Genomic DNA, 119,428 nt, shown 5'->3' with positions numbered 1-119,428 from the left:
CCCCCTCTTTTGGGGAAAGATATTTTCAGAACAATCATCCTTGCTTCTTCCATCAGTTGGAATATTGCAAGCATCAGGAGAGTTCTGAGTTACAGCCATATCTGAGAATAGTAGCAAAATTACTTTCACCTCACTGCAAAATGGGAATGTGTTTTATGGACAACACGTGGACTACGGTGTAAACAGCAAACTCTGCATGCTTGAATAACTTAATTATGATTTGTGTCTTTCGAAATTTGAAATTAGCTATACAAAAGTGGTGTGCAGTGCAAGTGAAACACAGGGAACTAACTCTTCACTTGGGGCTAAAACCCTAACAGTTAAGCCAAGAAAACTATTAAATACCTGTTCAAACATAAATCTAGCTAAATGGGTCCCTAATATTGTAAGAGTCTCAACTCAGAACGCAGACGTAACCTGCGTTACATCTCAACATCTCGTTACATCTGGATTCAGCTCAACCAACTTAAAGTAACAAGGTGAATCAGAAGTATTTTACAACCCTGGAAAAAAATAGTTATTAACCACCTGTGTTACTCACAGAGTGGGTAAAGGGCCTTTTTCTCTAGGGGGGGTCTGAAGAGCTCGGGTGCTGTGTAGCAGTGACATGCACAACACATGGGGAGAGCGTGCTTGCTATGCACTGAGTGAGTGTCTCCAGCTGCTCCCATCAAGGGTACAGACAGGATCATCTTCTGACCCCGCGGGGATTACTGCATTTGGAACTGCATCAGGAAAGGACAGCAATAATAATCTAAGGTGAAAAACTAAAGAAAAGTATAGATGCATGAGTCCACATCTGGGTTGGAGTTAGTATTGTAATTGTTAAACAAAGCTGAAAGTTTATTTTCTGAGTTTCACAGGCCTCTGGCCACAGATTAGCATTTAGTAGCAAGGAGCGTTAACCTGGAAAATGTCAAGACAGCAAAAAGCTCCGTGCGTATAACTATTTCATGCCGATACATGAGGCAGCTTGTAAGCAGGCCAGGTTATAAAGCTTCAAAAAAAATTTTCTCTTTTCCAAAATAAACAATTCCCAAAATTGAAGCGCTTCGGGCTACAAAGGAAACTAGCCAGGTTGTTTATAACACACCGCAGGAATTCTGCTTAGGGCAAATCAGCTGCAAAGAAAATGAAAGCAGAGCTCAGAAGACAGGAGGTGATTTCTTTTCTGTCTTTGTATGGGAACCTACTACAGCCTGACGGGGAATAGATCCAAGCTCCTCTCCTACCTTGGTAAGTAATAACAATGCTCCTCCCTGTTACACGGCACTTGTCTATTTGTAAAACTGTGAAAAGCATCAGCAGCGAGGAGGTTTAAAGGAAACTGTAGTGCCAAGTGTCTGTATAGACTTGCTGTATTTACACAGCAAGCGTAAGGCAGATCTGGAAGGAGAACCACAGCAATCCAGTGACCTATTTACCGCAGCTCTGAAGAAGTCACAGATAGACAGGATACAAAATCTGCAGGATGCAAGCACTATAGCAAACTGATCATGCTACACCTGAGGCTGCGAGGAAAAAAAGTCTGTCCAGCAAACACCCATCAGCACTATGCCTGCCTCATGATTACCAAAATTTGACACATTTTAACACCTTTAAAAGCTAGTTTTGTGCAAGGCCATTCATATCGCATTAATTTATTGAAATAATTCATCCAGGCCTAACTGACAGGATCCTTAACGCTACCCTGCGGCAGAAGGTGAAATAAAACAAATGAAAACACTTCACCTAAAATAAATTAAAAAATAAATTTTATCTCCTGTCGATGCCGTGAACAGGGAAGGATTTGCCCTGCATACAACACACACCTCTGACCGCAGCACTGAGTAACAAATAGGGCCAGTTTCATTCGAGGGTTGAATAGGTTGATGCTGAGGCTAGATGTATACCATATTGCTGTCAGTTGATTTAAAAATCAACTGCATTCAGCGAATACCCCACCAAAGCAGCAACTGTGCAACACTTCAGTGCTCCTGTTACTCTTACACCTAAAACAACTATTCTGCAGTTTTAACAAAGCTTCTTAAAAGCTCTTTATTACCAAGCAAGCTTTGGAACACTTTGTTACTGATGAATAACAGCAAGAAAGAGATGCTTACTCACTAAGGACTCTTTCTTTTGGAGAGACTGAATACAACTGAAGATTTCTTAAACCTCTAGAAATTGTTCTGACTGCACTGTTCGCTTCTGCTGGTCCCAGTGCCTCGCAGCCTTTTTTGCTGTCAGCTCTGCCACACAGTCCTTTAGGAGGCAAGAGACCAAAAAGAAAGCTTAAGGACTGATCCTGAAGTAATCCAAATCATACATTCCCCTCATTGCCCAGGCACTCAGTATGTCTTTCATAAAATAATTTCTAACACCCGTTACATATATTTGATTCAAAGCTTTCAACTTTTGGCTTTTATTTTTTTTTCCTCTTGCATTATAAAACACTAATAACTTTAGACATGGCACTGCTGTATTCTTGTAACAGATTCTCAATAGCTATAGAAATTTATCCCACACGTGACCCTGAAGTCTGATTTAGGATGATCTCTCCTATAGGCGGCAGGGGTCTTTGAATTTCATGGGCCATTTAATCTTTAGCCTTCACCAGAACTATTTAGGCTGCTGGTGAATTAGAAATATAGACCTTATGGAACTGTAACAGATATAATGGTAAAGCATTAGAAACTTTCACACAGGCCACCAAACAGCCAAGAGAAGGAGACAACTTACAGTAACTACTTACCTTAGACAGAAATAGGAACAAAAAATCTGAAGTGCTTATTTTATTTTATTAGTGGTCCAGCTTCTTTCAGGCAATAGCTCCTTCCAAAGTGTTGCTGTGCCACCAGCTCACATGTTCTGTTACTCCAGGGTTTATTTTAGGACCTGGGAGAATCAATCTAAAGGCCTATGTGAATGGTGGAGTCTCATTTTCATTTGCAACGGGCAATGCTCACAGACACAATGACCTACTGGCAATTACAGCAATTGCTACCCATCTGGAGAGAGATGAGAAGAGTATCTGATTCAGCTCTAAATCTTTTCCTCAAGCTCTGGAAAACACAGTGTGTTAGGAGAGGTAAATGATAAGCTTGGTAAGAGAAGTACAACAGCACATTTTGAATATCTAAAGGAACATGTCTCCCAAAAAGACCACCAAAAGAACGTGTGCTTTTTTGGAAGATCCCTCTAAAGCTTTTACGCTCCCTTACTGAATGCCTTAAGCACTATTTGGTTGATAGTTGAACTATACAGCCTTTTCTATTTACAAATGTATTTCAATTTAGATCTATACCCACCTCTGACCTCTAGAACATTGGATTTCTTGTTTTTATTAGTAGTGGTTTGCTCGAGAAGGCAAAAGCACAAAGGTAAAGCTAGAGAAATTTGTACGTACAATAAACAAGTCAACCATGCTGATGTACTCTGTGCAGGTTTCTCTACCTCCCAATTAATCCAGGCTCCACAGCGGTAATAGGGATTTAGTTTTCATAGCAAGAAGATAAATACTTAGAAATATAATTCAAGGGGAATATTGGAAAGCCCTCTTTTCCACTACTTTCTCCCTGATCTATATATGAATTATTTATTATAAATCTTCCAGCCCTGGTTTAAAGTTAAGAAATCACCAGTGGGGAGGGGGAGAGCACACAGGTAACAAAGCAAGCACAAATACTCTCAAGAGACTACGTCTCCTTCAGTTTCTGAATCCCAAATCCTGTTGTTATACAACACGTTGCCTTTTCTCAATATATCCTTCCCAACATACTACTCAAGACTCCAAGTTTGGAGCCTACATGGAAGTCTTCCAGAAAGGTGAAGCAAGTATTTTCCATTTGGCAGTTTAACAGTATAATAAATCAATAAGAAACAAGAGTAGCTATTAAAAACTGTATTTTCCCCCCCAACAGTTACATTTTTAGTGAAAAGATTAAACGACATAAACACTTCACTTTTCTCCTTGAAAAGATTTAACAGGTCAGAAGTGCCATAGATACACATGGAGGATGCATGTTAGCTTGACAATGACAGGCCACCACAATCCAGCCCATTCATTCCAGCCAGCAGCCAGAAACACACGTATCCCCTTAAATTAACCCTTTAAGGGCTGCCCCCCTTTGCACCAAAGTTAAAATTAAAGTGCCTCTTAGGCAACCAGGCAAAAATTTAAAGAATCTTTTGGGCTCATTCCTGGTTTATTTTAATAAAGAAATTTCTTATCCGGCCCCAACCAACAAGGGTAAAAGATTTACTTTCACATTGAACTTTACAAAGCTGCAACTGAATCAAAAGGACCTTTTTCATAAATAGATGTACAGTTGTTCTCATTACAGAACACTTATTTGCTCAAGATAATTTCCCTCCTTGTGCTCACAAGTCCGTTCTTCCTTTTGCGTACATTCCATGGTTTCTCTCAAGCTTTTTCCCCATTCTGAGACCATAACAGCATCCTGTCACCGTAATTTCTCGCCATGAAAATGGTCATCACGTCACAGTCAGATTCTGGAATTGTTACTTCAAATAATTAACAACCATACGAAAGGAACCAGGAACAGTTGAATGGTGTTCTGCTTTAATAGATTTTGAAACATCTTGAAGTCAGTGCAACCCACAGGAAAATCTAGAAGTATTGTAAAAATGACCTGCACATATGAGAGAAAATGAAGTGCTAGGTTTTAGGCAGCAGTGCTAGAAATTTTATGTGCAGATTCCTGAACAGTCAGTGCACTTCGGGAATTTCACTGCAGGATTTTGAGTTTGTAAATGCACGCGTGTGTGTTTCAAGGCCCTACAACTACTAAGAGAGTAAACCTGAGAGTGTCACCTGTACACTCACTATTGGACAGCTTAATGCAGCGCTACTGCCTCTTGAACAGTGCCTAAAGAAAATGGTATTATCTTAGCATCCAGATAATTTCCGTATCACTGAACAGTTGCAAGGAGCCAAACCACGTATAATTTTTCAAGTGACTAGAAACTTAGTTTATTAAAGCCCAGTGCAAGCTGGATTTAAGTTAACGATCATTAATTTTTCCTTATGTGAGAGCTAGTCTTGTGCAGCAATTAAAGGGTTAAAGTGGAACTATATGTAGTATTTTAAACAAGTTCACATATTCTCTATACAAATTTGGCAAATTCACGTCACAGCCATAGATCTCATTCTTGCAATTCCTGCAAAATATCTACAGCTCCTCTGTCAGAAGCAAAGAGAGAAGCCACCTGAACAGCCAGGTCTACCAGGAGTTCAAGGTACAGCCCACGCAGCAGCACAGAACGGCTGGTGATCTCCACGTCCCAGCTTAAACAGGTAGACTTATTGAACTAAATATGCTTTCGACACATGCTCCCAAAAGAGCTTGAGGCCACAGAGCAGATGAGTATGGAAAAACTGATTGCATCTGAAACACTGCAGCCAATAGGAAATCAAAAACATGATTTCAAAGCCAATCAAAAAACCAAAACAAACCCCCAAAAGCAAGCATTTATATGTGTGTAGATGTAATAAATATTGCAAAGCACATTTGTCTTTTTCCCCCCAAGTCAGTAAGTATAAAGAAATAACCAATGCACCAAAACATCAGCTTTCTGCAATGAAAATGTTGAAGTCAGCAAAATACCTGCAAGCTAACTGAAGAGAAAGCATTTGCATTGTCAACCAATCACAAGTTGCTTCCAGTTCTATGCAGCCAAATCAAACCCTCTTCAAATTCACAAGTTTGACCTAAATAAGCACCACAGCATGAAAAGCTTCTTTAGAAGTAGGATGTCAAGAGACTTTCTTTAAAATATAAAATAAAATGCGAGATCAAAGGTTTTCATTGGTCAAGTTTGAAAAATGGTCTTCCTTTAGCCAATCACAGCCTCTCCCTTTGAGCCAATCAAAAATACACCTTTAGGTTTGTCCTTAATTAACACAGCCCAGCTGAGTAGCAAAAACTTACAGGAATGGATGGCTGTGAGATGCATTCTGAGGGTTGGGCAAAGGGAAACAAAATTACAAAGGAGAAGGAATACCAAGGAACAATTAGAGTGGGCAAAGGAACTTATTAATGCTCAGCCATCCTCCTCTATCTTCAGGAATCTCACTGTCCTCTCCAGTTCTGTGTTGTTCAGGTGTCCTGTAGTTACTGTCTTCTGTCTTCCGTCTCTGATCTGGAAAATGCCATCACAACATCCTCAGCACCTGTAATAACAATGGATACAGGGAAATGTGTGCCATAATTACTTCCTTTAAAGAACAGTGGATAGATGCAGTACCCAAACTGTTATTCTACACATCCATAAAATGAACAGGAAAGGAAAAAGAGGACAGAAAGAAGAGAAAGCTGTGTTTTCTTATTTTTCTGGGACTGGAACCTGAAGTGGTCTAAAGATTTCAACAGTAGATTTAAAACGTTCCTTTGCAAGCCTAAGGAAATCAGTTTGTTTTTAAAGAAAACCAAGACTTGATTTCACATATTTCTAAGAAGCAAGAATTAAAAAAAAAAAAAAAAATTCATATGATTGTCACCGCAGGCATGTAGAGATAATCTCCCCCCCCCCCGTAAACTCTGGCACTGCATAACAGACTTACTGAGCTTCTCTGAAGTATGAGGAACTCAACTGTTCAATAAAACTTGTACTGCCCTATGCATCACACTGTCCTTTTTAAGTGACATTTAGACATTCTTTATCTTTACATCTAGATATTAATTACTCTTTGCTTTTAAGAATAAAAATTGTTTTACTAGGCCAGCTGAAAGGTTTTTGATCCCCCGCCCCGAAAAATCACTTAAACACCCTTTATAAACTAACATGTCTTGAAAACGTTCCATTCTCTAATGGAAGTGCAGTATTTTCAAACTGAAGGCTTCCATTTGCCCAGGGAACAGATACAGCTTTGCTAAGTAATGCTTTTATCCCTAACCTGAAGAAATCTTTTCTGTAAGAATTCAGTGTGTGGACTTTCTCAGTTATTGGATTTTTTTTTTCTTCCCCAATTGAGGCGATCAACTGTGTATAATTACCGTCAAAACTCATGTCCCCTAAGCACAGAAAGATGTTACTACCTTCCTGTAACCATCTCCAAGTCTTTGCAAACTTGTGTGGTCTTTCAAGTGGGCATTTATAGTAGAAAGACCTGAATGGCTTGAGAATCGTGTCTGATAAAGGCTTGTAAAGAACATTCCATGCTAAGCTCTCATGCTTCAAAAAGATACCTTGAGATCTTCAGAAACAAAACAAAAAAAATCCGTTCTCCGGACTTCCCAACTATAGAGCATGGCCTAACAGGCACTTAAAGAGAAATGTCTTCAGGACAATATGGAAATAAAAATACATCATACAGTAGTGTCAAAGCAGTGGTTTAAATCAATACCTCTAGTCTAGACAAGAACTGGAAAACAACCCTGAAGGGCCGAGTGCAGTATTTTTAATTTCTGGTAAAAATCTGATCCCCAAGAAAGTCAGATAAAAGTAAACGCTTTCTTTCATCTGTAGATCCTCTAACAGCATTTACCTAACTGATTAGAAAGTACGATGAATCCTCCAGTCACTATGTAATTTCTAAAAATTATTTCCTCCATTCAAATGATCCTAAGTGTTTAAGTGCAACAGATGACTCTCAATGACCATTCTGGCCTTCATTAATTAATTTGGTCTGCTTGGGATAATTTTGCTTATTAAGTTTTTCTTCAAAGCTTCTATTAAAGGATTAGACAACAAAGCAGAAAATGCCAAAAGCAACACTGACTGCCTGTCCCATTCAGGTAACTGATCAGCTCTACAGAATTCTCTTACTGGGGTTTGGAAAGTTCAAATTCAACTTGGATGGAGCATCAGCATGTAAAAATTCTCCAGTCTTTTACTTGAAGCATATCAAGAAGCAGATTTCAGCTTTGTGCCCCAAGCAACTTCTGCCTTATCACCTGCATACAAGGTAAAAGAAAGACGACTAATAAAAACTCATCTGTTATCGTTAGATGAATTCCATTTCTCAGTTATCTAATTTGCTCTTTAGTTGCGATATAGAAGGAAAAGTGGCCAAAAAATGGGGGAGAACAGAAGGTTGTAAACTCCCCTTGCTAATATCCTTAAAAACTAAATCAATGCTTATGAAATGCAACTACATTTATTTTTATACACTTCACAATTTATTTGTTATACGTACTCAAAGGAGGAAATATTAAGGACCAAGCAGTAGTTTGTTTTTCATATGTAGGACCCCATCATAGAACTACATCAAAAACTGCTCTGATGCACCCTCTTGCCAACACTCAGAAGCCCTGCAGCCATCTCCCTTTTCATCTCCTCCACAAACTGTTTTTTCCCTTGATCAGAACATAAATGATATATAGCACTAGGATCAAGCTCTGAATTAACAAGTTGCCATGTTGATTTTTTTTTTTTTTTTTAAAACACATAAGAACTACTAGCCTCTGCAAAAAGAAGGATTTTATTTGCAAGGATTCTGAAAAACACTTCTGTGCTAAAAAGAGAAGGGAGTAACGGCACTTAGAAGCATTAAGAAAGCAAGTGCACATAAAGCACCACCTCTGCCACTGTATTTTACATGCATCCCCCTTTAAAGTCGAGGAGGCTTTGCTATGCAAGTCCAGAGCAGCTGGAGTAGCCTAGCAACTGCAAAATCACAGATGACGTCACATTAGCACAAGAGATGAGCTGGATTACTTAACAGATGTTAATTGTTTTCCTGGGGTCTCCCCTTTCTACAGTCTAAATATGAAAAAAATTCTTACAAGCATCCTTACAAGTTTCACGCAGAAAAGGAAATTTCATTCCAGATAATCGTGCAACCCCATAAACACCCAGGTATTTCCGCCTGTCCCGAACAATTCCGGCTTTCAGCACTGTTCCTATGCACAGCCCACTCTGCCGAGCACACAGCCGTTTAAAACACATGATGAGCAAAAATAGCTTTCGGCACAAAGGATGCTGGGAATTCTGCAGTTCATTTTGGCTTTCACAATCAGAATAGCTGTCGCTGAAGGGCAGGTTCACACTCAGCTAGCTCCTGTTCTAATTTTCTGGGCCCACCTGGCACAGCTTCAATACCAGTATCACTGTCAATATGAACTTCTGGTAACTTGCCGTTTGCCTGGACTTTGACTAGGAAAAGAGACGGGAGTACAAGAAATAGAGCTTGTCAATACAACAGAAAAAGCCAAATGTCAGAAGTGTGTTCTGTTTGGAGGAAAAAGCAAGAGTACAATAAAGAATACAGCGTAGAAGTGTGGAAAATGCTTAAATACCTATAGTATTACTGAATTATTATTACGTGCATCCTAAAGGAAGAAGCAGAACAGTGGATGGAGAATGGGTCTAGAATTCAAGGTTTTGGTCTTTCACAGCCAAAGCTAACTGCACATTCAGTGTGCAGTACCTTTGTTTTACCACCAATGTAATTACAATAACTACAGTTTTAAAGTTACCTGAATTCATGAACAAAGTGCATGTGTTTTTGTGTTTGGTTTCTTTTTTTTAATCATAACATCATCAAAAAGCATGCTCCCTCTCTGATGTTCTTTAGCACTTTATAATACATAGTTTCCCATATGGTACTTTTTAAATTAATATGGGCAATCAGTGCAAGAACCAAGGTGGGCAAACAATTCGGTAAGGAAAGATTACAAATTGTGTTTGAAAGGATAATCATTGGACTGAAAAGGAGATTACGACTGCACTTTCTCAACGGTTGGCCTTTGCACCAATTTTGCTTAATACTTTCATAAATGATCCTGGAACAGAAAAGTAGTCATATACTAATGAAATCTGATGGCAATACAAAGTTAGAAAGTTCCGCCAAAACACCAGGGAGAAGCAAAACAAATATACAGGAACGAACAGGAGAGCAGTGAAGACCAGAGGTGGCAAAAGGGGTTTAGCTATTCATTTTAGAAAGGAAGGAAAAAAAAAAAAAAAAAAAAAAGATTAGAAGTGATGTATTTCTATGTCTCACGGTACAGTTTTAAACAAGATTAGTAAAGAATGGATTTTATACACAATTCTGAATAGTTTTATTTCCTGCTCCCTCCTCAGTTCCTTCTGTTATTTGGTAGAACTGCCAATGTTTTCATTTGCAGAAATTACATGCAACCCAGCATTTGCAAGAGCCTCAGGCAATTGCCTTTAAAAAGACAACTTGATCTATCAAATGAGAGATAATAATACCTTCCAGGTAGACAAGTAAGTGGGTGGGTAAACCCGAAGGCACAACACCCAACAGAACAACATCGTGCAGTAAAGACTCAAGCCCATGCCGATTTCTTTTATTCCCACATTAAAGGTCCAACTTTATCCTTAGTGAGGTGATACGTTACTACAAAGAGGAAGACATCCTTTGTCCAAACAACAGCAGCCACATAGAAGGTTCTTGCAGGCTATCTAATCTGATGCTAGCATGAACAGGACCATCTACTTCACACCAAAACCGATGGTTCCCAGACAGTGTCAGCCCAGTCACTTTCAACACATGTATCGGTTACCCTCTGGGTGTTGCACCTCGTGGCCTTATTTTATATTCACTAACAAAAGAGACAGTTCGTTATTCAGCACTTCTCCATTCTTCACGAGTGCTGTGACCGGAACCAGTTTGTTCAGGGGACTTGCAAAAAGGGAAGATACCTCCATGTTTGTAAGCCAAGTAGTTAGTTGTAAGATAACAATGCCACAACCTCTTGAAGGGCGGTAAGTCCTACTGGTTTTAGCTGAGCGTTTCAATGATCTGAAAACAGAATGGAAGACTTCTCTGCTGAACTCGAGTAAGGGTAAGAGCACAGTATGCAAATGAAAGGGGTACGCTCATCAGTGCTTTCAACCTTCCAGAAGCCACTTATGGAGCATGATTATTTCTGAAGATGTCCTGCAGCAAAAAAAGCCTGGGTGACATTTGTCCAGGAAAAGGTCATCCGCATCCACATTTCTCAGCACAAAAGCAGGTTTTGTTCAAGTCCAGTCCTACAACCCAAACTATCCAGAGCTAAATGAAACCAATCTAACAAGTCTGCTCATTAAGCAATTCTACAGCTGCCTGTGCTCATGTACAAATACAAACATTTCCAGAGAATAGAGCAGGGGTTTCTATGTGGTGAAAGGAAAGCAGGGATTAAAGTACTAGTGAATAGAGCGTCTGCTGCAGCCCCACTTGGCTCCCACAACAGATGTTTTCTTTCTAATCAAGTAAAAAAAAAAAAAAAAATTTAAAAAGCAGAGCACAGGTTATAAAGTTAAGCTGCACGTTGCCAAAAGCCCACAACTAAGACAATAGGATGGTGAACCATGTTTACTTTTAGCACATCCTTCACTGAGCTTTGCACTTCCAGTAATTAACGTACAGAACAATGAAAAAGGCACATTTATGCCTGACCTCCTACATTCTATACATATAACTTCTCCCTCCACAGCTGTCCCTTTTCTGGGCATGCATTTCTACACTGAAATAGAGACTTACATATACCCAACAAAATATTCCCCATCTTCTTTCATGAGCGAAGCGTTAATTGCCACAAACTTTCAGACATGGAAATACTTCTCCCGCTTCTTCTGCCTTACACTTCCCCACCCTCATCCTTCCCAGAAATTAACAATAAGCGACTGGTAGGCCTATGTCCTATCTTAAAAAGCAATAGTGACAGTCTTACCCCACTAACTTTCAAAAACATCCCGCTGCAATTATGTTCTAATTGCAGTTGTTTGGATTGCTGAATTTAGTAGTTCTTTTACACCACTGGGACTTCAGTCTTAGCAAGCCAAGATGATCTGAAGGTTGAATGACTTTACCGCACAGCAGTAAAGATTGTAGATAGCCACTGAGCTCAGCACATGCAACTGCTAATCAGTTCACCTAAGCTTCAGAAAATTTCGCCAAGATGACTGAAGCTAATGCTTTCCACAGCAAGTACTCAGCTACAGTGACATCAAGCCAGTAGGGTACAACTGGATTAAAACCACACTACCTTAACACAAAGGAAGATGCTGACGCATCTAATAGCTGCTATTTCCAAGTGTTCTTTGAATGATGAATAGATACATACACCTGACTTGTTTGTAGTCACCTGCAAAATTAATTAAACCCGAAAAGCCTTTAGAGATCAGAAGGTTAAGCCTGTCATGAATTTCTGAAGGCTGTCAAATTAAAAAAAAAATTCTTTACTTCCCTCAAGATCTTTGTATACACACATTTCTTCAATCACCTTCCAGCAACTATCTCCTAAACATTAACTTTTCTCTGAAATTCCCAGTATTAGTACCCTAGTCTGGCATTCTAAAAATACAACATGCACTGCTACGAGGAGCAGCGTGTTAAAACAAGCATTGTGTTCAAAAGAACAAAACTACACTGAGAAGAGCTCTATCTCCATTTCTCCACCACTATCTGATATTTCATGAGCATGGTCCCCCTCCTAACTCCACAAGCAGCCTGGGTTCTTTTTTAATGCCCTACAATGCAGAGAATGCGTCTAACCTAGCCGAGGCATGTGTTTGCATCTCAGCTTTGCCCTCCCCAAGGGACCAGCTTTCTTCAAGAACCAGCACGACACTCCTGTTGCTATAGGAACAACAGAGCTGTAATCACCAAGGTCTTAGTATAATTCACATATCATGCTTACTAGCTGCACAGCTTCCATTTACAGATTTGCCAGAGCAGCGACTTAAGAAAGCCAAGTGCTAGCCTACCATTTAGAAATGGAAGTAACTGGGAAACAGGAAATATGTTTTTTATGCAGGAGATGCTTCTGTGTATATAACTTCCTGAGAAGCATTTTGCTTGTATTAAAAATATGTGAGAAAGCCTTAATTTCATCATTTCAAGCTCAAGAAACCTAATGAGTCTGAGCTGCGTTAGTTCTTGCTGCAATGCAGGGAAGACAACTAATATGTTAGTACCTCAAAACAGCTCATGATTACATCCACTGTCTAGCATATGCACTGGTTGAACACAGATGCCTTTGGGTTCCTCCGTTATTCTTGAAGCCATAAAAACAAAACAGCAACCAACCCACAGGTATCAGCTAAAAAGCTCCCTGAGTAAAGAAAAATGCCCTATGTTTTGCACTTTCATATAGGTGTTAACAACATTACAGCAACGATTGAAAAATAAAATGGTTATAAAAAATGTGAGCATGACATTAATGTTCAGTCTCTTAATTAATACTAAATTTAAGTATTAAATACTTCAGCTTAGAGTTTTATAACTGTTGTTCAGGCTTTCCTGGGTTACTGAGATCTCATCCCCTCTGCTAGCAGTTCACCTGTCAATGGATAATAAAGTATTTTTAATACATCAGATAAGCCTCATAACTGTCATGGATGCAACACGACTGTCTGGATCAGTTGGAGAAGAGAACGGGTGAACAGGCCAAAGTATTTATAAAAATAGTTCAAATATCAAGCTATGAACAGAATCCAGACATCTGAATTGCCTAAATGTTCCGTGCTCTTGGTGGAGCGTAGCCTGTGTTAGGGAAACAGTACCTCTAGAGAAGTGTATCAAAGTCAACACACTGAAGGACTAAGCACTTCCTCAGATTCTGGAATACGCTGAAAAGAAAGGGCAAATAGATCTGGAATTGGGGGGGGGGGGAGAACAAACTATTTTAAGACTAGAATACATGTTCTGGTCATTCAAGATACCTTCACAGATCTGTTGTTCTAATACATGTTGTGGTTATGAATGTAAAGAGTTTAGAACACACACCAGAAAGATTTGCACTAATTTCTATTTGGTATATACAGCACATTAGAGAGCCCTGGACATATGTCATTATTACCTGATTTACACAAAGATATTCAGTAATGCAATCAGAATTACTTTGAGCTTCCTGTCAGGAAAACAAGATTCCCTTCAACAGTATACCACGTAGATGCTTCAAGAGTGAAGGTGTTCCAAATGTACCTTTCAAAGGTAAAAGGAGATCTGTCATTTTGTACGTCTGAATTGATAATTCCTTTTGAAAGCAAGATAGGAAATAAAAAGATAGAGTTTAATTTCTTGTCTTCCTATGAAAATAAGCGCAAACTGAAGGGGAGTCTTAGACTTCAGGCTTGTTCAAAAATTACAGAGGTATTCTAAGGTGCTTCTTGACCAAAATTAGCAATTAACTTCTATTGCTGAACCCTAAGACAGGAAGCAGAGTATCATGCAGGAACTTTAAATAGCAGAGATATTGTTATTAATACTGGCTCACTGAAGGTTTATGGCACAAACACTTGAATTCAGCAGGGACAAGTGTAAACTTCTTTCTTCAATGCACTGTCACGTTGCTGCAAATATATATTGGACACATAGGTTGCAGTGACTCCCTGTGGTCAAACAAATAGACTCAACAAAGAAGTTGACTGATCTTTATCAGAAACCATAGTAGGGAGCACCATACAGTGATAAACTCAGCAGTTCTACCTCAGGTAATTATTATGAGGCCACCAGCCAGCTGTTCTAAGACAGTATTTCATGGATACACAACAAAGAAAAGCATAAAAATTGTAACAGAGGCCATAATACGCTTACAAAATTCTAGACCATCCATCCTCTATACTCTTCTCAAAAAAAAAAACAAACCCAAAACCGAAACAAAATGACCTTCCTGTAATTCTGGAGCCGGACTGCAGCATTTTTAAGTGACACACAAAAATTTGCAGGTCTATAAGAAAGCTTTTAGAGTGCTAAGGCCAAGAACGTCATTCCCTTTTTTGGAACGAAATAGGGGTATGAAACCAGCTTTCTGTCTTGTGTGTGTCTGCTGGAGGAAAAGGACTCTAAAGATAGGTCTGGGACAAGTTAGGCTGAGAGCAGTCTGTCCTACTATTGGAAGAAAAGATTGTGAAAGCCACTAACATACTAACTCTTTGTAAGTTACCCCTTAAATAACACACCTTTTAGTTGTTGTGTAAGGCAAGTTGCATAAAGGAACAAAAAAAATCCCCCAGAGGAGATTCAACGGAAACAGCAGAGAAGTAGGGAAGAAACTTCCTTTAAGCAATCTTGAAGAACACAAAGCATTTAAGTACCTCAGTGTGTGGACTTGGGAACAGGTTTTTCAGCGCAAGATAATGCCATCTAGTGGAGATGGAATCTCCGTTAAGATGGCAAATTGGACACCTATGCAATTTGTATTCTCGATTTCCAATGCTTTCATAATCGACCCTTCCTGTTTCACCAACACCAGGATATAGCAAAAGTACAGACAGACGGCAATGACTGCTGCTGCGTGAGCCACCACACCTAAGAGCAAAGAGCAACATTATCATAGCTGACTGTTAGAAATCTGGAGAGATTTCTAAGGAAATCAAAGTCCTGAGCAATAAATTATAGCTGCTTATGTCTATACAGCATACTACAGCTTCATCTTTCTCCAAAGGAAAAAGTATTTGGCTAGGTATCCTCATTTTCATTTGTTCTTCATGCTATTCACTACTTAATTTGGAGAGATGGCATCTGAATATGAAAAGAACCAACATCCTTTCCCACTTCTCTAAATATTTAACTATTTTATTTCTTTGTTCTTTTTTCCCCTACCAAGAAAAGTCTTAACGGTCAGACCACCAGCGTAATTATAACTTGGGAGGATCGAAGGAAGATTGTGGGGTCAAACCTCCCAGGAAAGACAGCAGTGTCTCAGATTAGATCAAAGCAAGCATCAACAGGGAGGGCTTCGCTTCCCTATAGGAAAAGTTTTAAGAATCTTCAAGGATTTAAGAAAATGATGACAGAGAAATCAGTTAGCATCTGTTCAAATACGGGACAAAGACAACTTTTTGAACAACGTATGAAGCTCTTACATTTCCTGTATCGCATGATGAGAGAGTCTAGAAGCAGACTAAGTAACTGTTGGTCTCTCTTTTGATTATATTTAAAAGCTATGTCAAAACTCAGGTTTTTGAGTCTCCAAAGCCATCTACAAAGTGAGAAAATATAATTTTACAGATAATAAAATCAGACAGTTTAGACAAGAAAGTTAGATCAAGCTGTGCAGGAGCACAGCTGTACAAAGTATCTGTGTCCCCTGGCTGGACTTCTGTTCTTATTATCTCTTCTTTGCCAAAGTGCAGGTAATTCAGCAGATATTTTCATCGTGAGAAATGTAACTACTTTAGGGGTGATGCTGAAAAATACCAACTGCAACTAAGACAGTCTTTCTTAACTGAGTACGTCTACCTCAGTTTTCGATGAGAAACCGGCAAATTTTCACTTCAGACTGGCAGAAAAGTCTATGAATTCTGAGCCAGAATATACAAGTATATCTATCTCCATCAATCCCCCAGCTATGTGAGGAATGAACACACAGGCTTAAAACTGAAGAGCAAGTTTGCGCAGGTTGTGTTTCTAGTGGTTTTCTAAATGTCTTAGATCTATATTAAATTTCTGCTCAGCTCAGTTCTTTCTGGCATACGAGCCTTAATTTTCCTTCAATACCAAATTCTACATTATGAATGTGATCTGGCACGAGGCCTTTGAAGGGGAGAAAAAAAAAATTCAGAAAGAAACGTTCAGGTTCAGAAGAGATTAGTAGATTCAGAGTAGCACCACACATTTTTTTACCAAGACGTCTGCAAAGAATTCACAAAAGCAGCACGTACTTCATCCCCTTAATGGGAATCTAAACAAACCAAAGCAGATTTCTGAAGTTATTTCACATCTACTACCCTCATCCGGGAATTAATTACGTTGTGCAAATTAAAGAAATGCAATGGGAAACAAATCCCTCCTATTGCTAAACTCTCCCTCTGCTGAAATAGTAACATTGCACTTCCACATTCATGGAAATGTGAAAAACAAAAGACGTTGTTAGATGATTCCATTTTATTTTGTGAGAAAAGTGTTATCAAGCAACTAGAGGCATAGTAACTAAATTATCATACTCATAACAAATTGCTTTTGTACTTTAGAAATCCGTATCTACTTTACATTGTACTTTGTTATAAAAGTCCCAGTTTGAAGCGTACAAAGAAAGTGCTTGCCATCCCCAGTCTTTTTCATTTTTAAGCACAGGTGTCCAGTTTAAGAACAAATATAAAAATTTAGATGAAATTCGTCTTATGCAGAGGATCCATACTGAATACAGTAAGACATGCGCAGAACTAGAAGGACCTATGCATACCTGAATTTAACTTCGACTATAGCAAAAAATCAATCAAGTTAAAATTTTTTCCATTTCATGTGTTACAGAGTAGGAAGCTTACATGCATTTAGTTCACAGGACTTTGGCCATCAATGTTTTGAGTTATCATGGAGAATAAGACTTTAACAATGCTCTTCATCCTAATGAATCTTAGGTATGGCCAAGACTGACTTTACCTGTTAAAATACAACCACCTGTTGAACAGTACACTCTAGTTCTCTTCCAAAGATTATAGCAGGCAATGACTTGCATATCCCAGATTGCAGGATGGGTTTAAGTAGGTGGCATATTATTACAGAAATACAGGAACCTAAATTTAGTATTTTCTGAGACCGTTCTCAGATTAAACAAACACAAGGCAAACAAATCCAGTACTCACCCTGATCAATTGAGTGTTGAGGAAGCTGGCTAAGTTGGCTATTCACTACACCTGCATATGTGCGCAAGAACTCCTCTTCACTAGCAGTCAGCTGGAAATGTACAAAGAGTCAGTCAGCAAAAAGGAAAATGAAGAAAGACTGAAGATATTATCTTCCACTTCCCAATAAGAGATGTCACAGTTGCCTCTATTCTACTCTTCAACGGTTTAATCAACTGTTGTTTGTGCAAACTATACCATCAGCAAGGACACAGCATCATGCACTCATGGAGAGATTCAAAGTCGCCTTAAAACAGTTGCTTTATTTTGCTGGTTTTCCAGTAATGAAAAACTTTACTGTATATCTAGGAATGATCAGATGCTGAGATTTAGTTTCAGGCATCACAAGCCTCATAATATTTAAGCAAACATCAATTGTGTTTAACTGCAGATAATGGTTAAATTAATGATGGCTAAAACAATTTAGTGATAAAACCAGACCATCACCTGCCCATCTCAGTAAGCGCTATCCCAGTTACTACAAAATTGTCTGGAAAGCCACAAAATAGGGGCTATGACAGTGCATCTTACATTTGATCCCATCTTCCTCAGCATGAGTAGGACTCTCACTTTCTGCTGAATATACATCTCCTCCGGACTCTTTCCGGGGACGCCCTCACGGTTCATTCCCCTCCTGCCAGCTCCTGGATTTCCTGAAGATATAAGATCAGAAAAAGACAAACTAAAATAGGTAATGGGGTATAATAGGAATAATAGGAAAAGTTTAATTTCCGAACTACCTATTTTTCACCAGCAGGCAGACCACTTAATAGCCTGGGAGAGTAAGGAATCACATGCTTCATCAGAGAAATCCTTAAAAATTTGAACAGCTAATTGGGCCTTACATATGCAACTCAAACATTCAAAGAAGCTGATGTTCTCATCCCTACTAGCTCATTATCTGTTGTTACATTACAGCATGAGTAGAAAAAGAGAATTCTAACAACTAGATGAAAGAATCACCCTGGCAGAAGAGTCTGTGGTTTTGGCTTTTTCCCATAAATAAGCACAACCAGTATGAAAACAGGATGCAGAATGCACAGCCATCCAGCCTGCAATGGCTAAACAAAAGCTGGATGAAATCTAAACTCTTAAGTCTTTCTCCTCTCTCTTTTTTCCTTTTTATATCATATAAAAAAGGCCACTGCACTTTTGTAAAAGTTAATAAAATTTATTAAATGGTTTTGGAGAGAAAGAAGAGCTAAGAGGAGCAGGGAAGGAGTAGAGTTTATCATCCTTTCTCGTATCATTTAAAAGCTGAAGTTTTGCTTTTCTATTTCAATAAAAAATAATTACGTTATGGAATAAACAGACTATGCTATCTAAATTGTATAGTGCAGAGCATGATTATACTTTGTTGTCTGAGTATCTGGTAATTATTTAAGTTCCACAATAGGGTGTTTACCAAGACAAAAAAAGATGTTTAGGCACACTCTTCAGCTGCTATTAAAAATTATCTTGGAGCATGTTTTTTAAGTGAACAATAGTAAAAAACTAAACTTCAAATTTAGAAAATAATGGTCCTTCAAATAGTACACTAGTACAGCAGTGTAACAAACTAAACTAACCTCTTAGAAGTACTGGGTGTTGGAGAAACGTAACCCCCGCTAAGGGATCTGTGGATGGAGGTGTAAGCCAGCCACTCTTCCACCATGCACAGCTCGGAGAAGTGGCTCCAGACCAGTTCTCCAATCAGTTCTCATTCACAGAACTGGGTCTGGTCCTCGGCTAATCTGTAAGCCTGCTTTCCTGAACCTTAGCAACCAAGGAAATACACTACACACGAGGCATGCTTAGTGAAGACTGGATCACAGCAGGTTCAAACACACCGTCTTCCATGTAATGTTTTCCTGTAGTCATTACCAACCTCTCCCCTCACTTTATTTTCATTAGTACTTTTAAGGGAAAGTAATCTGGGCGTGGAAAGCATTTAAAATTACACATAGGCCCTCCTGAGTGAGTCAGAAGTAATGCAAACTTAAGTAGCAGCTGCTGGGATAGGCTTTACCACCCACATTACTTAGCATGAAGATAACAGTAGTAAAAAGTGGAGAAAGCTATATCACCAGTCCTACTTGAATAAGTTTCCAGTGGGAAGATTTGCATTACGCTGTTTTGCTATAGATGGTTCTGCTTGGAAACTTGCAGCCTGTAAATGTGCAAGGTGATCATATTTTTTTGCTATAATCAGCAAACTGCTTTCTGAAGGGGGAATAAAACGATCCCATATTTTTGTGTAGTGTCAACTCAAATAAGTAGATTGGATTACATTACTAAGCATATACTCCGCAGTGCAATTTACGGAGTGCTCATAAGTGATGTCAATAGTAAGACAATGAACAAAATAAGACAGTGAGCAAGAAACATTACGTTATGCATATCCAGAGACTGATAAAACAATCAATGTTTATCAAGACACCAAGTAAGTCTGAAAGGTTGTGACTGGTTCTTAATATTATACTAATACCTACTTTTTTTTTAAAATATTGTTACTTGAAGAGGGAAGGTGCTGTACTAGTAGCCAAAGAAATCAATTTAGAAAAGAAAAAGCACAACAGCAAAAAACTGAAATGTGGTAACACACCTATGGTTTAAAAATGGAACAAATTATATGGGATATCTATCAGTAGGTGGCACCATATACAAGCACCAAGAAAATGCCACAGCTGCCCCCATCCCAGCTAGAAAGACCACATTTCAGCATTCCTCTACACATCAGATATTACAAGAGATTTGTAGTCTATACGTGCCATTATTCATTGTTTTCCATCATAATAGTCTTCCAGTTGTTTATTAATTTTTCAAACTTTAAAAAGGGTGATGGAAATTCCTATCTAAACCTGGTTCTTCTAAAGTAAACTTCAGCCAAGATGGATTTATCATGAAGCTACCTATTTAACAGGAAGGGTGAAAATACTAAAGCCTGCCCATTCAGCAAATGCTTCACAAAGTTAGTAAGGAACATGGGGAAAAAAGCACTCAATACAGCTCAAAAGCTACCAAAATATATGTATAAAGAGGTTAAATCAAGATTACAGAGCAACAGCGCTTTGCTCTTCATACACTGCGCAATTATTTTGGGTGACAGCCTCAGCCACCACAGCTTTTCCTACTTGACGGCATCAAAGTAGAAAGACACAAGTCTTAAGACAGTAGTGAGACCCCAGCATGAAAAACTTTAACATGTCTCTGTTCCTGTTACATAAAGCTTTTATAAGACACTGTTTAGGATGACAATACTACCCAGCATACATTACATCAGTAAATGTCCAAAACCACTTACAAAGCTAGTCTATGCCCAGAAGACAGCACAATCCATCTTTACAGATTAAGGACTGAAAAATCTTATCAAAGTACTTATCAACTCTGCTTTCTCAAGAAAACTGCATTAACATGCTATACATAATGAAAAGTTATTTAAGCAGAATTTCTCTAACCCTACAATTCTTTCTGGCAGATCGATGAAGTCATCGTCCCCCCCGTCCCCAACTAATAAAACATCAGAGATTTCCCTGCCAACATACCTGCTTCTAAAAACCACAGAAGATCAGATAACCCACGTGTTCAGTCCCGATTAATGATCGTATCTGGAAAAAATGTATGAGGAAACTGCCCTGTGAAAACAAATGAGCAAAGAATTACAGAAATATACAAAGCTGAAAACCAGAAAGACCCTTCATTCAATATGCTTTGAATCACAGTCTGCTTTAGAACACGGTGTAGCCAAAATTCATCAAACTGTAGGCTTGTCTGGAGTTTGTAGACCCTTTTTATTTTTAAATAATAAGTTTTTTAAAGGTCAAGCTATTCTTCATCTGTGAGATTTACACCCTGACCATACCAATGATATTCCCAATCACTTGAGAATGGAATGCATTCAAGCTTTGCATTCTTTAAGAAGCTTTCAGCATAAAACCCAACTCCCTGGAAAAAACAATAAACGTTGTGACATGTAATTTCTTCTAGTAGAAGAAAAAGAAAATAGGCGTAGCTTACCAAAGATTTGAGGAAAACTAGGGAGAAATGTAAAGCATGCTGATTCTGACCAAAATTATTGTTTTCAGCTATGCATACGTTATCTGAATATAGCAATTATGAAGACTGGCACTTGAAAGCTGGGCTGGAAAACCCTTTGCGCAGAATTTTTCAGACCAACCTCACTGTTCAGCCACCAACAGCTAACAGTTATAGACTATTTTTTTTTTTTTAGACTCCTGACATATTTCTGAGCATATTTTACAACTGACACTGGGTATCAGGGCATGGTAAGAATTTGTAACTCTTCCTATCCATCACATTAGCCTCTAAGGCAAGCAGCTCAATCTCACAAATGAAGTGACAGTTCAAACCCTCTGCAATATGCAGTGAAATAGCAAGTACCTGCTACTCACGACAGCATCACAGCTAGAATCATTTAATTAATAGCATAAGTTGCTGTACTTTTAATTGAGTTTCTCATCAGGGAAGATATGCATACCTGCACCATTTGTTAATAAAGCGAAGACAGATCTAGACTAATTCAATTTCTTTCATGGCTGTTCACCTCCCCATGCAGATGTCATTACTAGCAGGGAAAAAAGACCAGAGCAGCTAAAGCTACTCAACTGTTCTGTGCACCAGGTTCATCAGAGAAATGCTGAATCCAAAATACCTGCTAGCTTCACCCATAGGTTCTCTACAGTGTCTCTTACTAACAAGTGTTGGAAGCAGCTGAGCTTTATCAATGGCTTAAAGGAATAATTTCACCACTCCAGAGGAGAGAAATTGCCTGCTCTGAAAGGATTATTTAAGCCCTACCTCACTAATTAGCTCCCACTGTTCTTGCCCTCTAAATATGCAATGCAGTCCCAAGAAAGATTATCTACAGCAATGACAACAGGACAGTTTGCAGTAACTAATTGCTGTTCTCATTTCTACGGACTTCAAAGACACACCCCCCACCACTGTACAAATACTCACCACACAACCGTGTGAACTCCTTCCTAAAGAAAAGGATTAGAGCAGGGAAGTAACCACTTCTGAGATGCACTTCTGTCCTACCGACAGTAACAGCATATTTATAGTTACCATTAAAATTCCCCACGCACACCCCAAATTGCAAATAATAGTAATAATAGTAATCTACGCATTTGTTATATTTATCACCAAATACAAATGGAAATAGAAAGATCACAGAAAGATCAAAAGTTTTCCTAACCCTATACATTCAGAGGAATTCAGCTGAGAACCAAAACAGCCTCCACAGGCCACTTTCATGACCAGCCAGAAGGCTTGTATCACAGACAGTTTCACTTTTCAAGCAAAAGTCTAGTCCCTCTACAAGTCAGCAGCAGCACTCAAAACATGCTGTCTTTGTCCGATCCACGTGGCTGCCCCCAGCTGAACTCACCTCACCACGGTCACAACAAATACATGGGTGGAACTTCAAGCTTGCACACCAGAACTTGAGAACTTGTCTGATAAACCATAGGGCGCATCCTCTGAATAACAAGCACCTTTACTGCTAAAGGCTCCAAAAATGACTAGAGTAAATAAATAAATAAGAAGAAAAAAAAATCAAGTTTCATTACTTTTAAGAGAAAGTATGAGAACAAAATAAGACTAAAAGGCCTGGTAACCAGTCCAAAGCCACACAAAGGTTCTCCTACCAACTTGTTCCTATCTATTCTAAACGGCAGCTCACACTTCCAACATTTTCAACTACGCATCAGCACTTCCACATTCATCTCTAACGAACCCTAAGAAATAAGATCTAAAAATATTTTGCAACTGTGTATTTTGGGGGTGGGAGGGAAGAAGTGCAAAATATGAGAAAGAGTTTAGCAAGACAGCTGAGGAACAGCTGAATCACTACTAGCACGAGTTCTGCTCACAATCTCAAGAGCCCCAATGGACCTGCGTGCTACACAATGATCCATCCCTGAAGCATTCAGGGTCAGGTAATTCTTTGCCTCAGTTGCCATTACCAGCTCTGAATTCTGCTTCTTTGCCCACCTATATCCATTCCTGCAAGGTCAGAACGTTGTTTATTTTGCCTGTGCTCAGTTCCAATTTTTTGTCTCTGTCTAAACAAGCGGTGACTGCTTCATTTAGTCTATTAATGCTGCAGGACTCAGGTAGGTCTGTATCACTTTACCCTCAACGCAAGCCTCTCTGCACTTACGCAGGTACTACAAACAGCGGCGTGGGCTCATCACACCAATCAGCGCTTCTACCACGGAAAGCAAGATTCAGATTTTCTCCTGGTCACGAGGTTCTGTCAAAGCTTAACTCATACCAGGTATGAGTTACGAGTATGACAAAAAAATAACTGAACACTTTCCAACTTAGGTGTCACTAGAATACAAGCACATAAAACCATTTCTCAAACTCACAACCAAAGTTCTTGCCCCAGTGGGCTTACATTGCCAGCCAGGATTTAAGAACAGATAAAACCATGCAAGGTCCTTTACCATGGAAATGAAATGAAAACTATTCTAAGCACAAAGACTCCAGTTTCAATCCATCCTTATTCTTCTGTCCTAAATAATTCTACTTCCTCACAATGGTTTACACTTGGGTCAGAGATTACTACTAAGAGTATTTTTTAACATACAGAAAAACTGAAAAGCAGTGAAGTAATGTTTACGAGTTCAGAGATGCCCATATGGGAGATGGAAAAAGGTCCAAGTCTTAGCTTTAGGTTCTATCACTGAAGAGATCATGCTGCTTCCCCAAACATCGCTAGGTTAAATGAGTTTTTAAGCCAAAATGTAAGGCACTCTAATTGAAAAGAAACATGTTTTTAAAGTACACGTCACTGAATTACAACAGCGTAAGGAAACTGAACCAGCATCAGGATGCAACATGCCAAATGCAGGATGCTGACAGGTGAATGTCAGCTGATCAGCAAAGATAAAAACAAATTTTGCACATCCCATACATCACAAACAAACTTTTATTAACAGCACTAATGAATCCTAGTGTTTATAGTTAAAACACAGAATTAATTTATTTACCTATTCTTGCCAGATATAGTACATTGCATATGAGAAGCATTCCCTGAAAGATAGTATTTCAATCTGTATTTTCAGCACAAAAAGCCAGACAGGGAGATAGAAAAACAAGAACCGCCGTGTACTGGACTGAAGGAATCCCACAGCATTAACGGAACTCAACTGGAAAGCTGTTGATTCAAAAGAAAGAATAGCCAAAGCTATTCAGAAGCCCAGTTACACGTTCACTGATACTTACTGGCCTAAGCGAAAAAATACTGGTGTCTCAGCTGAATTTCTGGTAATCATATCCTGAATTACTAGCACTAAAGGGAGAGATGCCAAAGGCTGATGAAGCCATACAGAATGCAGCGTTCTATCAAGTCTGGAACTGGTCTCTCCAGGTAAGGGTGAGGCAGATGTGCAAAGCCAACAGGGAAGTTTAGGCTGCCAATACCTTATCTATTCTGCAGCTAAGCACGGTCTACTCTCCAATGCCATTACTCAATTCCTTTCTCACAAAAAAAGAAACCTAACCTGTGCACTTCAAAAGCTGTAGTTTTAGTCTGAAATGATTACATTCTTCACTAAATTCTGTTAAAAGACTAAATCCTACAGGCTTGTCCTGCTGCATCCAACACACTGCAAATGGACATAATTGGGTCACCTAATTTTCCCTTGTTTGGCAGGCACAAGGAATGAAATTTAGTTCTCATTTATTCTTAATACGATTCACAAGACAGAATAATAAATGAGAAAGATCTATGTATTACAGCCAAAACTGCCAGCCCAGCTTTGCCAAAGCAATACATTTTAGTTTAAAAACATTCCCTCCCTTTCCCAAGCAGTAGAGTAGGTTGGTCAGTAAACAGAAAAGCTGTCCTGTCCTACCGCACTTCATTCCCCATGCTGCCTGCAGAAGGGCTGGGTGAGGATCGCAGGAATGCCTTCTGCTTTGCAAGGCCCAGCATGTGGACTGGGCAGAGTCAAGCACGCCTGACATCCCCGTTCTGATCCCCGTCTGTCTGCCTACCAAACCGATCTCTTTGGCTGCGGAAGAGTATGTGCCATCCTGTCCCCTTGGCCAAAGAAAGTGAAAGTATCACCTTCATGCAAAACACTATAGATTAGCAAGGCAGTAAGTTAGAGAGTAAACTGGACATGGTTTTGCAACCAGACGATGTAGGTATGTCTACACTGAAAAACAGCTGGGCTACTTCACGTTACCAAAGTAGAAGGGGATTAAGTATTTTTAACTCTTCCAGTAGCATTAGGAGATGCTTCCCTACCTCTCCACATTGTTACTTGTCCTGAGAAGTTTATAATGAAAATACAATATAATCCTTCCCAAAAACAAACTAAAAGATTGTACTGGCTTTCTCTTCAATTACTGACCCTGGACACAACAGTATGTAATGGAAAAAATACTGCCTTTGCAGTTAGCCGCCCCCCCCCGCTTTTTTTTTTCCCCTAGCTAGATTTAGAACATCAGCTACCATGTTTTCACTTTAAAAAAAAATATATAGACAGGAGAAATCTGTACTCAAACTCAGTTTAACTAGTCTGTTTTATGAACAGATGGAAACAGCTCCTAGGGAAACTCAGGCTCACTGGCAAGAACTGTTTTGACTGAATGCTTTCAGTAGAGGAGGATTCCAACACACAGCAACTGAAAATTACATTCATAACTAATTTCCCTCACTTCCACCTATACTCTTATGAATTCAAAACCTGGAAGTGCTTCTCTGCTGGACAATGCCACAGATGGGTTCATAATAAAGAAATTATATATTACTCTGACTCCCCTCCCATCATCCCTTTAAAAAAAAAAAAAACAAAACCACCAAAAAAAGGTCACATCCCAACAGAAAAAGAAAAAAAGACACACTAAAAAATGGTATGTTTGTAAATTTTGCATAAGGCAAACTACTTAAGCATCCCATTTAATTTTAAAGACATGCTTATTTAAGGCAATGAGAAAGCCACACGAGCTTTTGTTCCTTCAAATTATATATTCCCCTCAACACTGCAGTCCTCTGTGATGCTGAAATTCCTAACATCCACTTTTTACTGGTATAGGAAAAAACAAAGTGAAGCTGAGGAATTTGCACAGCCTAAATTAAGGGAAAAAAAAAAAAAAAAAGAAAAAGGCAGTAAGCTGTCAGTAAATGTAATATTTTACATATTCGGTCTTAATAATTTACGGTACTTACTGCGGCCATCTGGCAAGCTCTTTAAAATGTAAGTCACAGCTGACTACCTCTTTAATATCTTGTATCATTTCCAGTTATAGCCAAAAGAAATCCAACAGGAGTTAGTTCAGCTACAGGTTTTTTTTTTCTTGAATCTGGCTGGTTCTGTTCAAGGCAGCTAAAAACCTCAATTAATGGGATAGGATTATAAAAGCTCAGATAAGGAGTTATGGCGAATAAAACCAACCGCTGCAGGTTTCCTTTGCACTACACAAATTGAGTTAACAGCCAGCATGAAGAGGTCCCTTTAGCTCTATGATATCATTATTCAAGGTTAAGCTATTAGCCTCCACAGTGACACTATTGAGTACTTCAGTGGTTAAAACATGGTCATACTGGGAAGCTTGTAAGCGCAAGGGGATGCTGCACCTTTAAGCCTTGTTAATTTTCAAATGACATTTTACAGAGAACAGCTAGAGCCCTAAAAACCTTCCAAGCTGGAGCCTGAAACCTGAAGTCAGGAACCAGAGTCTGCAAAATCCTGCTACAAATTTTCCTCTAATTCAGTCTGACTCATGACCTTCAGTCACAGGCAGCTGGAGACTGGATTAATTCCCATCTCCAGAGGGATATGACAATGAAGAATTCATAACAGCTACCTATTTATAGGTGAACAGTAAGAGTTGAAATATTTAATACCTTTTTTTTTTGTCTTCGTTTCTATGTTCAGTATTATCTTTTAGCTGGCTTTAGAATCTGAACCCCAGTGTCAGATTTTGGTCAATTTACACCTGGAACTCCAGTGGTAGGTTCGCATCTCTTAAATGTTAGATTTAAATTTTTAACAAAACAGTACAGTCCTCCCTCTTGAAGAGGGACAGGAAACAGCCCGAAACACTGCCATTTAGACATGAAAAATCTATAAAAACAAGTAGGTTTTTTTTTTCCAGTGCTGCTTCATCTTTCAGAGCTTCAAAAAAGACTTCAAAAGCAGTAATGAAGTGCATTCAAAAAAGCTTCCCACTATACTACAGCAGTTCTTACATCAATGCTCAAGCTAACTGTAAAAAAAAAAAAAAAATCCTACCATTAGAATCACCATTTTTATGAAATTAACGCTTGACTCCTGACCTTCAGGCACACACAAACCAGATTATTTTTCTTGCTGTACCACAGCAGCAACCTCTTAAAGACAAAGACATCTATCATGTCTCATGCAGTTAAAAGAGGCAGCGCAGGTTTTTAGGTAGTTCACATCAGTCAACTTGAAGCCTCCGAAATTAAATGTAGTAACAGCAACAAAACCTTAAAAAAAGACTTTCATTTCACAAAGGTATTCACACTTCAAAGATGAATTTGTCAAAAATTCTTTAAAAAGTGACAACACTTAGCTACAGCAGTTTATACACAAATTCTATCCCAGTCAAAGAAACAATTCTAAAAGAACGTTACAATACTTTACTCAAGATGGTCTTCAACAGCTGGATTGAGGAGTGCTGTTCTTCTCCTAATCATGAGCATCTTTCACAGAGGCTCATGCACCTCTTCCCCTATTTATAACAACGCTACAAATCTCCTAGACAGGCACTAATGATAGATAGCAAATTATTTTAACTACCAGGTGTCCCACACAAAAGAATTACTGCTGTTAAAAGAGCGTCATGCATCCATCATCAAAACAAAACTGTACGGCAATGCTTTCTATGGATCTCTTTGTAAATAGTTTACCTTTTCAGAAACAGAAAATCAAGTTTCCAGCACACAGACATAACAAACTTGAGATGCTTTTCTCGTTCTTAAGAAATTAGCTTTATTTTCATAGTTTGATTTTAACTTTAATCATAAGCCAGTGAAAAAATGGAGCACCAATAACAGGTAAAAATCTTACCAACAGCTTACAAGAATCAACAAATTATTTTCAATCTATCTATCCCATTTTATATGGTAGGCACGCTACACACATTGTACAAATATGTACCCATATAACACCTCCACCTATGAAGTATCATATGTGTATCATGGACTATTAATTATTGACACCAATGACAGAGCCTCCTGCAGCACGTCTGTTCTATGATCATTGCAGAAACTGAACCAAGGCCAATACACAAACATGCACAAGGAAGGTCGAGACCATTAATTGTGGTCACTTCATTTTCTTGTAACGTCAATCAGCTTTACAACCAAAGTCACGTTTTCAAAGAAGCTCTGCAAGAAGTGGTAACGCTGGACTCGCAATCCTCTGAAGACTTATAGATCATTAGCATTAAAACTGGGTTTTACCGAAGACTGCCATTTATATTACAGAAACTAAACAGGCTAAAAAAATAACTTAATACACGGGACATAAACACCCTACACTCATGAAGCATAAACACTGATAAAGAAGTAGTTGACTGTAGAAGCAAGAAATTGTTTCAGTCTTCATAATAAACCTACAACAAGCCTACCATGCCTACACAACGAAGTACAATGTCAAAATTGATGCAAGTATGTGTATATGCCCAAAGTGCAGGATGTTTTTTCTGCCGCCTTCACTAATTCTCAAGTGGCTTGAAATGGAACAAGGAACAAAAATATGCATGAACAAGCACACATTCAGAATTACCAGCAGTGCTAACGGAGAAGCACTTCAGCGTTCGGTATGTTTCCAACCAAATAGTTTCATTAATACTGCACTAGTATTCAGATTTTTGAAATTAAACTGTCTAGTGCAAAAATTTGATGTTTCAGTCGACTTTAACAAAAAGACAAGTGACACTATTAACCAATCACAAACCGTTACAGAACCGTCCAAAATCAGACTAGGCAAAATTCCAGTATCTGTAAGCAGTTAAAATAACAATAACATTTAATTTCAATTCACAAGCATGCAGTAAAAGCCCCCAAAAAACTGAAGTACCATATTTGGAGTCGAACTGCCTGTGGTCTAGTGACCAACTTCTCAGCAGCTTAAGCACACTGCATTGTTATATTTAACCAGAAATGGCAGACATTGTGAGTAATGCCTACTGAAAGGATTGCTCTCCACTATTCCACTCGCTGAAGCACCATTATATTTATAGGCATTTCTTTGGTACCCATCAACATAGTATCCTTGTACCCTTCTACAGATGCCTAGCATATTAGAGATAGCTTTCAATTTAAAACGTGACCTATGCTGCCCTGTAATTTATACTGACATCTGAACATCATTAATGCCAGATCATACACATTTTAGACTGAAAATGCCTGCAGATCTTTTACAATAGAGAGATTATGGCTCTAGTTTGTTTTTTTTTAAAGCAATTAAAACGTGAGCTGTTATTAGGTTGGTGACTACTTAGCATTTTAATATTTTGCAATACTGTATCAAAGTACAGTATTAGGACCAGACTCTTAGATTAATAGTTCTTGACTACCAAAATTGCCTAACCATTGTACAACAACATGAAATATTGTTCTGGCCTCGCACATCAATAAGATTTGCTGTAAAATGTGATAAGTACACTCCTTATGACACCTACTTATCTTGCCTCTTTAGAGAAAAAAAAAATCTTCTGTGCTGCTTTCCCCATGGATGCTCTGCATAACCAGAAAGCAAAGAAGTGGTTTCCGTTTTGAATCAATGTATGGTTTAATTTTTTAAACCATTTAAAGAGGTATTTTATTAATAGCTCTTGCTGAAAGTTGAACTAAGAATTAATGGCTAATATGAATACATTCCTTGATCATCTTTTTTGCACTAACTACAACACAAAACCTTTGCCTCCTCAGTGATCTGTTAGAATCACTAATGTTATTGGATAATATGGGCAAGAGACCCCTGCTCCTAGGACCTTCATAAAATAATACTCCTTGAGAACTTTCCTCGATGTTTCATAAACTGGTCTAAATAGCTGTTTTAATCATATGTGCAAAAGTATGCCGGTTCGTCTCTTCTCTGAAGGACTTATTAAAACCAAAAAGCACAAGAAAGGATTTTTGTTACCTTCTTTAGGTCACCAAACAAGACCATGCTGCAAAGATATCTGATGGAGAGAGGAGGAAGGAAAAAAAAAATCCTTGTCAATTTTAAGAGAGGACTTTTAAAGTTCACAAGTTTAAAACAAATTCCTAATTACACACCAATTTTACCACAGACACTTTGCTTTCCATATTTTTTGGTAAAGTGGGATTACAAGGAAGGAAATCTTGCCTTCAAGAGATTTCCTATTTCTCAGGAAAAGGGATGCAATTTCCTTCCTCCCTAACCACAAATTTGAATGTTACCTTAATTATATTAGCTGTGAAATAAACCTCTATGAGGTCCTTAGTTTGATAGCAGAAATCTCCCTTTAGCACTACTGTTCAAACACACACACATGGGCTGGAGAGAAGTAAACTACTGACTACAGGGGTTTTTTTAAGGGTTCTATCAAGTCCCAATCAATGCTGGGACTGATTAAGTTCAGAGTACAATGAAAACTGGAAGAATCACAGGCAAGACTGAGAATGCACATATGTTAAAGGCAACCAAGCTGAGCTACGTGGGAAACTGTATGTGGAATTGTGTGGCAAGTTTGATTTATTCAGAGATCAACACTAATGAAGTTAAGTACTTCAAACTGATTGTTTCAAGAACTCTACTATATATGTAGAATTCGGTGCATTTACAGAATAAATGGCAATCGCTCCCCTAAGAATGGGGGCATCATGCAGATGCAACAATACGTATTTTGATTAATCAAACTCCAATATATACCAATAGTAACACAAGGTGTTAGCCCAGAGACCATTAACAACAATGCTCAAGACAATGCTGATCCTTCTACAATTTAAAACTACTATAAGATTCCAGACCACTTCAGAAAGTTTCCATGAGCAGGACTGCATGCAACAACCACCAACTTAAGGCAGAACGGGGAAAGAGAATTACTGAAGTTGCAGACAGATTCCTGCACTTCCCAAACCGTTAGTACAATTACAGTACATCTCTAGCATATTTAGTTTCTCAACAAAAGGAAGGAGCTTATAGCAGTTATGTAAAAAATTGCAGCTACCAAGAAAAGAAGAATGAAATGGATATATTAAAAACAAGGTGCCGAAACTGTATTTCCTCACACGTGCTATTATGCATACAGAATTTTGTTTAAGGTTTAAAACGTATTTTGTAAGAGCTAGTGAACTAAGAATCATGACAGTGAAACATTAAGACCGTTGCGAACAGTTTTATGTGAATTGTGAAAGGTTTATTTTGCCGAGTCCCCTATACCTGCTGACCAAATTTTCAGTGATAAAAGTTCTATTTAAAAAACCTGATGTTTCTGACCTCTGAAGTCAAGCAAAACCTTTCATGAATTCCACATAAACCAATAAGTATTATTTGGCATCTACAGACATTCCTGAAAAAAAGCAGCTAAGCAGATGTGAATGCTCCTATTTTTCTCAAGTTGGCACCAACTCTTAAAGTTAATTATATTTTAAGTGTGTTATTGCTGATCATTTTTGCATAAACATTCAGTTAACTGTGTTTATCTTGGAAGTCTGAGATTGCCTCCCCTGACCAACTGAGCAAGCTGCCAGGACACAATGAGATTTTCAGTTTTCTATGTAAGATCCAGCACACTCAAAAGTTAGGAAACTGTTAAAATTACATTAGTATGGCAACAGGCACCAGAGATCACCACAGTTGTACTATCCCCTTCTCATTTCTACAAAAAGCCTTCCATCAGTAGTTTACCTTAAACCGTTTCAGTACTTACACTGCTCCTTCACAGAAATTTTGCCGCAAAAATTTAGGTCACACTTCCTTTAAGTGTGCATGGGTGTGCGTACACGTATACTTATTTAAAGCTCAATGAAATTAATTAAAAGCTCCTCACTGACTTCAGTGTGCCTTGAATCAGGACCTGGATGAGTTCAGAGGCAAAACAATTACACTTTAATTAAACATCTTAACATTCTTGCGAAGCAGTCAACTCATTTTATAGAAGAATAAACTGAGTCAGAAAGTTTCAGAGCTTGGTCATGGTCATAAACAGAGTTGATTACTTAAGTTGCTTCCATATTTGTTAGTTACCCTCGTAACACAGAGAAAATGGACATTCTGAAAAATCAAATGAATTCTTGGTCTACATATTCGCAGGAAATAAAACAGAACATCCTGAGACAAGCGTAATGGTTGTACAAATCTACTGGCTCCATTTCTGTTCCCCAATCAGCAGCTAATTTAGTCAGTCACAGGAATTCCAATAATGCAAGAAGTTGAAATTTTTAGAGTTTTTTTCATGGCAGTTTATGTCCAGATGAGATTTTCAGGCTGTGGGGTTTGTTTGTTTGTTTTTAAAATAGCATTAATAATTACGATATATCTATATATATATTTTTTTTTTAAAGAAAAACAGGCTTGGCAGCTTTGATATTCTGTAAATCCTTGAAAATACTTAGCGAAAAGCAAGAAGTATGATTACACTTCCTAAATTCAAACTGACATTTAAACCATACAGAAGCACTGTAACGTTCTGTCAAATCACCAGTAGCGAGGAGAAACAAGAAATTAACTTTCCTCATTTTTTTGAGCATTTGTTACATAACGCTTCCCCAACACCGAGTCTGAAAATAAATCCCAGACTCAGAAGAGCCTTTTCCTTATTCAATTACCAACTAACGTTTTTCGGTTATTTTTCTGATCTTTGGTTTCTTCTCACCTATTAACACTCCGTAGTTTTGCTCATTCTGGTCTATCTGCTTTCTTATGCCAATCGAAGTTCACGGACAGGCCACGGCTCTTTAAAGGGAAAAAGAACTGTAAGTCTCATCCATCCTCAGAGATACAACAGCATCAACAACAGCAAAGTGTTTTGGTTTTTTTCTAAATGAAATTAAGTTGGTAAAAAGTTTTTAGCACATTTAAAACCTATTGACATATCATTTCTCCCGTGTACTTAGAAGCAAGACCATTAGACTACCAACATTTCTTAGGATGTGGAGTAGCTGACAAAATGTTTTCATTCCAATAATTTACACCTTTGGCGTACATCAGCATCAAAACATAAAAGTCTTCTGGGACTATTCACATACTTGTATACGTGCAATAGCTTTACTGGAATTAAATTAATGGATACTATTATTTTTCCAGCAAATCAGAACTCTCAAACTGAACAAAAAAAATTTTCTCTCTAATATCTGTGATGCAGAGAGTTATTTTAAAATTTTTTTTTTAAAGGCATTATGAATATGAATTATGTATGGTTTCTGGTTATATGGTTTAACACAGAAGACAAAAATATCAAAAAATACTTGTATAAGTATACTTTCAGACAGAATATTGCAAGATATGACAGATTTCAGTTAGTCTATTGGAAAAACATACAGGACTAAGTGCTTTTTTTAAAGAGGGCTCAATTAAAACTATTAAACATTATGATTTTTTGACATCTTTCTTATTACAAATTGAGGTTTATTTTTGGCTGAATATCCCACCATGCCGTTCCAGAAGTACCACGTTGATAGTTTAAATAAAGAACATGATTGACCAGCTTTACCATTATGACTATTAACATATTTGGAAACATAGCAGAAAAAGTAATTTACTCTTACTATCTGAAAATTGAATTATAACCACCTTCTAGCTATAACTCTTATGCCAACTCCCAGAATATAAACATTTGGCATATTTATTAGGATTACAATTTTTCCAATTAAAAACATTAACCGCAGGTTCAATTGCTTCTGCATCACGTATGCAATGGTGTGGTATAGCTGCGACAGCTGCTACCGTCCTTGTTGCATTTCAGCAGGGAATCCAATCTGACGACAGCTTGCAATAAAAAGAAATACAGTTTTGCATCCGCACGCACAGAAATATTTCTGAAGATACCCAACCCTTCTTTTTTGGAAAAAAATTCTACTGGAAGTTTCTCCAAGCATATTCAACAGCAGCCTCCAAAAGCCTATTGCCTCTCTGTATGCACAGCACTTGGGTGCATTTCTGACACTTAAAACTAGGTCAGATGCTCAGGAGGGATGCTTTGTAGTCAACAACAAACTTACGAATTGAAATACTTACTAAAAATCATAAATGTTTATGTTGGTTACAGATGACAAACGTTCTGGAGAGGAAAAACACTCATATTAAACTAATATAAATAGGTCGATTTCACACAAGTTGTTTCCCAGGCAAAGCATCAACCTTCAACATTAGTTTCACCGTATCAAACGCACTCAGATGTCAGCTTCATTTGCCTGTATGCAGCTGCGGGATGATTGTTAATTTCTAGCAATAGGTGTATGTCACAGTCAATGCTTGCAATTACAAAATTTAGGTTTCCTTTCAGTTCACTTTTGGTTTTGTTTAGAAAATAACACAAATTGTTTTGGAAACCTCTCTCTCCTCTTGCAAAGGTAAGTCCTCTAAAAGCCTGGGTGGGGGAAGGAGGGAAATGGCAGAGGATGGAAGAGAGCAGAAATTGATACAGCTACAGATTTCCCATAAAATTGGGATTCAAAACTTGCTTTCTGCACAGCCCTAATACTTAACATTATTATGTTATATATCTAGTGAAATGGATGAGTATTAACCAATTCTTGTTAAGACAACAGACAGAAGCTTCAGTTCGTATCGTGAGCAAACAGCCCTCTCCCCCCACGCGCCTACACTGCTTGTGCAACACACAGAGCTCCTTCACACAACTGCAAACAGGCATTCAGGCAAACGACAACTGCAGTATATCTGATAGGTATTTCTCACAACGACTCCCATCAGGCTATGGGATGATTTTCCTCGTGAAGATTTCTGTATCTTCCCACTTGGATGTCAAAAAGAGCACTGAAAGCACTTTTATGCCCTATGTAACTATTCATAACTTCCGTTGTAATGCTTAAAATGAACTAAAAGAGAACTACTGCTTTGAAGCAATTTTGGGTAAGCCATAAAACTTCAGGCAATCAATTATCAGTTAACTTGTTCAAAACAGCCTTCGCTCTTGCTGAATAAATGCAAACATCCTACATGCTGCTTTGTAGATTTACACTATTACGATGCACCACATAGAATCATAGAATCATTAAGGTTGGAAAAGACCTCTAAGGTCATCAAGTCCAACCGTCGACCCAACACCACCACCCACTAAACCATGTCCCTAAGCGCCTCATCTACTCGTCTTTTAAATACCTCCAGGGATGGGGACTCCACCACTTCCCTGGGCAGCCTCTTCCAGTTTCACCACTCTTTCAGTCAAGACATTTTTCCTCACGTCCAATCTAAACCTCCCCTGGCGCAACTTGAGGCCGTTTCCTCTCGTCCTGTCGCTTGTTACTTGGGAGAAGAGACCGACCCCCCCCTCGCTACAACCTCCTTTCAGGTAGTTGTAGAGAGCGATGAGGTCTCCCCTCAGCCTCCTTTTCTCCAGGCTAAACAACCCCAGTTCCCTCAGCCGCTCCTCATCAGACTTGTGCTCCAGACCCCTCACCAGCCTCGTTGCCCTTCTCTGGACACGCTCCAGCACCTCGACGTCCTTCTTGTAGTGAGGGGCCCAAAACTGAACACAGTATTCGAGGTGCAGCCTCACCAGTGCCGAGTACAGGGGCACGATCACATCAACTAAGAGAGCATGCAAATCCATTTACCAACAGATCTAAATTATACTGAAGAAGCTCCTGATTTCTACCAAGCTGCCAGAGATACAATAGAAGAGATGATGCTTTTTCAGCTAATGGCAAAGTGAAGCACCTCCAATGTATCTGAAGTACACCTGCCACCATTTTCCAGCGGAATCTGCTTGCGGAGGCAAACAGTAGCTTTTAGACTGATAAGAAAATAAGTCTGCATCTAAAAAAAAGTAGTAATATGTAGGTTTCTGTACGCCCCCTCACCTTGAATACCCGTATTTTCAAAATAACCCCCCTGAAGTATGCAGTTCAGCCTCACTTTTCACCATTTACATAGTGTTTCTCCTTCAGCAGGCTATTTCACATCATACGTGAGCTCCAAAAATACCAAGGGCAAAACAAGTTGACAGCTTGCAAGCTCTGCGGCCAACAAAAACTGAATATAAAATTCTGATTTCGTAAATGTATTTAAAAATTATGTTCTTAAAATACTCAATAGACATGCCTGTCACCATACTGGAGCCAACTCAGATCAGAAAACTGAACAAGCATACCTAACTTGCCTCCAATGTTTGTTGTTTTTTGGAGTTCGGTGGTTTGGTTTTTTTTAAACCACCGCATCTGCAGAATGTCTTGCTCTCATCTTGCAGAGCATCAAAGCTTATTTTGTTCAGTATGCCAAGATGAGGAACGGTCAAATAAAAGCTGATGTACAACAGAACAAAAAATTCTCTTCTTGAGGAGAAAGCAAATGTGAGTCTGAAAGTCAAATGTCCCCTGAGGAAGCACATCTGGATGTTAAGCAGAAACTAGTATCATCTCTCACCTGCTTTCTGGAGTACTAATGCATTCCGATTCGGAAAACGATGCTGTTCCTCTCTCACGTATCTTTCCAAGAGATACAGAACTACTGTGTGCCAACAAATACTGTCCATCTTTACACTAAATTGAAAGTTACAGAGTGCTGCTTCAGATGCTCTACAAACACGATTTTCAGCCAAGGTAGAAATTACCTCCAGGTGAAGCCCTCTACTAAATACCAGCCGAGAAGCATGTTTCCCACGCGAGTTACCGGCGTTTCACGCCGAGGGCCAGGATGCCGTGCAGCATCGCACGCTTTTTGTAAGACAAACGGGGGCTGCCCCGGGCCGGGGCATCCAGATATTGTGGTTTATTGCCTGTGGACGTGACACCTGCCCTCCCGACGGCTCCAGCGCACCTTAAGCAGCTTTACGTGGGAATGACTTCACCTGCCACAAGAATTCAGCCATTGCTGGGGTGGGACACCGCCGCCGTGAAACAGGGTGCCACATGACGTAAGAGATGATGCCAGAAAATTAAAAAGGCACCTCCCGTACCTGTGCCGCGGGGCCACGGCCTGCCAGCGCCCGCGCCCACAACCGCTCGGCCGCCCCCGCCGCCGGGCCCCGGGGAGGTCAGGGGCCGCGGCCCCGAGCCGGGCTCCGCGCGGAGCCGGGGAGCGGGCGCGGGAGCCGGCCCCGGCGGGGCGGCAGAGGGGAGGCGCGGAGGCCCGGGGCCGGCGGAGCGGCGCCCCGGCCCGGGCGAGCGCCTTTGTTCACGGCCGGGCGCCGCGCACAAAGGGCAGCCGCGCTCACCTGCGTGCGGGGCCGGGCCGGCCCCGGCGGTCCTGCGGGCACGGGCGGCGGCAGCCGGGCGCGCTCAGCGCGGGCGGGCGGGCGAGTCGCGCGGAGCCGTGCGGAGCCGAGCCGAGCCGAGCGGCCGCCTCCTCCGTCGTGACTCACCGCGGCGGCCCAAGGCGGGAGGGAGGGAGGGAGAGAGGGAGGGAGGGAGGTGCCTGGGCGGCTCCGGGGGAGGGACCCGCCGCGTCCCGGCGCCCAGGGCAGCGGCGGCGCCTCAGGCACCACCCGAGAGCCGGCCGGGAGGAAGGGGCGGGGCGGAGCCGCCGAGAGGCGGGGCGCGGCGGGGAAGGGGCGGGGCCGGCGCGCCGCCCGCGGGCAGGAGCGGGCAGGAGCGGGCAGGGCTTGGGCGCGCCGCGCCGCGCCCCCGCGAGAGCCCCGCCGGGAAGACGGGGCGAGAGCGGCGGGCGAAAGCCGTGCTGCCGGGGGCGCCGGCACCCCCTCTTGCGGGGACCCCTCAGCACAGCTCCCCGGGGAGGGCGGCCAGCGCCCCGGCAGAGCAGCAAACCACCGGCACTCGCCGGCTACCGCTACGGGCTGCGGATCCCCCCTCGGCGATAGAGCTGCTCCATCGGGATAGGCGACATACAAGACGCTGGCAGCAGAGGGGGCGCGAAGTCTCGTTCCTGGTATTAGCCATATGCTTACCTTAAGGAACATCCTTTGAATCGGGCTCTGAAATGACGCGGTGCCGAGCGCCTCCGTGAGCTCATGCTTTCCCTCTGGCTGTCCTGTTCGGCGGGGCAAGGCTCAGGAGCACAACTTCTCCGGCAGTGCCATATCAGATAAATCACATGAACGTTAAAACAGGTTACGTGGCCACTTTTCAATAATACTATGCTAGGAAAGTTAATGCAAAATTCAGTACAGCTTAACCCAAGCTAATTCAGTAAATACAGAAAATGCCATCTTCTGAGAGCCTCCAACTAGAATGAATATCCATTTGGTCATTCAAGCACTCAAAAATAAAGTAACCCTTCCCCTAGACAGATGGGAGCAGAGTAAAACCACAGCAAACACAGCGAGAAATTAATTAAAAAAGAAAGGCAGAAGCCATCAAAGGTTCATCACCCCTGCTCCATCACTAACCTGTATTTTGCTTTCCCACCAGGCTTAACAGTAATGCTGCTTACCTATCATATGCGTTGCTGGGGTCAGCAAGGTAAGTATGAAATTCCTAAAGATAAAAACGCTTGGTGTACTAAGTGTTATTTAGTAAAATGCATCTGTTTTCTACTCGGTATTTAACTTAATAGCATAAAAATAGTCACAGTAATGAAATAGGTGGCACTTCCTTTAACAGCTTGCTACTTAATGACATCAAAGCCCAGTGCCACTGAAATCCATACCCCACTGCCAGTTAATGAAGGTCTTAACATGAAAGCCTATGCAAAGAGCAAAACCAAGCTGCTGACAGGAACAGGAATGGTGCAAATATGCTGGGATCTGAGATCACTAGCACATACCCACAGCACAGCAGGCAGTAATGATTATTAATTATTTAAGAAAAGAACATAAGAGCTCCAGCATAAGCTGAAAAAAATATGCAGAAGCGTTGCTCTGGGATCCTCCAGTTGGATTACTGTTAATTAGCACAGTACATGAGTCTGAAGGAAAGATCTAAAAGCATCTTATGCTAGTAGGAGCGTATAATTAAGCCATCATTTGCATCTTTGCAATAGTATGAATTTTCTTACTGATAACATCATGGGCAAAACACCATTTTATGCCTAAGTATTGCCTAGCTCTCCTAATTTAGCTGGATGACTGTACAACTGTAATGCAACTTTATATAGCATTAATTTAACATCCCGCATTTATTTAGAAAGGGGTTTAGGAGAGAGAGATACTAGAAGGCTTCCTCTACCCTTGGAGACCTTGAGATTTATTTTCTTAAAACAGAGTCTAAATCAGCTCCTGCCCCACCTTAGTTTGCTACCATCAAGCTTGCCAAGATGTTTAGCTATCAAGCAAGGTGACATCTTGCCATTACAGCAGTTACTTTTATCATCATAAGACATGATGGATGCTCAAGAGACCTCAACTCCCAGCTCTGCAACAGATTTAGGATATTGTTCCCGTCTCACGAGAATGCACAGACCTTCACAAAGTGAACAGAAGATACAAGTGCACTACACTTGATCAAATCTATTATCTTACCAATCATCACCCTACTTGCCCCAACCACAAGATGGGAATAATACAGCTTATCATCAGCAGGGGAATGTTAGGAAGTTTAATTATCTAAAGGTTAAGTCTTTCTAACATTGTTACAAGTATTGTGTAAAGACTGGATATTGTTTTATAAAAATCTAACAGATGAAATGGATTTTTATTTTCAATAGCTTCTAATCTCTTCTGTTTAATAAGGCTGCTGTTCGTTCTAGTAAGCCAAAACTTCATGAGACCTCCTCCTCTGAATCCCTGCTTGACTTAGAAAAATTCTCCCAGTTCACTCTGTCCTTCTCTGATCTCCAATTCTTTCTTAATCAGCTCTGAAATTCATTTAGGATCCCTTCACAGTACAGCTGCTTCCACCCTCCAAGTCCCTCTGTATTTGTTGGCATCTTCCTCTCATTAAGGGCTTCCAGCAGCATCTGTACACACAAGCCCTGCTTTCATTATCCATCTGATTTAACCACATGCAACAATAATCAAAACTCTGTTTCTCTCACAGATGGGTATGGTACCCAATGAGAAAATTGTTTTTAGTTTGGAATCTTTTTTCTTTTGGTAATCTTTTATATTTCAGACTTAGTCTGACAATTCCAATCCATCAAAATCATGTTCTGATGCAGAAACAGTACAGTGTTTCCTGAAAATTAAATGCAGTTCAACCAAACAACCCTTTGCATACCTGGGACACTATAATAAATGATGTAGGGTCACAACAGTCAGCTGAAATTTCCATCACTAGTGGCGAGCACAACTTGCGTAGATTAGAGAGAGTACACTAGAAAATTAAAGAAATAGTTCAGCTGCCTTAGTTACAATATTTAATGTTTCTACAGACCGTGCAGTGAGGAGGTATGCAGAGATATTTTAGAGGGATGGGCAAAAAAGCCCTTTTTTGTAAAAAAAGGCTAAGACAATCTTTTTTTTGTTAATCCAGACTTAGTTTGTAGGTAAGAAACCTTCTCAGCTGCTTATTTTATTCAGAACCAGAAGTGTTCCCAGATTAAATTTGGTATTTACAAAGTTGCAAAGCACACTCTTTTACGACAACATTACAGAACTTAATTTCAATCTCCACCTTACAAGGATATTAACTGGACAATCAAAAGAAAAGCTATTTACCCAGACATTAACACTTCTGTCCGCAGGATCTGCAGGTGGTTCTGCCTGATGGTTTTCAGTACATCTGCGATTATTACCAACCCATTTTTGGAGGCACGTTGAAAACACAATCCTAAACATTATCAAGCAGCAAACTATTATGATAGCAAGATAGAAAGAGATGTCCATGATTAGAACTTGTTTTAAAAAGAAATCTGCTAGTAAATATATCATTAACAGATTAGTGTGTTAAATTACAGTAGACATTTCAGTGCATCGTACAGCAATGCCTTACATATGGTTATATCCACTAACCTTATGTCTGTATTTCCTCTTTTAAGACCTTAGTTTAGAGACTACTTATTCTGAAACGTGTTTATTTATCCTGTCAGATACTTTAGGCCACCTTTTCAGATATTTGGAACATCAGCAGCTCCCGCTTGACTGAGGTGGGAAGCTTGGATGCTTAAAAGTTATGGGAGAGAAATCTTGGGCAACTCCAGTAATTCTCCCCTCTCCCTCACAAGTGTAAAAACGCTATTAAGGTAAAGATAAAAAAACCCTACAACCTCATAGCAAGGCAAGGTGTCACATTTTCCATGACTCCTAAAGAAAAACCCCAATACGAGCACTCCTATTCCTCTCTTGTGGGTAGCTAAGCAGACAGAATTGAAATAAGCGTTTACTTCCCTAATAGAAAAGACTTCCCCAGAACTCAGTGAGGATGATGTAAAAATGATGGAAGTGGGGAAACTAAAAGATGCCTGCAGGCTGACTTTTATTTCTTTAAAATGTAAAAATTACATTTGTCCTTATATAGGAAGGGAATGGCCATACTGGAAGCAAAACCAAATGGTTATATTTTAATTTGCCTTCCATTTCGGCCACTAATGATACAGCCTTAAATGCCTGGGCAGTAGGGTATCATTAATACTGAATTCTCTATCAAAATGAATTTGATTTTAACAGGCAAGGTAACATGATGAAGTAAGGGATCTCTTAAGAAATCTTGTATTTTTCCTATAGGACAAAGATAACTTGTTACTCTTCCATTCAAGATCAAAGAAGGGAAATAATACAAGGAGACAAAGACAGAAAAGAGACAGAAAATTGAAGCTTCAAATGCTCTAACACAATTTACCCTATAGAGAAAGAAGATTAAAAAAGGGAGGTTATATATGGCCAAAGAGAACTCTGGGCAACTTTGCTGATGTGTTTAAAGCTACTGTACTTTACAATTCTTATTTCAGAAGTAAAATGATAAACAAAAACCAAAGCACTTTTAATCTTCAAAGCAATGTATGATCAATAACAACTTCATAGCACTCGATATTCAAGTATCATAATCTGTATTTTACTCCAGGAGAGAAAGATGTGTAGAGAATAAGTGATCTGCCTGGGTCTACTGCTGAACCAGGGATGGAACTCAAACATCACAAGCTTGTATGTTAAACCACAAAACCATGCTTTCATTTAGGAGGTGTTCTTTTGTTACCAGTTTTTATTTGAGCAAATGATTTTTATAATAGATTATGGACTTTTTTCCAGCCCTTGCAGAAACATTTGAGAGAATAGTGGAGGTACATCCCAGGATTATTTGGCAGAATATTTAGCACAGCACACCAATTAACTGACTATGCTTCTGAAATTAATCTAACCACTTCAAGTAGGTTACTTAAGTAACTATTTGCTAGGGTCAACATATGAATAGCTTCATATTGGCAACAGCTTCCTTGTTAAATTACATTTATAGTCAGGGCATTCTGCAGGATATATCCAGTATCTGGGTTAGAGCTATGCTTTCCGACCCTTCACAACTTTTGAGAAGAGAAGTCTAGCCTGGCATACTGAATCTTGCAATAATACTGGTCATTGATCTCAATCTCATCTTTGTCCATCTAAGTCACGAGAGATCTTTTCAAGAGCAGAAGGAGCACATTAAAAAGATATTCAGTCAAGGATGAATTTAATAAGAATTTTACTACTGCCCGCAGTACAGAAAGTTTGAAAAAATCCTGTAATATTTGCAAATCAATTAAAAAAGAGTTTTCTCCTCTCTAAAACTACAAGGAAAAAGATTTCCATATTATTGTACTGTTAACTAACTGTGATCTGTGGGAGTGCTGAGAGATTTAATTTACATACTAATGCTGCAAGCAGGTTGGGGGGTTGGGGGAAGAAAGTTACTTAGCACCAGTAATGAGCAGAAAGGAAAAGAAGGCAGCTACAGTCCCCATGGACTGTTTTGTTTTCAATAATTTTAGACTGTCTAATAACACCTTTTAATAAGCTGCTCTCAGCTAAAAAGCTGCAATCAGCCTTTGTCAGCGAACATAATACTGCCCCAGACAGGAAAATAGTTCTGATATAATGGACAAAAGACCCTATCTAAAGAAAAGCTTCTTAAAAAAAAAAAAGGAGAAAAAAGTTCCATCACTGAAAGACACAAATTATGCTGTCTATGCTGTATATCCTTTCATTTCTAAAGGACTAGATTTCAAAAGGATCTCTATTAAAGCAAAATACATTAAAAACACACATTTTTTGGTTTACTCTACTCCAGTCCTAGTTTACAATTAGACGAACTTGCTTATTTATAGGGTATTTATGCCCTATAAGTGCAATCTAAATTATGACTGATCATGTTAATTTTCTGTTTATAGTCTATGCTACCCACTTAGTCTCTTAAGTGACTACTATGCGACACTGAGATTAACATTGCAATAGGCCATCTAAATTTAAGACTATTTCCACTCCACTCACTCAATTTAATGGCAGTTCTCACTGAAGCTCAAGTCTAGCTATAAAAGCCTAAGATATATATATATATATGATAGGTAAAACATGGATGTTCTACTCCATCACACACAGGATTCCTCAAAACAGTGGGTCACCTTCACTGCTGATGAATGCAGGTCCAACTCCACTGTTGCCAAAAACAGTCATGCCACCATAAACTGGAACCGACTCTACCCAACATTTGGGTGTAAAAGTTGGTTTATAAACCATTACTAATTCTAAAAGAATTCAGTATCATCCTTTCAGTAGATGTCTTTCTTAATTTTTATAATTCAAAGCACTAACAAGACGGAAACAAGATCACTTTTTTCCCTAGGAATTCTTCTGATCTTGCCAGTATTAATCACCATCCTCTTCTTTCCAGCAACAGACTTACTGTGATGGCAGTTAACACATTTTACAGATCAGCTCAGAAATATGCCTAAAACTTAAATAAGACACATTGTCAAAAAAATACCCAATCACTAAAACCAGCACAAAATCTGTTTGTCCTGAAGATACACCTATCACCTTAGCAATATAGGTAGAGATCTCTGTTTAACCGCTTTCTAATGTCATTTGCTGGACAGTTAGCATTAACCACTGTGGCATTTGGTTATTGTACTTTGCTCTCACTTAAGGAAAAATAGATTTATCACTTAGAAAAAACAGATAATTTGTGGAGTTTAAGAAGCAAAACGGTAGCTTTCTTCTCTTGATACATTTCTGCCCCACCTTATGGGAAGGGGAACTGACTATATCTGTGACTGGCAAATCACACTTTCTCTGAGGGGTGCCAGATAATAATAGCACGTCAACACACTCACAGCCAAATGCTCCTTTTGCCAATGAGATTTCGTAACGCTTCCTTCACTTCTGAAGCTCTGCAAAGAAAGGAAGTGCTAACTCCCTGTTAAAACATGTAGTCCAAAGGACCCAAAACTGTCTAATGTTTGAACTCTTTTTGCACAGAAATGCTTTTTTTTGCATTAAGTTACTTTTTTTTTTGTTAACCTTTTTTTTTGGTCTTTTTTTATTTTAACAGCTAGAAGCTGTAAGCTGAACAGGTATGTCTACATGCAGCTACGCTGTGTTAAAGAACTTAGGATTTACTGCTTCTAGTTTCAGACAAAGCAACACTCATAAGGAAATGTCCAGCTTTTCTCCTCCTTCTGTTCAGAGGAAAAAGATACAATTGTTAATAGCTAAGATGACCACAGAAATGTTTTTGGCTTCTATCCATATCCTTTTCTCTAGCTAGTGGTAAAATAAGAAGGGGAACAGGTATGAAATTCGATTAAGAAATGCCTGGGTTTTTTGTTTTGGTTGCCATTAGATCAGCACGTGAATATATACCACGGGTAGAGCAGACCTGAAATGCACATTTCTCAAGCTGAAAAAATTCTCAGTAAAATATAGGCTTCCAATCAGCTCAGACAAAATGCTAACAAGTACCGAATTAAAGCATGAAGCTGCCAGTACTTTAAGACCAAGATCCCTAATATTGATTTTACAAAAAATAGTTTATCAGGAAGTTAAACACACATCTAGAGTCCCAAATAGTTTCTCTGCACTCAGAGCTAAAAACTCAACAATGTGAGATTTTAAATCCTCTTACACCCTGAGATTATTCAGGATTCTAACTTCCCTCTGGAGGCACAGACCCTCCCCTCTTCACAGCACCACCATCTGATAAATAGACTGAGCAACACTTGTACCAATCATGTAGTAAGAGCTTTTCCACCCTTTTTAAACTTGTTTCTACTTGCAAGCTATTTCATACTATCTCAGAAATACTGGGAAATAACGGTAGCATGTAGTTATACACCCAGAGCTAAAGTACGAGGTCGCAGAAAGGGCTTCCCGTTGCCATTTCCTAGCAATTCCCTGTCATTTCAATACACAAGGTTAAATTACTCCAGAAGCCTCCCTACAGGGCTTCCATTGTTTGTCAGTCAAGGCTAGGACACAATAGCACTCATTCATGTGCACGGCAAACAAGCAGCTAAGGGCCAATGATCAGTATACAGTCTCATCTTGGTTCTTCTGCAAACAGTTTGTAGAAAGATGGCATTTCAAATAAACTATGTCAATTTTGCAAAGCTTCAATGCATTCCTAGTATAAACTACTTAGTAGGAAGTCCAGACAAAAATTAAGACAACATGAGAGCAACGTGAAGAATCACCCAAAAAACCCACTCGCTCATTAGGACTGCTCCTGAAAAAGACCTGCTTGCTACAACCACATGCAAAAAGATTACATTTTAATAGTTAGAGAAATACACATTCAGAAAAGTTCAAAATAGCCGATTCTTTCCAGAGACAGTCATACCATGCTTTTGTTTTTAGAGTACCACTTAGTGTTCAGCCTCAGAGCCTATGTTACTAAGGGGTACAGACACCAAGGTTCCAAAGTGCACTTAAGGCTGTTTACTTCATATCTTCTGGTTAGGAACCCAAGAGGTTTAGGGTTTGCAGTTTTTTTGGTTTTGCTTTTCTTTTTTTCAACATGTTAAAAATAGAAAAAAACAAATGCAATATGACAGAAGTCCAATGCTGCTGATAACTGGAGAGACACAAGCCTCACGCACCTCTTCATTGTTTCGCCTTTTCTACTTCAAAACTTGCTAGAGCAAAGACTTTGTCTCCTGATCCTATGAGAGGAAAAAACGTTTTCAGTTAGTATTAGTAGAAATTGTGCATTTCCTTATATACAATTTAAATAAAGTAAAACATTTGAGATCAAAAGAAATCAAACCTTCATTTTGAAAACCAGAACACTTGAGCTAATTTAAAAAAAAAAAAAAGACATACTGGCTTGACAGGTCTGAAACCAGGCTGGGTCTGGCTGGGACAGAGTTTCCATAGCATAACTTTCCCCATAGCAGCTCTCATAGTGCCCTGCTCTGCATTTGTAGCTAGAACGGTGTTGATAACACACCGATGTTTTGGCTACTGCTGAGCAGTGCTGGCACAGCATCGAGGCTGTCTCGCCCCCGAAGGCCAGTAGACTTGGGGTGGGCAAGAAGTTGGGAGGGGACATAGCCAGGACAGCTGACCCAAACCTACCAGAGGGATATTCCATACCATACACCACCACGCTCAGCAATAAAAGCTAGGGGAAAAGGAGGGGGTGGGGGATTTGTTAAGGCATTTGTCTTCAGAAGGAACTGCTACGTGTACTGAGGCCCTGCTTCCCAGAAAGTGGCTGGACATCACCTGCTGATGGGAAGTAGAGAATAAATCTTTTTGTTTTCCTTTGCTTCTGTGCACAGCCTTTGCTTTTCTTTATTAAACTTCCTTTATCTCGACTCACGAGTTTTTCATTTTATTTTCTCCCCCTGTCCTGCTGAGGAAGGGGATGAGAGAGCGGCTTGGTGGGCACCTGGTGGCCAGCCAAGGTCAACCCACCACACAGAGAGCTGCTAATGAAGTAACCTTTTGAACAAAAGGTTCTCACCTTGCTTACGCTCTCAGGAAGAGGAGTACTGAGAGGTAGGTCACAGAGTCAGTTTATTTGTACCCCGACCTAGTCTGGCACGTTCCTGCCATTCATAGTTCTTTCATCACAGTTCTAACTGTAATGCTAGAATGAACTGTCGTGCTTATTTAATGCATATTATAACTGAACTTTTGGTCTTGTCAATATGATTAGAGTTATGACAATCATGGCAAGAAGAGTGCTTTAAAGCTGTATTTTGACAATGTGCCAGTAATTGCTGAATTCTCTGCATCAAGCAGAGAAAAAGGCTCTCCTGAAGAGAGTCACTAATGCAAGAGAGATCTGTGTTTAACTGTAAGCTCTGTAGCTTGAGACAGACCATTCAAGCCTTCGGCGTTATGGGCAACACTTGGCATTTTATGGCCATTTGGCACTGGATTTATTTGCTGTGTTACTTTTTCCTCATGGATAGTGTATCAGAGTTTCATTGTTAATAAAATAGAAAAATGTACATAAAAATTTAATGGCGTGAATCTTGTGTACTTTCTCTTCCACAGGGGAATCACAGGTATTTCTATTAATCAGTGTTCAATGAGGCAAAGAAATTGGAAGTTATGAGAATGAAAACCTACCAAGGTCAGTGGAGACTCTCTCAAACTGGCTCAGGGCTGTACCAGCATTTGCTGACAAGAATGTCTCATCATCTGGAGTGAGCTAAATCAAAAAAGGCCGTAACTGTGAGCTTGGTACCTTAATTGTGCATATTCCCACCACTGTAATTCCTACCATCTATACGGGCATGTACACGAACTATGACAGGTTATAGTGATTTTCAATTTGCAATTTTTAAGTGGCAGTGTTATCTAACATATTAAAAGCCAATGTAAAAATGCAAGCTACTCCCCCTACCACTGAATTTTTTTCTCAGTGGCATCCGTCAGCCCAGCATATGCAACATCAGACATGCCTCTACATGCACCGCTAAGTTTCAAGCTGACCTCCAGTGGTAATTTGTGATGAAAAGGTCACACTGTACCTCTGTACCAAAACTATGCAAAGGATGTCAATTACTTTTTTGTCATGTGGTTAATACAGTAGTGAGCTAAGATCTAAGCTCACTTCATATCATTTACTGAGGAAAGCAAAAAATATGCAGTCATTAGCAGCTTTGACCATGTTAAGAGTCAATGACCTAGAAATGGTTCTCCTCCTCTAAAGTGACATTTGCACATGTATATTTTGCTTTTATGTATGTGCTCTGATGCCTTGTGACAGATGCCCATAAAATATTTACAATAATGAAGTAGTAACCTACATTTGGAAGGTTCAGATATTCTACGTTAAAACTCACTCATTTAAGTAGCCCCAGATATATATCCTTATTAAAGCAAAGCGTAAGTGTGTCAAACTGTCCACAGTGTTTGTGTCAGTTTATTTATTAAAAATATAAAAATCAGGCACAGGCATTCAGAATGATGTTGGAATGAGGGAAAAAGTATTAGTTACCTGCCTCTGCTGTGCTTTGTAAGCATCTAACTACTTAACATTTTGCAGTATTGTGCAGATAAACACATAATATTTACCATCATTTTTCACATTCAGAGCAGATGTGAAACTACTATCCTAGCAAGCCCTCTGTGAAGCAGGCTACTGATAATTTTAAAAGATAAAAGAGGCTACGTCAAAGCATGGTAAAGTGGCTTGTCTGAAGTAATCCAAGAAACTCATGCCAGGAGGATTAGATATCTTCATGCATTCAGTTTGCAATCTTAACTAGCCTTTTAACCTACTTCCAAAACATTTTTTTCTCTGACGGCCAAGCAATAAAAATATTCTGAGGGAAAGCATTTGCTAATACCATCTACTTGGAACGCAGCTCCTTTAAGTACTGCACTTGATCTTTTCCATTACATTCCCTCAGTTCCTAAGAAAGTTTAAGTACAAAGATACACAGCAACCCATTTTCCTCATATACCATCAACAGAAGAAATAACAACTTCTCTTCCTCCCTCTAGTGGTAAAAAACAGGGATCGTTCTGCCACTGATGTACTCACTGGGGAAACAATCACATTTATTAGTCATCTCTCCAATTTATTTTCTTACACCAAGAGGTAGGTATTATCACCAATACAAAAGTAAAGCTCAATGGATGTCACAAGTCTTGGATGGTTCCTGTCAGGTGGATAGGTGGTAGTTAGCCAGTAAATGACTTGTTTTACAGCTTTTATAAATATCATCAACTTGTACCAGCTTATATGTGATTCATTCATATGACCCACCAAAGAAAACATTTTAAAGTAGAAACAGCCTTAGATAAATGTACAATACTATTTGATACATGTTCAGCAGTGAGTGTTTCAGAAAGCTTGGCATTAAAATGGAAGGACGTTTATGTACTACAAAAGCAAGCTGCATTTTATTATTTGCTCATAAACAAAAGTTGTAATTTCTTATTTTAATGATTTCAAATTCCTCTTCAATATACAGATAGAAATTTCTATTCACCTAACTATCATACCAACACCTTACCTTCTCACCAAGCTTTCTGAGGGCAGTAAGGATTTCCACTTTCTGCTGTGTGTATAGGTCTCGTCCCAACTTCCCAACCATTAAGTCTCGGTCCATCTGTATACCAGGGGGGGAAATAAGTCAAAATATATAAGCCTCCCATTAGTTTCACTCAACACATCAGCATGAGCAATGCAACAGCCTAAAAATATCATCAGTAAGTATGGTACCAATGGAAGTAAGGGACAGAACTACCCATAATTTAAAAGATGGCCGTGAAGTTTTTCTGACCATTCTGCGAATACTCTTTGCATCTAGCCTTAGCATTCTTGATTTCTCCAAACTTGAATCTCTTTTAATCAAAGACTGCTCTTCATTCAAAATTATGGATTCACATATCACTGATACATGGAGGAATCACATTTCATTTCACTTTATCTGGATCTCAAGTTCAGTCTAGATGTCTGAAACACTGAGCGCACTCTCCAGTCCCTCAACAGAATTACAGATTCATACTCTTCAGATTTTCTATTTACAGTTATACTCAGTTCATTATCTGTTAATCACATCTTTGTTTTGATGCAGCAAGATAAAAGATAATTCAAGAAATACACATTGTTGTCCCCATTACCTCAAGGAACATTTAAAACTGAACAAATTCTGAAAGAGAACTTCTCTATCTCCTTATGGTGCTGCCACCAAGTTTTCTAACACGCTTGGTGCTCTCCTTGCAATCGTTACATATTTAAATCAGTCTAGCTCAAATAAACAGTTTTTACAGTAAAACAGAAACCTTCACCTCTGCCAACCTTGTCCTCAGTTGCCTTGGTTGTTTCTTTGCAAACATTCTAATTACTTCTGGAGTTTTAAATGCTTGGCTGATGGCTGCTTGTATTGCCTACAAGGAAAAGAGCAAGAATGACCAGAACTAATAGTCACAAGCTATAGCTACATGACAAGATTAACGAAGGCTGGAAAGCATCATTAGTATCCTCCGCGTCATTTGATAGAGAGCTTTTCTTTTATTGCATAACCATGGAAGTGAGATGAAAAAAATATATGACCTTTATGCAGGGCTTGAAAAATCCACTAATTAGTGCAACTACAGCAAGGAGCTGTGACACTTCCATTAGAGTCCAGGTCTTAATTTCTAATCATTTCCAACATCTTCCTGATACTAGCACATCACAAGTGGACGTGCTATGCTATCTTTAGCAGTTTTAATGCCCACACCGATGATTACAGCTCTTCTAAGGGTAAGCAGAACGTAAATCATGAGGTAAATCTCCTACTGTTATTCAAAATTCTCTGCGGAGTATCAAAACTATTATGATTCAGTCTCACCACATTATGTTTGGACAAATGATCCCTCTGGAAACAAACTCCTAAAACATAGGGCTTAGAAGGAACAAAACATGCTCTAATTAAACATTTGAAAAGAGATCAAAAGTTGGGACATCAGCATAAAATAAGATCAATTCACTAAAAGAACTTCAAGTTACATGGTCACTCCTACAGCCTTTTCATTTGGATTGGTATGAATCTCTGAAATACAAATCAGCAACAAGAGCACAGGAAATGCTATCTTTATGCTTTCTAACAAACAGGTATGAACTTTATTTCTCACAATATATATTGTCCTGGACTGTCACTCACACCTTTTAAATTAATTTGCATTATTTTATATTATTTTCTAGTATTAGGGATCTGATATATTTAGTCCCTGCAGTTTCCCCACAGTTTTTTCTACAGTGTTATGGTTATAATTCTTCAATATTTTTTTCTTTTAAAATGAAAAGACCTGACCAAGCTTTTATATGTACACATATATTAAATAATAAAAACATTAGATACATAGAACTAGCTTTCACACGTGCCTGTCTAAAAATTATAACGAACCATTTGTATCTATGTTCTGTTTCATTGAGGCCAGGCAGAACATGAACTATTTTTAGTAACACATCATCCTTACCAGTTGCATCCCGCTGAGCTCGTCCACCAAAGTCATATCTCCGGACATAATCTTCTTCAGGGAGTCATTGATCTCACTCAGCTGTTCTAGGGTTTCTTTTTTGGTCTCTTCATACTCATCTGCATCTAGCTCCTCTCTAAAGAGGATCCAACAAGACATATTAATTCATTGGACTAAACCCAAGACGTAACATGGAGAAAAGGACATCAGGGAATATCATGAAGCATGCTTCCTCAGATAGCAATGAAAACATTCACATCACTTCAGATTATTCTGCTCTAGCCCTCTTAGCTGTTATTTAGCTAATGCATATGTAGTTTTCTTGGTTTTGCACCACCTCCTAGCCACCCATGTGCTTGTGTTGTTTGTATGAAGTCACTTGTATTAAAAAGGCCCTGACAACTACGAGATACTCAACACTTGGTGCAATATTTAAAAGTGCATTTTGGATCTCCACAACAATATGCAGTTAGATTGTCTTGCTCAAAGCTACGGTGAATGACATTACCCGAGAAGCCCATCTCCTCACCCAAAACCCATCAAGTTATTCAGGAATAACTGATCCTGCTGTCTAAACCTTGCCCAATTCAAAGAATGGCACTACCAACCCTTAGCAATTATAATTGTTCTTGAAAAACATATGTACTGCTTGGACAAGTTAGAATTATAGTCAGAGAAAGCATCTAAAACCACATAGGATGTTTAAGTGCAAGTACTGAAACAGAAAAAAACCCTTTTCCTTGGTAATTCAGTCTATCTCAAGTTTTATTAGCCCACAAAAAACTAACACAAAATCACATTAAACAAATCACATGAAAATGTTAGACAAACTAAAAAAAAACCAAAACCCAAACATCCGTAATTATAAGACAAAACAAAGTAGACACAAAAGCTATTTGTTAACTGCTATTAAAAAAGCCCATATGAAAATTGTGAATTCTGTGAACAGCTAAGAGTCACACCGAAATATCAAATTTCAAAGAAAACAGTAATGAGTATTTCTGCCCACATTTTCCTCAAGATGATGATAAATAGAATGATCTTAATAAAGTTTTTTTAAAATAATTTTTTACTACCTAACACAAACATCCTACCTAATTTAAAAAATATGAAGCCACAGCAAAACACAAAATAAAACAAAAAACCCCACAAGATTTTTGAAAGGTACCACTTTCTTCTGCCAACCACTTAAGAAAAATATTACCATATAAGAGGAAAGCATTTATTTTTATTACCTGCATTCCTCCAGATCTTGAAGCTGCTGCATTAATCTATCCAACTGCTCTTCCAAGTTTTGTTTTAGTTTACTGGTCTCTGTTGTTCCTCTTGAAGCCATTTTCTGTTTTCACATGAAAATTTTAAGTTGTTACATGACACTCCTAGGAGAAAGAACATTTTATTGTTGTGTATCAACAATTTAAAACTTATCTTAAAATGCTCCAAGTATCAAGAAAATTATGCAGCATCTTGATGATGGAATGTCTGACCAAAACACTCGGAGATCCTTGCAGTGGACATACAGTAGGCTGGGTCTACAGGATTGTCATCCTTGCAGCAAGAGGCAGCTCACCAAGGTAATAACTCAAACAGCCACGGCACATAAAAACAAGTAAGTTCGAAACCAAGCAGCAATTACTGAAATACTGAGGTCCCGCTATATGAAACCAGAGCTTCTACTCTTCAGCTGCCCCTTGGGAAGCTATCTAAGGGGCAACAACCCGGATGCAAGGTGTCTGAAGCACGCAAACACCTGAGAACCATTAGCGGTAGAAAATGGTTCGCTCTAGAGGAAATACGTGCTTCTTTGGGTATCAGATCGGAGCAGGCGGCTGGCCGACGGCAGTGATCGATGGGATATCCCTGGGCACCGCGCGGCTCGGCAGCCGTTGACCGGCAAATTCTGAGGTTTGCACGACCGCCAAGGGCTCCAGCAGCCGCAGGCAGACAAGGGCACGCGATCCTCCCCGCTGGAAAAGCGCGAGAGAGGAGAGCGAACCGGAGGTCCGGGGGGAGGAGAAACGAGAAGGAGCTGAGGCGCGATCCGAGGCCAGGGCTCCAGCCCGGCTCTTCCTCCTTCGCGCCCGCAGTTTGCGGAGGCGAGTCCGCCCAGACCCCCTCCGGCAGGCAGAGCCGCACGCACAGGAAGGAGCCCGCGACCGCCCTCCTCTCCGCCCGCCTGGACCCCGCACGCCGCCCTGGGCCCCGACCGCCGCCCGGGCCCACCGCCGCCTCACCTGGGGCAGGCCGCGGCGGGCGGGAGCGCAGCGCCAACCGAGGGGGAGCGGGCCGCCTCCGACCGGCGCCGCTTCCGGCGCGCCCGGGCCAATCAGAGCGCGCCGCCGCCGCGCCGCCCAGTGCGGCCCCTCAGCGCGGAGCTGGCGGCGCGGCCCCGGGCGGTAAGCGCGGGCGGCGGCTGGGGCGGCGCGGCCGGCCGGCTCGGGGCGGCGGCAGCGGGGCCCGCGGTGGGTGCTGCGGAGGCGGGGGACTGGCTGGGCTGGGGCCTGATCCTGCGCACCGCACGTTCGGGGGCCGTCCCCGTGTGCAGGCCTCTGGCGGCGAGGAGCTGCGGGGAGGAGGTTGCTGAAGGGGACCGAAAACCGCCGTGCTTAGCGTGCGAGAGCTTCCAGCAACAGCCTAGACACCATAAACTTAATGATGTTTATATTCTACAGATATACAAGCATGTTTAATAAATATTTACCTCTGAAATATAAATGAGATTGACCAAAGCATTCTCACAACTACCTGCTTATCCACAGAAACGAACAGGCTGGCTTTCAGAACCATCCCAAAACCTACTGTAGGCATACTTTGATGTTTTTTAGTGCAAACACGCGTCCAATCCAGCTAAGCGCTAGCAGGACTGCAAGTAGTACACACTAAATATTGAAAAGATTATGTATAAGCATGATGAGATTATATATAAGCACATATGTAAAGGACTACATCACAGGGCGCCTCATTTTTCCTTCTGAAGGACAAGGGAAAATGATCCAGGATGTCCTACAGTTACGGAAAATCTGAGTGAAGGCCATTTTACTTTGTTTCCCCTTATTAAGTCTCTGTAGAGAGGTTTTACTAACATTTCATTTAGTATTTGGCATAAGATAGCATTAATTATTTTAAGACTGTTCTCAGTTTTGTGAAACTAAACACCTGCGTACAGATCTCTCTCACTGTATAGCAGGAGCTGGGCTGCTGGTTTGGATCTTGTGGTCGAACTGCAATAATTAGGATTGTGTCAAGCAGTGCCAAATTATATGTAATTCATCAAAACTACTTATGTTATTATACAATAAGAATAGGCATGGTTCCATATACAGCTCAGGGGGTGGCTGGGCTTTAATCATCACTGGAACCTAGTCCTCTTTTTCCCTCCTGGGACGTGCAAATTGCATAGTTTTCCCAAAAAAGTTAGAGCTGTATAAAGGTCATTTCATACAAAGCAGATCACAGCTCTGACGGTGCTGTGTTGGTTATAAGGATGACGTAACAGTGAAGGTGATCATGTGATGATACCTCCATCTTTTCCTCCACTCTCCACATCAACCATGCAGCTGTTTTCTGTGAAAACAGTGCTAGACAGAGGATGGCAATGCAAGTTAGGAGACTAAGACTATGTGCAAACTATTAAATTATATTTATAGTCTCAATTTCTATGCAGATATGAAGTGCTACAAGGTCAGTTTATGATGCAATAATTGCCTATTTCTGAAGATTGTAAAATTAGCTAGCAGCATGAAAAAGGACATTTGACTAACTCCAGAAAAGGCACTATATATTTTCATCTTAAAATTTTCTGTTATTTTTGCCCTTGCCTTTTTTTTTTTAAAAGGAGAAAATCAAGCCTTTTCAAATTGGCAGCATGAGTCACTTTATTTAGAAAGTAGGGCTTTATGCATTACAAAGACAAGTCTAACTCCTTTCCTTGCCTGTTCCCATAGTAACTCTTCTAGCTGATGCCCCTGTGAAGACTGCATTCCAAGTAACACCAAACCCTTCAAATGCTGAACTACTCTGCAGTAACAAAGAATAGTTTAAAAGTTTGTGAAACTCTTGAAAGCACAGAAAAGTACTAACACTTGCAAAATGTGAAGCCTTGCAAGACTTCCTTTTATTCAAGGGCTATTTGATGTTAGTACACAGTAGCTGGTACAAGATTTAGCTGTGATGGTATCTCACCACTGTGGCGGCTGTGAACATCACTCAGCTTCTTTGTAAAGGAGACAGAATGTGAGGGTGACCTTGTGGGATTTTTCCAGGCAGTGATGTTGCTGTAGAAACAATGGCAGACTATTCAGTGCTCAACACAGATGTCTCAGACATCTCACAAATAGCAACAGCAGGAGAATGGCCCATAACATATTCCAGTTTTCATTTGTTCAGGGCCAGGCTAGGGGAAACCATCTTGGCAAGCCAGAGTATTCTCATGAAAGAAAAGAGCACTGAGAAGCAAAAATCCATGTAGTGTTGAAAAAGATAAGTAGTGAAATTGCCTTATTTTCACCAATTCTTAAGCAGCTTTCTGAAACTGAAGTTCAAAATTGGAACAGCACTGCTGTATTTTAAAAAAGGAAAAAAATATCTGGTATTTAATTGCAGCTTTCACTAAACTTTTTTTAATACACTACTCTTCTATCATCTGTTCCGCTGGTACACCTACCACTTACTTTCTGCAACGCAAAGTAGATTGGTTGTTTTCATGTTTAGTCCATAGTGCTCTCTTCCCACATACGAAGAGCATGTAAAATGTAAATAAATCCTGAACGAAGAAATGTTGACCCTCCTCTCCTCCAGAATTTAATACAATGTAATGTCAGTTCTATATATTTTGCTGAAAAGACTCACTGCAGTTTAGAGTAGCAGCACTGGGAACTGTCATAGGATGTTCTATTCCCCTCTGTAAGCACTAGAAGTAAGGAAGTTCCCTGCAGATGTGTCTCTTGGCAGTTGATTGGCATTGGCATCTTAAAAAAACTGAGAAGTTTTAATAAAGTTTGTCCTGCATTCAGGACAAATCATCTCATTTTTCTGCACGAGTTGCTTTTCTTCAGAGCGGGCAGTACACTGTCCTCTCTTCAGGCAAACAGCCTGTTTTCAGTGATTTCATTTTTAAAGATGTTTTCTCTTGCATATAGGAGGGAATTGCAGCTGCGTTGATAATACATGGGCGAGGCAAATTTGCGTTTGCTTATCTATTACATATGTCTTCTTCCTAGCACACTCACTTTCCTCTACATCCTTGATTTCTGAAGCCCCACAGAAGAATTACCCTCCTTTCTGCAGCATAATGCCACTGTTGTCTCAGCTCCTTGCGTTGTACCTCTATCCAGGGATAACCAGAAAGAACTAGAGGCGGTCGTTTTAATCTCTTAGAAATGGGATAATGCAGTATCACATGAACAATCACAGGCCAAATGTTGATGGAAGGAAAATACAGTGTTCAATCTGATCTTGAAATCTTCTGCTTATTGGCAGCACAAATAAGTAGGAATAACTATTTTTTACTCTGGTCTCTTCTTGTAGTAGCTGGTAACTAGCACCAACATTCTCCACTTGGCTCTGTAGCTGCGAGGAATGGCTATGGAAGATCCTGACAAGAAGACTGAAGTAGTACTGCTGGCCTGTGGGTCCTTCAATCCCATTACCAACATGCATCTAAGGCTATTTGAGCTGGCTAAAGACTACTTTCATGAAACAGGTAGGATGGTAATTTATATCATTCAAAACAGCTCTGGTAACTAGACGCTTAAAAGTTAAGGTGAATATTTTGTGTATATGAATGCCTGTTTGACAGCGACAGATATTTTTGGAAATACTAATTAGATGTTGAAGCTAGTATGCATGTATGTATCATACAAAATCATGTAAGCCAAATACATGAAAGAACAGTCTTATGTATGTGTTGCTTATTACTAATTTTAATGAGCTAAATCATGAGGTTTATAGTTTTCCTTTCTAGAAATATATCTTTCTAATAGATCTTTCTAAATCGTTAATTGTGCCGCCTTGCACGATGGCAGAAGTATGCTGTACTTTTCCACTGGGCTGGCTATCAGAGCTGGCATTGGTGTTCTTAGAGACTGCAGTGAAGAATGGTTATGTAATAGTTTAAATACAATACAGTGGAAGTAACATCTGCTCAACCACTTCTCATGTTCTTGTGTGATGTGTTTTTTCCACAGGAAAATACAAAGTAATCAAAGGAATAATTTCACCAGTAGGTGATGCATATAAGAAGAAAGGTCTGATTAGTGCGAATCACCGAGTAACTATGGCAAAACTAGCTACAAAAAACTCAGATTGGGTGGAAGTTGATGATTGGGAAAGCAGCCAGAGTGAGTGGTTGGAAACACTAAAAGTTTTAAGGTATTCTTCAGCCAAACCCTAAAAAGTCTCAAGAACCTATAGAAGGATAAGGAATGGTGTTAGCTCTAACAAGTTAGAATGATAGCAGGCTAACCCCAAATCATATGAATAGACTCAGTGACATCAGAATTACTATTTATATGAGCACTGTAAATGAAAGATTGCACTACAAGTCCTAAACGTACAAAAAATGAGCCTGTGAACAATTTTTAAGATACATTGGTTTAGGCTTTATTCAATTTTCGTGCTGAAAAGGTATTCATGAGGAAGGACAAGAGACTAGAATAGGGTACACACATGCTACACAAGCTTCCCTCATTTGATTCCGATTATGTTACGCTGCCCATTTGTGTATTTAAAGGCTGGCATGAGAATTGTCTGAAGGAGTATCTTTTTTTAAGTTTTACATTTTTTACTCTTTCAGTCACTGCTACTTCACTGAGGTTCTTCTTTTTAAAACGAATTTTTATTAAAAAAGAAACAAACCAACCTTGTAGCTGTTGCTTTGAAATCTTTGCACTTCGACCATCTTATGACCCAGCTCTCACAAGTCCCTGTTCAGGCAGATCAGTTCTTGGATGGATTGTCTGTGAAAGTACTGCAGGAGGAAGTGGTGAAAGATTATTTAGTAGGCCATACTCTTCCCTGTATTTCTCATACATCTTAAAAATACCTAAAATACATCTGTTTTGCAGGTACCATCATGAAAAGCTTTTATGTCCTGATCCCACTAATAGTCTGCAGAATGCTATACCTTTAACAAAGCCAGGACGGAAGAGGAAACAGGAACCAAATAGGCATGACCCTGTTAAAAAGAAAAATCAGAATCCCGATATAAAAAGTTAAGTCTGTTTGCAAATGAAATGCTTAACAATACTTGCTGTTTCAAGGGAATTGCACTGATGAGTAACTTTTTTTGATGCTAGTTCTTGGTTCTGACTTCACTGAATAAGTTTATTCCCTGAGATCCCACAGCATAAAGCAGTAGGCTTTGTAAGAAGATGACTGTAAGGGTAAAATATATAGGACATGAAAAATACTCATGATAATAGAAATTTGAACTGAAGCAGGTCTGAGCTATCCATTTTACCTACAGAACTTTGGTATACTGTAGTTACAGCTGAGAATTTTGGATCATATTATAAGTTGCTGAAGAAAGAAAGGACAGGATTAAGTCCTGAAGTTCAAAATGTATCTGGGTATAGGATCATTTTTAAATTGTAATTTAAAACTTCATACAACAGACATAGCTTGGCTTTGTAATTTTAGGTAGCATTTATTTTGCTTCTTGCTTTTAGATCTTAGTTTTAGTTCTTTAGCTTAACATGTACAATTATATGTATTCATATAGAATTTGAACGTCCTTGCATAATGACCATCTTAACCCTTTATATTAGCAAATCTTGACTTCTGCCTGACTTCTTCCCTTGAACTTTTCCAAATTCCACTGTTTAATTGATAGTGTTTTAAAGTAAGTGTATTCAAAGACAAGACCAACAGCATCAGGCAGGCTTTTTTCATATTGTGTTGCCAGATATTTTACTACATTCCTACCATCCTGTGACATTACTGGAAGCTGCAAATCTGTAGCACTCTCAGTTTTGCTTCCCCTACTTTAAGGTGGTTTCTATCTGCATGCTTCTCTCGATTCCCTATAAAACATAGTATGGTAGAGAGTCCCCTGAAGTCAGGTCACACAGTCTATGGCAGGGGGGGCAGGGGGGTCTGTTGTATTTTCTTACATAATTCCCTCTGCCCCCTGTCCCATAAAAGCTACCTCCACTTCTGTAACTCTATGGAACGTCAGATAAAGTTTTAACAGCGTTACAGTATCCTTTCATGCTTAGCTATTCTGGAATTTTCTCTATATTTTCTTTTACTTTGATCCTCACAGTGATCGATTCACCCCCAGGCTAAATGAGCGTGTTAGAGTTTATTTTCCAATCCTTTTGAACGAAGGGACTCCCATAACCTTTTTTCAGAAAAATCCTGTATTGAGGCTACTAATCATAAATTATACACTCTGAATCTTTTTTTATTTCATTCCATTGTCTCATCTTAACCAAAGATACGGAGAGGTAGCCTAGAAATTAAATGTCCCCATCAAGTTAGCTAAAATCTGGTGGCCTAAACGAAGCCCTGTTTCTCACTTATTTTTCTTTTTAAGGTGTCCCACAGGTTAAACTGCTTTGTGGAAGTGACATGCTGGAATCTTTTGGGATCCCCAATCTGTGGAAGTTGGAGGACATCACTGAAATTGTGGAAAATCATGGCCTTGTATGCATCAGTAGGGCTGGAAACAGCGTTCAGAAATTCATCTATGAATCTGATATTTTGTGGAGGCATAAGAATAACATTCACCTCGTGGAAGAATGGATCACAAATGACATTTCCTCCACCAAGATTAGGAGAGCACTGCGGAGGGGCCAGAGCATTCGTTACCTAGTGCCCGACGTAGTTCAAGCATACATAGAAAAAAATAATCTGTATAGTCCAGAGAGTGAAGACAGGAATGCTGGGGTTGTCTTGGCTCCCTTACAGAAACATGCAAGTGATTCCAAGAACTAACAGGCACTATACAACTAACTTTCTGCTGTGAAAAAAGCTACAGTTCAGTACAGGAAAATGTGTTTTTGGGGGGTTGTTTGTTTTTTTAAGTAAATAGTGGGGTAATTCTGTGGCTTTAGTACATATGTAGTTGCTGTTGAGGTTTGGTGCACTCAATAATTGGACCTACACAATCTTTTTTAAAGCCAACAATAAGATTTTCATGCTTAAACATTTTGTCACAGTGCAATGAACTAAGTATAAGAATTCACACTTGCATATGAGAATTACAAATTAACAAACAAAACAAATGAAAATGTTCTGATTAGTTTTAACTCAGATTGCTCTGACTGCTGTTTATAAGATAGTAACACAAATATTTTTAATAACTTACAGTGTCTTAACAGACAAAGCCATTTAATTTCAAAATGTACCAGTCACTGATAGTAAATCTATATAACTCATTTTTTTAAAAATTGCCAACATGTGGTATACCTCAAAGAAATTATTTAGCTCTATGCTGGAAGGGAAAAATTTACTCCTGGCTGAAGTGGTGCTAGATATACCATGCTTTGAGTTGCCTGCCTTTCAAATATGCAGCCTGTTTGATTGCCATCATGCAATTTGCTCCCAGAAATGCCTCGTGCTTTACTTTTCCATTCATGTTTCCAGAGCTGTACATTAAGCTCAGCACTGTTTCTCATGGAAGGACAGACCTACTTCAGAAACTGGTTTATAGCCATTGATTTAATGGGTAGAAATTAATAATAGTGTCATTGCACGGATTCTCAGATAGGTGTCCCTTTATTTCAAATAATGAATGAGCTTTTACTTTTGAGGCAAATGTATACAGCCAGAATTGTTTTCTGTAACTGGAGTTGAGAAAAAATGGTAGAATATTAAGACTGTACATAAGTGAAATGTTTTTCTTTGCTAGAAATCTGGTTTTGAATCTAATAGTATATTGTCTGTATTATGTGAATATAAACTAGAGAGGCACTGTGAATGTCATGGTGATAGAATTCTACCTCCCTTTATTTGCCGTCATCCCATTTTTGTTTGGATTATGTGCCTGATTAAAAATGTCAAGGTTTCCAAGACGCTTCCTAATGGGTCAACAGCTTCTTCATACGATCTCCACAAGATGACTCCGTTCACATTTTTCAGATCAACAAATCCAGCAGAATGTGAGACTATCAGGGCAGGAAGCCTAGATGCTGTTGGGCAAGCCTAGGACCAGGGGCATGTTCCAGGATCATAATCGCGACAACCCATCATCCTCCTTCCCTGGGCAGGGGATCCCCAAAGAGCTGAGGCAGAGGTGTAGGCTTCCCTAGGAGCTTAGGGGGAGTCTGGAAGCAAGAAGCCAAACGCAGAACATCACGGGTGACCCTAGGGCCTGCAAGGCTCGTGTAAAACCCAGCAGGGGAGTCGAGACACTATTAGGAAAACCTGTAACCCGCAGTGGAGCTAGCATCGGGCATGCAAACTTAGAGCCCCACATGAAATTCTGCAATTACCATACACCAGAACATCTGTGTCCTGCTAGCTCCAGCCTGTAAAGGTGGCTGTCTACAGAGAATCTACAAGGAGATTAGTGTAATAAAATCACGTCACAACTTAGAAGTGCATCTGTAACTGCACTGTGAGAGAAAGTAGCATCAAGGATTCTTAGTTTTTTTTCTTGGTGATTCCTGCATCAAATGTGCTCAGTCTGCCATTTTTTCCCCTAGAGCTCAGGCAAGCTTACACTGTCCTTCGATAATGAGGCCAGGTTCATTTATCATCAATAGTAATAAAGGTACCGAAGGATAAATTATGCCCCCGTGACACCTTAGCAATCAAACTGCCATAATTGATTGAAGATAACCATGTTATTGATGGTGCATAGGGAAGGACAAGATCTACTTTTCTCTTTTGCTTGCTGTCTGTCTTTATGACTGACAAGAATAGAGGGCAAGAAAGATTTATTTTCAGCACTCAAGTCAACCAGTGTGCTTCTGAATAAACAGCAGATCTTTCTAATGGGAAAGCACCCTATTTATGTGGTCACTTTTCAGAGTAAAACTGCACTTTAAGTCTAGGTTTATTCTTCTAAATGATGCTGGTGTGTGTTGGTGCACTTTGTGTAATTCTAGAGAAACTGCAAATTCAACAGGATGTTTTATAAAGCTTTGGTCTTCAAACAGTTATATTTCACTGGGTTTTAATGTAGTTATGTGTGATGGGTCTTTCAATAAAATAAATTGCATGTAATATGCTAATTTCAGTCATCCTGTTATTAGCCAAATCTGATGTCTGACGACTGCATGTAGGTAGAATGGTGTCAGTACAGTTCTGTCTATACAAAACAGAGCATTGTTCAAAAATTACACTGACTGCTGAATATGGATCGTTTGTTTTACTAGTGGGATCCAGAAACCTGCCTGTTGCAACACTAAAAGTAAGCGCACACTGACAATCTACTGTTCCAATCAGTTATAAATATCAACATCACAGTCACTGATGTGGCCTATTCAAAAATGTTAGACAGGTAAAACTTTCAAGAGTGGACTAGATCTAAAAGAGAATCTATATATTTGAAAATGTAAGGTTTGTGAATAATGCAGTTCACTGAACTTCTTTATATAAGAGTTATAACGCATTCACAGATGTTCTACAAACAAAAATGAGGCTTTTTTTTTTTTACATCACTGCATTTGGTCCTGCTCTATTAAGAGAACATAGGGCCCTTACACCACATGTGTAATTCAGACTCAAAATATTTTATAAATACTGCAGCAGCAGCAGGAACCACTTTATCTACTTCTGTAATGAGGCCACATCCTTAATGGAACGTGTTAGATGCTCAATGCTGCACAGCAATTAAGATGGAAATGGAAAAAAAATCTTTCCACAAAAAGAAAATTGGGAATTTGTAAGGGAGAAAGAAATGAACCTTTAGAGGATGTGGCCAGGGCACCCGGCAGTTCTTACAAAAAGGTCCACAGGCAATTCTTTGGCTAAGCCTTGAAACAGTAACCCTAGTACCCTTTATAAATCTTAGTTTGAGATTAAGTACTGATTTACAGACAGAAGCACCACATCCCAGACAATCTGCATAATCTTAATTTTCAATAAAAATGTTATATCCAGGCTTTTACATAGGACTTATCCAAGTACTGACTTCTCTTTACTTGGAAGAGTCAGTAGTATTGCAACAGTGCTTTACTATCATAACCTTGTACTAACAAATTATGGGTGAAATGTTACTATTTGAGTCCAGGGGAAACACTAATTTGCATTTCTCTGTGCTGTTCCTAGTTTAGCATAGGTTAGAGAACAATATCCATCTGCAAACAGGAAACAAGCTTTGACGTCCTAATTTCCTACTCGCATGATTTTGTGAGTCATATAGGTCAAACTATCAGCTCCAAAAATGTAGCTAAAGTTCACGGAAACTTAATTTTCTCTGCAAAATATTATCTTTTTATTCAGCCTAACCCAAGTCAGTAAATAGATAAATGTAGTAGCTATAGGTAAGTTTCCTCATTCAAGATTCAGAACACCAAATTCCCTTTTTACTATGGTAGCAACACAGTTAAGATTTTGCTTGCCCATCCATGTTGGGTTTTTCTTTTAGTGTAGCCTTCATTGTGGTGCTCATTACTGTCCCACCTGACCACTCAAAAAGTGGAATTAAGCTAATGCTCAAAACATACATGTGACCGGGAATGACTGTTTTCCCCATTTTACCGATGAGGAAACTGAGGTACAAAGTTATCTAGCTCTCCTGTACTTAGCAATTCTAGCGTGCCTAGTTGTTCAGGATTATTAAATTCGTATTTCTCACTTGGTAAATTGTAGCCAGAAGGCATACAGTTTGCAAAAAGTAATCACAGATGGAGGAACTGCAAGAGATTGGAGAATTAGGTATCTTCTAAAGGAAATCAAATGTCACTTCCAAATTCCTTATATATCCTTTCTCTTCGAAGACAAGCATTCTTTATTCACTTTTCAAAACACATTCCTGGGTCATCACGTAAGAGATTTCTTTCACTTCTTTGCTGAAGATAAAGTCCAACACTGAAGCTTACCTGCTGCATCCTGTGCTCTACTCCCTATATCCTCTGCCACAATGTATAGCATCTAATAAAGCATCAGTGGGAATAACTTCTGTGTCATCTCTCCTTTACTGTATGTCAAGAGTAAAAAGCAAAGGAGGGAGCTACATCTTCTATGTACACGAGAGTACTTTTTGAATTCGTTACTGTTATTGGCTATTTTTAGGAGTTGAAAGTGCAAGATTTTTGCAATTTGCAATTGCAAGAACAGGTATTTGCCCTCTTTCCCATCTAGGAAAACTGATAAATACAGAGCTGCAGAACTGGGAACAGAGCTCAGGCCTCTGGATCTGCTGTCTCATGCCTAACTGTTACACAAACTTTCTGGCCGGTAAGGCATCTGAGAAAATAAAGAATTTTGTATACGTATGTTCATTTAACTAGGATATAACTAACAGCATTAAAAAAAAACAGAACACAAACAGGTAAACTGTGGCACAGTAGAGCTGTGTTGAGCGTCACATCAGAGAATAACATATACAAACAAGATTTGTCTTTCACTTTTCTGTTATAACCACTAGACAATGATGCTGCCTACTATTTACTCCAGACATAAACCAACAAGATATAATACTTATCTCTATCACTGTGTCATAGGTACTGCGGTAAAATTTGCTGATACAATACCATCCACAGTTTAACAGTCAATCCCTGTCTGTTCAAATATAGTGTGTATTTACAGTGGGTAGATCACCATTTCAACAAATATGTAGATTTCAGATCATAAAGTCACAGATCTAATGTACATGCAGGGAATTTTAGTAGTGACAAAATGTGTCCATGATTCCCTTTAAAGTATACAAGATGGACACAAATGGTTTAAACCACTTTTTGGTTTGCATTGTGACTCTTGGGCTACTAACATTTGCTCCACACAAAGATTTCAGAAACCGTGAACTTTTCCCTCCAATGCAGCTGAAGCTGATCTGCAGATACCCTCTCACCCATTGGCTCAGCAATAGTACCCTTCCCCTCCATCAGAAAGGCTCTGAGATGTAATCCCACCCACAGTCTTCCTTACATAAGGCCTGGTTGGAAAACTACTTCTTCAGTTTTGCCTTTTGGTCAGAGGTTGACTGTATCTTCTTTCCACAGTCTGGCAATGCCTGTGGATTTCAGTGGAACCTGGAACCTTATCAGCAATGACAACTTTGAAGGTTATATGGTGGCCTTAGGTAGGTGAAAAAAACCTGATTCTATCCTTCCTCCCTTCCCCTTAAGGGTCCTCCTGAATTTTAAGAGGCTGAGTTCTTCTAAAACCTAGATATTGCTGAAGCTTTTTTTCTCTGAAAAAACAATGGAAGAATCTTTATCTACTGATAAACAGACAGCATTAACTATACTTCAGCCTGTCACCCAAGTGTCCTTGCAGGAATTTCTCAGCCTAGTACTTGTTAAAAGTAGATTTTTTGTATAGCTTTCATCAGAGACAGGGAAGAGTTTGCTCTGTCCGCTCAATTTCTCTTGTTTTGGAGCACAAACTTAACAGAACCTATGTCTAGGGTTAATGAAATGTTAAGTAACAAAAAAAAGCGCTTGGGTATTTGCTACTTCCAGGCAGTTGTTCAGCTTGGTGTCATTTATCTTTAAACAGCTTAGAAAATACTTCTTTCGCCACTGTGACTTGTTGATAAGTCTCTCTAACTATCCCTTTTCTGGAGTGCTTGAAACTAACCTCTTACCTTGCTCAGACCTTTTAGAGAGAGATTAACGGTGCTTAAATGGAGAACTTAAGAAAGTTCTCGGTACTTTATTAGCTTTCTTGTACAAAGCTCATTACAGACAGTAACAGCAGGCGACCCTGTGTGCTGCCTTCTCTTCTCCCTGCCTCTCCCACCCCCTTCTGCCTTTTTGACTTGTGTAAACTGATGACCAACAGTGTCCCTTGTTTGTTATTGTATACACAACTAGAATGAAATCTATTTTCTGGCTGGGTGACCTACTTAAATTGTCTAGTTGGTATCTTTAACATGGTGAAAGAACTCTTCTCTGTTTCTAATCCTGGTGTGTTATCGGTTAGGAAAAAAAAAAAGGAAAGGGTGGTCTCATAATGAGGATTTATTCCTCAGTTTGAATACTAAGTAATATACTCTTAATGTGTTAATGTTTTCAAATGGAATAGAGATTATGTCTGTTCCTTGATAATAAACATTGTCCAGCTAAGTAAAGGGCTTTTTTAATGAAACATAACTACCAATCTTGTGAAAAGTGCAGTTTGTTTTCAGCATGTAATTGGGGAACTTACTTAAAAGTAAAGGCAAAGAATCCTGTTGATGATTTACAATCTATCTTTAATTACTCCTGCTTGGTTGCCAGTATACTGAACAAAAGAAGGACTGAAGTCAATATTGTTGAGCTAGAATGAAAAACTTTTCTGCCAGGGTAAGTAGAGTGAGGAGGCTAATATCTGATCAGCTGAGTAACTAGAGGGTTACCGATAAGGACATGGCTATTCTAAGCCTAGCCTTTCCTTCAATTTAGTATCTACCTCTACAGAATAGATTTCTAAGTAGTTTGTATTTATACATTCTTATAACCATGTTAAGGCTTAATGGGTATGGCTGTTGCCAGTACTGAATTCAAACCCCTCTATGCTAAAATAAACTGGTAACCATGTAAAAACATGACTGACAGATTCTGGCACTGCTGTAATGCATACAGTAATGAAGTCCCACTTCAAACACAGACTGCATAATGAGCCATATGGTTCAACACATGGTAGCTGAAAACACCCTGACAAGAAAATCACAACCCCAGCCTGCATAAAGTGAGAAACTTCTAGTGGTCCTACAAAATGACACTTTAAATCTAGGTGATGAAAACAACTAAATTAATCAATACACAGCCCCCCATTTTACCCATCCCCCTTCCTGAAAACCCAACTCTGAGCATGCTATTGGGATGCAATGTAATTCAGTTGCCTGCCAAATAGATGGCCCGTTCCTCTAAAGAAACCGACATTCACTAGAGAAGTAGAAAAAACTCTAGAAGCACTGCTTTAAGCTCAGTATTACCAAGAACATCAGGAGTCTGTTAAAGGTGACTGATCATTACAGATAACCAGGAAATCTTTTGACAAGTGTGATGTTTTCTAGTTGCACTTAAGAAGTGTTAACAGCAAGTGGCATGTCCTGAAAGCAAGCTTGAGTAATTCATTTCAGAACTGCCCTTCATTTTACCCTATTTAAGGTATAGGGTGCAAAGATTTCTTGTTAATTCACATAATGCCTTTCCTCTGACAAAGGATAAGAATAGGCATTAACTATTCCCTCTAGCTAAGCAAGGGGTAAGTCTGAGACCAAGCTTGGGATGTATGTGTGTGGGGGGAAACCAATTCTTCCCAACTCCTAAAAGGACTCTTCTGACTCAAAGTCCTAGAAATCTTGCACAGGAATTGTGCAACAATTGAGTAAACTGGTTTCCAAAGCGTAAAACGTACAAGAACTTGATCTGTGTAACATACAGCTTTAAAAAAAAAAAAACAAACCCAAAAAAAACCCCCAAAACCTTGCATAGCAGTAATGTCAAACTATCTAAGAAATGCTTCTAGTAGTAATAAAGGTAAGTCCTGGCTGTCAAAATGGCTGGTGATAAATACAACTCTGACTTTTTTGCTTCCTGTCCAAGGTATTGACTTTGCAACACGCAAGATAGCAAAAATGCTGAAGCCTCAGAAAGTGATCAAACAAGATGGTGATTCATTTTATATCCACACCACTAGCACGTTCAGAGATTATTTGCTTCAATTCAAAATTGGAGAAGAGTTTGAAGAAGATAACAAAGGCCTGGATAACAGAAAATGCAAGGTAAGACAATATATAAAATCAAGAGGCCATTACAAAATTAAGATGCCTATTAGCCCAGCTACTTGAGCTGAAACTGTTTCAAGAATGCTATTTGTAATGCAACGCAGAGGTAGGAGCCTGAGTTACAGACAAGGAGTTTCATTTCCCCTCAGGAGTAGTATTTAGGTCCCCTTTTATCCAGGAAAAAAGGACATTGTCTATGAGTATATTGCAGAACTGAGACAAAGACATACAGAAACACTTTTTTTGTTTCCTTTTCCACAGAGCCTAGTTACCTGGGAAAATGACAAACTTGTCTGTGTCCAGACTGGTGAGAAGAAGAACAGGGGCTGGACTCACTGGCTTGAAGGAGATGACCTCCATCTGGTATTTACTTTGGATTTCTACTGCTTCTGTCGCTATATGACAAAAATAAGATCTATAATGTGGTCATGGTGTACACAAGTCGTCTTCTAGCTCTGTAGTATTTGTAATGGATGGTACATAGGGAGCAAATTCTGCTTTGATTTTAGTTTACTTGGAACAACTTCATTGTTTCACTGTCTTGTATAGTTAAATTCAGAATGTTAAGGATAACTTACTAGCATGACAGCAGAGTGGTGGTCAGTAGCTATGGCAGAGGATCTATGTTCACTTTTAGAAGCAGTTCCTTTGATTACTATATACATCTATACTTTTTTTTTTGGTAGGAGCTTCGTTGTGAGAATCAAGTATGTAAACAGGTCTTCAAGAGAGCTTGAATGTGTGTACAACATGTGTTCCTACATGGAGAGACAGCTATATACAGGAGACTATGCAACCTCATGTCCAGTGATGGCTGTACTGACAAGAACTGATTCCTTGTACCTATTAACCTAAATGGTCTGATGTTTCTGGCTCAGGAAATAAGTCTGCTGTTGCCAGTGTTAAAGAACTGATTTTTTGCTAATAAATGCCTAAAACCAAACCAATTTTAAGTACCTGACTTCTGAATGTGTTTTTGGAGGGGAAAAAAAACAAACCCAAAACATAAGTGATATGGCTTGGGTCTCCAGTTAACTAACAGTCTAAATCCAAACAAGGGGCAAGCCAACATCAAACAAAACAGAGGGGGAACTATGGTAGAGAAGTGAAGATAACAGCCAAGGAAGCAGACAACAAAGGATACAGATTTATTATTCAAAATGCTTCTCTTTAACATGCAGACTAGTAGTTAACTCCACTTGCTTGTATCTTAAATGTGTAATGTAAGGTCCTATATTTTGCCATAGCTGCTTTGTTCTCAAAAGAATTAAATTCAGCTTACCAGAGGAAACCAGCCTCTGATCAAATCCCAGAACAATGAAGATAGGTCCGAGTAATCCATGTAGATTCCAGTCTGCAAAAGAATTGAACTCTATAAGCACATATCCAGAGTGAAAACAATGCTTCTTTAGTTAAGATTTATTTGCATACATCTGTTCAATTAGGTTAAATGTCTTTCTTTTTGACCTTGTGTAATGTTGCATAGAGAAGCAGGTTTTATTCTGCCTCGTGTAAACACATGTAAGTGGTCAGATCAACTTGGTAGTTACATGTGAAAGGAGTTGCTGCATGTTGTTGGTCACACTAACATTGCAGGGATCTTTTCACTAGTGGAAAGAGAAAAGAGCTTGATTAAATCTAGCTTAAGCTTAGTAACTTAATTACTTTCTATGCAAAAAAAAATATCCTAAAGTAATCCTTTGTCTTTTAAAACATAAGTAACACCACCTTTCTGACACTATTTCTTCTTGTCAGTTCAGAATTCTTAAAGCTACCACCAGAGGCAGACAAAATCTGTTGAAGCTTGGAGGGCTTTTTGTTAGATTGAAACACACACACCCCTCAATTACCAGAGGACTATGCAAATTTAAGCTAGTTTCCAAAATATGAAGAAAAGAACTAGTATTCCTTATACAGTTAGGGAAATCTGGGGGACCAGCAGTAAAATGCCTGGTGTTTATTCTACAGATCCTGACAGTGTCTTCCTTCTGGAACTGAGTAGTTTTCATTTATTTGAAAACAAAGTTACTGTTACCATGTTATTCTAATATAAATAACAAATTCATGCTGCAAACCTACTCTGTCACATCTATCAGCCATATACAGCAACAGCCTCGCAGACTTCCACTAGATGGCACCTCTGGAACGTACTGTGTCTTAAATTGTAGCGGTTCCGAACAGCAGTGTTTTAAGTGTTAAATATTGCAGATACTCTCAAACCCCACAGCTTTTAAGCTGTGCGCTCCAGTAAGATATGCATGAGAAGCAATACAGAAAGGCAATGATGAGCTTAAGAACTCTGTTAGTACAAAGAGAGACTCCAAGTAGAAATCAGAAAAATGCAACCTTAGAAACCTGTATGACTAGAGGTGTAATAATTCATTAGTAAGGCAGCTAATAGGAAGTCTTTACTGTTAGAAACGTAGAATAGTTATCAGCAGTGATATTAGTTTTCTTACTGCTACCTTCCTACTTCAAATTGCTGATTTGAAAGCAGGTAATGCTATGCAGAACTCGCTTGAGGATGCTTTGGAATCTTGAGGATGAGAGAAGCTACTACAGTGACAAAACTGCTTATCCTAATTTCATGTATATGCTAATCAATTCACATGCTTTCACAAAATACAAATTAAACATCTTGAAATGCAAGGTGAAAAAAGGGAGCAGTCATATGTTCTGGAAGTGGGGGGGGAGACATTAAGATAGCCTTTGCCAAGAAGATATGCACTTGAACTGTAGAACTGAAGGACAAGAACAAAACTCCCCAGAGAAGCACTTGAAGGGTTTTATTCAAAGGTGTTTCAGACCACTTCAATTACCTTACACTATTGCTTTGATGGTGAAACGTTTTCATCAACCAACCTCTGAGTTTTTTAGTGTAACTGCTGACCATGTATATTATAATGATTTTAAGGTATGCCAGCTGCATGTGAAAGTACTTTAAAGATAGGTGAACAGAAATGTGTTGCCTTCTGGATTCTACAATCAAAATAGGCAATGGAAATCCAGAAGAACAGCCAGGATTCAAAATTTCTAAAACACTTTCTCTAATGATGATATGAAAAAAAAAAGTTATACAAGTGATACATAAAAATGTAAGGAGTCGTATCACTGAATGTAGTTTGCTATTATTGTTTCTAAAAGCTGGTCTTAGCGACAGACTTATACAGGCTACTTTTAAACAGAGCACGTAACTCTTCCCTGACACCATCAGAAGTACCTTTAAGGTACTGTAGTCCCCTAATCATTTTCTTGCATACTATTCTGTGCAATGACTACATAATATGGAATAAACCAACAGTTTAGCATAAGAACAAATCAGCAAGTGAAATCATGTAAAAGCCTGTGCTTTGGATTATAGCCCCAACTCCATTGGAAAAAAACCGTAACAAAATGAAACATAATCCAAAGAAGATAAAGAAACACAAAATGAAGCATCTAAAAATCAAAGGTAACAATATGCATATGTTCTACAAAAGACCGGCAATATATATTATGATCCAATTATTTACAAAAGAATTTGTTTCTCATTCTGGGCACCTTGGTTAAGTCATCACTGGTTTTGTTCAAACACCTTTAAATCAATACAGTACGTTAAGGAAGATGTATATCGAAACACAAGACCAAATATCGTATCTGCCTCATATATGCATTAAAAAATCTGATCAATTTTATTGCTTTATAATTATTTGCAGTGCTTATGGAAATATGTCTTAATTCTATCCCTTGTTCATACAGACCACTTTGCTTCCATCTTAAGAACATCCTGTTGTCATCCTTTTATGGGATTCTTTTACCCGCTGAGTCAAACTATGCTGCACTGCACATAGCTGCCTATTAAGATCTTATTACTAGTGACTCTTCCTCCCAGGGCAAAAATCTGCTCATGCAACTCCCATTTTTTTGTCCTGATCCAAAAGAGCGACTTCTCAAAATCCTTTTCTTTTTCACCTGCATGTAGTATAACTGAGCAAACCAGCAGAGCTGGAAGTCAACATCCAATTCACTTAAGGTCAACACAGCCCCTGGCTGTTTTGTTCTCCAGCCGGAGTTTCATTTTGAGGGTGAGGGAAAAGAAAGAGGAGGCAAAGATGAGTATCTTTCACAAAAATATCATTTTGTGGTATAATGAAAGACCTAGGTGCAGAAAAGTTTGTGTTTTTACACAAGAAAGGAAAAAAATACTTCAGGTTCAAACTACCCTTAGAAAGGGCTAAGGCCCACTACTCACCGGGGGCTTGGTGCTTTCTTTTTCCCTCAGTATGTTATACAGATTGTCATAATTAGACAAAAAGCCTGTGGTATCTCAGTCATTCGTTACTGAGAAGTGGGCTAACGCCTTAAAGGAGCGGAGCAGGTACGGACCCATTAAACCGGGAAGACTTCAGTAGCCTAACCCCAGCTCGGATCCCGACGTCCATACCTGCAGGTCTGCTCCCGCCTCCGGGCAAGCGGCGACGCGTCTGCCGGCGGGCAGCTCCCTCCTTCCCGCCCTTCACCGACCCGCTCCCCAGCCCGCCTTCCCCGCTGCCCCGGGCCCCCTCCCCGGCCTTGGCTCCCTCGCTCCTCACGCCCCTCACGGCCACCTCCCCTCAGCGCCGCCCTCGCCCCCGTTGCCATGACGCGCGCGGGCCGCCCCTCCCGCGCCGCCACGACGAGCGGCTGGGCCCCGCCCCTCCCGCCCGCCGCGCCGCGCCGCGCCCCGCCTCCCAGCGCTGCCATTGGTCGGCGCAGCGCGGGGCCCGGCATGCCCGGCTCCTCCGCGGCGCCGGGCGGTCTCACGTGATCCCGCCCCAAGATGGCCGCCGCCGCCCTCTTGTTTTGATGAATAATCTCTGCGCGGGGCAGGGGCCGCGGCGCGGGCGGGGGCGAGGGCGAGGGGTGCGGGCGGGCTGGGGCAGCCGGGGGGCGGCTCCCCCTCGGCCGCGGCGGGGCGCGGCGGCAGCTGAGGCGCGGGCGGCAGGGAGCGGGCCGGGGGCGGCGGCGGGGCCGGCTGCCGGCGGGCGAGGCGCGGCGCGGCCGCCCCGGAGATGCCCTTGTGAGGCGCCCCGGGGGGCAGAGGCGGCAGGAGAGCGCTTCCTCGGAGCTGCCCCTCGGCGGGGCAGAGGAAAGCGCCCTCCCTCCCTTCACCATTAAGAGGAAGGCGATGGAGGAGCTGAGCGCGGATGAGGTGAGTCTGCGGGGCCCGGGGCCTGAGGGGGCGGGCGGGAGGCAGGCGCCGCCGGGGGCGGCCGGGCCCCGCGGGGAGAGGGCGCCGGGCTCTTCCTGGGCCCTCTTTCTGACCCCAAGGTGAAACCTGTATGTGGGAAGGAGCGTTACTGAGGCGCTCTGCCTTCGCCCGGCGGCTGTGCTCGGTGTTTTTCGTGTGCCTCCTTCGTGCTGTCCCTGACCTGCGACCCCCTGGCTGGTCGATGGGGTTGAATTGCTTCTCTCCTGGTTAATTGTTTATTCTCTGCTTCCATCTGCCAGGTAGTCTTTGTCTGGAGATGTCTCTTTTCTGTGTTCAACACTAGGCGTTTTATATGCTCTCTCTGTGTGATTTAAAAAAAACCCTACTTTTTAACATAGTAAAACACTTAAAATCTTGCTTCTTCAGGCTCTTTGCTGAGAAGCAAGGCGGGTGTGTGTGGTGTGGTCTTATATTTAATATCATTTATTCTTGAAACAGTTTGAAACAGGCTTGCCAGTTTTCCAATGCTTCCTTTGATTTACTTTTTTTTTATTCAACCTCTTGTTCTTTCACTTAAGAGTTATAGGTGTTAAGTTGTGATTGACAAACATCTGACATGGAATAATGTGAACTGTTTTTTGTTTCTTCCTTCTAAAGGGTGGTGTTTTCCTTTTTTTTTTTTTTTAATATAGACTAAGGCCTTATGTTTTGCTCATATATTGGAGGACTCTCAAATGAATTCTGTCGTGGTACTGATCAGGATATAGGGAGTTTCCCACTGTCCCAATGTAATGCCCAAATCATGCACAACTTCAAATCTTCCCTCATCTCTTTAAAATAATGTTTTCATGTTAAAATGTATGGCATACATATAAAGTGTATTGTATTAGACCACCCGCAGCATTGATTGGCTCATTGCTGTACTTATGCTCCATGGAGGATCAAAACAAGTTATTTTTGTTCCGTACCATATCTTATGGCAGGATTGTTGAGCAAGGTGGCTGCTGTTGTCACTCAGATTTGTATTCCAAAAAGTTAAGATGTTTTTGATTACCCTGTACATCGTGATTTAGCAATCCTACTATTGCAGGAGGAGCAGCAGGAGCTAGGAGAAAATACTTCATGCTATTTACTTGATGAAGGTCCTCATACTCTATGGAAGCATTGACAAAAGGAGTACAATTCCCATGTTGGGGAGAGTGGGATAGGACGCTAGTGTTGTAATTTCTACTGTGAAAAGGGATCTCTTATTTTATAGGTGTATTTCATGAGTACTTTGTTTACATGCAGACATGATCGTTACAGTGCATTTGATTATGAGCTGTTTTATGATTAATTTCAGAATTATTTAACCTGTGTAAGCTTGTTTGTGTCATTACTTCAGCGATTACTGACATCATCAAAAACACTGCATCGTGAAACACTCTGCAGAAAATGAGTTCTCCAGTAGGGACTCATCTACCTTTTCTGGCAAAATGTTTGTCTCAAGTGACTCAAGTTTTTCCATGTCTTTCTAGTACAGTTCAGCTAGGACCAAAGCTGACCAGTCTTTTAGGTGATTGCTTGAGACAAACTTAATCTTACATCATTTTAAGAGAGTCACGCTGTCACTTTTTATTGTTAATGGACCCCTCATGGAAAAGTCACAGCCAAGTCTCTTTTAATATTCCTCCACATCTCTGCTTTACTGTTACTTGATGCAGTGGACCCTGGATCAGAGGTGGACTGTGTGGAAAAATATCCTCCTAAAATACGTTATATGTGACTTCTGTCTGATTCAGACTTTTTATCTGGCAGTGACTGAAGGTGAAAAAACAATTAAAGTTGAAATTATTTGCAAGCCTCTTGTAGATTGGATTATCTTCTTGTATCGAACCATAATTGAGTATAACATTAACAGATTGTAACTTAAAAAGAAGAGAGACAGATACAATTGATAACGGATTTGGGATTACAGGATATATTTTAGCTTCAGGAAGGTATTTTCTACTGCTATCAACAGTGTGTCTCACCGAAATTTTCTCAGTGTTTATTTTGTTAAAGCACTAGAAGTTGTCATTCACTACAGACCATACTAGAATCTTTAGGAGAGGAGAAAAGAAAATTCCTTTTTAGTGTGTAAATTTTAGCATGAGTGATAGATAGCACAAGATGAGCATAGGGACTGCATAGAAAAAAGCAGAATGAAGCCAAATGTGGTATAAAGTGGAAAAGAATGATGTTAACTTAGCATCTTTTAACATTTGCATGAATTTGAGTAATTTAGAGTGGTGTTTTCTGAGCATAGGACATGACCAGTGTCACCAGAAAATGAAGCATTTCTTAAACCAATTTAACATGCTCTAATGGATACAAGAAAAATAAAGCTATCCATTCAAATTACCCTTTATTGTACAGATTTGGAACTCTTCTATGATTATGGTAGAATAAAAAAATCCTTAGAGTCTCACTAAGCAGTTGCCACTAAAGCAGATGTTGATACAGAATTTTTTTTTTAACTGAGGGTGTGTGAGCCTGAGGGACCAGTCTTCCTGGTTGTATCTCTATTGGTCTGCTGCATAATCAAATTATCAGTTAACTGTCTTTAACAGGGTGCTATTTTTACATTGTTTGTTGTAGTGTGTCCAGCTAACAGCTTCTAAGAAGTCCAGTAAGATCAAAAAAGTATTTCTGAAAGCTACTATTCAAAGACATAGTCCAGACATGTCCAGCAAAAAAACTGTGCTGATTAAAAAACAATGTGCTTTTTCCATTCAACCAATTAGATTTTTTTAATTAACCTTTTAAACTGTATATTATGGAGTTGTGCTCTGTAGGGAAGATGGACGTCGTTTGTTCCATGGCCTGTGTAATAACTAGAACCAAATAACTTGTCACTGTTAGGTAATATAATGATACGTAACAGCGTTGTCATATGTCACTATTGCAAGCACCTATTGCTGAAATCAAGGGTTGGGTATTATTGAGGTACCCTAAACTTTCCTAGGAAAATATTTAAAAAAAAAAAAAACAAACAAATAGCTATGCGTTTCTTCATGGTAATTTGGAGAGTCATTCAGTCTGAAATAAGAACAGGTCACTTTGAACTCCCGCAGTTCTAACATATGTTATTTGTGTTACATGAAGGCTACAGGTTGGGGCCTCATTTGTGCCTCGTATTGTGCAAACAAGCTATGTCTTCTGAGTCCCCATGTTGTGCCCTGAGCATAAAGCCTATCTTACTTCCCTCGTCTTGATGCTTGTTTAGTCTTAAGGCACAAGGGAATTAGCTGGATAGAATGTGTGCACCGGTTTTATGCTGTATCCTCGAACTTCTCTTTCAGCCTGCACCTTTGCCTTTCTAGCACATTGTCTTTGTTTCTCCCCTTTTTTCTCTTTTACTTAAAACTTTCTAATCTTCAGATCAAATTTCAGATTTCTGTGATAATTTTATGTAAACCTAGAGGAGTATGACAACTCAGGGTATCTAAGAACCAAATCTGGTCCTTTAACAATCGCTAAATGTACCCTCAGTTGTGAAAGCTGTCTCTTTCAGTGGAAAAAATATTCAGAGTTTATTTATATTTTAATGTTAATTTGTTCAGCAGTAAGGAAGATAAGTATAATTTGCCTATCATCCTTAAAAGGGGCAGGGAAAAATCTTGTATTCGTTTTAATTGCAATATCTCATCTAAAAGCAGCTTGGTATCTGTGCAGATTTCTTTGTTCTGTGCCCTTTTCAGAATTTTTTTCAGGGCACGTTACAGTCTGGGGGATTGGTCTGTAAGAAAGATGTGTGGTTGATGGACTAAGAGTGACAAATACAAGGCAGAAAGTTCGTCATGGTGTCCTCCTGTTTCAACAGCGATGACTGCAGCTGGTTTTGACGTAGCTTTGGCATTGATGTAGCCTAGCACTGTAGGTGAAGGAATGCTGAGTGGCACAAGAGACCTCAATTATCTGCTTAAAACTGGGAGATGATGAAGAGAGGTTTTGTGCAAATCATACCTTGTGAGGGATATGACCTTGTTTGCGTAAACAACGTTTGACTATATTTGAGAATACATTGATAAATATATTGATTATTATCTATGCCTTTTTCTCCTCACATATTTCCTTCCTAACATCAGATTTGGAACTAGCTAGCAAGAATGAGTATGAACAGTTGTGGAAAAGTTTCACATCACATTTATTTTTCTTGCTTTTTACATAATTGTTGTGGTTTAACCTGGCAGGCAGCTAAACACCACACAGCCGTTCGCTCGCTCCCCAGCCCCCAGTCGGATTGGGGAGAGAACAGGGAAAAAAAAAAAAGGAAAATTCATGGGTTGAGATAAAGACAGTTTAATAGGACAGAAAAGGAAGGGAAAATAATAATAATAATAGAATATACAAAATAAGTGATGCACAATGCAATTGCTCACCACCTGCCGACTGATGCCCAGCCAGTTCCTGAGCAGCGGTCACCGCCCCCCGGCCAACTCCCCCCAGTTTATGTACTGAGCATGACATCGTGTGGTATGGAATGTCCCTTTGGCCAGTTTGGGTCAGCTGTCCTGGCTGTGCCCCCTCCCAGCTTCTCGCTGGCAGGGCATGAGAAGCTGAAAAGTCTTTGACTAGTGTAAGCACTGCTCAGCAACAACTGAAACATCGGTATGTTATCAACATTATTCTCATCCTAAATCCAAAACACAGCACTGTACCAGCTACTAGGAAGGAAATTAACTCTATCCCAGCCAAAACCAGGACAATAATTATCTTCATCTTTCTCCCTCAGCCACTTCTGTATATATGGGCTGTTTGTGTGTGTATTTGGTTTTGGTTTTTTTTTCCTCCATTCCTCCCTGCCATTCCTTTATCTGAAAAACATGGTTACAGGTCAGCTGAATGGTAAGGAAACAGCTTTTAAAATGTTAATTCAACCCCCTAATTCAAATAGATTTCAATTCAGCTAGGTTGTTTTACTGATAATATTTTTGGTACAGCTTTGTGAGCTATGAACACTTCATTTGGGTTCAACAATAGGGAAAACGGATATGGGAACATGTAGGTGACATTTTCTCAGGTATACCTCTGAGGGGCGAGGTAGTTCTATAGGTTTTTTTCAGATAAACAGCTGAAAAATTAAGATGTAAGGTACAAGTGGAGAGAAAAAGTAACTTTTTAGAGACCCTAATATGTACAGCTTCTACTTGTGGCAAAGCTAAACAATTTATTTATGCAATGAGCTCCCCTATTTTGCTTGACAAGGAGGAGGGATTAAGGCATTCTAATCATAGCCTTTTTTTTGGCTTAAGAACAAAAAAAAAAAAGGGAATTTATTTTCTAGCTGCCTTCCATGTTCATGTGGTGACACCTGTCATGGAGGGAGATGTAGTTCCAGACTCTAATTTTCCCACCATTTTTGAAGTCTGATTTAATTTGATCTGTTTTTCTTCCTGTTGGGGTAGGTTTCACAGGCCATTAAATGACTACAGTAATGTAGCACAGACATTGACTTGACACACATCTTTTGTTCACTCCTTCACTTGCTTGGCAGTTCTTTAGGATTATGAGCAGAAATGAAAACTGATACATTACATGCAATGCTTGAGTATCATAATGCAAAGAGGCAATAACATGAATTGCTTATTTTTGCAGGGAGTGGACACCCTCAAATACGATACTTTTATTTTGTGCTGGGCCTATTTCGAGCTGAAGATGTAAGCTTTAGGAACAGATCCTCTGAGGCAGCCTGTGATAATAAATAATTTCTTTTCTGTTTTTTAGTTATGTTTTAAGTGAAACTTGAAGCACTTATAAATGATGAGTTTTATAAGTTTTGTCTATTTCTTTCTCATGTATAATATTAGTTTTATGTGGTCACATGCTAATTTTAATAAATAGATTCATAACAGCTTTCTGAAGTCAGATTTTGCAGGCAGATGCTTCTCCGTCTTACTAATAACGTGCAAAAACTGTTTTTTAAATTCCGTGTGGTGGAATGTCTCTAGGTGATGTGAGGATGTTACTTACTGTCTGTCTTTACTTCTCAAGATGCTTCTGTCCAGCAGATGAGTTGTATATTTTTAGTGTTTCAGGTCTGTTTCAGATTAACTTGGACAGTGGTGGTCTTTAACTTTGAACTGCATCTTCTTTAGCACGGGTGTTTTTATTAGTATCGTGTGGTGTGAAATTAAAGCAAAGGTCATCTTCATATTGTCCCTTTTATCAGATTAATGCAGTTTGTTTCATCAAATGCCAAAATAAATGGGAGGAATATTGCAGGTTTTGAAATTGCTGAGCAGTTAATGTTAAATTTATCTTATACAACCGTTCGAGGGACGGAGTATTGTCCAGTGCAAATGGTTTTCCAAGGTATCAAATACATACTTAAAATCTAAACATCAAGGGTATTTTAGTATTGTCACACAGAACAGAGAAACGGCAGTAAGACTCAGCTCCATTTAGCAGGTTATCAAGTAAAGCTTCTACCTTTGCAGTTTCACAGGATTGAATACCCCTGCTGTGTAGGAGGGCCAAAGGGCAACCATGGGGAGCGTGTGCATACGTACGTGCAAACAAACTCATTTATTTGCCGTTGTTTTATTTCCTTTGTGCAGATTCGTCGAAGGCGCCTTGCTCGGTTGGCAGGTGGACCGTCTTCCCAGCCGACTACACCACTCACGTCGCCGCAGAGAGAGACCCCACCTGGACCACCTGTAGTAGCACCAGCCCCGGGGCCATCCCATAGTCTCGGCCTAAATGTCCATAGCATGACCCCAGCTACCTCTCCAATTGGTGCATCAGGTAGGCTGGCACGTTAGAGACAAAAATTAATCTTGTATGTCTACTGAAAGTTATTACGCAACTCCTTATCTTTAGAACATGAACACTATTACCGGTGGTGTTTCTGTTGTTACTAAAAATAATTTTCAGAAAGAAACATTCTAAAATGGTGAATGAAGGTGCTTTTTGTTTTCATTTTCCAAATAATAAATGGTTAGATACAATTGTTTTCCAGGTATAAGTAAACTAACGGCATTTAAAATAAGGATTAGCAAAGCTTGAAGAAGTTTGTAATACAGTTTAATATTGCAGAATATTACAGAAAAGAAAGCCAATCTGTCAAGGAGACAGGAGAAAACCCTTTTCAGTCTTGCAACACAGTTTTTATTGATCGGTTTCTAGGTACGTTTTAGCAATCAGTCCCAAGTTCATTTTTGATCTTTAATTACTAGCTTTTGGCACAATTAAAAATAGTAGGCTGTGACTGTGCATTGTCAATGTAAGAATAAAGTGTTTGCTTTCTCCTTTGTATTACTTTGCCAATTTCACTATTTACTGGAGTGAATAAAAGTAGGATATTTACAAATGGTATTTATTTCAGAAGACAGAAATAATGCCTGATCTATTAAAATCAGACAAATGCAGAAAGCATAGAAAGTTGGGAGGGTTGCTCTATAGAGAGGCGAAGACAATATTCTTACATATAATATGACTTTTGACCTAAAAAAAAAAAAATTTTGATTTCAAGTTGGCTGTCTTGGAAATCAAAACAAATTGGTGTGTTTTCCAGTATGTTGATCTTTATCTGAAAACTTAAATTGTTTTGTATGTTGTGTTACTAAGCTAAGAGGTTCACAAAACCAATCTCAAAACAAATGTCAAGATTGTTTTAAACAGGTTTTCAATATGATTTCTAATAATTTGATAGAAATAATATTTTTTCCAATGCTCCTTGATAAGCATGCAGAATTCTTTATCTGTTTACCTATTTGCTTTCTGAAATGTTATGTTTTTCCCTTTGGCAAGTACAGTAATTCACAAGCTTAAATCTTGTAATTTAATTACAGTGCTGTTCTGAAACACCTAGAAGTAACTCCTTCCTGCTTATTTTGTTGCCTTGTATCCAAAGCAGGACAGAGAAAAGCTATCAAAAGCATGTCCTGAGAAAAGCTCATTGCAGACAGAATTTAACACTGTGTATTGTCCTCATGATTATAGACAGCAAACCAGCAGCAAAGGTGACTTTTTTTCTAAGAACAGTGCAGAGTTCACTTAATGTGTTCACTCAGCCTGTGGTTACATGACTATTTTAATCCATCTTAGGTCTGACTCTTGCTGAAAGGAGTATTTCTCACTGCCTCTCCCTCTGCTGTCCGTAGCCACTGTGTGGTGAGGTGGATCACGGACTTAATCCAGGTGAAAACTAACCCAGGAAAAATAAATAGTTAGCTTTCAAATAGAGGAGGTCCCGATCCATCTTACTGCGCAATTGTGTAAACGATAATGCCAACAGAGCAGGAGGTGTGGAGACACGTACCTGAAGGTAGAAATGTTTGTGGATTGGCAGACAGGTTTATCGTGGTTTGAAGTGGTCAGGTAGCTAAGACCTTAGAGACTTCTGTTTTAAGAATTCCTCTATCTGCACTGGACAGTACGTAACTATACAGACTAGATTGTTTGATGACCAGAAACAGAAGTTACCTAGTCAGTATAGTGTTCGCTGCTTACAGTGCCATTCATTGCAGCAATTTAATAATGCCTGTCTCTTTCACACCAGGGTAAGAGAGATGGTTAAATTGGGGAATAGATCAGGAAAAAAAAGTTCACAACTGATTATCTGCTGTATTTATTTAGCATAAATGAAGACTCAGCTAACGCTGTGTGGTTTGCAGGAGTTCCTTTGAGCAGTAGACCAAAATGACTGCAGAGGATTTTAATTCATTTGGATATACAGAAAGCGGTCCCAGCAGAATAGTGTCCTTGTAAGCATCCATTTTTATAAGAAGTTGCATGTCATGGTGAGATCAGACGTACGCATCAATTGCATGGAAAATATGATTTTGTATGTATTTTCAAAATATTTTAGAGAGCCTAAAAACAGTGTATCAATTACAGCCGCACATCCTGGGTGTGTGGTCTTCATAATTTTTTCACGGCTCTGTATGCTGGTGTTTCTTTTTTTTTTTTAAGGAAAACTGAAACTTTGAGTGTCAGGTATTTTTATTGTATACCTGATCCAGCAAAGTACAGATGCAAGTAAATTCTGGAAGATTTGTTGTGAAAAGGTGGTAGGTAGGACAGTTTGTTTGAAGAAGCCTGTTAATGAGTGCTGCGGTGTAACTGTTAAAGTACATTTTCCTGGCAGTGGGAGTAAGACCCCAAGGGAATGCAGAACAACGCACTTCTTCACCCTGGTAAGCCATGTTTGCTCTGGTCTCTTTATCCACTGACTTAGCTAGCTTTTTCTTTGGGAAGAGGGAGGAGGAGAGAGGAAGCACTCGAGGAAGACTGCCCCTTTGTAATCGATGATGTACTGAAGGAAAACAAGGCTGTAACTGGGATATCTTAAATCAGTGACATGCTGGAATACCCTGCTGAAGTCAGCCTTCCCCTGCCATGGACAGCATATTTCTGCTGGGTGTTATCTCTAGGGAAACTACAGCATGGAAGTTCTGCTTTTGTAAGTTGCTTTTATTTAACCTGATTGACCTGAGCAACTTTGGTCAGTTCAGACACTATGCCTGAGATTTCTGTATCCTTGGTTTTGTAGAGAAACTGTACTAGGCTTTGGGCCTGGGCCTGTCAGTGTCAAAGCTGCAATATGCATTACTAAAATTCCAGGGCTGGAGGAAATAGCCATTTAGAACTGAAACGGAGTTTTTCTTGACATTTTTCTGCTTCCTTGGTGAAATCTTTTGCAGACATTTAATACTGGCAAATAGGAGGTTAAGTGAAATCTAACTTTTCTTGGAGGATGTCGGTTTCTATCTCTATTCTTCCTTTCACACTGAAAACCTAATGGGCTCAAGAATGTTGTTTATGAATGAATGATAATACCCAGCTACAGCCCTGAAATTACGAACCAAAGCATAGAAGCTTTGAACAAATCTGAGAAAAAATTAGGTTTAGCAAGTATTTTGTGATAAGTGCAAGTTACATATGCATTCTATGTGGTCCTGCTATACTTTAGAGTGCTTTTACATGTCTTCAGTTATAGAACATAGGTGTTTGGACAATCTGCTTGTTAAATTCTTTTCTGAATACCAATGCAAATTAATTTTACTTCACACATCTTTTCCACTTTTTATTTGAAGATCTGAGTGTTTTCTGGATATTGACTAATATCCAGCCTAATACAAGGAGTTAAATATAAACTGTTTTTATACCCAGGGAAGTAAAACAGGAGTTTCAAAGCCGTAGAGTGAAGCAACTTTTCCTACCTCCCATGCTGAATATCTAGTTGTTCTTCAGCAAACTGTCTTTGAAATGGGATTTTTCTGCCTTCTGCAGTTTTGTTCCTGTAAAATGAATTGTTTCAAAACCTACAAAAGCTTTGGGAAAGATGCTTGAAAACAAACAGCTTGTGTCAAAGAGCGCAATCCTGATTTGTTCTGTTTTGCTGCCCCCACTGTTAACTTCAGAATGTGTTGCTGCCCTAAACGCGGGACAAGCTTGCACTTTTCAGTAGTAACACTGAAACGCAGCCGGTGCTGGAATTTAAACGTAGGTTGTCAATCTGGTTTTACACTTCTCACCTGAAACCTAATACTGTTTGGGGAACGTCTTGTAAACTGCAGGCGAAAGAACCCAAAGGATTGAAATTTACTGCTGCTTTCTTTTTAAACAGACAGACGAATAATACCTTTTTTCCTGCTCCCTCAAGGAGTCTGTTTACTGACATGCAAATACCTGGTATTGGTAAAACTACAGTTGCAGCTTGCAATTAATCCTACTTTATTATAAATCATGACTTCAAACAGTGTCACTAGGCACAAATTTTAGGAATAGCCTACACTTAAGAGCCCTCTCCATTTAGATGTTTGTAGAACTCGTTCAACTTCCATTGTTATTGAATGCAAGGCTTTTTCTGGATTATTTGGAATCATACATATAACTTTCCTCCTACCATGCTATTATCTAACACTTCTCTGAAGAAGTCCTCATTACAAAGTGAATCCATCCGTTCATATCCTATCAGCCATGCGCCAAAGCCATTATACTGCTTTCCATTTGCTGGTGTTGCACTTAGTGCATGTTGTTAGGACTTTTTAGATGCTTATTTCATTCTTGTGGAGAAGGAAAAGTACTGATAATGTCCCAGTAAATTGTGGGAGGTTTTGTGGGAAGACTATCAGAACTCAGATTAGTTTTGTCCTGTATCCTCACCCAAGTTAACTCCATTGTAATGACCCGGCGTGAAGTCCTGTTCTGATAGGACTGACTTCAGAGGGGCTTTCACAAAGTCCTAAGGTAGCATACAGAGCAATCTTATAAGAGACCAGTTTGCTAGTGCTTTTTTTTTTATGGGCACTTCATGGATGCAAATTTAGTTTTGTTCTCTGTGTTGTAATGCAGGTAAGCATTCCTATATTGCTGCTGCAGGGGGAGGTAGAAAATGTGATTATCTGTAGTCAAATGTGAATATTATTAACACTTATGTGAATATTATTAACATTTATTTCCTAATGCATTACTAAGAATGCTTAAGAGATGGATTGAAAAACAGTATTTCCTCTCCTTTTCCATCCAAATAATTGTGTAGTGCCTTCTCATCTCTGTAGTAGTAATCTTGGTGGTGCCTTTTCTCTAGGAGTAGCCCACCGAAGCCAGAGCAGCGAAGGAGTGAGTTCACTCAGCAGTTCTCCATCTAACAGCCTTGAAACACAATCTCAGTCTCTCTCTCGGTCTCAGAGCATGGATATTGATAGTGTCTCCTGTGAGAAAAGGTAAAAAATGCAGCTTGTATAAGCCGGCAAATATTGCGCAATGCTAATCATCAAAACCACTTACACAGGAAAATATTCTGCCATTTCTCACTTCCAGCCGTGTTAATGCAATAGGGTTAAATGCTTAAAAATGATACACGGTTTAGACCACTGTAATACTTTTTCTAGTCTGGTTTTAATGGGAATGCCTGACCTAAAGTGATAAAAGACAAAGCATTATCTTAGACATTAAGTGACGAGCATGTCTGGTGGGGATAATTCAGCTACACTATTTAAAGAAAAGGTTATGGGATGTGATAGCTGTGTAGTTTGTATTGCCTGCTGAAGAAATTTAGTACTGTTTCTTGAATTCAAAATAAATGTAATATGAGAAGCATTTACCAACTAGGGATTTTAATTGCTGTTTGTGCATATGGCTGTTCCTGTTACATTGGTTTTTCTCTGCTGCTTCTACTTAAGGTGACGCTCCTTCAGTCAGCATCTTACAGAGGACTGTCTGTGGCTTTCTACAAGTTAATGGGCTTTTCTTATTTCCACTTACAGTATGTCCCAGGTAGATGTGGATTCAGGAATTGAAAACATGGAGGTTGATGAGAATGATCGCAGAGAGAAAAGGAGTCTGACGGATAAGGTTAGTCTGTTTTATGTTGGCTGTTCTCTTCCAGACTACATACGCATGTTATTGTAACGTCGAGCTTCAGGATTTCATGGGAGAACCTGTTCAGATTATGCAATTTGGAGTTAACAGTGCTGTGTTTTTGGTTTTCAGTGTAATGCATGCTTCTGTTACGTAAAAAGTTAACTTTATTTTATGAAGACTTCACCTCAGACTTTGCTTATATTGTTGTGTTTTCCCTCACTGACATAGCCTTACATGGCTGCAGCTTTGCAGTCTGTAATATTCCTGGGGCTTGCCTTGCATTCTCTTCTTTCTCAAAAGGGACAACATTTTGTTTCTTGGAGAAATTTCTTTACTAGAACTGTGTGTGGTAAGCGTTCCAAATAATGGAACAGAAACAGGAACAAAGGATTTAGGATGGAGGAGTGATGCAGAGTGTTAGCTTGAAGTGAGTTCAGTTATCTCCATACTTCGAATACGTGCTTTCGAGAGGGTGGAACTAGCCCTCAGATGTCATTTGTGAACAATTTCTTCACTGCATTTCCTCATAAAAATTTGTGGGAAGGAAAAAAAGTCAAAACTTCCAATATCAAAGCTGCATTTTGATTGTCTCGAATTGGTTTATGAGTGATATTTGAAAACTCTGGAGAAAATGTTTTTGTGTTATATCCTACAACAAAGTGACCTATTAATGCCCAGATCTATTTTTTTAATACGCAGTAGGACTGAAGAAATATTTTTAAGACACTTCTGAAGATTCTGCGGCTTCTTTGTGTAGCATTTAGAGGTCTGCTAACAAAGTACTGCTTCAAATGTTATGTATGCTGAAGTAATGCTATGTAATAAGATCTTCTTAATGATACTCTAAGAAAATAAGTAAGAATATTTAGCTATCAAGGTTTGGACAGGTGGTAGAACCCTTTAAAGTAGAAAAAGAAAGAAAGCAAGTACAAAGCTCTAATTCACTCCTAAAATTGTCCTCTTTGTCATTTGATTTTAAGGCCCATGTGAAATAAAGCCATAAAGAAATGGGACATCAGTGTAGTAGAGAGAAGTTTCTACAACAATTCTTGCAGTGCTCATTAGATGTCTTTGTTTATTCCTGCACTGTCAGTAATAAGGTCAGTTGGTAAAAGCCTGGCTTAAAGCCATGTAGCAATAACCCTGCCGCAGAATCCTTTCCAGTCAATTCCTAGCTGCAAAATCAGGCAGTCGGACAGCTTGCATTGTGCTGCTGTGAAATAAATAGCTTGGAATCAAGGACAATATTGAAGCTGGGGGGGGAGCAGTGGAAAGTAAAATAAAGCTTTGCAAACTTGGTTCGATTCCTCTTACTCGTTTGGAGACACCAAAAACTTAAGTGGATAGGAGACGGCATAGTCCTCATTTATGAGCAAAAAATGTTCTTGCCTGGTTATCTGCATGTGAAATAATGTCAATAATAAAGCCTGCTTTGCAGAAATAGGCAGGAGAGGTAGAAGTACTTGAAAACAGTAGAATACTAGTAGAGTGATTAAGTCAATAAAAATGTATTAATTTGCCAAAATTGATGGTTTATTAAATGGTTTGCGGGAAAGCTTTTGAAAAGGGTTACAGTGCTGGTAGTTGCTGGAAATCTCTGATAAATCTAGGCTTACCTGGTGGCCACTACGTGGTCTCAAATCTAAAGGAAAAAAGGGAGCTTTCTAGTGGCAACCTTGTTTTTTTTCAACCTGCATTTTGTTCTCCCCCATTGACTTAGTTTTTTTCTAAAAGAAGAGAGTATTACCATCAAGAAGTATGATACATAGCAGTGCAATGTGCACTCGTTTTAGTCAAATATCAGAATTTTTTTTTTGGTCCAGGAAATATCTACAACTCTCGCAGGAGAACTCTTTCAGGAAAATAGCGTCAAAGCTAGAATTTTTCCATCTTTGAAATTCTATGCAGCTGAATTGTCTGGTTTGTGTATTACGTTGCTTTTTCAGTGTTGGTAGAAGAGTTGGGGGGGCAGAGTTATGTTGCTGGCTTGTCGTGTATGTTTTGGAAACGGTTTTCAAATGCTACCTTTCCTCACATTGCAGGGGTAATTACTTGAGTTTTATTTCTTTGTATTCCACCATTTTTTTTTAGGTGCACACTCAAAGCTGCCTTAGGATTGCAAGAACCCTCCCATTTAACCTTTGCTAGCCACTATATATGGTAGCATTCTTTTTAGAGAAACTAGTTTTTCATTTTGAGCACAGTTTACACGATGTTCCTTTTTTGGAAGAAAGGGAAACAAGGCAAATTCTTGAGTTTTTTGTCCTGTCCTGAAGTCAGGACATCAAGTGAAAGATGTCTTTATCTTGGGCAAAAATTGAAAGCAGGGAAGACTTGGGGAAGGTCACTCCTTCCTGTGCTTTCATTTTTACAGGAAACTCTTAAAATACCTGTGCATAACGAAAATTTGAATCCCCAGTTAATTCCTTAAAGGAGAAATCATAGGTATCTTGGTTAAATTTCCCTTCTTATTATACTGTTTTCGAATATGTGTTGGGAATTTGCTTCCTACTAGATGTGTGTATTTCCTCTACATCTTTTCTGCATCTCTTTTGTGTTTGTTCAGGTTTTTTACCGAATAAATTTTGACAAATATATCTATACTCCTTTATAAGTATACAAAATCTGCCATTAAGAGTTAGTCTGAAGTCATTTAAAGACGATCTGCATCTGATAAAATTGTGACTTGACTAATACAATTGCAAGTAAGTTGGTTTGTTTTTGTTTGGGTTTTTTTTTTTAACCCCTCTAACCAAGGAACCTCTGTCTGGGTCTGAAGTATCTGAGGAGCAAGCTTTACAGCTGGTCTGTAAGATCTTCAGAGTCTCTTGGAAGGACCGAGACAGAGATGTTATCTTCCTGAATTCACTCTCTGCCCAGTTTAAGCAGAACCCAAAGGAAGGTAGGTATCTGAACTGTTATCATTGTTAGGGATTTTCAGTTGAGTGGTATGTTTCCTGCTCTTATTTTTAGCTTTTTCTCTCTTTGCTACAATGCCAGAGCCACCTACTTGGGGTTTTTGCTTGAGCCAGCATCTGCTATCAGCAGATGTAGCAGGAAATGGAATCCCCAAAAAGGAACATGGGACCGACTGGTCATAGCTCCTCTTTTAGTCAATTGCTATGCTCTTGTTGGTAATGTTTTCTGTTGTCAAACTAGTATGCTGATATTGCAGTGTTGCTGGATTTCTTTTTTTCAGAAACCTTTTACTGACTTAATGGGTTGTCTTGCATCATAATAGACATTGAGCAGTTAATTTGATAAACTAAGAATTCCGGATTATTTTATATAACAAATTATATTTTATATGTCAGCTATAAGATATGACCAAACTCAAAGTTGTTATTTTATGTGTGGGCATATGTGGGGTGGGGTGTGTGTGCATGTGTGTTTTTCCTTTCTTTATGACACAACTTGCCCAACTCAGCAGCAGGATGGGAAAATATGAGAAGGACAGAGCAGACAACTTTAATAATCTAACAATAACAACATTAGGTCATCTATGATCTTTTGTACTTTCCATAAAAGTTACATTTTTGTGTAGCTGTAATTTCAGAACCTAGTTAATATAGGCAGAGTGATAGTTTAAAAATGTAAGTATCAGTCTATTTTTTTTGCCAAAAGCAGCACTTAATTCACAGAAGTAAATTACTGTCCTTTGTAGTTGAAATCTCTGATAAAGTTTACATCCTTGGCTAACGTGTAGATGAAGACAGTAGGTGAGGGTATTAACTTTCTTCTTTTATTCTTAACAGTGTTTTCAGATTTTAAGGACTTGATCGGGCAGATTTTGATGGAAGTGCTGATGATGTCCACCCAGTCAAGGGATGAAAACCCATTTGCTAGCCTGACAGCTACATCGCAACCGATCGCTGCAGCTGCCCGGTCTCCTGACAGAAGCCTGATTTTAAACATGGGCTCTAACCCAGGAAGCAGCCCTATGTTCTGTAATGTGGGCTCCTTTGGTTCCAGTTCGTTATCCAGGTGACTTCTGATTATAACTGAATACTGATTTCACTTGAATATTGATTGGTAGACTAGAAGAGAGAGGGGCATAGAAATGTCCCAAGAGCAATAAATGGAATAGATTTTTAAAGTTCTTCACTCTTTCATGTGAATGTCCCTCCATTTCACCACTTTTTATTACATTGCCATGGCTAGAAGCGTATTTGATAGGTTAAAGCCATGTAGCTGGTTCCTTCTGAGAAGTATCCTTAACTGGCATCAGTGAAGGCTATGACTCTTAACTTAGAAGTGTGTAGATTGTGATATAGTTTTATTCAACATTAGTAAAAAGGAATAATGTGTGTGAGCTGCAGAATTACTGCTGAAGAGTCATCAGAAGGGCTGATGACATTTTATCTTTTTCACCCTTTTTCTGCATAACCTAAATCATTGCTTTGTTTTTTTTTTTTCTTTTTCCCCTGTAACTGGTTTAGTCTCTATGGGACTAGTCCAGCTCCTACTACCAATTTCACAAGCTATGTACCAATGACTGGTTCATCTCTTACCCCACCAGCCAGTTCAGTTGCCTCTACATCTGTGCCTTCCATTACTGTCAGCTCTCACCTCACAGCAACAAGTCCTTCTTGGATGCAGCCTTCCTCTCCGAGGTACCGGCCATACACTGTTGCCCATTCTGGAGGCTTTTCAGCTTCTTCCATCCCGCGTTCCTTGAATGTTTCCATCCCATCTAGTTCACCAAGTCCTCCAGCCATAGCTGCTAGCCCTCCAGCCATGCCAGTCATCACATCCAGACAGAGACCCACAACAATGGGTCCACCTTTGTTTACTGCTTCACCCATTACCTTGCGCAGGCGTTCTTCTTTACTGAACAGGATTCCTTCTAGGTATTTCACAAGAACAAAAGAGTGTCTTTAATGTGTGCTGTGCAGGGTGTGGCATAATGGAGAAATTTGAAAGAACTGTGCTGAGCTCACCCTACTTACCCTGAGTTGATTTCTGCGTTTTGGTTTGTACTAATAAGTTGACTTGCTAACAAGCCATCTTTGCAAAAATGTTAAACCTGCTTCTGCAAACATTTGAGGTGTGATGTAATTACTTTAAAGCTAGCAATATTGTTTTAATTTCCTCCTCTTCTTACATCCATTGCAGTTAAACTATTCTGTTCAGTTGCTACTGCTGGATAGTAAACCAAACAGACCTCCTGCTTTGCAATCAGTTTTCTCAATAGGGCTTTAGTTGATTTGTTGAAAGCTGTTACTTGCTGGACTGTGTTAGATTTGATTCCCTAGTGCATAGATTTAAATTACAGATCAGCTTATTTCAGTATGCCAGGCCAAATACTACTGCATTTTCTCTGTTGGCTGCTCCTGGAATCCCCAGTCCCTGCAGGAGGGAGGAATGAGCATGCAAGGTTTTGAGACCACTGCTTTAAAGTTCAGTAGCTTGGAACTTTAATACTTATTATTCAGTCATGTCTAAAGATTCCCACTTCAGCCATAATTTTTATTAGGTCTCCAAAATTCTTTTTAAATTTTTGGTTTGTGAACGTGTGGTGTTTTGATATGTGAATAACTTGTAGTGTAGTAGAGCATGTTAGCATAGTCTTGGTTTTACTAACATGGAGTTATCCATTGTCTGCATGTTTAGAGAAGATGATTTTTGGCAGACTTGCAAAGAAAAGCTACCGTTTACTTTTTCTTTTGGCTTAAAAAATCTGATGGCCTTTTTCATTTTTGTTGTGGTAGTATATACGACAACCCTTTCTCCCTCCTCCTTCTTGCCGTTTCTGATGTGTCTGAGGACAGTAGTGATGAAGAAAATGAAGATGATGATTTTTCTTGTGTCCAGTTTGGGTCCAGGTATTGGAGAAAGAGAATGTAACCTGCATGTTTGGTTGCTTAGGAACTAACAGTCTGTGTAGTGTCAAGTGTTCTTCAGAGTAACTTGGGAAATGACTAAAGCCAAGGAGATGACTTGGATGGGTTTTTAAGATGGCGTATAAACATGCATAATGAACGCTAGTTAGTCAGCTCTTTTTTTGAAGAGATGACTAAGATAAAGTAAATGTTAATCTTACTGCCTTTTAGGTTTAATGAGCATGGTTTCTGAAATGATGCTTGAGTGGAACTCCTCATTGACTATATGAGTAGAAGGAATGTTATTCACCCATGGTTGTAATTTTAAAACGAGTAGTACATCATGTGCATGTTTTCCTATCAAAAACTGGAAAATGAGGACAAAGGTTAACATGTAGAAAAAGATATAGTGGCAAATAGCCAGCTGATGCAAACAGTATGGCTTTGAAGATTCATTGCTGCTTGACAGCTGAGGATCACTCCTCTAGCCTGTAAAGAAAATACACCTGAAAGTTTAAACTGGGCCTTTGACGTGGTAAGTAGTAGCAGAAGCTGGTGTAGTTGGAACAGCCAAGAATGGAGGGGGAAGATCAGGACATTTTACTGTAAAACAGAGACGAATCATATAGCAAAGCCCTTTCAGTTGTGTGACATTAAGATACGTGAAAACAAAATGAGAATTGATATTAGTGAGTTATGTTTGGAAGCTTGCCAGATAGCAGTGCAAAAAAACCTGCAGAACACTAGATATGCCAAGGAAAAAAAGCTTTTGGAAATGTAAATGTGGGGTAGGAGCCTCTCTAGTTTTACATTCCATTGCAGAGTAACGCTGCAATGTCTTGGCTGATACAGAAATGTTTTCCTATTAGGACTGAGGTTTTGGTGTGAAAAATGAGCAGCCTTCCTACAAAACTGTTTGTCATATCCAAGTGATGTGTGTACTTTATTAGTCTGTTGGTGAAAATTATTCATTTCTTTCTTTTCCCATTAAAACTTAACATTCATCAGCTTCATCACATGCACCAAAATTCCCAAAGAAATGCCCCATTCTTTTGTATCAACCCAAATTGGAGCAAGGAGTAAATGTTTTATATAAACCCCATGTATTTTAGGAAGACTTTTCTGAAAAATGATACTTCTGTAGTCACTTTCTGTGAACATTCAGACCCCTGATTATGATTGATAGTAATTCTGAGGTGCCCTACGGCTGGCCACATAGAGCCAGTTGCAATTTGCAAATGTATAAGGGAAACAAGGTGAGAGTTTTGAAGACTACATGCATGTTGAACAACTGGGAGGAAGAGTTCCTCCAAGACTTTCAGTCCCCTTTCAAGTATTTCGGTTACAGCAAAAGTCAGGGGAAATCTAATTGCTTGAGCCTTCTAAAACTAAGCTAGGTCAAGACTTTAGGAAGTATCTTGTGATGTCAGGGAATGTCCAAAAAGACTTGGTAGGAGACGATCTTTTTCCCCCCACTAGCTTTTCTGTCTATGATTGTTCCTGTGGTATGTTGGGACACTACTGCTAAAGTCAGACTGATAACTAGAAGGCCTTCCCATGGCATCTCCTCTTTTCCATTCCAGTCTAACTTCAGGAGAGTGAACTTGATAACACGGTTTTAGGGGGTTTTATGTATGTGGAATTTAGGTTTATTTTTCCCCACTGTTTTGTTTAATTCTTATCCTGTTGGCAGTTGAGTTGCAAAGCCTTTGGTAAGGATTTCTGAGGCTGCTATGCTTCCGGAGTCTTAGTTTGTATATTAAGTCATGGCATTCTGCAGACAGCAGTAAGATGTTAGTTAAATTATAAACACAGTGACTGTACAATTATGCAACAACTTGCATTCTGAAAATACCAAGGCATTCGATATGTGTATGAAGGATGCATGAGCTTTGCATTAGAATAATTTCAGTTACTGCTGCAGTGAAATCATTAACAGAATGACTAACTATAGAAGTAGTAGGGTTTTTCATATAAATTGGTGTTTTTAAAAGGGTAATTTTTGAGCTGAATGTGAGAAGTCAAGAGGTTTAAAAGAGAGACTACAGAAAAGAAAACACGTGTATGATTTAATGGTTATGGAGTACTATTTTAATAGAGCTACATTTTACATGGATTAGTTTTAATTGAATAACTGAAAACAAATTCTCTCTGCAAAAAGAGATTGCTGTTATTAGAAGTTACGTTTCTTAACATGCTGAACTACCAGATGCTTAGCAGTAATAACCTTTCCCTGATTTATTGGTTGGACTGTAAAGCTTGCACAATAGATTTGTACAGCTCGATTATTAAAATGCGAATTATTTTACATTTTAAAGGAAATTCCAGTTTTGACAGAGTTTGTAGTTTTAAACATGTTTTTTAAAAGCTGCATTTAAGGAAACAAATACTCTTACTTTCCAGTTTAAGATCTGGGGTTTAAAAATTGGTCTTCACTTAAATCCACCCTGACTGTACACAAACTTTTCTTTGAGGAATAGCAGTAGACCATCCACGTAATTGCTATTTTTAAAATTCCCTTCACATAAAGTGAATATATGTTGTCTTAATTCCCTTCTGTAAAATGAGGATTTTTGCTTTTAATTAGCTTTGCTAAGCTGTTGCGTAGAAAAGAATCCTATTGAGATAACAAGTCTGAGACTGAGAGTCGTGGGGTCTGTTCTCACTTTTGTATTTTATTTCTCTCTCATCTCAAGCATGGTTTTGTTTTTGTGGATTTAGTTTTCATGTTTACAATATCAGTGTTTTCTTTTTTCCTCCCCTGAAGCTGTGCTACTTAATGAAAAGGCATATTTTACTGAAAGGGAATTGAAATGAACTGAGTTGAAATTAAGTTATCTTTAGTGTGGAAACTTAAAAAGGAACAGTTGCTTTGCTGTATTGCCTCCTGTTCTGTTTATTCTCCTTCCTTAGAATATATAAAGTGGTTGTCTGTAGCCCTATGTATCAGCTAAGGTCTCTGCAGTGGGAGGATCTTACCTTCCATGGGTTGGCTAGTGTTAACGGAGTTGGTGAAATTGCCCCCAGTTTGAACGCTGTGTAGAGAGGCTGTGCAGGAACTGTGCAGAGGGTGCCTCGTGGCCTGGAAGTGTTGTGACATCCTGAGCATCCCAACAGTTTTGATGTCAGGTACAACTTAAAGGCTGTTCGTTTTTGGTGTTGCCATGTGAGAACAAGATTTATTGATTCCCATTGAAGTCATGCACCTTATTGCTCTCTTTCAGATACTTAATTATTTAGTAAGATAATTGATTCCTCAGTACACCTGAACTTTCAGAGTTGGACAAACTGTTAAGTGGAGAGCTCTTCATAGATCACAGAAATGATCGTAATTATTGAGCTGTGTGTGTGATGGGATGGAGTCTTCAGAAAACTGACAGAGGAAGTCAAGAGCTCGTGAATTACTTGATTGTGCACAAGTGAAGAACTGTACCTAATGCTTTGTTTCTTCTTTTTGTGTGTTTTAAAGTATGGGAGGCTCTGGCAGCTCAAGTGTTTCCGATTCCTGCAGTGACCACTTCACCATTGAAAATTGTAAGGAGACAGAGATGCTGAACTACCTCATTGAGTGTTTTGACAGAGTTGGAATAGAGGAGAGAAAAGCACCAAAGGTACGTTTCGGATGAGTGAAGTCGTATCAATGCTGTCACAGACACTCTTCTTACTGTTTAGTGGGGAAAGCTGGTGGAAATTGATAGTTCTTTCTCGATGGCTTTGTTGTAGAAATAGATTTATAGAATTTATAAGGTCCCTTTGACCCTTTTTAATTATTCATATTTGAATCACGTATATGTTTTGCATCTCTAAAATAAGCACTGTGTTAGAAACTGTCCTTCCCCTTTTGATCTACTGCATTTTATCCAAGTTTATTCCATGTAAAACATACTTTTGTGACACCAGCTCCCTATCTGTGTTCTATATTCTGTTTTAAGCTTTTGCTTCTGGGGAAAAAAAGAAACAACACCTCTTGTATATAATCGGAAAGGTTTTTAGCTGGAGTAGTGCTAATCTTAGTTTGCATATTACATTCATACTGCATGATTAAAGAAATTTATCATATTTCCTGTCTGTTCTGTCTCTGAATACTTTTAGTTTGTATTAAAATAAAGTTATTCTTATCAGATGTGTAGCCAGCCAACAGTTAGCCAGTTACTGAGCAACATCCGATCACAGTGCATTTCACATGCTGCTTTGGTGCTACAGGGATCCTTAACACAACCAAGGTAAATACAGCTGGCATTAGTCATGAAAGTTATTGTTCTGGGATTTTTTTTTTTCTTCTGAGAAAGAAGAAAACTAAGATCAGTTGTTGGAGCAGGATACATATATGTGCCAGAGGAATAGTTTATCGCTTTACCGTTGGAGACTATTGCTCCCACTGATACGTTGGTGGAGAGTAGTTTAAGTGTTTCCTAATTGTGTTTGGGTAAAATCATCCAGTTTGATTTGAACAGTTTAAATGGGGGATCTGAGTTAACCGAGCTGTTTTCTGCCTTACCTCATGCATAAACTGTTTTACTTGCAGATTGTTGGGGCACTACTCCTGTGACAGTCAGTAACCAGTAGAGCTGCATCTGAGAAATAGTCTTACTAAAATGTGTAGCAAAAACTGCTAAAGTGGCATAGCACTTGTTTACTTCAGAGAGTTTACCACAACAGATTTGGTAATGTAAATCTGTGTGTAGACATTCCACACTAAATCAAGACTCTGAGATTTCAAGTGCGGTTGTTTCAACAGCAGTTGTTTAATTAGCAGCCTGTTTAGTTGGAACAGTAAAAGGTTTTTAACATCGGATATGTGACTTTTACTGAAGTCTGCATAATTTTGTATTTGTGTTTCCAAACAATACTTCTATAATCTTTCAAGGTGCACCAGTTATTCACTGTGCTTTGAGATTAGTTTTGTCTTTACGTGAACCAGTGTTGACATTAGAGTAAGTTTTATGTATGTACTAAGTAAAAAAAGATACTTTTTCAAAAATCCTAGGGAGCAGATAAAAGTAATGACTGTATTAATTCAGAAAAGACTAATGTTATGTTCTTTTCTTAGTCTGGAAAAACAAACATCAAAAAATGTTGTTCCTTCACTAGTTGAGCTTAACAAAGGGTCTTTTCATTAGAGAGGAGTAGAAGGGAGAACCAATTACTACACAGAAGCTGTTATTTTCTTCCAGCCGCATTAAACTAAAGTGTGATGTTGGCAGCAGCATCTGTTTCAGAATAACCTTTCCACAAGTAACTTGAGAAGACAAGGTTAGTTACTTCTGAAAGGAGTAGGTGTGTCTGCATGTTGATAATCTGCTTTCTGGCACATCCTTAGGTGTGATTACCCTGACGTTTTTGCAAATACTACTACAAATACTACTGCAAATAATCAGTTGGTTTGGATTTTTTTTTTAATACAAATAAAGGTCATTGCAGCAGCAGTCTTTGCTGGTACCATATATGCTGTGTAGGAATCTCCCCTTTGGCTTCATCCAAGAATTGGTGAGAACAACTTATCAGGATGAAGAGGTGTTCAAACAGGTAAGGCATAGGTAAAAAAAATAAAAATTATATCATATGATTCCACTGTTTGCAATATCCAAGAGAGTGGATTTCCAGAGGTTCATTCTGCATATCACAGTTCTATACCTATTACTTCAGGGGCTGGCAACCTGTTAAGCACTTGGAGTTTGGTTTTGTTCATTTTTAACTCATTTAGCATTTTTTGAAAAAGACTGACTTTCATTATTTGCTGGTTCTAATTATTAAAAGTGCATTTGTTAATAAGCAGGGAACATTTATGTAATGTTGAAGTGAACTACTCAGAATATGCAGGCATATGTTAGAGGATTGATCTTGGGTTTTCATCTTTCTGTGCTTCTGTACAAAATATCCTAAAAATGTATATGTAAGACAGCAATCTTCTGTAATAGTACTCAAAGTTTTATTGTTTTTTCTATCTTGCAATCTTTACCCTTCTTTGCAACTTTAATAGTTTGCATCTAAGGTGCTAAGAGCATTTTACAAATCCTAGTCCATTAAGTCTTCATATTTTACAGAGGAGATGACTGAGAGGCATTAGATGGTTTATTCTGTGTGTCAGAGTAGTTCACTGAGATGATGAAAAATTGGAACTGGTGGGCCTAGTAATTAAGACACAAAACTAGCAAACTTCTAGCCCATACAATGTTAAAGCAGATCAGTGAGGCTGTAATTGTCTCTAATTAGCGCTCCTGTAGTATTATGTGACTTAGCTGTAAAGGGGCCTTCAGAATGGCATTTGATCCTTCCAATTTTGAAAAAAATGGCATTAGCTAATTTTTGTGTAGTGCAAGTACCTTTTAATAATTTATATCTGTCTGGACACCTTTTATAGAGGTCCATGCAGTTGAAAGTACATTTAAGACTGTCAAAAAGTGGTTACGGAAGCGTTAAAGTTGTCACCTATCCTGGAGAAGAGAACCATTCCTCTAGCTGAAGCAGACAACAACCTCTTTATAGTCCTTTTCTGTAATACGATTTAATAATATTTTTTTTGTCTCTTCATAGAAGCAACACAATATAATTAAATTTAAAATTCAGTGGGGCCTCTTGTTGTTGTTGTTGTTGTTGTTGCAAAATTACTATAAGTTTATTTTGTGAGGGTATAGTTGTCAGAGCTGTGTGATCAGGACTTACTAATTGTGTATAATTACTTCTGATTAATAAGTTCCTGTCGTGTCACTTCCTCTTTCATAACAATCCTTGACTGCTGCTTATTATCTTTACTCTTACCACAGTAAGAACTTACTAGCACAAAACCAACTTGCTTACGTGACATGCAAAATTAAAGCTATGTTATTACCCCAAGTGTACAGGCAAATAAATTATTACCCATTTGGGCAATCAAGTTGTTGGAGGCCTCTACAGAACTTGTGCTCTCGTTTGTGTATATAATATACATGCTTGCACACGTGCATACAGTATCTACAGTGATGCTGTATGAAATGTGTTTGGGCCCCTCACTACAAGAGGGACGTCAAGGTGCTGGAGCGTGTCCAGAGGAGGGCAACGAGGCTGGTGAGGGGTCTGGAGAACAAGTCTGATGAGGAGCGGCTGAGGGAACTGGGGTTGTTTAGCCTGGAGAAGAGGAGGCTGAGGGGAGACCTCATCGCTCTCTACAACTCCCTGAAAGGAGGTTGTAGCGAGGTGGGGGTCGGTCTCTTCTCCCAAGTAACAAGCGACAGGACGAGAGGAAACGGCCTCAAGTTGCGCCAGGGGAGGTTTAGATTGGACGTGAGGAAACATTTCTTTACTGAAAGAGTGGTGAAACATTGGAACAGGCTGCCCAGGGAAGTGGTGGAGTCCCCATCCCTGGAGGTGTTTAAAAGACGAGTAGATGAGGCACTTAGGGACATGGTTTAGTGGGTGGTGGTGTTGGGTCGACGGTTGGACTCGATGATCTTAGAGGTCTTTTCCAACCTCAGTGATTCTATGATTCTATGCTTCCCTGTGTGGTTTCCACATGCAGAGAACTTGATGGAACAACACCTGATTTTTGTCAGTGTGCTGACATTACTATTTGTCAGCTTCAGCTTGTGTCTGTTGGCTTTGGGTCCAAATCTAGATGTACCTGTCTGAGGTTATTTGGTTTGCAAAGTAAGTGTTTGGAAACAAGTTAGAATGTGATCAGGAAAAATACATACAAGTGCTTGGAAATTAGTTCTTATGGGTAAATTGTTATGCTCAGGCATCAAGTTACATCATTTACACTACATCAAGCAAGTTGGTTTTTAGCTTTGAATAATCTCTTAAACATTCAGGCTTAACTGATACAAATTTAAAGAAAAGATCTTAGTTTTTCTGTTGTGTGACTTGCAGTATTTGAAGAATGAACAGGCATTTCATGCTGTGTAGAGCAATAGTGTCATTTGATTGCTTCCTGTTCTTGAATAAAGTAATCTACTTCTGTTTTTACAGATCTTTATTCCCATTTTACAAGGCCTGGCTGTAGCTTCCAAAGAGTGCTCCCTTGATAGTGACAATTTTAAATACCCCCTTATGGTAAGGACTGTTCATTTCTAGAAGCAGTTTCTTTATGTTTACTGATAACTTATGCAGATTCTATACACGATAATGTACTTCAACATTTTTGGGCTTTCTTTGGTTAGTGGATTGCTATTAAACTCTGTTGGAAGCTTAATGTGGTATGAGGTGCATAAAGACCATTAAAAATCCACTAGAGTCTGAGGCCAGTAATATCTTAAGCCTAACGTACAGAGTTTGCATAGTGGGCTATTCAAAGGTTTATATGTATTGCTTTATATAAGATTAATCAAATGTATGGATTTCATAATGCATACGAGTTGTAATACTGTGGATGGTTATAAAATCCTGCTAAGCTCCTCCCAGTTTAGGTCTGGGAAGTAAGGCCCAATATCCATACCAATGTTTGTTGGACTCACTTTTGTATGTGGGAAACTAAAATACTGCATTAAACCCCAAATTATTTGAATTGGTGACTATTTACTGTAGGAAAATGTCATAATATTCCCTGGCTGACAAGTCGGGGGTTTTATTTTTAGGGTTTTTTTAAGTGCATACTTTAGTCCCTAGATCTGCTTCCCTCCTACTGCTTTTATTGACAAAACAAAAAAGTCTTTTGAAAAGCGTGCTTGGCCACAAAAGAGCAAGCTAGATTCTTGGCTAAATTGAGCGTTGTCAGCTAGCACCTTCAGGTTTTAGGATCTTCAGTGTATGATGCCAAAAAGGGCTGTTACATCTCGGGTTTAATTTGTGCTTCAGGAAATTAGCTGGACTGGGGTGCTGCGAATCAAATTGACTAAGCAACTCTGGTGCTTTTGCAAAAATAACAATTTTTGCTGGTTCTGCGTTTTCCTGCTCTTCGGTTATTCCCCCCAGTTTAAACTGCAAGCTGTTGCAAATTTGGCTGTCAGTTACAATTAAAGGCTACTTGAAAGTGATACTCCATTTTGATCATCTCTGGTCGGCACAGTGTGCACCAAAAGGATGGAACAGTAGTTACTAGCTATAGTATAATTGAAGAACCAGAACATGTAATACAGGAGAAGCGGGATATGTGAAAGCCTACAGTATTTTTGTTTTTTCAGAATTGTCTGTTATAACTGCTTTCTTTTTTCTGTGCTGCAGTTGAAAGTGAGTTAGAGATCTTGGATAGAATTCTTTGTTTCTGGCTTCTGTGTTCATCTGACATTTTTCCACTCTGATTCAAAAGACAAAGGCCTTGGTGTATGTATAGAACAATTGCTCTATTTATTATTGTTACTGACTTTTATGTGGCAGTTCAGGAGTCCAGCAAAGGCATTGTTATGTTCTGAACAAACAAACAATTTGCCCAGCTAATTTTTGAAATAAGTGCAATAATTTATTATCCTGTGAGAAATGTTAGCTTTTTTGAGACAACTTGGAACAGATGTAAAAGCTAAAATGGGAGCAGGGTGTGCTCTAGCTCTTTTTGGACCTCTTCACCATTGTAGAAGATGGAAGTTTTTCCACTGATTAAGGAGAAAAAGGTTTGGCTCTTTCAGCAGTTTACCATGTTAAGCTTGTTATTTGCAGGCAGGTTACTTAGGAATTACACACAAAAGGAATTTTTCTTGGGATTTCTTTATAGGCACTATGTGAACTTTGTGAAATCAAGTTTGGGAAAACACACCCTATGTGCAGTTTGGTAAGTGTATCCAGTCTGTTTTGTTTTTTTTTTTTTTCCCAAGTTAAAAGAACCATGTAACTTATTTTGTTGTTATATCCTACGATCCACATTGATAATATTCTTCAGAACTCTAAACAGGGGCTACTCTAGTATCTCATGCTAAACAACAGTTTAAAGTAAACTGGTAAAGGGAGTCCTTTTCCCTGAGAATTTAGAAAAACTAGGACAAACAAGACTTGCTTAGATTGCTGAAAAGCTGAGGAGATGTTTTCATTTAGCTATCAGCATGACTGAATGTTGAAGAATGGAGGGCACGTGGCAAACACTGAAAGGTGACCGTGCAGATAAAGTAGTACGGCTGACATGGCAGCTTTGATTAACTTGCTATTTCTCCTATTTTCAGGTTGTCTCTCTGCCCTTGTGGTTGCCTAAATCTTTAAGCACCGGTGCAGGAAGAGAGCTGCAGAGACTTTCCTATCTCGGAGCCTTCTTCAGTCTCTCTGTTTTTGCTGAAGATGATGTAAGTGTTACAGAAGGATGTTGATAGTAGAGTGGTGGGGGTTTTTTGGTTGGTTGGTTTTTGCTTGGTGTCGTCCCCCATCCGTCATCCCCTTCCCCAACATGTTCGATGTATTTGCCAACACTCATTCTACTTTCAGAACAAAGTAGTTGAAAAGTACTTCTCAGGGCCTGCAATTACTCTTGAAAACACCCGGGTTGTTAGCCAGTCTTTGCAACATTACCTGGAATTAGCAAGGGTAAGTGTTCTCATGTTTATAAAAAAAAATGCAAAAATATTGTGGGCTTTTTGGTCTTGACATAGATGAAGAATATAATCTAAAATAATCTAGCTTCTGTATCAAAACAACAAATCTGTTAGGATATGGCTGAAGGGAATTAGGAGAAAAAAATTAGTGCTACAAATATTTCTCTAAGGCTGTAAGCTAATTCAGAAAATAATCTAGGACTAACTGTTCTCTTATAGTTCATGTTAAAGGATAAGTAAAAAAAAAATGCATACTGTATTAGTAGTGTGTGTGTTGCACTAGTCTATATACATCTTTTCTGTAACTAATTTCATAACTAATATATATCTCTCTATGCACATAACATTGACCATAAGACAATAACAGAAGCTGTAGTTAGTTTTGTGGAATTTGTAGAACATAAAAATATTGAGCAACAGAAAGCAGGAATGCGATGTTGAGAAGTATGTGCAACCTGACAGAATGTTTACTTGAAATTCCAGCAAGAGCTGTTCAAGATTCTACATAGTATTTTACTGAATGGTGAAACTCGAGAAGCAGCTCTCAATTACATGGCAGCTATTGTCAATGCCAACATGAAAAAGGCACAAATGCAGGTAAATAAAAGGAACGCTCTTCCTGTAATTTGTAATGCACAAATAGCACTAGATGGCTCGTGCAGTGGTGGCTCTTGAATGGAGGGCAAAAGAATTTTGAATGCCTGCTACAACAGGCAAGAAGCCCTGTCATCAGTCTTCATCTCTTTCAATACATTCCCCATTTCTGAAATTATTCTGTTTTACCTGTTTGATCAGTTTGTGTTGTTTCCTCTCTTAGGACTGACATGTCACTTCATTAACAGGGATTCTATATTAGATGTTTAAAGCTCTGTACTTCTGCCCCCACCCCCAAATCTATGGGGGCTTCGTTCATTCCAATTGGCTATGTTTAAAAAAACTTATTTTCCAGCTGGTAAGTTACTAGTCTTTGTATGGTTTCTGTAAAAGGAGTAATGCAGATATGAACTGGCATGGTTCCAGCGAAACAACAGGGATGTTACTTTGCCATTGTTTAATTAATGCATTGCACTCATTTCCTGTGATAAAATCTGTGCATGAATCCCAAACAACTGAAGTTTGCATCATTGTTGTCTTCAAGTCCCCTTTTCAAAAGCAAACATTTGGAACCATTACTAGGAATATTTCTGTGAAATTCCAGTGAAGAGTAATAGAAATTTTACCCTTAAGATAGAACTTATGAATTGAAGCTCAGCAACTATTTGAAACTCTTCTGTTGCTATCTATATCTGTGGCAAACCATTCTTGAAAGAGGCCCTTTTAAGCCCTTTTAATTTCTTAGGTCATCTTCTACTTCTTCTGTGTTTGTTCAGTGTTCTTGAGAATGACTACTTGAACCATAGAGAAAGATAATATGTAAGTTAGTAAGTGACCTTCCCATTATCACAAATGTTCTCCTTACGGATCCACGTTCTTCATCATTTCTCCCTTTTCTTGCATAATTCATTTATGTTGAATACTGTTAAAGCAGCAGAAAATACCCTTGTACTTCTAAGCTTATGTCTTCAACTGTTTACTTTCTTACCCCACAGACAGATGATCGTTTGGTATCTACAGATGGCTTTATGCTCAACTTCTTATGGGTACTACAGCAACTAAGTACGAAGATAAAGCTGGAAACGGTTGATCCCATGTACATATTTCATCCCAGGTGTCGTATTGACCTCCCAACAGATGAGACAAGAGTGAAAGCAACAATGGAGGATGTTACAGCCTGGATTGCTGAACTTTGTGAGTGCTCTTATTGAGATACGTGTCGTGGTTTAACCTCAGATGGCAACTTGAGCACCACACAGCCCCTCGCCCACTCTCCACCCCCCCGGTGGGATGGGGGAGAGAATCGGAAGAGTAAAAATGAGAACTTGTGGATTGAGATAAAAACAGTTTAATAATTGAAATAAAATAAAATAGTAGTAGTAGTAATAATAATAAAATATACAAAGCAAGTGATGCACAATGCAATTGCTCACCACCCACGGACTGATGCCCAGCCAGTCCCCGAGCAGCGGCCCCCCCAGCCAGCTTTCCCCTAGTTTCTATACTGGGCATGACGTCCCATGGTATGGAATGTCCCTTTGGCCAGTTGGGGTCAGCTGTCCTGGCTGTGCCCCCTCCCAGCTTCTTGTGCACCCCCAGCCTGCTCAGTCGGTAGAGCATGGGAAGCTGAAAAGTCCTCGACTAGTGTAAGCACTGCTCAGCAACAGCTAAAACATCGGTGTGTTATCAACATTATTCTCATCCTAAATCCAAAACACAGCACTGTACCGGCTACTAGGAAGGAAATTAACTCTATCCCAGCTGAAACCAGGACAATATGTTAAGCATTTACTCTGCCTTCTGTTTTTGATACTGGAGGTACATGGAAGTACTTGATTCCAGCAAATAATTCCCCTATTCCTAAATGCTTTTTCTTGATGCTGTCTGCTCTTATTTGTTTTAAAGAAAGTTGAGCTCAAGGTCTCGCCCCTAGATAAGGCAGTGCATTTTTGAATTTATTCACCTATACTGCTTTTTTGTTTGTTTTCTAGACAGGGATCCGTCTCCATTTTCTGAGCCGAAATTCCCAACAGAATGTTTCTTCCTAACCCTGCATGCCCATCATCTCTCAATCCTGCCAAGCTGCCGTCGGTACATACGTAGACTGCGGGCCATCAGGGAACTCAACAGGTTAGAAGTCGTTAATTATCTAGTGCCTCTGAGAGTCCTAGCATCCTAGCAATGTCGTCTTCTCACCATGATGGCAAGTCTTACAAACTTAATGGACATTAGAATGACAATTTGGGTAAAACTGTTGCTGAGTACAGATCATCTTAACTATTTGTTAATCTGCTGCTTTTGGCCCTTATGGATTTTTGCTTATGTTCAGGGATTGTGGCTTGAATTGCAAATTCAAATAATAGTGGGATGGAAGAGATTAGTTACACAAGGCAGCTCAAATTGGTGAGACCGTTCTCTTTAAAAGATACTTGAGTTATCTTCAGAGCATTTTAGGATTCATGACATTACTTAACACTGTTTATTTTAACTTAATCTGTGGTGTGGTTGATGGTATGTGGACATGAGCGCCTCAGGCTCTTTGACATAGCTCTAGGAGTGCATATAAAGTTATGTCTGATAATCAAGTCGTTGTAGATGACTTGTGATTCCAGAAACAAGACATTTAGTTGTGCCTGAGCTGTTTTGTATGTCCCAGAAGATATTTACCTTTTTCCCCTTGGCTTCTGAGGTGAGATAACTTGTCGTACCTGGGGGGGGGGGGGGGAGCCTTCAGCAGTAAACTCTTAATATTGTTGATGTACACATAATTCAGCATGTGATTTACCATTTTTTAAATTATAAATAAAAGTTATGATGTTGACATGAAGATACTGCTGTCTTCTATTTCTCTTGGCATAAATGCAAATAGACTTTTATAGTTGCTAAACCTCGAAGAATACTCTGTTAAAATTAGAACAGATTTTTGTATCATCAGTATTTTCCATTGTTTATAACTGCACTCACTACATTTTGGTAAATGTTCCTTGGCAGTAATACCATGAGTACATTGCAGGATTTTTGGACTGCATTCGTAGTGATTTCACTTTTAGTTGTTAAAGCACATGCAGGCCAAGAACCTGGGAAGCTGCGGAGAATGAACCAAGAAGAGTCAGTATATCTTAAAGAAAAAAGTATTTTCATATAAAGCAGCCTGTGGATTACTTGTAAATAAGCCATACATTTGGCTTGAAAAAGGAATTGCTTCTATTTCCTTATTTAGAGTTGTTGTGAAGGAGTTGCTTATGCAGCAATCTCCATCTAACAGTGCAGAGTGAAGAGCTCTTGGCTTTTACTGACATCAATAGGAGCTTAGTGTTCAGCATTTTCCATGAATTGCTTAGTTGCTTGCAACACTGGGCAACGTAATTAGATGTTGGTAATAAAGAAATTAGACTGGATATTTTCCTGCTGTAGGCAGAGATTGATGCGGAAAACAATTCGTGTTTAGAAGAGGGATGAAAAGGGACCATATTTATATAGTTCAGTATATTGAGTTTTGTTCTAATTGGCTGCCCTTCCTAAAAAGGATTAAGGTATGGGAATACGTAGGATTTTTTTTCATGTAAATGGTGTGTGTAATGTATAAGTTCTCTCTTCTGTGGGGCAGAGTGAGAAGATGGGTAAGGGAGGGGAGGTCATATCAACCACCTTGATTTACCGGTCCTTATGCTGACAGGGAGACTATAGACTCTTCATGTCTTGTACTCCTCTGCACACCTGAATTTTATGGGGAGTGGAGCATGAGAAGGGTAGAACAAAACTGCAAGAAATCATTTACAATGGTGGAAAGTGGGAAGATACACAGGATGCAGACTTGTGCCTTTCTTGGGAAAGGGAAGGTGTTTCTAACATGTCCTGTTGTCAGCCACCTTTTTCTCCTTAGCTGGGTCTGTTTTCCATTTTCCTTTCTGATATTAGAAGATGAATGAGATCTCTAAATATCTCATCGTTAACTGGATCAGCCCTTCTTTGTGTTAGAGTTAATTTTAGGGTTAATTTTAATGACATCCTTTTAACCTTCCTTTAGAGTGACTGTAGACGTCAGTCTGAAAAAAGGAAAATACTTTTTTTAATACAGTGGGTAAAATTAGTTTGTCAGGCAGGATAGATCCCTTCTGTGTTTCATCTTTTTTTTTTGCACTGGTCTGATTTGTCTGACAGGCATGTATGTTGGAGCTAGTGTATGTAGTGCCTTTGAGTGCACACTGTACAGATGTTCAGCCTGCATTTACAAAAGCAATTTATTTTTCTTGTTATGATGATGGGTAACTTCTATGAAAATGATTAGCTTTTTTCCCACTCTTCTCAATATTTCCTCGGTATTTAGCAGATAAGTAGGTGAAATGCCTTGCAGATGGCAGTACATATCCCCTCTGTCATGACAACCAATTATTGCGTGTGGTTTTCAGGACTGTTGAAGATTTGAAAAACAATGAAAGTCAGTGGAAGGATTCTCCTCTGGCTACCAGGCATCGAGAAATGCTGAAACGTTGCAAGACACAGCTTAAGGTTTGTAAGTGATTCAGTTCTCAACTAAATGCCTTTGTCAGCCTGTCTGTATGTTTACTTCGTGTCGTAATGTTTACATGCAACTTCCCACTGATGCTTCTTGAAAACGGTGGTTCTGAATCTATGAACCATGTGAGCACTGCACTAGACGGTGGTCACGATACAATATAACACTAATGGCGAATTTGAAATTCAAAGTAACACCAAGATCAACTTAGGCAGTATTCCTCAGGAAGAAGAAAATATTATTATTTTATAATAATAATTATTGGAGAGATAATAGTTATTGGAGAGAGAACAAGCAAAGGGACTGTGATTTGTTCAGGGGTAGCTGTGCGTGCACAATCGGTGCCCAAGATGGAGATGGAGCTCTTGAGTCCCTAATCTCATGTAGAATTCTTGCAGAGATGAGCATGCTGGGGTCCTCTTTTTTTTTTTTTTTGAAGGTCTGTCCTGCTTAGGTCTTCCTAGTGTAAATTGACGCACATTTTCTGAGCTGTATCACCAAAATGACTTTAATTGCACGCTTTCCCACTTTGATACCTCTGTTATTTCTTTCATTGTTCCCATAAAGCTTGTAAAAGGCTCCTCTGTCCCTGCAATTCTGAATTATGTGCGTGTTTTTCTTGATATGTTGGGGCTTAAGTGCCCTGTTTTCTTCAAATAAGAGCATATTTTAAGACGAGACCATTGTATAATTGTCATAATTCACAGATATATTTATTAGCTTGGATAGGCTTGACCTTCCTTTTATGTTGTCTTGCCCTGGATTAGTTTTTGTATGCATATTCTGCAGAAACTGGTGAGGTGCAAGGCTTGTGCAGATGCTGGTTTGCTGGATGAAAACTTTCTCAGGAGATGTCTGAATTTCTATGGCATGGTGATTCAGCTGATGCTTCGCATTCTTGACCCTGCCTATCCCAAGTGAGTGTCAGGATTATCTGTGTAAATTGTATCAAGGATATTTCAGATCGTGTTAGATTGTTTACTGAATTTAGCGGTTCTAGAATTTTAATTTTTTTTGTCTTAACAGTGTCTGCATTCTTACGTGATTGCTACTTTATTTATGTCAGTGACATACATTCTTGCAATGGAATATGTCTTATTTATAGTTTAAGGTTCAGCTGGGAGGCAGAGCAACCCTCGGGTATGTTTAGTACACTTGAAGTACTGACATGGATTTTTAAAAAATCAGCATCAGAACTTCTGTAGTGTTCCCACAGGAGAATTCCATAGGAGAGCTGGTGACACTTTCTACTTAACCCTGCTATTTTACTGTCCTGTTTGTTGTCTCTTTTATTCTACAGTATAAAATTGCCTTTAACTCCTGAAGTTCCGAAGGTATTTGCAGCGTTGCCAGAGTTTTACGTGGAAGATGTTGCTGAATTTTTATTTTTTATTGTACAGTAAGTAAAGTTATACTAAAGGAAATCTGTACTACCATTTACCCCTGTAACAGGTGGTGCGCACACAAATTTAGGGTGCAAAAGTAGTCTCTTAGCTATTCTGTTGTTAGTGCTCTGTTTTTTAACAAGATTATGGCATTGGCAGACATTGCTGCAGATATAATGCCTAGATGAGCTCCAGAGTTCCTTCTAACCTAATTTTTTCTCAGAAGAAAGTTGAAGGTCTTTTGGTTCCCTCCCGCCAAGAATTTTCTTTATGGTTTGGAGTTTGCTGAGTCCATTTGATCTCACGATATGTTGAATCATCACTAGAATAATACTTTTAAAAAGTCATAGCTTAATAAGTAGAAAATTTCCCCCATAAATTTGCTGGGACGAAATGCATTTGTATAGTTTTAGCAGTTTAGATGGGCATGAATATTCCTCAGATGTAATCCTGGTGTTCTGAAGCTGATCACTTTCTTCCTGAAAATGTACCTTCAAACTCAGACTTTGCTGTGTTGTGTGATGAGGAGATGTTTGCTTTTGCCTTCCTGAGGCGCTGTTATGGTGGTACTTCATAGCAAATTTGCTATGATGTGCAACAAAAGAAAATGAGAGTGTTTCCGGCTAAAATTCAGCTTCCGGTGAACAGCTGGCAAGGCCTTTTGGAAGAGTAAGAATCTAGTTTCTGCAGAGAAAGATGGGGAATTACGATAAAATGACTGAACTTTTCCTGTTGCTAACGAGTGATCTGAACTTACCTGATGTACGTGATAAACCTTCTGTAGACAATACAGGGTTTTTAATTTTGGTTTTCCTTATCTCCTCCTTTTCAGATATGCTCCTCAGGTGCTTTATGAGCCCTGTACTCAGGACATAGTGATGTTCCTTGTTGTGATGCTGTGCAACCAGAACTACATCCGAAATCCTTACTTAGTAGCCAAGCTGGTGGAAGTGATGTTCATGACAAATCCAGCTGTTCAGCCCCGGACACAAAAGTTCTTTGAAATGATTGAGAATCATCCTCTCTCCACTAAATTGTTAGTCCCCTCCTTGATGAAGTTTTACACAGGTGCGTGCTTTGTCTATAGTTCACTGAGTGTACAGTAAGCAATGAGTATTATAAGGCAAAAGGCTGTGTTAGTTGTTGTAACCTTTAAAAAAACAAAAACAAAACAAAAAAAGCCAATCCCCAAAACCCACAAAAAACCAGGTAGATCTTTGGTCTTGTAAAGATGAGGCTTTGTGGCTCGGGAATCAGGGGAAATAGCATTAGATGGAACCTTGAGAATTCTAGTGCTTCCACAAGCTGCTGTGAAGTGACGGCTCTAGCACTGTAGATTGATGTGACAATTGTTTTTGTGGTGTTTAGATTCCAAACTGGAAGTTTTTTGTTTGTTTTGTAAGGGAGTATTGGGATTTTAAAGCTTCTGACTGTGGTTTTGCTAGTTCTGTCGATTCAGATGCTTGAGAAGGGCTTTGCACCCATAGAAACAACTTTTTTCAGTGTTCCCAGAGTTTTCTTCTTACTGAAATTTTAGACTGTGGGACGAAGAGCAGAGTGGAGTTGAGTAGAACAGGAAGTTTTGTTTTCTGAGGGTTTTTCTTCAGAAATGAGGTTGGTTCTGGATTAGAAAATGGGCGGTGCTTCTTCTTTTAATGGGGATTAAGATGGAAACTTCTGAATGGGAATTGAATTTCATCTCTTAGAGCTCGGTGCTTGAAGTTCATCACATTGGACACAGTAAGGGAGAAATGTAGCGTGTTGCAGGTGAATCCTGGTGGGAAAGAGTTTTGAGTTCAGTTCTGGGATCTGTTTTCTTTTTCAGATGTTGAACATACTGGAGCCACTAGCGAATTCTATGACAAGTTTACGATCCGCTACCACATCAGCACCATTTTCAAAAGCCTCTGGCAGAATATAGCTCACCATGGTACATTTATGGAAGAGTTCAAGTGAGTAAGAAGTCGTGTGTAATGCTGCTTACTGTCATGCAAGCTGCTCAGACAGTGACCTGAGGAGGTCACTACCATTGGGAATGGGTGATGCTGCTTTCCATTGTATTTTAAATGGCAGCCCCTTCCAGTAGAACTGGAGTGTTTCTAAACTGAGCTCTGGACACCACAATCAACTTGGCTTGGGGAATGGGATCGTTATTCGAAATATGCAGTGCAGAAGGAGTGTTGCTGGGGTTGCAGTCTGGTCTGCACACCCATCTACTCTGCCGTGATAACTGTGTTTCAATGTTTTCAGCTCTGGGAAGCAGTTTGTTCGCTACATCAACATGCTGATAAATGACACAACTTTCTTGCTGGATGAGAGTCTGGAGTCCCTAAAACGTATCCATGAAGTGCAAGAGGAGATGAAGAATAAAGAACAATGGGACCTGCTGCCCAGGGTGAACAGAGCTGTTTTTCAAAGTGCCCTTTACTTATTTTTAATTTTTTAATACAAGACCATTAAAAAAACTTTTTAATAAGGGGCAGCACCAAAGAGCTGCTCATGAGAAGCAGTTCTCGATGCTTTTTCTTGCTGCCAGTATGGCCGTGGTCACTCTGGATGACATTCTGCAAAAAACATCATTCTGCGTAGTTATGTTGTGGCTGGCAAAGAGTGTGGTGTGAAGTGGAAATAGTATAAAGCTTTAAATAACTGCGCACTTAATTCTAAGTGGAGAAGCTGAGACTTCAACCTTCTTGAAGGAGGTTTTGGAAGATGCTCGCCAGTTGAATTGACTTCAAGGAATAGAAGCTTTTATTTTGTTAATGCATTGATCCTGGGTAGATTTGATGCAGACAGTTAGAGTCCTATACCTCAGACCTTAGCCTGATTAAACAATAATTGTGTGTGTTGACCCACCAATGTCAGGTATTTCTATTTTGAAGTTATTGATTTTAAAAAAAAAAAAAGTTTGAAAAGAAAAGCTATAAATATCTTGTTTGTTAAACTTATTCTGGTTTGCTCTTCTGAAGCCTTTCTTCCTGTTTGTGCCTACTAGCAAGGTAAAGCCATTACTGTAGAGACAAAATGAGCTGGTACATCATCTGCAGATTGTTCCAGTGTGGAGTGTTTATTACTTATGATGAAGTAAGGTGCATAAATTAGAGAGAACCTCACTTGACTCTCAGATCCCAAGCTGGTTTTTGAAGTATTGGCATTTGGATGGAGAGGAAGCGTAACCCAGTTCTGCAGCTGTGAGGAGCAGTTACAGGATGTAAACAGACTCAATAGCCATGGAGTCTTGTGATACCATTTGCATTCACTTTTTAGTGTTGCAGAATTCTGGAAAACTGGTGTAGACTTTAGTATTGGGTAGTAAAAGTGAGCTGTACCTTAAATAAAAAAATGTATCGCATCTGGATTTGATTTGCAATCTGTTCTTCTGTCTGTCTAGATCACGTTAGCATTATGGCTGTTAAGGTTTTGATGGGTGATGATGTAGGAAATTCTGTGGACTTGTAACCACTGAATGTTTTATTTTCTAGGATCAGCAGCAGGCTCGGCAATCGCAGCTAGCTCAGGATGAGCGCGTGTCTCGTTCGTACCTTGCCCTGGCAACAGAAACTGTTGATATGTTCCATATCCTTACCAAGCAGGTTCAAAAGCCTTTTCTCAGACCTGTAAGTCCTGCTCAGATTTAACTTGGTTTCTAGCTTCTCTAACATCTCTACTGTCGGATAATAACCTGGAAATATTTGGTAGCCCTTTGTCTCCATTCTCCTCCCCTTTCTCCAACTCACTGAGATCTAATTGCTGTTGAAGTTATTTGATGTCAAGAGCACTACTTGAGTCACTGAGATGGTGTGGTCCTTCTAGACAGCTGTTTGCACTGTATTTTTTTTACTAATGGAAAGCATGCATAACGAAAAGACACTTCCTGCAAGCCTACAAAATGATAATTTTATTAGTTAATAATTCCTGATCTTGCTGTATGCAAATCTAGTAATAATCTTCTTTATCACTGCCTTCATGCCATGATCTGTGTTTACTTTGGTCTTGTAGGAACTTGGACCACGATTGGCTGCTATGTTGAACTTTAACTTACAGCAACTGTGTGGCCCCAAGTGCCGTGACCTGAAAGTCGAAAACCCTGAGAAATACGGGTTTGAACCAAAGAAGCTGTTGGACCAACTGACTGACATTTATCTGCAGCTAGATTGTGCTCGCTTTGCTAAAGCAATTGCTGATGATCAGGTGAGCTCCAAAAAGATGAGAGGGGAAAGGGCAAAAGCACTGTGGACCAACAGGACTTTGCGGAATACTCTAGAAGAGTTTTTCATCTCGCTTCTGTGCTGCCACCCGGTTTCCGTCATACACGCTTGCAATTTGTTTTCTTTCAGCAGATCACCTCTGTTTGTATTCTGTCTGCTCTTTGTAGATGGGTACGTTTTCAAAGTGTTTGCAAACCTATAGACACACGTAAACATCTATAGCACTTCACACACATGGGAAATTTCCTGAGCATTAGTTGCTCATTAGCTCCGGCCTCATTGTGAATTAGCAGAAGTACTTTGTCCTAATTTTGCAAGTGGGCAAACTGAAGCATACAAAGAGTTTTGACTCCCTCATCAAGAACACACGAAACAGGCAGAGCTGGGACTGAGAGCAAGAGCCTCATTTAACAATCCAAAGTTCATTCTCTAGACTAACAGTTTCCAAATTGTATTCCTTTTTATATCACTTTATTAAATGGCTGTGTAATAAACTGGCAAAACGGAACATACCTGAGACACCTTTGAACTCCGCCTGGTAGTCTTCAGAGCAGAATGTTAATACTTAATGTAGATAAGCTATCGCTCACCTCTGTGTTCTTGTGAAGTTGTCAAACTACTGAATCGCATCTCTCCATGCCTCTGTGCGATAATACAAACCTTTCAAAAGCCAGAGGAAGAAAACGTTCTCAATGGCTACTTGAAATTCTAGTGGAAGCTGGTTTACAATACATGAAGCTGTATTTGCATGTCTAGTGAAGCAGAGGTATCAGAGTAACTCATGATCTTTTTTCTGTAATTATTTAAGTTCTGATAATTGCAGATGATATCAGTAACACTTCTGAAACAGACCTTATGTGTTTGCATGTGTATAGTGAGCATGCAGTGTATTTTTTGATGCTGTTCAGTATATATGAAAATGAGAATGTTATCCGTCATTCATTCTTCGATGCTAGCCCCAGCAAAATGCACAGCAATGACATAGGGATTAAAAAGAAAGAAGCCTGCGGGTGTGGGAACTGGAATAAAGCTTAATTAACAAAGTAGCCCTTCATAAAAAGGAGGGGGAGTGACTAGTATCTTGGAAACTGTCAGTGACAGGAAAGAAACACCAAGGAAGTGCACAGTTGGTTAATGGCTACTGGTACTAGGAGAAAAAACCAAAACAAAACAGACAAAAAGTTGCTTGATCATGGCAGAGTCTCTCTAAAGCATTTTGATACATCTCCCGTTTGCAAATCCTAGCACGTATTAGAAGGAATCTGAAAACGTTTATAAAGCCCTGGGCATATTGCCATAGTTCTGTTCTCTGTGGACTAGAAAGGAGTTTGGGTGGGCACTGCGCGTCCTAAGTAGTGAATGGTATTTCTTGGTGCCGTATAGTGTAGATGAAAGAAGTGGGGCTGTGTTGAACACTTTAAAATCCCCAAGGAAAATAGAAATCTGTGAGCCTTAGCGTGTATTGTTTTGTCACTGAATTCAGCCTTGCACTGCCGTGTAAATAACGATTTTTATTAAAAGGCTTATATCAAAACACGGCATTGTGAACTTTAAAGAAAGTGGTGTCTTTAGAACATAAGCAGCTTTCAAAAGTCCTCGCCTAACTTTCTTTTTTTGACATGAAAGCAATGCTCGCTTCAGTTGAAGCTATAGGATGTGCATTTGGTCTCTGAATGTTGTACCGTGTAGCTGTACAGTTCTTGCTGCACCAGTTGGCGAGTTTCCAGCAAGTATTAGCTCCCTCTGAGTTGCCTTACTATTTCTGCAACATCATGGGGTGGGGTTTTTGTTTGTTTTTGTTTGGGTTAGGAGAGAGAATCACTTCTTTCCCAGTGCTGCCTTGATCAGAGAAGTTAAGAAATCAAAACCAACTTTTCATTTTATACTGTATCTTCAGCCAAGACTTGTGAGAACAAGAATACAGACAGGAGTGGCAAGACAGATATTTTGTCTAAGGAACAGTCCTAATCATTACAGTCGGCCTCTCCGAGTGTCTTACACATTTTGATTAGGTGATGTTGCCCTTTTTTGTTGGTCCTGAACAGTCCTACGGTAGTGATGACCAGTAAAAAAGCATAAGTCTACCCCAAAGTTGACATTTTGGTGCTAGATGAAATGTTATCTACGTACTACTTTTCTGTCTGACGTAATGTTGAGGTTTCATTGATCCCTCCTTCTGAAGTTTTAAAAACGCATTAAAAGATCTTTGGGATACTACAACTCAGCAAAGTTGTCTTTTTATGCTTTGCTTGTAGAGGTCCTACAGTAAAGAGCTCTTTGAGGAGGTCATCTCAAAGATGAGAAAGGCTGGCATCAAGTCAACCATAGCAATAGAGAAGTTCAAACTGCTGGCAGAGAAAGTGGAGGAAATTGTTGCCAAGAATGCCCGTGCAGAAATTGATTACAGTGATGCTCCGGATGAATTCAGAGGCAAGTTGAGTTTTCTAAATACTGGCTTTTTAGGAGAAGAGGGATTTGTTTTGTTACTTTGATTCTAAATATGAGTATATGTTAACAGAAACTATGTATTGTTTATGAAGCCTTGCATCCTGCTCTATTTCAATTAAATAGTGAAGTAAATACAGAGAGCTAAGAGTTTCTTTATTTGTTTATCCCTGGGACTGTACTGTCTACTCCTATCCATGTTTTGCTTACGTGTACTTTAAAACAGTAAAAAACCTGCCAAAATCTGAAAACAGGGTGAAAATAGCTAATGCTTAGTCCTAGTTCAGAAAGGGAAAAGCAGTATAAAGGCTGAAGTCTGCTGCTAATTTTAACCATGTTCTGTAACGTCCGCGATATACCTGATTGGGGACCCCAAATATCAGTTCCACGCTGTGGTTTTGTGTGCAGATGAAACTTGTAGCTATTGTTTTCAGTTTAACGAGGAGACACTTGTGCCCTCAGATCCACTTATGGACACTCTGATGACTGATCCTGTGAGGCTGCCATCCGGAACGATTATGGACAGGTCAATCATCCTGAGGCATCTGTTGAACTCTTCCACTGATCCTTTCAATCGTCAGACGCTGACAGAAAATATGCTGGAACCAGGTATCGGTTTGACAGTTAGCACTGCAACTGTTGACCGGGGGGGAAGCAATTTGAGCGCAGTTTGTTCTGTAAACTTTCAGAAGATAGTGTTGAGGCCTCGGTTAACAGTTCTTCCAGCTTGCACAGAAAAGTTCATTCCTTCTGTTTTCCCTTTTTCTGGGGGGGGGGGGGGGGAACCACACCTTTGCCTTCCTAACTGCCGGGCTAAAGGATGTTGTTACGGTAGGTAAATGAGTAATTCATTTACTCAAAGCTGTGCAGCAAATATATTGATAGAGAAGAAAATAGTAGTAGGTATTCCTGATGAGGTTTCTAGAAAAGGAATTGCTGTTGGTCATGAGGAGCTTTCTTACAGTAGTATTGCTAAATAATTTTAACTGCTAAGTTAATCATTCTTTTTTTTTTTTTTTCCCTCTTCTTTACACTACTAGTGCCAGAACTTAAAGAGCAAATCCAAGCCTGGATGAGAGACAAGCAGAATGCTGACCATTAAAAATTCCCTTGCAGTGCACGCCGACGCCAATGGGAAGAACAGGGCGTGGGCCGTTCTGGTAATGGAGGAGATACACTTTGAAAGCGATTGATGGGATTAGCGCGCGCCCACTGGCACTGACTTGCAGTGGTGACCAGAAGCATGTGGACGAGGAGAGAAGCAGCTTAATTCTTGTACATATATTTAAGTGATAACGATGGTCAATAACATGGAGGACAAGCTAGGAAGTTGCTTATGTTACAAAACTGTCCTTCAATATGTCACATTTTGGAATTTTTACAGCTGAATTATTTTAGCAAAGATGAATGGATCAGGGCAGCATCCTTTCAACCTTATTTTTTACAGCCAGATACCCGTTAATTTGATTGTGGTTAGAACCTTGGACATTTGCTGCTAAAGTAACTTTTTCCTCTTTCCCTCCCTTCTTCCTCTTCCACCCATCAAACCTGCACTGCTGTCTTTTTTTTTTTTTTTTGGTAATGCAAAAAAAACAAACAAACCCTGTGAAAATCGAAATCATTCCCCTGCCCTCAAAAGAACATATTCTGTGCGATAACTGTGCCTGCAACAAAGTGTTAATCTTGGGATCGTATTTTTATATTGCACATATTTGCGTATTTGGTTTTTAATTGGTGTTAGACACAAGGATAATTTCCAAAAAGCAGACTTCACACATGGATTTTAATTTCCATTCATTGAAATGTCCCTTTTCTTTATGTTCATCTAGATGCTCTGGTATTTTTGAAAAGCCTTGAGGTAGAAGTATGTTAAAACAGCTGCCGTGAATGAGATGCTTGGGAATACCAGGATTTCAGTGACTTTTTAAAAAAACAGAATCCATTCTTTTAATGCTGCAGATATGATACGTGCTAAATGGCAGTTCTGAGCCGTTAGAGCTTGTCCGCAGAGAGCCGATCCTTTTATTCTTGGAGGCTGCAGTTTGGGGCAGGGGTCATTTTTTTTTTTATGTTGCGTACCGATTTGTATCCATGGCTTGGCCTTACCAAAGCAGAAAGGGTGCAGGAAATGTAGAATTACATTTTTAAAAAAAAAAACAAAAAAAAAATATTCACAAACATTTTTGTATTACTGCCCCCTGCATATGATACTTGAATTTCCTTTTTAAAAAGGATTTGAAACCACAGTGTTTTAAAATTAAGTCTGAAAAAAGGTTGTTTTTCTTTTATTTGTTTTTCGCTGTGTCTTCTGTTCAATTCCTGACTCTCTTGAACTACAATAAATGATACACACTCGCACAAAGTGTTTCCTTTGTCTTTCCTTTAAGTGTGTCAGTGAAAGCATAAAAAATACACGATTGGGTGGCTTTGTTCAGGTTTGCCGATAGTGATTTAGGATCTGGTGATAACTTAGTAAATTATGTGAAAAATTTCTGTGCACACAGATACCAGTAATACTTCAAACTAATGAATGTTCCCAAGTGGGTGACTCTTATACCTATTCATAGCTATGTGACAGTTGGTGACAGGCTCCAGGGGGAATTTTGTTAGGTTATATATAATCCAGCGCTGACCTTTGAGGAGGTGTCGTGGTTTAACCCCAGTCGGCAACCGAGCACCACACAGCCGCTCGCTCACTCCCGCCCCGTGGGACGGGGGGAGAATCTGAAGAGCAGAAGTAAACTCGTGGGTTGAGATAAGAACAGTTAAATAATTGAAATAAAATAATAATAAATTGTAATGAAAAGGAAAACAAGAGCGAGAGAGGAACAAAACCCAGGAAAAATGAGTGATGCAACCGCTCACCACCCGCCGACTGATGCCCAGCCAGTCCCCGAGCAGTAATCGCTGCCCCCCAGCCAACTCCCCCCAGCTTATATACTGAGCATGATGTCATATGGTACGGAATAGCCCTTTGGCCAGTTTGGGGCAGCTGTCCTGGCTGTGCCCCCTCCCAGCTTCTTGTGCACCTGGCAGAGCATGGGAAGCTGAAAAGTCCTTGACTTACTTTATATTAAGTATAAAACATCAATGTGTTACCACATTATTCTCATGCTAAATCCAAAACACAGCACTGTACCAGCTACTAGGAAGGAAATTAACTCCTGGACAGATGTGCAAGTAATTCTAAATTAAAATGTGAAGATGTAGGGTTTTTGGGGGGTGTCTTTGTTGGTGTTTCCCCCTGCAGAGTGTGTGTGTATTTTCCCCAAGGGTGTGAGGAAGATTCCAAAGTTTGTGTCTGCGTGGACTGTTGGAACAGAGAAGCTTGCCTGTTGACTGGTTGTAGTTCCTTAACCTTCACTCCTTCCAGAAATTGAAATTGCCCTCTTCTTCCCTCTTCAAAAGTCGCAGAACAAAGTCTGCCATGCTTTTATCTGCAAGCTGTCATTCAGCATCCAAATCCATCATGGTTTCTGAACATGTTACAAGGGTATGCAGTGAGCTATAACCTTCACGGTGTGTTTTCTTTTTTAGCAAAGAGGTAATTATTTTCTACGTAAAGAAAAACTTAAATGTTCCACTCTCACCTCATTATTAAGGATTATAGCATGAAATCTCTAGAAACATCCCAGAACTTATACTTTATTTGATGGAGGACCACTGTTGGGCAGTGTGTATTTGTTTTGTACTGGAGGATGATTACACTGCTATGGTTTCACATTATGGCTTTTTCCTGCCAGTTAATATCATAGAGCTTTTAGTTTTATCGACAGACTGAATGTATTGGAAAGATGGAAGGAAAG

At 39.4% G+C, this 119,428-nt stretch overlaps 5 protein-coding genes across 11 annotated transcripts; 3 read left to right on the top strand and 2 right to left on the bottom strand.

Annotated features, from left to right (window-relative positions):
* Positions 1-6,051: 6,051 nt before the first annotated feature.
* CTNNBIP1 (catenin beta interacting protein 1) lies at positions 6,052-37,940 on the bottom strand. 4 transcript variants are annotated; one of them, XM_076355932.1, is made up of 6 exons: positions 37,879-37,937; positions 33,361-33,440; positions 21,051-21,140; positions 18,058-18,179; positions 17,488-17,578; positions 6,052-6,175 (listed from the first exon to the last, which is right to left on the bottom strand). In XM_076355932.1, exons 4-6 carry the CDS (start codon positions 18,151-18,153, stop codon positions 6,117-6,119), a joined length of 246 nt encoding a protein of 81 aa, XP_076212047.1. In that variant the 5' UTR covers positions 18,154-18,179; positions 21,051-21,140; positions 33,361-33,440; positions 37,879-37,937; the 3' UTR covers positions 6,052-6,116. The 4 variants fall into 4 exon arrangements, with proteins under 4 accessions (XP_076212047.1, XP_076212048.1, XP_076212049.1 ...); XM_076355933.1 differs by lacking the exon at positions 33,361-33,440 and having other exon boundaries at positions 37,879-37,940; XM_076355934.1 differs by lacking the exon at positions 21,051-21,140.
* Positions 37,941-46,221: 8,281 nt separating this feature from the next.
* On the bottom strand, positions 46,222-70,022 carry LZIC (leucine zipper and CTNNBIP1 domain containing). Of its 2 annotated transcripts, XM_076355931.1 has the most exons (8): positions 70,008-70,022; positions 58,757-58,864; positions 53,133-53,276; positions 51,898-52,033; positions 50,725-50,823; positions 49,947-50,042; positions 48,049-48,130; positions 46,222-46,628 (listed from the first exon to the last, which is right to left on the bottom strand). In XM_076355931.1, exons 3-8 carry the CDS (start codon positions 53,231-53,233, stop codon positions 46,570-46,572), a joined length of 573 nt encoding a protein of 190 aa, XP_076212046.1. In that variant the 5' UTR covers positions 53,234-53,276; positions 58,757-58,864; positions 70,008-70,022; the 3' UTR covers positions 46,222-46,569. The 2 variants fall into 2 exon arrangements, with proteins under 2 accessions (XP_076212046.1, XP_076212045.1); XM_076355930.1 differs by lacking the exons at positions 58,757-58,864; positions 70,008-70,022 and adding an exon at positions 54,132-54,185.
* NMNAT1 (nicotinamide nucleotide adenylyltransferase 1) lies at positions 54,251-63,069 on the top strand. Of its 2 annotated transcripts, none has more exons than XM_076355929.1 (5): positions 54,251-54,293; positions 57,427-57,598; positions 58,083-58,266; positions 58,962-59,107; positions 60,434-63,069. In XM_076355929.1, exons 2-5 carry the CDS (start codon positions 57,475-57,477, stop codon positions 60,832-60,834), a joined length of 855 nt encoding a protein of 284 aa, XP_076212044.1. In that variant the 5' UTR covers positions 54,251-54,293; positions 57,427-57,474; the 3' UTR covers positions 60,835-63,069. The 2 variants fall into 2 exon arrangements, with proteins under 2 accessions (XP_076212044.1, XP_076212043.1); XM_076355928.1 differs by having other exon boundaries at positions 57,424-57,598.
* RBP7 (retinol binding protein 7) lies at positions 65,990-69,670 on the top strand. Its single transcript, XM_076355936.1, has 4 exons — positions 65,990-66,091; positions 68,544-68,722; positions 68,987-69,088; positions 69,412-69,670. Exons 1-4 carry the CDS (start codon positions 66,019-66,021, stop codon positions 69,460-69,462), a joined length of 405 nt encoding a protein of 134 aa, XP_076212051.1. The 5' UTR covers positions 65,990-66,018; the 3' UTR covers positions 69,463-69,670.
* Positions 70,023-73,734: 3,712 nt separating the features above from the next.
* On the top strand, positions 73,735-117,984 carry UBE4B (ubiquitination factor E4B). Of its 2 annotated transcripts, XM_076355865.1 has the most exons (29): positions 73,735-73,895; positions 80,477-80,663; positions 85,453-85,588; positions 86,132-86,219; positions 88,986-89,130; positions 89,984-90,212; positions 90,668-91,078; positions 91,940-92,053; positions 95,520-95,661; positions 96,173-96,273; positions 97,462-97,576; positions 99,995-100,078; positions 101,670-101,726; positions 102,112-102,228; positions 102,368-102,466; positions 102,958-103,071; positions 104,064-104,262; positions 105,060-105,198; positions 107,478-107,577; positions 108,374-108,501; positions 108,885-108,983; positions 109,802-110,037; positions 110,795-110,921; positions 111,220-111,364; positions 112,452-112,586; positions 112,969-113,160; positions 115,433-115,607; positions 116,085-116,231; positions 116,663-117,984. In XM_076355865.1, the coding sequence occupies exons 1-29, from the start codon at positions 73,872-73,874 to the stop codon at positions 116,722-116,724; spliced, it is 4,047 nt and encodes a 1,348-aa protein (XP_076211980.1). In that variant the 5' UTR covers positions 73,735-73,871; the 3' UTR covers positions 116,725-117,984. The 2 variants fall into 2 exon arrangements, with proteins under 2 accessions (XP_076211980.1, XP_076211981.1); XM_076355866.1 differs by lacking the exons at positions 90,668-91,078; positions 91,940-92,053.
* Positions 117,985-119,428: the final 1,444 nt, after the last annotated feature.

The sequence above is a fragment of the Aptenodytes patagonicus genome, chromosome 19 (genome assembly GCF_965638725.1).
Source record: "Aptenodytes patagonicus chromosome 19, bAptPat1.pri.cur, whole genome shotgun sequence".
NCBI lineage: Eukaryota > Metazoa > Chordata > Aves > Sphenisciformes > Spheniscidae > Aptenodytes > Aptenodytes patagonicus.
The sequence above is the reverse complement of the archived record's forward strand: the minus strand, read 5'-3'. Positions and strand labels throughout refer to the sequence as shown.

Coding starts and splice junctions, on each gene's coding strand:
- LZIC (XM_076355931.1), bottom strand. CDS start 53,233: ATGGCTTCAAGAGGAACAACAGAGACCAGTAAACTAAAACAAAACTTG. Junction 50,824..51,897: donor AGCTCAGCGGGATGCAACTG/GTAAGGATGATG, acceptor TTTTCCTTGTAG/GCAATACAAGCAGCCATCAG. Junction 50,043..50,724: donor TGAGGACAAGGTTGGCAGAG/GTGAAGGTTTCT, acceptor CCTGGTATACAG/ATGGACCGAGACTTAATGGT.
- CTNNBIP1 (XM_076355933.1), bottom strand. CDS start 18,153: ATGAACCGTGAGGGCGTCCCCGGAAAGAGTCCGGAGGAGATGTATATT. Junction 17,579..18,057: donor TGAGGAAGATGGGATCAAAT/GTAAGATGCACT, acceptor GTACATTTCCAG/CTGACTGCTAGTGAAGAGGA. Junction 6,176..17,487: donor TCAACACTCAATTGATCAGG/GTGAGTACTGGA, acceptor TTGTTATTACAG/GTGCTGAGGATGTTGTGATG.
- UBE4B (XM_076355865.1), top strand. CDS start 73,872: ATGGAGGAGCTGAGCGCGGATGAG. Junction 102,229..102,367: donor CTGTTTTTGCTGAAGATGAT/GTAAGTGTTACA, acceptor TTCTACTTTCAG/AACAAAGTAGTTGAAAAGTA. Junction 103,072..104,063: donor TGAAAAAGGCACAAATGCAG/GTAAATAAAAGG, acceptor CTTACCCCACAG/ACAGATGATCGTTTGGTATC.
- RBP7 (XM_076355936.1), top strand. CDS start 66,019: ATGCCTGTGGATTTCAGTGGAACCTGGAACCTTATCAGCAATGACAAC. Junction 68,723..68,986: donor TGGATAACAGAAAATGCAAG/GTAAGACAATAT, acceptor CCTTTTCCACAG/AGCCTAGTTACCTGGGAAAA. Junction 69,089..69,411: donor AAGGAGATGACCTCCATCTG/GTATTTACTTTG, acceptor TTTTTTTGGTAG/GAGCTTCGTTGTGAGAATCA.
- NMNAT1 (XM_076355929.1), top strand. CDS start 57,475: ATGGCTATGGAAGATCCTGACAAGAAGACTGAAGTAGTACTGCTGGCC. Junction 57,599..58,082: donor AGACTACTTTCATGAAACAG/GTAGGATGGTAA, acceptor TTTTTTCCACAG/GAAAATACAAAGTAATCAAA. Junction 58,267..58,961: donor GAAACACTAAAAGTTTTAAG/GTATTCTTCAGC, acceptor TCTGTTTTGCAG/GTACCATCATGAAAAGCTTT.